The sequence below is a fragment of the Colossoma macropomum genome, unplaced genomic scaffold (assembly GCF_904425465.1).
Source record: "Colossoma macropomum unplaced genomic scaffold, Colossoma_macropomum, whole genome shotgun sequence".
In the NCBI taxonomy this organism is placed as follows: Eukaryota; Metazoa; Chordata; class Actinopteri; order Characiformes; family Serrasalmidae; genus Colossoma; species Colossoma macropomum.
In genome coordinates, this window is record NW_023494805.1 from 37,376,768 (window position 1) to 37,520,946 (window position 144,179).

At 40.1% G+C, this 144,179-nt stretch overlaps 4 protein-coding genes across 4 annotated transcripts; 3 read left to right on the plus strand and 1 right to left on the minus strand.

Annotated features, from left to right (window-relative positions):
- The first annotated feature begins 4,633 nt into the window (after window positions 1-4,633).
- ddr2b (discoidin domain receptor tyrosine kinase 2b) lies at window positions 4,634-35,846 on the plus strand. The gene is given in 17 exon segments (XM_036596682.1): window positions 4,634-4,749; window positions 8,952-9,041; window positions 15,776-15,878; window positions 17,702-17,933; window positions 19,001-19,148; window positions 20,471-20,573; window positions 21,264-21,447; window positions 22,255-22,495; window positions 23,876-23,941; window positions 24,153-24,289; window positions 25,611-25,844; window positions 27,363-27,560; window positions 29,132-29,253; window positions 30,036-30,233; window positions 32,061-32,295; window positions 33,733-33,882; window positions 35,547-35,846. Coding segments are annotated over 16 exon segments (2,568 nt in total). The 5' UTR covers window positions 4,634-4,749; window positions 8,952-8,971; the 3' UTR covers window positions 35,694-35,846.
- A 2,792-nt stretch (window positions 35,847-38,638) lies between these two features.
- xpr1b (xenotropic and polytropic retrovirus receptor 1b) lies at window positions 38,639-86,983 on the plus strand. Its single transcript, XM_036596556.1, has 15 exons — window positions 38,639-39,067; window positions 47,045-47,096; window positions 68,341-68,442; window positions 69,610-69,830; window positions 72,677-72,826; window positions 72,972-73,055; window positions 76,722-76,803; window positions 76,902-77,110; window positions 79,705-79,884; window positions 80,084-80,249; window positions 80,878-81,066; window positions 81,265-81,431; window positions 81,624-81,763; window positions 82,878-83,099; window positions 85,143-86,983. Exons 1-15 carry the CDS (start codon window positions 38,999-39,001, stop codon window positions 85,195-85,197), a joined length of 2,088 nt encoding a protein of 695 aa, XP_036452449.1. The 5' UTR covers window positions 38,639-38,998; the 3' UTR covers window positions 85,198-86,983.
- Window positions 86,984-89,901: 2,918 nt separating this feature from the next.
- On the minus strand, window positions 89,902-106,749 carry LOC118825917 (lipoamide acyltransferase component of branched-chain alpha-keto acid dehydrogenase complex, mitochondrial-like). The gene is made up of 11 exons (XM_036596782.1): window positions 106,659-106,749; window positions 105,433-105,550; window positions 104,112-104,187; window positions 103,632-103,813; window positions 103,423-103,547; window positions 101,413-101,638; window positions 101,076-101,242; window positions 99,003-99,080; window positions 98,669-98,860; window positions 95,484-95,555; window positions 89,902-93,404 (listed from the first exon to the last, which is right to left on the minus strand). The coding sequence occupies exons 1-11, from the start codon at window positions 106,704-106,706 to the stop codon at window positions 93,237-93,239; spliced, it is 1,452 nt and encodes a 483-aa protein (XP_036452675.1). The 5' UTR covers window positions 106,707-106,749; the 3' UTR covers window positions 89,902-93,236.
- An 8,827-nt stretch (window positions 106,750-115,576) lies between these two features.
- On the plus strand, window positions 115,577-138,025 carry cdc14aa (cell division cycle 14Aa). Its single transcript, XM_036596620.1, has 15 exons — window positions 115,577-116,036; window positions 118,143-118,233; window positions 118,430-118,505; window positions 121,344-121,436; window positions 123,183-123,262; window positions 124,614-124,680; window positions 126,614-126,676; window positions 127,883-127,970; window positions 128,150-128,380; window positions 129,056-129,194; window positions 131,730-131,901; window positions 132,293-132,390; window positions 133,449-133,577; window positions 135,039-135,390; window positions 137,476-138,025. Exons 1-15 carry the CDS (start codon window positions 115,979-115,981, stop codon window positions 137,503-137,505), a joined length of 1,767 nt encoding a protein of 588 aa, XP_036452513.1. The 5' UTR covers window positions 115,577-115,978; the 3' UTR covers window positions 137,506-138,025.
- The last annotated feature ends 6,154 nt before the right edge of the window (window positions 138,026-144,179 follow it).

A 144,179-nucleotide genomic window follows, 5' to 3' on the forward strand; every position in this document is an offset into this window, starting at 1 on the left:
GTAGCTGAGTAAAAAGACTTTTTGCCTAGTTGAGTACAGGTATTAGAATTTGACAATTCTAGAGACGACAGATCTGTCAAAGATTTACTTGGGTACACGTACATGAGTTAATGCAGCTAGTTCCTACCCACCTCTGGCAATAACTCATCCTGTAACATAATTTTCCAGCATGTTTGTGTTATTTCGGAGGCGTTTTGTCTGCCTGGTCTTGAAGGGCAGAATACGTGACCATTTTTCCAAGTTCTTTTTCTCTGTTGTGCAGTGTAAGATGGTGCTACGACATTTTGTGGATTCTTTTCTATATATTCAGGTTGCTTAAAGATGCCAAGGTGATGAAATGATCTGTTAAAAGAGCAAGCTAATTAAACCAGCTGTGTCATTTTGCCATTATTTGTAAAGTCAAAAGCTAAAGTGTGAAGTGTTTGGACATCAACACTGTCTCTAATAATGTGATTAGATGTATCATTTGCACGACTTTGACTCTGTGAACTCTGTCAGGGTTGTTCTGTAGCAGAGTGTGTTATAGCACGTGTGCAGAGGTGGGTAGAGGAGCTTAAGGGGGCTACCAAAATCAGCTTGAGTAAGAAATTATCAAGTCCTAAAACTCCAGCAGTACTTCTCAGTAAATCCATCATCTATCAGCATACACTCTTAAAAAGATGGTCCTTCAAGGGTTCTGTGAGTTCTATATTGAACCATTTCACACTTATATGTGTTTGCATGGTGAAATGGTTCTTCAGATTGATGGGGAATGTGTTGTGTATCGCTGTTGTCGGAACAAAACCTCGTATGTCCAAAATGGGAACTTTACAGGAGAAGGAAAAAAACGACTCCACTTTTAATGTAAGTCAATGGAACCAGACGTCTTTCCAAGTCATTTTGGGGTGTTTCTTTTGGTCCATTCATCATGAAATTTACTCACAATGTAAAAGACAACAGGCACTTTCAAATTATGCAAAGAAATGAAAAACAACAAAAATGGAGATGCAAGGTTTTGTTCCGACAGCAGCGATATTTTTGAAAATGGTTCTATGTAGCACCAAAAAGGGTTCTGCTATTTCTACAATGTCAAGCTTGTAACAGTAGAAGAACCCTTTCTGGTGCTTTATAGAACCATATTCAACACATTCTCCATCAGTTCACTATGCAAAGAACCATTTATGCATGAGTGTTCATGGTTCTATATAGAACCATTATCTTTACTAAAGAACCTTTGAAGAATCATCTTTTCAAATGTGGGACTAAGGTTAGTTAGATCTCTTTTTGGGATCCTTTTGGTCTAAAATTAAATGCTGAAACTCCAAAATAAGAGTCCAGGAGCTCAACTGTCCAGCAGTCCAAGAGCTCAAAATCCACCAATTTTTTAAAAATTCTTCTGCTCCATTCTAGAGAAATGTGTCAGAATTGGCCTGCTTTTTAATCTGTATTTGTTGGAGATGTACATGTAGGATGTGAGGCAAAATAGTCCCCAAAGAAATATTATTTTTTCAGATTTTTGACTATTTTAGCATCTTCAGCATTACATATAAAAACTCAGACACGTAGGTTCACTGGTGGTTCTGGATACCAAATTAAATGGCTATATTTCTGTTATAGATATTGCAACCTCTGGTTTCTATCACCACCACTGTGAAGACATCTGAATGGCTTGTTTACATCTCAATTATTGACTTGTGCAGAAATTTTGTGAAATCTGTGGAAACCTGAAAAAAGAAATAATGAACTATGCAAATGAAATTGAGGACAAAATAATTGCTTTCCTCACAAATGCTATTTAGAAGTAAAGTAATATGAAAATATTCACTGAAGTATGAATCTGAAATTGCACTGAAGTACATGAGAGTAAGTCATTGTAAGCAGTTACTACCCACCTCGGCCTGTTGGAATCTGGGTCAGCTTCACTGTGCTGTTCTCTACATCTGATAGTGCTGTCTGTCGCTCTGCTCAGTCTCAGATGCTCTGCTTCTCAGCTGTCGTGACTTATTATAGAGTCGTTATATCTGTACGCTTCTGAATAAACTGGTCATTTTCATCGAAGTGGGCGTCGGATGACTTCTGTTAACCCATTGGGTTTTCCCATTTTGTTTCTTCCTCTTTTTTCATTCGATGACGAGCCTTGAAGAATCATCTTTTCAAGTATGGAACTAAGGTTAGTTCTTTTCTTGGGATCTTTTTGGTCTAAATGAAACACTAAAGCTCCAAAATAAGAATTGTCCAGCAGTCCAGGAGCTCAAATAACAGAGCAGAATAAAATTAAAATATGAGGAAAAGAATTTTTCCAAAATTCTTCATAATTAAATCATTCTGATGCTCCATTCTAGAGAAATGTGTCAGAACTGGCCTGCTTTTTAATGTGTATGTGTTGGAGCTGAACATGTATGACATAAAGCAAAATAATGAAAAAAATGTGTGACAGCATCAGTCTATAAGGTAAGACACTGCAGGTAAGCAGTTGGCTTGAAAAAGACAAGGGATAGCATAGTAACACTTTAGCAACCACCTGGGACAGCACAGCAAAGGCCTAGCAGCACCTTAGTAAACACCTGAGATACCGTAACAACGGCCTAGCAGCACCTTAGCAAACACCTGTGATACCATAACAACGGCCTAGCAGCACCTTAGCAAACACCTGTGATACCATAACAACGGCCTGGCAACACCTTAGCAAACACCTGAGATACCATAACAACGGCCTAGCAGCACCTTAGCAAACACCTGAGATACCATAACAACGGCCTAGCAACACCTTAGCAAACACCTGAGATACCATAACAATGGCCTAGCAACACCTTAGCAAACACCTAAGATACCGTAACAACGGCCTAGCAACACCTTAGTAAACAACTGAGATACCATAACAACAGCCTAGCAACACCTTAGTAAACAACTGAGATACCGTAACAACGGCCTAGAAGCACCTTAGTAAACAACTGAGATACCATAACAACGGCCTGGCAACACCTTGGCAACTATCTGGGATAACACAGCAACAGCCTGGCAACACCTTAGCAAACACCTGAGATACCATAACAACGGCCTAGCAATACCTTAGCTAACACCTCAGATACCATAACAACGGCCTAGCAGCACCTTAGAAAACTCCTGGGATACCATAAAAATGGCCTAGCAACACCTTAGCAAACACCTGAGACACCATAACAACGGCCTAGCAACACCTTAGTAAACAACTGAGATACCATAACAACAGCCTAGCAACACCTTAGTAAACAACTGAGATACCGTAACAACGGCCTAGAAGCACCTTAGTAAACAACTGAGATACCATAACAACGGCCTGGCAACACCTTGGCAACTATCTGGGATAACACAGCAACAGCCTGGCAACACCTTAGCAAACACCTGAGATACCATAACAACGGCCTAGCAACACCTTAGCTAACACCTCAGATACCATAACAACGGCCTAGCAGCACCTTAGCAAACTCCTGGGATACCATAACAATGGCCTAGCAACACCTTAGCAAACACCTGAGACACCATAACAATGGCCTAGCAACACCTTAGCAAACACCTGGGATACCATAACAACGGCCTAGCAACACCTTAGCAAACACCTGGGATACCATAACAACAGCCTAGCAACACCTTAGCAAACACGTGAGTTACCATAGCAACATCCTAACAACACCTTAACAGCCACCTGGGATACCATAACAGCCTAGCAACACCTTAGCAAACACCTGGATTACCATGGCAACATGCTAACAACAACTTAACAGCCACCTGGGATACCATACAATAGCAACCACCTAATAACCACCAAGCAGTGCTCTAACAACAAGCTGGAACACCTTGTAGTAACACCATAGCAACTACCTGGAATTACTGTACAGATCCGATTAAGTCTGTAACGGCTTTAACTTTTAAAACGTTGTTAACTGTCTTTGTCAAGACAACTTAAAAGTTTGTTCACAAACTGTCTGTTTAGTTGCTTTTACTTTTTTTTCTAGTGTAGGAAACCCAGTCAATGTGGGGTTGTACATTTATTACACTAAAGGGGAATTCCACCAATTTTTTTAAAATTCTTCAAGAATGCATAAAAAAGTCTTTAGGCCAAAGCTTACCTCAAAACTATCACAAAAGTGTCTTAGTCATCAGGCAGCGTATTCATAATCATTTCATGAAATGGCTTTCTTTTAAGTCTGTTTAAGAGGCACTGGACGACTTTGGACGTCTGGTTCCTATCACCACCACTGTGAACAATTCTGACTCTGTAAGTTTCTCAAGACTGGAGCATTTCACACCAAACCACACTGAATGAGTTTGTTTACGTCTCAACAACTGAATTATACAGAATTCTTTGAGAAATCGGTGGAATTCGCCTTTAAAAACAAAGCACACATTGTTGGCCCCTTAAAGAGGGGCAGGCTGCAAAATAACTGGCTTTATAAAAGTGTTAATCTTATAGGTGCAAGATTTGAAAGGAAGCAAGAAGGAAAGAGAAACACCAGTAAATGGCTGCTGTGCCTCCTAATTGGATCCTTGTGTGTCCCAGGTTGAATTTCGGGCAGGTTGGCATTTCCCCGTAGTGGCGCTGGCTATAAATGTTCTTTTTTTCCCCTCCTGTGTTTATTTCTGCTGTGGTAAAGGGCTACTGGCCTCCCTTCTCTCTCTCTCTCTCTGCTCTCAGTGCCGGCTTGGGCAGGGGAGGACTGCGCTCGTCCACTCATGGGCAGTTTTGGAGTTCCGCTGAGGAGCCGCGTTCGTGGACTTTATTGCTTAAGAGTGGTGAGTTTATCACTGAGCATAAGTTGGAAATATGTGGGTGTTATTAATTCTCACCACATTGCTGAAAGGTTTATACCTGTGTTGGGTTGATATAGAACATCATGGTAATTATGAATTATAAGCAATACTGGTTTTCATAAATGATCCAACAGGGCGGAATATGGAATTAAATGTATGTAAATGGTGTGGATGTTTATGTGGGTTTGTCCACTGCACAGTTTAGGACTCTGGACTGTACACTTTAATATAGGGGGACTTTATAAAGCCCTTGTAAAGCTCTTTTTAGTAGCTGCAAATGCTCATTACTACTCTATTAAGGGGAACACCACCAGTTTTTCAAAATTTTCTGCAATATTCACTCATTTAGATGTGTTCTGATGGTTTGATGTGGAGTGCTCCATTCTAGAGAAACATACCTGATCAGATTGTTTACAGTGGTGGTGATGGGAACCAGACATTTAAAAGAGTCAATAAAATGGCTATATTTACATTTAGACATTGCAACCCCTGGTTCCCATCACCACCACTGTAAAGAAATCATGGCTTCTGTACAATGCACCATCTCACATCAAACTACTCTCAATGGCTTTGTGTGCGTTCTGATGAATGAATTATGCTGAGATTTTGAAAAATGGGTGGAATTCCCCTTTAAGCAGTTTCTAGTGCACTTTAACTAGTGTATTATATGTCATAATCATGCCCACTATTATGCTCTTATTAAAACAGCTGGCAACTACCTTATGAAGCCTGTAGCTGCTGATTGGCTGATCATTACTACTTTATTAAGCAGTAACTACAGTTAACACTTATTTGTATGTGTTATACATCATCATCTTGCAACAACTGAGCTTATTAACTGAGCTTCTCGTCATTTTTTCTCATCAGATTGTATTAGTAAAGCACCAACTGCATGTCATCATGTCAAATAACGACGTGCTAAAGATTATGATGTATAATAGACAAATAAAAGTGTTGTGGAAAATTCTTTATTCAGCCTAAATACTGCTTAATAAAGTAGTAATAAGCAGTCAGTTATCCCACTAAGGTTTCCCAGGCAGTTGCTAAAGTGTTAGAATGTTACTATGTCATCCTAAGCGGTTCCTAAGGTGTTGCTAGGCCATTGCTATGGTACCCCTGGCGGTTGCTAAGGTGTTGCTGCTCCATTGCTATGTTATCCAAGGTGGTAGCTACGGTGTAGCTAGGCCATTGCTATCGTATTCCAGGTAGTTGCTGAAGTGTTGCAAGGTGCTTACTACGGTATTCCAGGTGGTTGCTAAGGCCGTTGCTATGGTATTCCAGATGGTTGCTAAAGTGTTGCAAGGCGCTTACGATGGTGTCCCAGGTGGTTGCTAAGGTGTTGCTAGGCCATTGCTATGGTTTTCCAGGTGGTTGCTAAGGTATTGGTAGGCCATTGCCATATGGTGTCCCATGCAGTTGCTAAGGTGTTTCTAAGGCCATTGCCATGATTTCCCAGTCATGGTATCCCAGGTTGCTAAGGTGTTGCTAGGCCATTGCTGGGGTATCCATGGGGTTGCTACGTTATCCCACATGGTTGCTACAGTGTTGCAAGGCTGTTGCTATGATATTCCAGGTGGTTGCTAAGGTGTTGCAAGACAGTTGTTGTGGTATTCTAGGTGGTTGCTTGGGTGTTCCTAAGGCTGTTGGCATGGTATCCTCAACAGTTACTATTGTGTTGCTAGGCCATTGCTGTGGTATCCATGTTGTCAGACCATTGCTATAGTATCAGGTGGTTGCTGAGGTTTTGCAAGGCTATTCCTATGTTATCCTAGGTGATTGCTAAGATGTTGCTTGGCCATTGCTATGGTTTCCCAGGTGTTGCTGAGGTGTTGCTGCTCCACTGCTATCTTATCCTAGATGGTTGCTAAGACCGTTGCACTGGTATTCCAAGTGGTTGCTAAGGTGTTCCTAAGGCAGATGCCATGGTATCCTAGGCAGTTGCTATTGTGTTGCTAGGCCATTGCTGTGTGGTATCTTATGCAGTTGCTAAGGTGTTTCTAAGGCTTTTGCCATGGCACCCTATGCACTTGCTAAGGTGTAGCTAGGCTATTGTTATGGTATCCCAAGTGGTTGATAAGGTGTTGCTGGACCATTGCTACGTTATCCTAGATGGTTGCTAAGACCATTGCTATGGTATTACAGGTGGTTGTTAAGGTGTTACAAGGCGCTTACTATAGTATCCCAGGTGGTTGCTAAGGTGTTGCTAGATTGTTGCTACATTATCCCATATGGTTGCTAAGGTGTTGCCAGACTGTTGCCATGCTATTCCAGGTGGTTACTAAGGTGTTGCAAGGCTGTTGCTATGGTATTCCAGGTGGTTGCTAAGGTGTTGTTAGGCCATTGCTACAGTATCCCAGGTGGTTGTTAGGTGTTGCTAAGATTGCTTCATGGCTCTAGCCCAAAGCCTACCTCTGTAAACAATGCAAAAGAGTGAAGAAGATAACAAAAAGCCAACTTAGCCAACTTAGTAACATTTACTTCCAGCTACAAACGCAGTAAAATGCAGATATTGTGGCATAGCAGCCCAACATCTACCAAACATTCTTCTTTTGCTTTCAAATATCTGTCAAATCTAAACATCAGTCCGATGCCGATAACTCTTTTATTATCAAATATCGTGCTGAAACCGATATGATCCCAATATCAGCATGCAACCTTAATGCAGTCATTAACAGCATGTCCCAGCATTACTAACAGAGCGTCATATCCCGTAGTTTGTCTCCTCCGTCTTCCTGAATGCATGGCACACAGTGGACGCTTTCGCACTAACACACTGGGTGGCATGAAGACAGAAACATGCTGCAGTGTTCCTGAAGTAGGATTTGCTGTCCCAGCACGTAGCTTGTGCCCGTCATCAACTGTGGCAGCTTTTCTGCAGAGTAATGGCCCAGCGCTTGCCTCAGGAATGACTTTACCGTAGTTTTCTCCCACATCCAGCTGACTGGAGACATACCGTAGAGCCCCATTTACAAGATAAATAAACATCAACTGCATAGTGGGCTGTATGTTCAGGAAGAGTGGTCTTACCTGAGAGCTTATGGACCTACAAGAAGGCCTTTGTGTCTTTACGGTCAGTAACAGTAGATTAGGTACTGTTAGTGTTAATAGGAGAAACTGCACATCGAGTAACAAGACCTGCTTTTTTATGTCCACTCATTCTCCATTTTATTAGAAACACCTCGTACTTCCGTTCGCTGGACACTTTCGGAGCTCCTACATTATAAGTCTATTTACAGTACTATGCAAAAGTGTACAAACGTGAAAGACCAGCATTCATGTATTCGATTTCTCATCAAAACAGACATCAAGTACAAGTTAGTTAAAAAAATAATTAAACGATACAGAGAAAATGGGCCTCCTAACAACCACCTGGAAGACCTGGTAGACACCAAGACTGCCTCCATCAGATAAGCAGCACTTAAAGCTTTCATCTTTGAGAGAGAGGAGAAAATCAAGCTGCTTCAGATCTGAAAACATCCACAGGTGTTTCTGTCCATCCTTCCACTGTGAGGAGACGACTCAGCGCTGTGGGTCTGAAAGGATGTGTAGCTGTCAAGAAGAACCTCACTTAGAAAAGGAGACGGACACATCAAACAAAGAAGATGAACGATGGACTGACCACCCCAGAGTCCAGACCTCAACATCACTGAATGTGTTTGATTACTTGGGCTGTGAGAAGCAAGAAATGTAACCAACTTCTAAGACTGAATTTTGGAAGTGTGGAAAAATATCCCGGCAGATTTCTTTGAAAAACTGAAAGCGAGTCTCCCGAAAAAGAATATACATATTTTCAGCGGCCCTCTACCCTTGGTCAGTTTCTGACCACAGGACCACCGTTGTCCAAATACTATCTGGGCAGTGGGTCATTCTCACCACAGCAGTGGCACTAACCTGGTAGTGTGTGTGGTGTTGCTGGAGTTCTACACACATCAGTGTCACTGATAGATGACCACCCAAAAATATCCATCCCAAGAGCAGCTCTGTGGTCAAAAATGATGAAGGACTAGAGGATTTCTTATGTGAATTATGCATCAACAGGTGAGCTACAGTCTCAACTGTACACCAGCAAGGTGGAGCTACACGGCCAGGGTTTCAAATACAGTGGCCAGGGTGTTCGATGTTAGATGATTGACATGCCTTAAACTCTTAGTGATCTTGTTTTTTGTTGGATTGTGTTTTTACAGGCATAAAAAACGGAGGTAACATGTTCCTGACACGGCGGCATATCCTCTTGCTCTTCCTCACTGGAGCAGTGAGGTCACAGGTGAATCCAGGTGAGAACTAAACACATGGCCACACATGATGAGTCTTCACGTGGCCAAAAGGTTAAGAACCTCCATTTTTGCATAGGTCAGTGGAAATTCAAAGTGATTTGATGTGAAATGGTTCACCGACTCAGATCTCTTTACAGTGGCGGTGATAGAAACCAGGGGTCACAATGTTTACAACACAAATACAGCCATTTCATTTACTATCCAAAACCACCAGTGAACCTACAGGAGTCTTCTGAGCTTTTATATTTAATTTTAATGATGGTAAAGGTGCTAAAGCTGAAAATAATAGTTTTCTTTGGGGACTATTTTGCCCTAGAACTCCCTGCATGCACCCCTCCACCATAAATGTAGTTTTAAAAATATGTTTTAGGCCAAAAAAATGTTTTAGGCCAAAAAATGAATGACTTTATTTACATCTTAGAAATTGAATTATGCTGCAATTTTGAAAATTTCAGTTTCTTTTCATTGGATGTTAGTTGCTGTATAAGGTTATGGGTCAGGACATGTTCTCCGTAATCCTGCCTGGAGGAAGAAACTTTTAAATATTTGGTCTTTGAACACCACATTTCCGCTTCAGGTGTCTGGAATAGTGATGAACTGTGACTATTAGTGACTATTAGAGCCTTTAATTTGGGCCATAAATGTAAAAACTCTGTCAAAATGATGAAAAAACACCTTTACGATTATGCTAATTGCTACTAGCACTACTATAGTACTATATATAGTAGTATGCTAGTGCTAAGCTAACAGGGAAACACATGAACATTTTTGGCTGTTTAAGATTAAACATGACATTTGAAGCATGTAACAGACATTAACTTGTAGCAGTTTTACAGTGACTCTTTCAGTAAAGAGTCCTGACCTAGAGCTGCCGCTGTTTTCCAGTTCTAACAACTGACTGGTTTGACTACAGCTCGTATTCACAGTCACTGATATATCTAGAACTTCCAGAAGGCCTAAAGTGACTTTTTTCCTCACGAAATTGGCCCCACCCACTGTAAATCAAAATGGATTGTTTAATTCCACTCTTAGTTCCCGATTTTAATGATACATAATCAACTGTGTTAGGCCTTTAGTTCAGCTCCTGAAGTCCTGACCAATGAGAGAGCTCACTTTTTGGTATCAACCTAGATAACAGTGAGAAAAAATTCTGATTGGATCATTTTCCATTCGGCATTTTAAGAGTTTTATCCTTTTGGTTCAAACTGATACTTAACAATGAAATCAGAGTATTACTACAATACCTGCAGAGTTTAAATACAAACCTGATTCCATTCAATAAAAAATAACTAAAAATGACAGACATGCATTTTTAGCTTCAAGGAATCATTACGCTTTCTATAAAGGCCTAGACAGCTCTGAAGATTCCCCTCTGGTCTACACGATACGTTTATGCTGGGAAGATTGCATTACAGGGCCCACATCCTACAACTGTTGTGCGACAGTAGCATTAAAGGGGAAATGACCATAATTAAATGGTCAAGATGTAAACAAAGTCATTCAGAGTGGTTTGGTGTGAAATGTTCCATTCTAGAGAAACTTACTGAGTCGGAATTGTTCACAGTATTGGTGAATGGAACCAGATGTCTAAAGAGTTAATGCCTTTAAAAGCTCCCTCACAGAATGTTATTACATGAAATGGTTAGATATAGCTGCCTGATTTCTGACACACTGTATTATTATAGTTTTGTTATAAAGTTTTAGCTTAAAATGTAAATTTAACAGGCATGATAGATTCACTGGTGGTTCTAGATAGTAAATAAAATAGCTATATATTGTGTTGTAGACATGATGACCCCTGGTTCCCATCACCACCACTGTAAAGACATCTGAGTTGGCAAGTTTCTGTACAATGAAGCATTTCACACCAAACCACTCTGAATGACTTTGTTTACTTCTCAAGGGCGGAATTATTCAAAAATGTAGAAAAATTGGTGGAATTCCACTTTAAGCCTCATATATGTAAATGACCTTTCCTCTGATTGGCTGCTCTATATTGCGCCGCAGTCCAGGCTGAAACATTGCTCATACCTAGTCGGCAGAGCTAAACAGCTGTAAGGTAAATAAGAGGATATATGTAAACAGGTGTTGTTTTTTTTTGACATCACAACATTTTTGTGACTGGGGGTGGTACGTTTCAAAACCTTAACAATGGTTACATATTATACCATTTCAAAAAAGGGAGAAAAAAGACTCTCTTCCATGATTTGGGCCCTTAAAGTTCATACGAAAACCAGCTGCCAATGCGGTTCACACGTCTCACATTCATTAGTGATACCAAAAATGTACACAGTGCTTTGCTAGCGTGAAAGACGATTTATGGTGACCCTGGAAAACGGCCCATTTTCAAGAGTGTACAGACTAGATAAGAAGATTATGAGTCGTATGATGAGATTAGGAAGCGTTTTGAAGGAGAAAAAAGCTGAAAACATTAAATCTAATTAGTAAATCTACCACTGTAAAGGCACTTAAGTTCAAATTGACTGAACTTAAGAGGGGCTGCTTAAGGATAATGTCATATTAGACTATGTGTCCAAAAGTTTGTAGACAGCAGCTCATCCAGCGTTTCTTCTGAAATCAAGGGTGTTAACAGGGAGTTTGCAGCAACAGCAGCCTCAACTCTTCAGGGAAGGCTTAACACAAGATGTTGGAACATTGCTGTGAAGATTTGGTTGCATTCATACACAAGAGCATTAGTGAGGTCAGGTACTGATGTTCTGGACCACTCCAACTCATCGCAAATGTATTGGACGGATACTCCATCACCACAATATGGGCCTATGTTGGGGGGCTTTATACCCTTCTGGTGACCTGAGGCTCTCATGTCTTGGAGGGAACGTGATCTAGTTCCCCAAACATATGCTCCTGTGCTTACATTTGCATGGAAAAGTCCTTAAACTTCGAAGAATTTTGACTAGAAGGGGCCATTTGTCTATGCAGCTTTTTCAGTGGGATGATGCTTTAGTGGTTTTCAGGGCCAGAGACTAGAACAGGGAGGTCATTCACTCTGAGTTGGTGTGTAGAGGCTGCGTTGGGGGAGTCTAGTGTCTGTTTAACCTGCCAAGGCTAACAGGACCGGTGGGGTGACAGAGTTCTTCATTCATTCACTGCTCTCGGACTTTTCCAGCTACTGCTCTTAGGACAGTCTGACTTGATAGACTCTGAGTCATCACCCAAATATAAGTAGATCCTTCAACCATCAGCAGAGAATTACACTACCATTCAATCACAGTCAGCATGAGACTCCTAACAACCACCTGGAAGACCTGGTAGACCACCAAATCTGTCCTCATCAGATAAAAAGCACTTAAAGGTTGCGTCTTTGAGAGAGGGGAGAAAATCAAGCTGTTTCAGATCTGAAAACATCCATGTCATTCTTTCACTCTGTTAGACACTCCTACCTTGTCAGTCCACCTTGTAGATGTAAAGTCAGAGACGGTAGCACATCTGCTGCTGCACCGTTTGTGTTGGTCATCCTCTAGTCCTTCAGTGGTCACAGGACGCTGCCCACAGGACGCTGTTGGCTGAATATGTTTGGTTCTCAGTCCAGCAGCGACACTGAGGTGTTTAAAAACTCCAGCAGCACTGCTGTATCTGATCCACTCGTACCAGCGCAACACACACTAACACACCACCACCACATCAGTGTCACTGCAGTGCTGAGAATGACCCACCACCCAAATAGTACCTGCTCTGTGGTGGTCCTGTGGGGGTCCTGACCATTGAATAACAAGGTAACAAAGTATGCAGAGAAACAGATGGACTACAGTCTTTAACTGTAGAACTACGAAGTGCACCTATATGGTCAGTGGAGCTGATAAAATGGACAATGAGTGTAGAAACCAGGAGCTGGTTTTAATGCTATAGCCAATTGGTATAAATATTCAGTACAAAAATACTTCATTATCAATGCTGTAAAACGTTCTCAGCGATTTTAGAGTCATTTATAGGTCAGTTTATCTTTATACACTAATGAAATAATTGTTAATCAGCTTCTTACTAATAATATAAACTTGGTTTCATCGCTGTCAGGACTAAACTTCATATCTTCGAAATAGTAGCTTTACAGGAGAAGGAAAACATGTTAACTTTGAATAGAAGTTTATTGAAGAAAATATCCAGGTCATTTTGGAGCATTTCTATTGGTCCATTCATCATGAAATGTTAATATAATGTGAAGGGCAAACTGTATTATTCAAATTATGTAAAAGAAAAAGACCAAAATTGACATACAAAGTTTTGTCCAAATTGGTTTCATAGTATTGAAAATACTGTCTGCTTAAGGATAATGTCATATTCGACTATGTGTCCAAAATATTGAAAATACTGTCTTCAAACTTCTGAACTGTTGTGTACATTGCATCATGTATTGATATTCAGACCCACATGGCTATAAACACGCTGTGAAAACATCTTTTCAGAGCTGAAATATTGATTTCACCTACAGAAGTCCACCTCCCAAAGCTCACCTCTCTTGGCCTCCCCTGCCTGGTGTATAAAGGCCCTCTGTCTCCATATAGAGGCCTCCTGGAAGGGGCTGGGTGGTATTTGGGTGTTTACTTTTGGGGTGTGGATCCAAGCAGCAGAGCCTGCCTATTCACCTTCATCCTGAAAGCTCCTAGAGAGCAGCTACAGCTTATTTCACAGCTAAAACAAACCAACCCATTTTACTTCACCTCTCGTATTAAAGAAGTAGCAAATAATCAGATTTACACAGTTTGCCCCCCAAGCCCAAATATAGCCCATCAGCCAAGACATGTTTAGCATCTGAAGTCAGATTCTGGACAAAGTTCATGCTTTAAGCTGGCTACTAAGTCTGTTTTTAAATGTATGATATCATGTTGTCTATTATGATTGGTAACAGTACGTCAGACAGCCTCATAAGCCACATAAGCAAGTCTACTTAAGATTACTTTACAATGTAGTGCAACTTAAGGCAAGTTTGCATGATGCTAATTGGTGGGGTATAAGCTTCCATTACTTGTTAGCTACATTAGCTTCATAGCTCCAGTGCAAAACTAAAGACTAGCTGTCTAGACTAACTATATTCAGAGACCACCCTTCATTATTTTGACCCCTTAATGTCCCAGGGTTATTACATACTAAGGCTTATTATTCAGTTATTACAAGGACTTCAATGCAAACTAATGGAGCTTTTCTTTGGTTGTAGAAGTGTCTAATAACACTTTGGGCCTGCTGGCAGGACTGTGCCTTGGTAAGGGGTTCATTTCCAGTCAAAACGGCCATTAAAGTACAACGTCTTCATTTTTCAGCATCTGGAGAAAAGCAGAAAACATACATTTATCATTACACAGAAGCCTCAACAACTAATTATAGTATCAGTCCTCACTTTAACTTTATTACAGCTTCCATTCTTTTAAGAAGACTCGCTTTCAGTTTCTCAAAGAAATCTGCAGCCACACCTCCAAAGTTCAGTCTTGGAAGTTGGTTGCACTTCCTGCTTCTCACAATTGAAGCAATCTCAAACCCATTCAGTGATGTTGAGGTCTGAGCAGGGATGGATTACTGACTGGGCCGGTTGAGGCCAGTGCCCAGGGCCAAAAGGCCTAAGGGGGGCTCAAATAGAAGCATTAGATGAACAAATAGCAATGTAGTGTGTACAAATGACTAAATACATGAAATAAAATAAGAAACGTTATCTGTTGTCATGTTTCCCTCAATTCTTCTATTGTCACTGCCAGTTTTGTTGCTTCGAATTAAATGTTCTGCCCTGCGATGTGTGAAGGAATGCGTCTAGTCCTGCAGGATGACTCAGTTTGGCCTAAACAGAGAAGAAACGTTGATTGGACTTTATCTGTAGGTACAAAAATCTTTCCCAAAAAGCAGAAACTGTTACAGTATAGACGCAATGGAATATTGCACACTGGTCACTAATAAGGCTAATTTTTTTTGTCCTCAAAGCAAAAAAGATAAAAACTTGCCTTAGCTGATAGTGCACATAAATGAAAGCGTGAACTATTGTTTAATCCCACTTTCTGGACATTTATTTATTTATTTAATGTTATTGTTAGAGCTTTGTGGGGCTCCAGCATCTTAAGAGCAGGCCTCCTTTTTGGGGCTTCTGACCTCCAGCATCTTTGGAGCAGGCCTCCTTTTTGGGGCTCCTGACCTCCAGCATCTTTGGAGCAGGCCTCAACATAGGAAGTGCTGGAGCCCAGGAGCCCCACAAAACCTTGATCCTTCCCTGCTCTGAGGTGGTCAGTCCATTGTTCTGAGAACACCTGCAGCTTTTTGGTGGTCTGCCAGGTCTTGCAGGTGGTTGTTAGGAGTTCCATTTTCTCTGTAGCCAACTGTAAGTCCAGTTCTGGAAACTTCTGTTTTTTATTTGACTTTCCCCTTCATAATACAACTAAATTATCTTGTATCTAATATATTAAAATATATCTTAATAATGCCTGTTTTGGCTGGAAGTTAAATAAATGAAGGGTCTCTGGCTTTTGTGCAGTCCCTTTAAGTAGTGTTTGTGAATGGAATCCTAATGCAGCCCACATGAGGAGTCATTTTGGCTCATCCAGGAAAAACAAGAATCACCTGCAGCAAATTCTCCAGCGCTGTGTTGAGTCAGAGTGCTAAACACTGTCAGAACTACTTTAAGGCTGGTGATGTTACTGTGAATCATCCGTCACTGACAGTGTTGTATCTGCTGCTGCTAGTATGTCATTAGAGGGTGTTTTATGCTGTTTTCCCTGTTTGAATGTCTCTGTGTGTGGTAGGCGTGTGCAGGTATCCTCTGGGCATGACTGGCGGCAAGATCCAAGATGAGGACATTTCTGCCTCCAGTCAGTGGTCAGAGTCAACCGCAGCGAGATATGGCAGGTGAGTACACATACAAATGCACACCGATGTATTATCAGTCTTACACTGTCTCTGTATACAATACTGCAATGAAATAGCACACTATTTCTTTAATATACAGCACTGCAAAGTAATTCGGGAACCTAAACACATTATCTAAAACCATTTATCTTGGCAATAAGTGGTGGTGTGTTTGTAAAAACAGATGCTACAGCCACTCCCATTGCTAACAGGTATATAAAATCAAACATATAGCCATAAACATGGCACACTGAGTTTAACATTCAATGCCAAGCAAAGAGAAAACTGAAACAAAGGGTATATTTACAAACACTCAGAATGAGAGACAGCTGAGAACAATGATGGGGCGGAGCTAAGGACAAGAAACTGGTGTGGGCTGAACATGTGACAAAACAGGGGAGGAGATAAATACAACAACAAAAGCACATGGACTGAAAAACAAAGGCATGTCAGATGTAAACAAAAGCACATGACAGAGGAAAACAAGAAAACCAAGGCTAAAACAGAGAAAGACGAGGACAAAGAACAAAAGGACGTTACATACACCGATCAGGAATAACATTCTGACCACCTCTTGTTTCTACGCTCATTGTCCATTTTATCAGCTTCACTTACCATATAGGAGCACTTTGTAGTTCTACAGTTACAGACTGTAGTCCATCTGTTTCTCTGCATACTTTGTTAGCCCCCTTTTACCCTGTTCTTCAGTGGTCAGGACCCCCATGGACCCTCACATTCTCAGCACTGCAGTAACACTGACGTGATGTTGGTGTGTTAGTGTGTGTTGTGCTGGTACGAGTGGATCAGACACAGCAGTGCTGCTGGAGTTTTTAAACACTGTGTCCACTCACTGTCCACTCTATTAGACACTCCTACCTTGTCAGTCCACTTTGTAGATGTAAAGTCAGAGACGATAGCTCATCTGCTGCTGCACAGTTTGTGTTGGTCATCCTCTAGTCCTTCATCAGTGGTCACAGGACACTGCCCAGAGGACGCTGCTGGCTGGATGTTTTTGGTTGGTGGACTATTCTCAGTCCAGCAGAGACACTGAGGTGTTTAAAAACTCCAGCAGCACTGCTGTGTCTGATCCACTCAGAGCAGCACAACACACACTAACACACCACCACCACGTCAGTGTTACTGCAGTGCTGAGAATGATCCACCACCCAAATAGTACCTGCTCTGTGGGGGTCCTGTGGGGGTCCTGACCACTGAAGAACAGGGTAAAAGGGGGCTAACAAAGTATGCAGAGAAACAGATGGACTACAGTCTGTAACTGTAGAACTACAAAGTGCTCCTATATGGTAAGTGGAGCTGATAAAATGGACAGTGAGCATAGAAACAAGGAGGTGGTCAGAATGTTATGCCTGATCGGTGTATATGAAACATTGGATAAAAATTGTGTTCATAGTTTTTGGTAACATTTAATAAATGTGCCACTACCTGTGCATTTTAAGTTGAAATCAAAAGAAAAAACAACATATTGTGATATTAATCGTGTATCATGAAAATGTCTAAGTATCGTGATATTATATTTTTTCCATATCACCCACCTCTAACCCCAGTTCCAACCTTCACCACAGCAACCAAGTGATCAGCTTTGGTCTCTTTTAGTTTTTCTAATAAAATTTACTTTTATTTTATAAAAGGATCATTTTTCCTCATGGAGAGCAGCCAAATGAGCCCACAACATGAAAAATGTCATGTTATTCATTCACCTGGGAACATTTGGCGCCCATCATTAGTTAAATGCAGAGCCACACATACGTTGATAAATGGACAGTACCAGACAGAACACTCCTCTGGTCCATCTCTAATTGAAGGCTGGACTTCGACGACGGTGATGGAGCTTGGTGCCCAGACGTTGTAGCGGAGCCAAACAGTCTGAAGGAGTTCCTGCAGATTGACCTTCGCACACTGCACTTCGTCACACTGGTGGGCACCCAGGGGCGCCACGCTGATGGCATGGGCAATGAGTTCGCCCAGCGCTACAGGATAAAGTACAGCCGGGACGGCGGCCGCTGGGTCTCCTGGCGCGACCGCAAAGGTGGTCAGGTGAGGTCACTGTTACTTTTGAAGGTACTTACTTCATGACTAGCTTTTACAAAGGACTGCTTGTTTAGATGTTTGTTAGTTGCTGGAACCTACACAGTTTACACAATCTTACCTCAAAGGTGGTTGATTTGCTGAGACATGAAGTTTGTTTCTTTAGTTTTGCACTGGAGCTTTGAGGCTAATTTAGCTAAGAACAAGGTACAAAATATTGGGGAGTCCAGGACCCGCTAATAAACCTCTTGGACCCCCTGAATGTCTCAAAATCAAAATTCTGGGGGGTCCCTGAAAATGAACTGATTATGATATTATGCTGTCCGTTAAGGAAAAACAGACGGTCGAATGCAAATTCAGGGAAATTGTTTGGCTGCTTCACCCACAATTGAGCTATTCTTAACTAACTAGAGATGCAGCACTGGTCAACCTCAGGATGGCGCTGTAGCAAATTGGTACACGCAATTTATTCTTCATAGTCTAGCAATGTAACTTTGACCAGGTCACCTGAAAAACATCCGAAGCACAACCCACATTAGAAAATGTTCTTCCACATGCAATTACACTTTTCCACCAGAGAGGTCTCCAGATCCCCAAAACCTACATAGTGCAGCTTTAGGTAATCTAAAATAGACTTGATTATGTGGTTCCTGGCACTGTATAACATCCGGATATCTGTGAAATTGGACGAAAGTGCTGACAAGATTTAGGCCTCAAGATGGTCTACCATTGTTTTTTAGCCAAGCAATGTCCTTCTATCCATTTTTATCATCTGGAAATTGGTGGAGTATAAGCTGACATTATTTGTTAGCTGCATTAGCCTCATAGATCCAGTGCAAAACTTAAGTAACAAACTTAAGACGTGAAACACGTCTTGTTGACTTGATGTAAATTATTTTTTTCACCCAGCTATTCCATTACAAGCCAGTTTGTTGTGGTTGGCCTATTACTTGGTGTGACCTAAGTGTATTTTGGCTTTGATACATGTTTGTGACCCATTTTCATTTTGATGTTTTTGTTGTTGTTGTTACAGCTGCAACTGTTACTATTCTCTGTGACCACTTGTTTATTCTTAGATCATTGAGGGGAACAAGAACCCCTATGACGTGGTGCTGAAGGACCTGGAGCCGCCCATCATCGCTCGCTTCGTCCGGTTCATGCCTGTGACTGACCACTCCATGATTGTGTGTATGAGGGTGGAACTTTATGGATGTGAATGGCTAGGTCAGTTCAATTAATAAATTAGTCAGTCAGTCAGTCAGTGAATCTTTCAGTCAGTCAGTGAATCTTTCAGTCAATTAGTGAATGATTCATTCAGTCTGTCAGTAAATCAGTCAGTCAGTCATTGAATCATTCAGTTAGTCAGTCATTCAGTGATTCCTTCAGGCAGTCAGTCAGTGAATCATTCAGTCAGTCAGTCAGTCAATGAATCATTCAGTCAGTCAGTCAATCAATTAGTGAGTCATTTAGTCTGTCAGTGAATTATTAATTTAGTCAGTCAGTAAATCAGTCATTCAGTGAATCATTCATTCAGTCAGTTAATCAAAGAATCATCAATCACTCAGTGATTCATTTAGTCAGCCAGTCAATTATTCAGTGAGTGAGTCAGTCAGTGAATCATTCAGTCAGTCAGTCAATTTTTTAGTGAGTCAGTCAGTCAGTGAATCATTCAGTCAGTCAGTCAATCATTTGGTGAGTCAGTCAGTCAGTCAGTCAATCATTCGATCAGTCAGTGAATAATTCAGTTAGTCAGTGAATCATTCAGTGAGTCAGTCAATCATTTGGTGAGTCAGTCAGTCAGTCAGTCAATCATTCGATCAGTCAGTGAATAATTCAGTTAGTCAGTGAATCATTCAGTGAGTCAGTCAGTCAGTGAATCAATCAGTCAGTGAATAATTCAGTCAGTCATTAAGTGAAACATTCAGTCAATTAGTCAGTCAAGAAGTCAGTCAGTAAATCAGTAAGTCAAAGAGTCAGCTAGTCAGTCATTCAGTCAGCCAGATAACCAGTCAGTCACTCCTGAGAGTCCATCAGTCTATCTCAGATGAGCATTAACCCAGAGAAGTTGGCGGCGTTTCTGGATGTTTTTTCATATATGGCTTCCAGGATGTGTTTACTTACAAGGATTTCTCTGAAGTATTCCTGAGCTCATGTAGTTATATTTGTTACAGAAGAATGTTTGTTTTTAATGCAATGCCATCTGAGGGTTCAAAGGTCAGGGCCATTTAACATTGGTTTTCAGCCCTACCCTTTACACACACACACAGATTTCTCTGGATTCCCTGAATCTTTAAATGTTAAGGGCTGTAAATGGTGAAATCTCTAAATTCCTTGCAATCGTGTGTTGAAACCTTGTTCTTAAACTGTTGGATTTGCTTATACATTTTTTTTGCAAAGTGGTGAACTATGACCCCTTTGATCATAAACAACTGAGCCTTTTGTGTATGCTCTTTATACACCCAAGTATGACAGCATAACTTTCCTTTCTTAAGAAATTTAAGAATTCTTAAATTCTTACATCAGATCATATTTGTCCTCTGCTGCAGATGGTCTCGTGTCCTACAGTGCCCCTGCTGGCCAGGAGATGACCTTTCATGACCAGCATATTTATCTTAATGACACCGTGTACGATGGAGCTGTGAGCCAAAGGTGAATTATTTCTGCAAACTTACAGGCTGAAAGTATAGCAAGCAGTGATGTGTGAATAATTTGTTTAAAAAATTGTAAAAAAAATATTTTATAGTTCAGTAAATTTTCTAAAAAAAGCAGAACATTTTTAAAAGTATCCAGATTAACTGAGAAGTTTGCTTCAGAATATTTTATAGGTTTGCAGTTCTGTATTCTTACTCTAGCTCTCACAGTCCTTATAAGGAAACTCAGCCTGTTTCAAATGCATTGTTTCTGTGATGTCACAATAACCAAGTCATTTGCATATATCCACCTATTCAGCCTATAGCAGTCTAGCTCCACCCATTCACACTGAAGATATAAGGAGTGAATAAGCGCCTCTGAATGCTTTGTAAATGAAGCAAAAGGCAGCCAGTCAGAACCGAGCTCATTTACATATAATCAATCTTACAGGGCTAGTATTTAAACGAACAGCCTGTTTAATTCTAAAAATAAAGAGAGGCCTGAAAATGGTCATGTAAAAAATATTAAATTGACTGTTTTTGCTATACAAACCAACACAAATGTTATAAGTGGACCTCAAGTGATAAAATTAAATACAAGAATGTAGGATTTGGGCCTTTTAACAGACACTTTACTGTCTGTTATCTGTTCATAAACTGAAAACTGTAGCAAACGTAGTGTTGTGTCTATACCTTTCGTGTCTCTCAGCATGACGGAAGGCCTCGGTCAGCTGACCGACGGAAGTTGGGGTTTGGATAACTTCACTCAAAGCCAGATCTACGGTGTGTGGCCTGGCTATGACTATGTCGGCTGGACCAACGCCAGTTTTCCCAGTGGCTCTGTGGAGATGACGTTTGAGTTTGACCGTGTCAGGAACTTCACGTCAATGAAGGTCAGTCTGGGCTTTTCCCTCAGCTGCAATATATTTTATTGCTTTGACACATAGACTCATCAGCCACTGTGTTAGAAACATTTATCCTGCAGTTTGTGTTAGCCATACTCTGGCTTTTCATCAGTGGTCAGTTTCTGACCACAGACCTGCTTTTGTCTGGATATTTTTGGGTGACGCTCCACTCTCAACCTAGTAGTGATAATGACATATGTAAAAACCCCAGGAAGACCACTGTGTCTGATACACTCTTACCAGCACCACACACACTACCATGTCAGGGTCACTGCTATGCTGGGGTCAGAATCTGACCAGTGATAAAAGGGATGGAGGAGCATACAACAGATGGGGAACAGTGTGCAACTGTACAACTATATAGTGGACATATAAGTTATGTGCTTCTAATAAAGTGGCCAGTAAGTATATAATGTAGGTGTTTCTAATAAAGTGGCCAGTACACATATAATGTAGGTGTTTCTAATAAAATGGCCAGTGAGCGAGTAATGTAGGTGTTTCTAATAAAGTGGCCAGTAAGTGTATGATGTAGGTGTTTCTAATAAAGTGGCCAGTGACCGTGTACTATGATGGTTTCTAATGAAGTGGCCAGTAAGTGTAAAATTTAAATGTCATAAAGTTGCCGGTGAGTGGAAGTACAGTATGTTTCTACCAAAGTGACCAATCAGTGCAATTTAGGCGTTTCTAATAAAATATCCAGTCAGTAGAAGCACAGTTTAGGTGTTTCTAATAAAGTGGCCACTGAGTGTAAATCCTTTTCATTAGTGTAACAGTAATCACTCTTTGTTCTTCTAGGTCCACTGCAACAACATGTACACATTAGGGGTGAGAGTATTCCGGCAAGCCGTTTGCTACTTCCGTTCGGAGTCGGATTGGGAAGCCAAGCCTGTTTCTTTCAAACCCATAGAGGATGATACCAATACAAGTGCACATTTTGTCACAGTGGCTCTTGGGAATCGCATGGCCAGCGCCATTAAGTGCCACTTTGCATTCAGTGATGCCTGGATGATGTTCAGCGAGGTCGCTTTCCAGTCAGGTAATGGATAGCTCCTGTGCTACACATGGTCATTAGCTTCATTTCTCACCTTTTCCTTAATTGTGTTAATTGGTTGATTGCTTTTTCAATCAATAGCTTTTTTTTGGTCAAGTACTTTTTCAAACACTGTCTTTGAATTACATTATTATAATGAAGCAGACTTCAAACACCTACCATGTCTTTTCTAACCAACTACATTTTGCCAAGCTATCATTTAATCTACTGACCATCTACCGGATAAATTCAAACTGTATTCCCACAAATAAATATACATATCGCTGTTGTCGGAAGAAAAGCTCTTATCTCCATTTTTGACGTTTTTCAGTTTTTGGCATAATTTGAAAATGCCTGTCGCCCTTTACATTTTGTGTAAATTTAATGATGAATGGACTTAAAGAAACGGCCCAAAATGACTTGGAAAAAAGTCTGGTTCCATTGACTTACATTAAAAGTAAAGTAGACTTTTTCCTTCTCCTGTAAAGTTACCATTTTGGAGATATGAGGTTTTGATATTTGGATTATGTTATGATGTATTTAAAACCAAAACATTAACTGAGATAGTAATAAGCTAAATCAGTACAATATCATCATTTATAGGGTACTTTATATTGGGAGGGGTCTTTTCCAAACCCTAACCGCTAAATTGGCAATTGTTCAAATAATACATACAGTTTTTTGTATTTTTCTGTGTTGTCGATCTTTTTGATTTGAATTTATGTTCAAAGATTTAGGATCAGGAGTTTAATTTTGAAATAAAACCAAATTCAAAAAATGTCACCTACCGAAACACAGTTTTAGTCCATAGGCGGAGCTTGTTTAAACCACACCCCTGCATTTTAGAGCAGGAAGTGAGACTGCATCCCTGTCTCTCATGGCCACATGGTAAACAGTTAGACCCCACTGTTTTGAAGTAAATGTATCCCTGAAAAGTCTGAAAATCAGTGTGGAACATTGAGTTCCACAAGAATTGTCACTACCGAAACACGTTTTCTTTTTATTATGATTTTATGTGTGCACGACTGTCCAAAGTTGTGTTTGCTAGTCATGTAATTGCTAATGTTAGCTGAAATTGTCATTACCGAAACACTCGAAATTGCCACTACCTAAACAGTCACTGCTTAAACATTTGGTACAGTTTCGGTAGTGTTATGATTGTTTTGGTAGTGACAAAATGGAATGTTCAATCATATTTTTTTCATAAAATAAACAGAATTAAGGTACAGGGCTGTTAAAGCAAAAGGATTTTAGCCTAAACTCCAGGTTTTCAGCTCTGATTTTGAGAATGTCCATATATGTGTGAATTTATGAGCAGAGCAAATGGTGACTAGATAAGATCCAGATCTGTGAGAGATTAACGCCCTTCACCTTTCCAAACCTCAGACACGGCAGCATACAACACCTCTCTAGGTCCTCGGAAGCGTGGCCACCCAACTAGGGTCCATCCGGGTGAGTAACAAAGGATCGCTGACATTAAACAGATTTATTCAGCCTTCTTCAAGATTTTTCTCCACTCAAGGTTGTAAATATGGTGTAAAGCATGCAGTCAGCAGCGCCCCCTGCTGTTTACATAGTGCCACAACCAGTTTGAACAGTTTCACATTCACATCATTTGGTGTAATTGATCCTTGACTCTGAAATAATCCACGCTTCTGTTTAGGAGGTGACCCCACACACAAGATCGACGACAGCAACACACGCATCCTCATAGGCTGTTTGGTGGCCATCATCGTCATCCTGCTGGCCATCATCATCATCATCCTCTGGCGACAGGTCTGGCAGAAGATGCTGGAGAAAGTGAGTGATTAGCTCCGTTCATAATGTCGACACTTCTTTTTTCATTAGTACTGTTGGCAATGAAGGACTAGTTATTGGAAAACAGTAAGACACAAATAAGGCCCCAGTTATGTTTTCTGTACTGTTTAATGCATATTATTAATCAAACAGTCCACGATTTTACCTTCTATTAGCCTTAACACCTGTGGTTTTTTATTTTTCAGTTGGAGAAAAATTACATTCAAACTATTTTTCCTTTGGCCCAAATTTCAGCCAAGTTTAGCTTCTTTAATTTTGCTTTGCAGCTACGACGCAATTGTGGCTAACAAGTAGTAGATCTATGGCTTTAATACATTTACCAGTACAGTACTGTGTAATGAGCAATGAATCAGAGACCCTTCATTCATTACATTTCCAGTCAAAATGGCCATTAAGCACACGTAATTTGTTTTTCAGCATCAAGTAAAAAGCAGAAATCATATTGTCGCTGACCAAAGAAAACATGTATCGCCAAAACTTTGTTTTTTTTAGTGTAAATGAATGTGAAGAGGTTTTTATTCCAAGTATTTTGAAGCATTTCAATCATTTATAAGCATTTTTGTTGGAGTATTTCAATTGAAGCCACAATTTACTATATTGAGGCCACAAGTTACTATATTGAGGCCAATGAAATACTATTTTGAGGCCACAAATTACTATACTGAGGCCACAAGTTAATATGTTAAGGCCACAAATTTATATTTTGAGGCCACAATTTACTATACTGAGGCCACAGTTTACTATATTGAGGCCATAAATTACCATACTGAGGCCATGAGTTGCTATATTGAGGCCAGTAATTACTATATTGAGGCTATGAGTTACTATATTGAGCCCACAATTTACTATATTAAGGCCACAAGTTAGTATATTGCTATATTGAGGCCACAAATGAATATATTGAGGCCACAAGTTACTATATTAATGTCACAAATTTAAATTTTGAGGCCACAAATTACCATATTGAAGGCAAAAATTAATATATTAAGGCTACAAGTTTTCTCCTTCCTTATTCTTGGATTATCTTATATCTCTATCTCCTCAAAATATCTAAAGGCTCGAATGTGGGTCCAGACTTGAATTCTTCACTTTCATAACTACACAACTTACATATTAGCTTTATTGTAGTTACTAAATAAATTAGTGTAGCTACTTAGTAAAAAATCTTCAAATTAATAACTGAATAACTAATGGATTTAAAGTGTTCATGTAATGAGTGTACAGCTTTATGGATATGTTAAACGCTAAAAATTACATAATAATTGTTAATAAATAAGTTAAATGAATTAAAAAATTGTTACAGGCCTCGAGACGCATGCTGGACGATGAACTGACGGCACGTCTTTCGGCCCATAGGGAAGCCTTCGCCCGTCGCCTCTCCTCCGTCTCCAGTGAAGCCGACTCCACCTCCACGTATGAGAGGGTCTTCCCCCTAGGTTCTGACTATCAGGAGCCATCCCACCCCTTACGCAAATCACCAGAATTTCAAGCCACGGAGAACCTTGGTGAGGAACAGCAGTTCTAATCTGGTTCACTTGTGAAGTTTATACATCTTACTCAAGAAACAGACCAAAAATACCAACGCGGATCAGTATATGATACGTAATGGAGATTGCTCTATAGCGAATTGTCACAAAGCAAATTGTGTGAAAGGTTGGCCTTTAAGCTAAAGGCACGCTCTTTCATTAGTAACCAATGAACAAAACTGCATCTTAGTTTGTTAGAATTCCTACAAATATCTGTATTGGCCCCAATTAGCTTTATAGCTACTACTGAGGTTAGCAGCTAAAGGAATAGTTTAGCAAAAAAGTCTAATTTGCTCAGCTATACACTCACCCAAAATCAGTGGTGAGACATGGCCATTAGAGCTAGGTGTTCAATTCAGACCATAAATGTCAAAAACAAGACAAAACACCTCTAATGTAATGCTAATATCTACTAGCGCCCCATGGGGTTTCTAGTAGTATGTGAGCGCTAAGCTAACACTGGTGTACAAGAACATTTTTAGGTAGTTATAGATCAAACACAGTCAGCTTTTAACAGTTCAGAGCAGGCATGTCAAACTGGGGACCTTCCAGGCCAGAGTGCTGCAGAGATTAGCATTTACCCTCATCTACAGCTCTGAATTTAGTTCATGAAGGCCTTGCTAATTAGCTGATGAGCTGAATCAGGTGTGTTTAATGAGGTAGTGTGCTGAAGTTTACAGTGTTTTGGTCCACCAGGACTGGAGCCTGACACATGTGATTTAGAGTGATTTTCTCACAAAATTGGTTCCCCACCATTGCAAATCAAATCATGATTGGTCTGCTTCCTAATTATGTTGGCAGTCTAACATGTAAGGCCTTCTGTCCAGCTCCTGAAGTCCTAACCAATGGCATTGCGAGAGGGAGAAGAGTCCTAAATGAATCATTTTCTTGGCCATTTCAAGGATTTAAGCATTTTGTTTCCAAATACAACTTAAGATTATTACTACTACTTGCAGAGTACAAATACAAGGGTGATAAATTTATTAAATAAAAATGATTTTTTTTTCATTTTGGAATAAAAGAGGTGGTAAACTCTGTTGAAGTTCCCTAACATACCATTAACACTATACTATACAGTACATATATGGAAACTTAGCTTCAACAACATTGATGTCATGGAAAGCAGCACATTTACACACAGTATATTTACCTATTCAGCATACAGCAATTTAGCCCTTCCCATTGATACTGAAGTTATAAGTAGTGTTTCACCCTGGACTTTTGACGAGCCAGCCAATTAAAACAGAGCTCATTTACATATACCAGCCTTGAAGACATATTAATAAAAACAATGTGTTCAGTTCTAAGAGATTTTGGAGAACAGTCATGCTTAGAATGAATTCTGACTTAAATTAGTACATAAAAGTTCACAAAAGTCATAAAAATGAAAAAATAAAATTCCAGAAAAATGTAGGATATGGGCCCTTTAAGGAAAGCAGGCTCTTAAATATGGGCTGTTTCAGATGTGCATATTTACTCCATGTTGTAATGACTGTGTTACAGCAGTGATAGCTGCGTCCTCTGATGAGCCTCCCGCAGTCCATGCAGACGATGCCCCCCACTACGCAGAGGCAGATATAGTGAGCCAGCAGCCCGTGAGCAGCCGAGGCTACTCCGTCGCTGCGGTCACCGTGCCACTGCCGCCGGGGCGGGACGGAGCTCTGGAGGAGTTCCCCAGAGAGAAGCTGACATTTAAAGAGAAGCTTGGAGAAGGGCAGTTTGGAGAGGTCAGTGAAGAGGCCTCGCATTTGATGAAGCAAAGCAAAACAGCATGCTCTTTAGATGTAATCTGATTTTGATGCTTCACTGGTTTGTATGCAGCTAAAGGAACAATGTGATGAAAATCAAATTTACACAGATGTTCCCCTTCATTTAAATGGAGTCGGTCAGCAATGAGGTTTAGTTTTTAGTAAAGAGTAGTTAGTATTGTGCAAACTGAATGGCTAATTCAACACCCTGCTAAAAAACAGCTTAGACCAGTATGAACTCTCTAAAATGGTTTATGCTGGCCCAGTGCTGGTCTTGTGCACCCAGTAGGGTCTTGCTGGTTGACCAGCATACCAGCATCCAAAACACAACACATAATGGTATTGCTGGTGACCAGTCATTTTGTTTTTTCTGTTTTGAAAAGCTACTACAAGTCATTAAGTAATCTCAAACACATTGCTAATGTGGTTTTTAACACTCTGGGCAAGGATAGGCCAAGGTTTTGTGGACAAAGGATAAAGCTTAGTCTTGGACTAAACAGCAGTGTCAGTGTTTAAAAATCTCATTTAATCTAGGCTTAAACTTAAACTGGGGCTGGAAAACCATTGAGTGGTGAACTGTGATTGTTAGATCCTCCAGTTCAGTTCATAAATGTCAAAATTTCGAAAAACGAGAAACAAAAGCCCACCTCTACAATAAATACTGCTAGTGCTAACCAGTATGTAGGTGCTAAGCTAACACTGGTGCACATTAATGTTTTTTGCCTGCTCTAGACTTAAGACAGACTTGTAAAAGACATTTCATGGTATATTTCAAGCTTAACAGACATTAAACATATATTTTATTTCTGGCAGTTTTACAGTGACTCTTTCAGTAAAAAGCCCCGACTCAGTGCTAGAGTAGTACTACAAGTTTAAATACAGCAAGGATGATGATTCTATTGAATAAAAATGAACTAAAAATTACAGATATTTATGTTTTAGTCCCCAGAAGGCCCATGAGGTAACCCCTCTGTGGCTATCGATAAGATGGTATGTCGCAGAGCTAAAAGCTAGCTTCATAGCATACAGTGTTAAAACCACATAAGTAAGTCTTCAGATTACTAACCAACTCAAAATGGTTTGAGGCGAGTGGGTGGTGATTTAGGGTGTCCCTACTACAAAAACCAGCATAGTCCAGCCATGGCTGGTCACCAGCAAAAGCAACATATGTTATGTTTTGGATGCTAGTATGCTAATCCTGACCTTAACCAGCTTAGCCATGCTGGGTGACCAGCTAAACCAACACCAGACCTGCATAAACCAGCTTAGACCTACATGGAATCCATGCTGGTTTGTGCTGTTTCTTTTTTCAGGGGTAGTTTAGCACAATGCTAAACGGTGTGGTTTAAACTTCCATTACTTGTTAGCTACATCAGCGCAAAACATAAAAAAGCAAACTCCAGCACCAAAGATGTCTTACATCCTGGGGTAAAATGGAACATTTTGGGCAAAAATATTCCTTTACAGATGGACAGTTAGAGGGTTAAGTGTCTGGGTGTGGTTTAAGTCTTGAACCTTTACCTTCCATTTAGTAAAGCTTTCTGCTTCAGGTCCATCTGTGTGAGGCCAGAGGAATGCAGGACTTTATGAAGGAGGATGGCGATGGCATTGGGGATGAGCCCATTCTGGTAGCTGTAAAGACTCTTAGAGAAGATGCAACTAAAAATGCAAGGTAGGTGCTGGATGGAATATGAAGTTCCACTGCGGTTCTCTAAGTACTTAAGTAGCTTTTTTAAGCCACTCCTTGGGTACTTTAGCTGTTTTTGAAAAGCACTTTTTGGATTTAGTCTTCTATACCCACCTCTGCCTTAATGCACCGACCGGCCACTTTGTTAAGTACACCTCCTTGTTTCTACACTCATTGTCCATTTTATCAGCTCCACTGACCATATAGGAGCACTTTGTAGTTCTACAGTTACAGACTGTAGTCCATCTGTTTCTCTGCTTACTTTATTGCCCTGTTCTTCAATGGTCAGGACCCCCACAGGACCACCATAGAGCAGGTATTATTTGGGTGGTGGATCATTCTCAGCATTGCAGTAACTCTGATGTGCTGGTGGTGTGTTAGTGTGTGATGTGCTGGTACGAGTGGATCAGACACGGCAGTGCTGCTGGAGTTTTAGGATAACCAACAAAAAATGTGCAGCAGCAGATGAGCTACTGTCTCTGACTTTACATCTACAAGGTGGACCAACAAGGTAGGAGTGTCTAATAGTGGACAGTAAGTGGACCCAGTATTTAAAACTACAAAGTGCACCTATATGGTAAATGAAGCTAATAAAATGGATAGAGAGTGTAGAAACAAGGTGTACTTATTGAAGTGGATGGTCGGTGTACATGTGACAAGTTCCTTAGTACCCCAACATCAATAATGTTTTATAATAAGGGCATAAACGAGTCTAAGCCACACAAACATAGAGAACGCATTAAGAGTGATCCAATTTTTTTGGTCAGAAATGACTTTCTGAAGGAGATCAGGATCATGTCGAGGTTGAGGGACCCGAACATCATCCGCCTGCTGGCTGTTTGTGTGGAGAGCGACCCACTTTGCATGATCACAGAGTACATGGAGAACGGAGACCTCAACCAGTTCCTCTCCCGCCATGAGCTTCAGGAATCTGGAGAAGACCAGAAGAACATCGCCACCATCAGGTCTGTCTGCTGGGTTAGTGCTTGTGGTATTTCTGATAAACAATCTAAGAGGTCTTGCAGAATTCTCAGCCAATTCGTGGTTGTTCAGCCGATCTTTGCATTCTGATCTTATCTGATGGTGCTACAATAAAACTGACTCTTAGACTTCACAGAAGACCTATAATGAATCGTGTGTTGTTAAAATGACAGTTGGGAAATGTTGTTAACAGAATGGAATTGGCACAGAATCGAATTTACACAATTGTCCATTAATCCAGATGTGGTTGAACAGGCAAGACATGTTTGGTGTTTTGCTTCTTTAGTTTAGTGATAATATAACTAGCAAGCACTGGAAGGCAATAGACACACAAATCTTTCCTTTAAATGCATTCCCAAAACTTTCCCAAGCTATGAAAACGAAGAAAACATCCCTGTATAGCTGAACACTAGTGGCTAGCCAAATTCCCATTTCCAATGCTACATATTTCTGTTGTTTCATTTTATAAATAACTTTGCTTTCTATAAAAATCTTAATATTTTTCTGAATGTGTATACTTACTTAATAGAAACAACAGAAATCACAACCGAAAGCGTCCATATGCCTGCCTGTCGTGCTTGAACATGATTCTGTGAGGGATTCGGAATGTAGCATAACACCTTTTCTCTAAAATGGCTGCCGTTTGTGTTTAGCTACACCATTACGTTTTGTTCATTTTTATAGCTTGCAGTAGTCATACTGTTCTTTAAACAACATCAACCAGTCTACATGACCTCAATGGAGGCCTGGGTGCAGTTTGAGCTGGTTGAGGGACGTTTTGTTGACGTATTTACAGAAATGATTTGGCCGACTGTTGATTTATACTGTCTGTTAGCAATGTTAGCCTCATGGCTACAGCGCTAAACTCAAGAAGCTAAATTTGGATACTAGTCAAGACCAAATGTCTTGGTTGATGTGACAAACCGTTCATTTAATCAGGCAAGACATGTTTGGTATCCAAAGTTGAGATAAATGAGCAAAATGTGGAGGAAAACTGTACAATGTACTTTTGTCTATTTTTATAGCTAACAGCTAACAGTGTCCATAATCAAGATTACTTGACAGCATGACTTGCACAATGCTAATTGAGGCACATAAGCTTCCTTTACTTGTTAGCTACAATAGCCTCATAGCTCTACTGAAAACCTTTCTTTGATTGTGTTCCCAATTTCTCTAAATTGCGGCATGATTAAAATATGAGTGGTTTGGTGTGAAATGCTCCATTCTAAGAAAACTTACCAAGTCAAAACTGAAAAGTGGTGGTGATAGGAACCAGACGTCTGAAGAGTTTAATGCCTCCAAAACTCCCTCACAGAAAGTACATGAAGCAGTAATGAATACACTGAAGCCTGAGACACTGTTTTATGACACTTTTGCAATAAGATTTTGGCCTAAAACATAATTTCAAAACCCATTTGGCGTGGAGGGATACATGCAGGGTGTTGTGAGGCAAACTAGTTCACAGATAAAACTTCTTTTTTCAGATTTACCACTATTTTACCATCATCAATGTTACATATAAAACTCAGAAGACACGTATAGGTTCACTAGTGGTTTTACATAGTAAATAAAATGGCACTATTTGTGTTGTAGACATTGCGACCCCTGGTTCCTATCACCACCACTGTAAAGTTTTGCTACAGTGAACCATTTCACATCAAACCACTCTGAATGACACTGTTTACATCTCAACCACTGAATTTATGTAGAATTTGTAAAAAATCAGTAGAATTCCTCTTTAGTTAGATTTTTCACTGATAGCTATGTCGAGCATATTAAAGCTATGGACCATAATCTTGTTCTCTTTGCAGTTACAGCACACTGATCAATATGGCTACCCAGATCGCTTCTGGTATGAAGTATCTGTCGTCCCTCAACTTTGTGCACCGTGATCTGGCCACTCGCAACTGTTTGGTAGGGACAAACAACACCATCAAAATCGCTGACTTCGGCATGAGCAGGAACCTGTATCGCGGAGATTATTTCCGCATCCAGGGCCGAGCTGTGCTGCCCATCCGCTGGATGTCCTGGGAGAGCATTCTGCTGGTAGGAACTGTGGGAAACCTGTGGGAAAAGGATGCCTCTCATCTATAATACCAGTCAAAAGTTTTAATATACACCGACTGGCCACTTTATTAAGTGCACTTCCTTGTTTCTACGCTCATTGTCCATTTTATCAGCTCCACTGACCATAGAGGAGCACTTTGTAGTTCTACAGTTTACAGACTGTAGTCCATCTGTTTCTTTGTTACCTTGTTCCTTAATGGTCAGGACCCCCACAGGACCACCACAAAGCAGGTATTTTTGGGTGGTGGATCATTCTCAGCAGTGAAACTAACATGGTGCTGGTGTGTTAGTATGTGTTGCGCTGGTGCGAGTGGATCAGACACAGCAGTGCTGCTGGAGTTTTTAAACACCTCAGTGTCGCTGCTGGACGGAGAACCAAAAATATCCAGCCAACAGCGTCCTGTGACCACTGATGAAGGACTAGAGGATGACCAACACAAACTGCAGCCAAAGATGAGCTACTGTCTCTGACTTTACATCTACAAGGTGGACCGACAAGGTAGGAGTGTCTAATAGAGTGGACAGTGAGTGGACACGGTGTTTAAAAACTTCAGCAGCACTGTTGTGTCTGATCTACTTGTACCAGCACAACACACACTAACACACCACCACCACGTCAGTGTCACTGCAGTGCTGTGAATGACCCACCACCCAAATAGTACCTGGTCTGTGGTGGTCCTGTGGGGGTCCTCACCATCCTGAAGAACAAGGTGAAAGGGACTACAGTCTGTACTTGTAGAACTACAAAGTGCTCCTATATTAATTATGATGTATGTATTGAATGGTCAGTTTAGTTTTCCATAATTTTAAAGGGGCAACATCATGGAAAACTGAATTTTCCACACTTTTGTAAATTAATTTTTTAAAAAGTAGTATGCAAATATTGTTATAGTTTCAGTTTTCCTTATAGTCCACATATGGAAACTCATTGTTTTTGTGATGTCACAGATTTATGTATATCTGCCTAAGTAGTCTACAGCAGTTATAGCAGTGAATGAGGCACAATACAGGGTGTCCAATCAGAACAGAGGTTATTTGCATGTACCAGTCTGGGTCAAAAACACTCTGTTTTATTCTAAGGGATGAAGAGAAGTTTGGAAGAAGGTAATGTAAAAATAAATCACTATTGTTTACTGTAAACAGTAAACTATTAAATTACTATTGTTTATTGTAAACAATAAAAAAAACAAGGAAGATGTATGAATCAAGCCCTTTAAAGCCTTTATAGTTATTTATGTAGGTTAAATTCAGTAGTCATGATAAGTGTATGTAGGTGTGATGTAGTCTATGAACACCACCCTACAGTAAAGTGTTACCAAACTTGGCCTTAGTTTTGATGTAATATGGAAAATAGTAAATACAGTAAAAATATACTGTATGTGCTGAGCACACAGTGTTTCTTTGTGGTTTCTCCAGGGTAAGTTCACCATGGCGAGTGACGTGTGGGCCTTTGGGGTGACTCTTTGGGAGACGCTCACTCTGTGTAAAGAGCAGCCCTACTCAGATCTCTCAGACGACCAGGTGATCGAGAACACGGGCGAGTTCTTTCGAGACCAGAACAAGCAGGTCAGCCTCACGCCCATCTTTAAAATGTCTTATTTTTATACACATTAAAGGAACCTTATCATGGAAAACTGGACTGTCCTTTCCTTGCTCTTTTTCATGAAGATGTGGATGGTGTACTTTATGTTTAAGATTCAAAATGTACCGTTCACCCCAGTCCATACAGTCTATATAAGGAAACTAAGCTGCACAAACCTGTTGTGATGTCACAACCATGAATGCATTTACATATGACCACCCATTCAGACTGCAGATGTTTCGCCCCACCCATTCTAATGTGAAGTGCTGTTCCTGCAGATAATCTGTAGCAGAGTTATTGGAGTTTAAGATTTGGAAAAACGATTAAACGTTGTGCTGTTCATGGCTTTCAGGAAGCAAATTGATCACTGAAGCCTTTCAATGTATCAAACTCAAAAGCAGCAGATGAAGTTTATTTTTCCTGACGTTCTGGATTTCAGTGCTTAACAGCTTGCTCTACACATTTCAGCCCAGACTGCAGGCATAAAGGGCAACCAATCATAACAGAGGCCATTTGTATATATGAGTCCTAAAAGCACAGTAACAAAAACAGTCTGTTTATTCTACAGTGTAAAAGAGGCTACAATATTGTCATGTAAAAATGACAAATTATGGCCATACATAAGACCACACAAACTTTATAAGTGGACAAAATAAAATATAAGAAATTAAATCCTTTATTCATATTACATAGACCTGATTCCAAAATCAACAACATTGCAATGTTAAAGAGCCCATATCATGGAAAACCATTTAAAATTATTTTCAAAGTGTACTCTTCACTCCCTGGGACATAAAGTCTACAGTTATGCTGCAAAAGCAGCCCATTTTGAATTCACTGTTGTTGTGATGTCACAAAAAACAGTGTATTAACATATATCTGCCTATTCAGCCTACAGCAATTTAGCCCACCCATTCACACGGAAGTTATAAGGAGTATTTCAGCCTGAAATACTTTTTGAATGATAAACAATATAGTTCATCCAATCAGGTCAGATGTCATTTACATACTGTCATATGTTAAAGTTTAGGCACCACTGGTCAAATTACATGTTAATTTTCTAAGTGAAAATAAGGGAACACGTCCTTTACGGAGAACACACATCTGCACATTTTAATGCACAATTACTGTTTATTTGCTGAATTTAAAATATTGAGAAACAAAATAAATCAAAATGTGGCCTGTGCAAAAGTTATAGCACGTTTTCTATTCTTCCTTTTTATTTCTTCCAATTTGTTAAACTGAGCAAATAAATAGGAATTATGCATTAAACTGTGTGCTTTCTTTAGAGGACATGTTACCTTATCAACGAGACATGTCAAATGACAAATTGTTCAAATGTTTGATCCATTGACCTCACAGGAAAAAACCTTGTAGGCCCTTAATGGGGCCTTTAAACATTTTTTGTTCTACAGCTCCACTTCTGGTGAGCTGTTTTGTTCCCTTGGCATCACTGAGGTTAGTGTTCCTATAAAGCTGACCAAGCCTTTCAGTTGTCTGTATTAAAGCAGGGAAACCGCTATGACCCCTTCAGGACAGAAACCAAAAAACCCCAGGCCAGAAGCAGTTCTGAGAAAGCCTCCAAGGCCTTGCTATACCTCATTCCTCCTGAAGATGGCAGTGCTGAGCTGTGTTTTTCTTCTGACAGGTCTACCTCCCGCGGCCTGCCTGCTGTCCTGATGCAGTTCACAGCCTCATGCACAGCTGCTGGAGGAGGAACGCCAAGGAGAGGCCCAGCTTCCAGCACATCCACAGCACTCTACTGGAACACCAGGCTGCACTGCACACAGACTGACAGAGAGCTGACAGAAAAATGGCTCCCACACACACACGCCTCCTTCAGTGGCTCAGTCGTCCTGAAGCTTTTCAGCCCAGCTGCGTGCTGGTGACCATGTACAGTGCTGTGCAAACGACAGAGACCACCCTTCAGTTATTTACTGCTAGCCAAAACAGCCATTAAGTACAAGTTCAGTTCAGTCTTAGAGGTTGGTTGCACTTTCTGCTTCTCACAGTCCATATAATCCCAAACACATTCATTGACATTGAGGTCTGGACTCTGGGGTGGTCAGTCCATTGTTGAGCTTCTTTGTTTGATGTGTCGGTCTCCTTTTCTCAGTGAGGCTTCTTGACAGCTACACATCCTTTCAGACCCAAAGCACTGAGTCGTCTTCTCACAGTGGAAGGATGGACAGAAACACCTGTGGATGTTTTCAGATCTGAAGCAGCTTGATTTTCTCCTCTCTCTCAAAGATGAGAGCTGTTTATCTGATGGGGGCAGTTTTGGTGTCTACCAGGTCCTCCGGGTGGTTGTTAGGAGAGTCTCATTTTCTCTGTAGCTTTTAATACTTCTTAACTCCAGATTTGGAAATTTTGACTGGAAATTACATAAAGAAAAGGTGGTCTCTGACTTTTGCACAGTACAGTGTGTACAGTAATTACGAATACTCCTTTACACTGAATGCTAGCAACTAGCCAGGAATCTGACATAGTGTTCAGCTGTAAAAATGCCTGTTTTGTTTTTGTGTCATTTCACATGAGTATATATCATATTATGTTATATATTTTATTTTCTTATTGCTTCTAATAGCATTTATGTAAGCTAATTGCTTACACATTTTCCAAATATGATTCTATATTTGCTTTTTTTTTTTACAATAAACTATTTTATTCTGCTTGAACACCTCCGTATTGTCCAGCCAATGTGGTTTGCTATGCTTAAAGCTGACATCAGCTGATAACTGAGCTTTAAAGTGCAGAATGTCGAGTACTGAAAGTTCACCAGTCAAGCTCTGACGTAGGTGTCATACTTCACACTGTGTCAGCATTTAGTCAACACTTGGGAAAATAACTTCTAACAACAAATGTATTCCTTACAGCATGAGGTAACGTGGACAACAGTCAGCTTCTGCATGAGACATGACACTGTCTAGACCTCTTTAAAGGGGAATTCCACCAAATTAAACTTTCTGTATAATGTAATGGTTAAGATGTACAAAATGTCATTCAGAGTGGTTTGATGTGAAACTGATAGAGAAATGTACATAGACAGAATCGTTCACAGTGGTGGTGATAGGAACCAGGCGTCTGAAGAGCTTAATGCATCTAGAAGCTCCCTCACAGAAAGCTATCTAAATAGTTAAGCGGCCTGATGCCTGAGACATTGTTTTGAGGTAGTTTGCTAGTTTTGAGATCAGATTTTGGCCTACAACTAAATCCATTAATGGCAGAGGGCCTTTTTTTCCACGATTTACCACAATTTTACATTATTGACATGACCTTACATATAAAAACTCAGAAGATGTGTCAGTTAAATGGCTATATTATATGATTCTTGCCACCATGACCTTTGGTTCCTATCATCACCACTGCAAAGAGCTTTGAGTCTACAATGCACAATTTCACATCAGACAACTCTGAATTACTTTATTTACATCTCAACGTCTGATATATGCATACATTAAAAAAAAGATATAGCATGATTATTTCTATAAATGAGGCATAAACAGAAGAGCTTAGCCCTTCTTGAATATGTTCAGACATCCCATTTCCAGTCTTAAAGGGGAATCCCACCAATTTTTCAAACTTTCTGCACAGTTTAGATGCAAGCAAAATCATTCAGAGTAGTTTGGTGTGAAATGGTCCGTTCTAAAGAAAGAGAATTGTTCACAGTGACCAGTGGTGGTGATAGGAACCCAACATCTGAGGAGTTCAGTGTCTCTAAAAGACACAGAAAGGTTTGCTGCCTGATGTCTGAAACATTGTTTTATGATAGTTTTGAAAGAAGAATTTGGCCTAAAATGTACTGAAGATTAATTTATGGCGACGGGATACCTGCAATGTGTTGTGAGGCAAAATAGTTCCCAAAGAAAACTTATTTTTCAGGATGTACCACCATTTTACCATCATCAGCATAACAAATAAAAACTAGACACTGGTCATTTTGGCTAGTAAATAAAATGGCTATATTTACGGTTGACATCATGACCCCTATCGCCACCACTTCAAAAAAATCAGTGTGTTTATCTACAATGACCCATTTGACATCAAACCACTCTGAAAGACTGTTTACGTCTCAACGACTGAATTATACACAAATATTGAAATTGGTGGAATTCCCCTTTCACCATATTAGTCTCACCAGCCACAATTATTGCGCAATGAAGGATGCTGTGTCAAAAATAATCGGCCTTGTGGTCAGAAACTGGCCAATGATATGATGAATGGGATACAGCATGGCTGACAAATGCATGACAACAAATGGCCTAATAGTACACTTATAGCTAAAGTGGACCTTAGACAGAGGTGGACCTTATATAAAGTGGTCCGTGAGAGGGAGTACGAGCTAGATGTAGTGAATGGACAGCACCAACAGCTGCAAAAGAAATCAAATTCCCCATAATCCCCTTTTTTGGTTGCTTTGGGGGAAAACAGGCCCCTTATAGCTAACAGACGTAGCTAGCATGCTGCTGAGAAACGTTAAGCCCCTAATAAGAGACACCGGCGCTGATGTAAACAAGTTAAGCGCAAAAACAACGGCTTCGCGCTAATCCGTTGGCTCGTACGTGTCGCCGGGTCCTCTGCGTGTAAGACTTTAGTCTTGTTTTTAGAAAACGAGAACATAAAGCGTAGAAATGAAGACATTTCTGTATGAAAAACACCCCCCTACACCCCCCCACCTCCTCTTCAGCGATGTATATGACGAGCGCGGTGACGTCACCACCTGACAACACTATGGCGGCTGCCAGACCGTTGGGCTTCAGAAAACACGGCGGAATGAGCGATGTGTGAAGCTTCGTGTGCGTTTTCCGTGCTCGCCGACGGGTAGCTGGTCACGAGAAGACTCCCGTAAAGCGAAGGGAAGGCGAGAGAAGTCGTTTCAGGAACATGCCGGAGGGCGGTTCGTGTCTCCTCGGCGGCTGTTGTTGTCACGGCGGGCAGCGGAGAGCGACCGTAACAGTAACGTCCGTTCTTGAGGGAGGAGAAGCGGTTTCCAGCCGCCCGTCATTTCGCTAAAGTCGCGTTTATCCCTGTCAGCCGGCGTTAAGGTACATTTTCCCTCCTCGAAAGGAGCCTCTGACAGGCAAACGGGAACCCCACAGGATGAAATTTACCGAGCATCTGTCGGCGCACATCACTCCGGAGTGGAGGAAACAGTACATTCAGTATGAGGTGAGGACGCTAGCGCTAACTTAGCGTTAACACCGAGCGTTCATGCTACACGGCTCGGTACAGGGCTAACCTAGGTTAGCTAGCGCTTTAGCTACACAAGACCCAGACCCCCCCCAGCCGGTCTAAGCTCAAGCTTTGAATAAAAAGGTCTTTTTTTGAACGGTCAGTGGGCATTAAATAAAGCTAGGCTCTATCCACGTCCTGGAAAGCGGCTGTAGTCTATGTCAGTGCTTGTCTAGGGCTGAATCTCAAATGGCTCCCTGCTCCCTATGTAGTGCACTTTGTAGGTCATGAAATAACGGCTTCTGCATCCGAGCAGTGCAGTCTAATGTCTAATAGAAGGCCATTTATATTAACGCTCCCTCTAACTAACATTTAGTGGGTGTGGAAGGCATAGTTTCATGACCAAAGCAGTGCACTATGTAGGAAGTGGGGAGACGTTTGAGATTCAGCCAATATGTGAGTCTACAAAGATGGGCTTTTTAGTAAAGGGGGTCTATCTAGAACCGTTTCATGCTTAAAGGGTGAAATGGTTCTTCAGATTGTTCTAGAATGTGCTGTATATGGCACTATATATCACTAAAAAGGCTTCTGCTGCTGTTATGATGTCAAGCCTGTGACGATAGAGCAACCCTTGTTAGTGCTATATAGAACAATATCGTTATAAAACATAATCCATCAATCTGAAGAGCTGTTTCACCATGCAGAGAACCATTGAGGCATGAAATGGCTCTGTATAGAACTCATTGCCTTACTAAAGAACCCTTGAAGAGCCATTTTTTTGAGTGTATGTATGATGGTGTGTGTATACATATTTATTATTGCAGCCCTGAATGGCACAAGAATACCCAGCTGTGTTATCATTTCCATGTCGACAGCAGGTCAAGGGTCCTCTTTCACAACTGAAGCGTGACAGCATGCTTACTGATAAGAATGATCAGATCTTAATTGGCTAATCTGATACAGCATTTGCAGGTGGCTGGGTGAAACTTGACTTAATGGCTAATAAGGCATTAGATACTCCACTTTCAGTCACACAAAGAAGGATGAATTTGTCATGAATTTCCTAATTTAATCCATTTCTGGGGATGCTGACCTAATAGTATTGCCTAAATGTTGATGTCACGTGACATGAGTGGACCAGTCAGGCTTGTGCATGTGCATCACTAATGATTAATATCCTGTCCATTTACTGGGACAGACCAGTCTTCTTTTTTTTTTGTTTTGGCTAACCTTTTGAGAGATGCCTCAGCTTAAGCTTAATAAGCACACACACCTTAAAGCTGAAGTTCTGTTGATGTTGGCCTGTTGTCATTTGGTTTTGCGCTCCAGCTAAAACAGAAAGTAACCCCAGCGTTCAAGTTCATGCATGCAAGCAGCGAAGGCTGTCATTTCTGCTGACGTCCAGATTTGCTGTTCCTCCCTAACAGGTTTGATTAGATTTTGCTGCTCGTTTGGGAAGACCTGCTTATCTTCTCTGTTGTTTCAGGTTGTCTTTTTTTTTTTACTTCTGACCACGTTGGGCTAATCTCCATGTCCAGTGCCATGTTGACTCAGGCCTTCAAAGAACGGTGCGGGGTCGGCGACATAATTGAATTATTTCGCATGGCTGCGTATGAGGCAGTTCCACCGTAATTGACAGTGGGCACTGGCTCGGTCACAGGGCTTTAGTGCACTCCAGCTCCTTCAGGTTTAATGGCCTACACATAATGAGATTATTGCTGTCCTGACGCTTGGTAACCGATTAGTCATCACCCTCATTGAGTAAAGTGGATAGGTTACTGTCTATGTGTTCGTGACCCACTCAGCTAATGAGAATAACAGCTTGGTCATTACTTTCTGTTGCAGAATTTATTGTAAACATCATGTATTCTATGTGCAACATGGTTCCCTCGTTTACCTGACGTCCTACAGCCCCGCTGTTTTGAGCTTCAACCAATGGGGGCTGAAGCGTTTGGTTCGAAATTGTCAGAACCTGTAGATTTGTTATGAACTTAGAGCTTAGAAGGGTGGGGGGTGCTTAGCAGCCACAGCCTCTGCTTAGTGATTTCGTGGGTTTGACAAAGCTGATGTAAGCTCTTTTCAGGGGAAATGAAAATTCTCCTGAAGTCCGCTGGCGGTTGCCATGTTTGAGATATTGTACGTTTCAGATTTATGCCGTGTGTGCTTAGAGGAGTGGAAAAAGAAGCTCTGACGGTCACCTGTGCAAGTTCGTCCACTAGTCCGCCCTTCTGTAGCTTCTATATGTATGAGGTAGCATGTCTACAAGTATGTCAAGGGCAAGATTGAAGCCCTTCTTTCTTTCTTTTTGTTGAAACTTTCACAAATAAGCCAGGCAAAAAGTGGGCACCCTGGCACAAGGGCAAAGTCCATAGCAGTAAATGCTGACCTGTGTTAAGCATGGGCCTGCTGGCATCTAATCACCTCGTGTTAACCCAGTGCATTTTACGCCTCCCCCCCTTGAAGGCAGCCATACACGTTTCCATTGGAATTTAAAGGGAGATTCCATTGATTTGTCAAAGCGTTTGCATAATTCAATCATTAAGATGTAAACAAAGACATTCAGAATGATTTATGCTGACTCAGGAACTAGGGCTTTTGAAGACTACATCACAAATTTAGCCATTTTTTTCTTAATATCCAAAATGACCAGTGGGACTTCTTGAATCATTTGAGTTTTAATATGATATAAGGTAGTAAATCTGGTTAATCTACCATTAGTTTTGTATGATAGTGGTAAAATAGTGATACATCTGGGAAAGCAAGTAAAGTAATCGATACTATTTTGCCATACAGTGCCCTGCATGTACCTCTCGGCCATGAATGTATTCAAAAAGACAGCAGGAAGGATATTAGTTACCATGTCATGTAACTTTCTGTGAGGGAGCTTTTAGATGCTTTAAATGCTTCAGACGTCTGGTTGCTATTAACACCACTGTGAACAATTCAGACCAGTAAGTTTCTCTAGAACTATGGCTGGTTCCCTAGAACCTAACTTCACTTCCTAGGGATGGACATGGTAATTAGAATATACAGATATCCAAACAGGGTTCACTGCCCCAAACCAAATTTCTACTGTCCCAAGCAAGTCTTTATATTTTAAAATGTTATTTAAATATAAATAAGCACTGTGTAATATGCTGTTGTGACTAACATGGTCAACTTGGAATCTGCTTCACTGTTTATCTGTCGTATGCACACGTCCAGTGGTCCAGATGTCGTAGTGGGTTTTTTTGCTACTTTACACGCAATGTGAGAGACTTGTCGTGACACTTGAGCGACTGTTTTCTAAAAGTTGTAGTTACAACCCATTTTATCTGCCTTCTTAGGACATTCCCTACAAATTTTGCAGACAATCTCAAATACAGAGGGGTCAGAATCGACCCATGAGGGAATGAAGCTGTGGACTCACCTTGCTTCGTATTTGTGCTTTACCAAGATTTTCCTGTATGTCTCGCTCTGATGTCATTTGTCAACAATACCATTGTTTTGTTTCATGCAAATGAATAAGGGGAGGGTTTAAATATTCAAGTGAATTGAGTTTGGCCTCAGTTACATGGCAGCCCCCTCCACCAACATGAACTTGCCCAACTGGGCAAGTGGTTTTTCGTGCTGTCCTGATGTCACATTTTACCTGCCCCAGGCATTTGGGCAGTCGTTATTGTTGAACCCTGCCAAACTCCTTGCAGCATTAGGGGTGGCTGATAAGATACTGTGGAATTATTATCATGATTAAATATATCATGATAAGCTTTTTCAGGCATATCATGGGTATCGTCAGTACTTAAACACTGACCATTTACATTTATGCATTTGCTAGACATTCCTATTCAGAGCGACTTAGTTTTAATCGTGTTACAGGGGTAGATACATATAGTGTTAGGAGTCTTGCCCAAGGACTCTCATTGATGTAGTGTGGTGTGCTTGACCCTGCAGGGCATTGAATTCCAGTTTGCTGCATGGAGGGCAGCGGTATTATCCACTACGCTACACCAACCCCTGCATGTTTCATTAAGAAGAGGTTTGGCACAATGACTTTGAGCTGTATATGGTAACATTTCAAACAGTGTACAGTACTGTACAGTCAGAGTTGAAAGGAGGTGTAGCTGTCAAGAAGCCCTCACTTGCTGTGTTTACATGCGGAGATTTTTTCCAAGCCGATTGAATACATTCCAATGATAGATTAAGACTGAGGTGTTTATATCTCACTCTACTCAACAATCTGATGGAAAAAGTTCATTTCCATGCACACTACAAGTATTCTAAATCAAAATCACGCACGTGCGTAGAGAACAACTTAGTGTAGACGTTACCATGACAACAAGCATCACGTGAGTCCAGTCAGAGTGAGATGAGTAGCAGTGAGCAGCGCTTGTGTTTTTAATTACTTTAAAATGATGTCAGACTCAGGAAAACTTGCTTAACATGTCCTTATTAAAGAAGGCCGAGAGGAAGACGTCGTGTTCTGAGGCACATAAGCTGGACGTCCGTCCCACCGCCGTCTTTTAAAGATCAGAGCATAAACTTCGTCTCGGTATAAACTTTCACTATGATGCGACGAACATGCAGAACGTCCTTAAACTTTCTGACTGGGAATGTAATCAGATACAGGCATTTGCATGGCTATTATTCTTCTATTTAACGGATTATTTACAGGATTACCCACCTCGTTCAATCGGATAAAAATTGTATTCCGAATGGCCTCAATTTGACTAGTCTATTCAGATTGAGGTGTTTACGTCAATGTATTCTATTCCGAGTGAGTTATTAGTCGGATTATTAACGGATTATCGGGCTGCATGTAAACGTGGCTACTTAGAAAAGGAAATAGACAAAAATGGTCAAAGAAAGAAGCTGTTGGTGTTCCCAAAACAATGGGCTGACCACCCCAGAGTCCAGACCTCAACATCACTAAATGTATTTGGGGTTACTTGGATCATGAGAAGCTGAAAGTGCAACTTTAAAGGTGCAAATTTCTTGGAAAAACTGAGAGCAAGTCTCCCAGTTTATTTGTCGAGAGCTCTGTTAAATACAATATCTGTTTTCTTGATACAGAAAAATGAATAACTTCAATGAAGGGTGGTCTCTGACTTTTGCACAGTACTGTAACTCTTGTTGACATTGTGTATGAATCAAATACACCCAAAACAAAAAGATAAATGACTAATTAAGCGTTCATTATGAATGTTGTATGTGTGATATAAACAAAGGCTTATTGGGATACAGTTGAATACTGTTTGTTTACAAATGCAGATCTTTTAGTAGCAGAAAATGACCATACCTGCTACCTCATATATGAGACTTGCTTGCAGTTGGCCTTAAAGGTCTATACTGTGGTCTTCAGAGACTTGGTTTATGCTGACGCCAGGCTTTTGGTGAGAACACTGTCAGACTTTGTTTTTTCCTCTCGTTCTCCTGGGTGGTTTTGGAACAACGTAAAGTGACACCTCAGTTATGAGTGCAGTGAAGGTCAACAAAATACGGGAATGGAGGTTTTTCTTGTTGTTGTTTGTGGCTTTTGCCCTCATGTTTCTCATTTTTTCAGCCCGGTCTCACATTCAGGAGTTGTTTAGAGCGTTCTTGGTCCTTGTGAAGGCGATGGTGATGGTGTTTTCACTGGCCTTTCAGCTGACCATGTTTTTCTCTTTGTCTCTGTCTCTCTCCCTCTGTCCCTCCCTCATCACGTCAATATTTGTTAGCGCAAGAGCTAATGAGGATTGTGACCGATTGAGGGCCGGCAGGGTATTGATGCGGTCATTGATTTCGGATAACCAGGCTAAGATGTTACCGTTCTTCCACCTCTCAGTTCCTCCCTACAGCGCAGTGTGACCTTTGACCTAGTATCCTGCAAGGAGCCCGGCTCTACTGCAGAAGACACAGTGAGGAAAAACAAGAAGTGCAGGCACGAGTTGATAGAGTCGAATCAGCACGTTGTCTCTGAGCGAGGTTTAGTTAGATAAGTAGATACATATAACTGAAAACTCGCAGCCATTCAGGAGATTCATTTCCGGTTTTCTACCTGATAACAGTGGTGAAAAAAGACACGTGAATCCTGAAAGACCAGCATTGCATATTATTCAGTATTTGCGGTGTTACTGCCGTGACAGTAGTCCACAATTGCAGGGCTGGGCATTGAAATTCAGTACGTTTATGGTACCAGTTGAATTACTACAATACTACCAAGTATTAAAACATTCGTTCATTAAGTCATTCAGCTCCAAGTTTCAATACCTTAGTGACCATGAGCAGAAAGACATGCTTGTTCTAAAGTCTAGACTGTTTAAATTACCTTCCCTATGCATGTCATAAATGTCAGCACTTCTTGATTAGTTACTGTAAGTAAACATACCCGCTGTGGTTTAGGTCATGCCCACTGTCTGTTTATAATTCATGCACAGGGGCCTTTTGGTACAACATATTGTTACTGTCCAAAAAAACCCCAGTTTTTTTTTTTTTTTTTTAACATCATTTGACCAGCTGCCCTTTTACATTGTATGGTTATTGTGTGATGAATGGATCAAGAAAAATTTTCAAAAATTGCTTGGAATGCATCGTTTTAAGTTGACTTACAGAAAAAGTAAATGTTTTTTTTCTTCCTTTACTTTTACACATATATATATATATATATATATATATATATATATATATATATATATATTGGTATAGTAACAATATGCTGGTCACATCTGTGGAATCTGGTGAATAATGAATGTATGCATTTTCAATACATTACATTTTTAATAAAAATGAACAAATGTTCAGTTAATATTTAAAAAAAAAGCAAAAATTTTATTTATCTTGACAAGACAACATACCCCTTTACGTACGGTGTCGTTGAGAGCCTCAAACCTAAGGCAGCATTAGCAGGAGACCAGGAGCGCATAATTGTCCCCCTCGATTGATGGGTAGGATGGCCCGACCTCCCCCCCCATGTGTTATGTTAACATTTGCGTTTTCACTTTATTAGAGCATTCAGCGTTACCAAACAGCAATATTTTAAACAAAAGCTGTGCTTTATAGTGCTCCAGTCTAACACTCTGGCCGCAAGCTAACATGCTAGTCGTGATATAACAATATGTTACGCTGCCATACAATATTGTATTGTTGTATTTATTATTATTAATATTGCGCTGCCATACAATACAAAGTTGTATTGCCATACAATACAATATATGTTGTATTGTTAAATCCCTACAATGTGCACATAAGAACATTAGCACTGTGGCTAAAATGCTGTGTTCAACAGTTATCTTTGAAAACGCCTGGAATAGGCGTTGGTCATGGCAGACCAGCAGTAATATAAAAATATGTTAGGATAGAAGGATAAAGGATGAAAAGCCACCAGATGAGGACGAGGTTGATTAGTGTGCACATTGTAGTTACCATAGCTGGTGTGCACTGCATGCTTGTCCCTCTTTCCAATTAACTGCACATTCACCTGGTGTGAATTAATAAAGCCGGTGCAGCTCTGTAAACAGAGATAGCAGATTTCCCTTTCACAGTTATTGCAGAGTTGATCATAAATGTTTTTAACAAGTGTGAGGAGTTTCTGCGGTGAACTGACTCATCTCAGATGTTCACACTGAGTATAACGAAGCACAGTAAGTAAACTGTGGCCTTTTTTTCTGCAGAGTGCCGTGAAATGAGTAGTGTGCAAAATGTGTCACTCCGGCTCTTCTGTTTGCCTGGTTTAATGGTGTTATTTTGGTGGGGATTGGGGGGAAGAACACAGCCGTTGTGTCCCAGGATGCAAAAATAGATGCTGTCAAATGGAAGCGTGAAGCACCATTATTATCTGCCATTTCCTCTCTGCTTTTGGACAGTTCCTCCTCTCCTCTCCTCTCCACAAATTATTTCCATCCTAGTTCCTGTGTCGGTCAGAAATGGCAGCAGGCCAGCCACATGCTGCTGTGTAATGTGAACGCTGATTGTCGGACCACTGGAAAGCATGTCTCATGTCTCTTTTCTCTCCTGCAGGCTTTCAAAGAGATGCTGTACTCCGCCCAGGACCAGGCTCCATCAGTTGAAGGTAAATATTTGTTGGGTGTGCATGTGCATCTCCTCGTGAATGTGGTTCTCCTATGCGTAGAGTTTAAAGTGCATCCCCTGCACAAACTATAAATAGTATATATAGCAATAGACATTATACGTTTAGAATTCAAATGCTTCAACTTGCCGTAATATACAGTAAAGTATGCCTCATTTTTGGCCAAGATGAAATGCTAGGTTTGTCTATGTTCCAATACTGTGCAAAGTAGCATTGCACAATGTTGCCTCAGGGCAACAAACTCATTTTCCTCACTTTACAATAACATTATGCATATTTTAAGGCAACGACAGGGTTAACAATAAAGGGAAGAGTTTGAGTAAGTCAATAAAAGGCGTGTACTTGGTAATACTATCTTATAGTGGGCACATTTAAACCCCTTTTTTCAACATTCAGTATCAATTTTTTTGTTATGCGAATTTGCAGAAATACGTCTGTTGCCTAGAAGCAACATTGTGCGACAGTGGAATGGATTTAGCCAGTCATAAGCCAGGTATCCCCACTTCAGGGAATGTGGCTCTGTTATTTCTTACCACTGTTGCACAATGTTGCTTCAAGGCAACAAAATCTAAAAGGATCCCTGCACACGTTATTTCTTTCAAATGTTTTTGAATTTAATAATCGGGTCTGAAAAAATAAATCAAGGACCATTTTATGCAAGAAAAGTGAATTTAATTTTTTAATTGCTCTCATAATGTGTGCAAGAGGGTTAAAAGGACAACCAAAAATGTATCCCTTTTTTTCTAAAATTAGTTTGATGTGGTATGTAAACAGTATGAAAAATTCCCAATAATTTCTACAGTTCAAATAATTCTGAGTCATACCAAAATCAGATATGCCTGTGAGGAAAATTGTGATTGCGCTATACACTTAGCAAGGTTCTGTATAGTACCAGAAAAGTTTTTTTGTCTTGTGGATCCCTCTTTGGTGCTACAGTGAGGAAAAACAATTATTCAAACACTTTTTTTTTGTTATTTAATACACGTCCAGTGCATATATCCACTTCAAACTTACAACGAAATAGATATAGAGGGGAAAAAGTGTTCAGACACCATAAATCAGTCAGTTTTGGTATGTTACTACTTTGTTGCAAAGCCGCTGTTGGCAATTACAGCTTCAAGACATTTGCTGTCAGAAGTAAATTAACTTTTTACGGCATTGTGGTTCAGTTTTAGCCCATTCCTCTTGGCTGTGAGGTTACGAGGGCGCCTCTGATGGACTTGGAATTTCAAAATCCTCCATAAATCTTCAAAGGATTGAGGAGATTAGCTAGGCCATGCAAACACCTTCACGGTCTTATTTAAAATCCGGTCTTGAGTTATTTTGGCCGTATGTTTGAGGTCGTTGTCTTATTGAAACGACAGTCTTCTCCCCAGATTCAGTTTCTTGGCTGATGAGATTGTTTTCCTCTATTATCTCCCAGTTCATCGCTCCATTCATGTTTCCTTCAGTGACGTGTAATGCTCCAGTAGTGTTTGCAGAGATGCAGCTCCACATCACGGTCACTGTGGGTTTGGTGCTCTTGGGATCAGGTTCTTCTTTCTCCAGACCTGACGGGCTGCATCTGAGTACTGGCAGCCCTGGAGGTATATTAAAAAACCATTGGAAGGTCCATTTTGATTTCAGGTTAACTTTGAATGGTTCTTTGCAAAGAAAAGTGGTTCTTTTCTTGTAATAATTGGTTCTTAAAGGGCCTAATAAAATGGTTCTACATACAGTGAAAGGGAAACAAGTATTCAGACACTGTTTTTGTTGTTTAATATACTTCCAGTGCAGCCGACACTGCTGGCCTTGTTAATATTAAGCACAGTTCACTGTGTCATGTTTTCTTCTTGGTTCCCTGTCATCTTCTATCAAAATGTAATGACTCTAAGACTTCAGATTTTAGATTATGTCACTGCGTACCAGCAGGCAGAAAAAAATATTAACCAAGAATAATGTTTTACGCAGGTATGAGTCACAACACAGAAGGATTATACATTATGATTTCCTGCTCACTTTGACTTCCACACCTTTTCAAAAGGTGTATTGTAAAGGATGTGTTGTAGAAGGTCTGGTTTCGCTTGAATTTCATAATTGAACTTGTTAAAGGCAAATAAGCAGAGATGAGTAATGACTGCTCTGGACGCTGCAGTGTGAGGAACAATAGGCTGAATGGAAATCTATGGAGCTTTGTCACGGTTGCTAAGCAGCGTGGAGCAGATGTGCTAGCAGAAGAACATCTCACGTCTTCTCCCAGCTCATGCTACCTAGACCAGTGGCTTATCAGCCATCATTATAGAAAATATCTTGACAGTAATTAGGCTAAACCACAATGTTTATAATCTTAAAAGCAAAAAAAAAACATGCATGGTTTTTTTAGATAATATTTTACATAGTTTGCCACTGAATTCTAATTCAGTGATAAGTTATAGATACCTGATAGAGCTTAAGCCATTCAATATGACAGTAACTGAGAAATGGAAATGAAATATACTCATTTGCGTTTCCACATGACCAGGAAACATAACTTTATACTTAAGCTTTCTACATGTTGCTACTAGGGTTATACACTGACTGTATTAATGACTGACACAACTGTCCTAATGACTACAGTGTGATTTGGTCAATCTGTTGTACATACTATGATCTATATAGTGAAACGGGTCTGTTATATTACAAAGAAATTGTAATTTGTGGTCAAAGTTGAAAGGTGATAGTTATCATGGTAATACATTCCAGCATAGTATACATAGATGTGCAAAATAAATGGCCAAGCCCAAAATAAAATGGTTTTAATGATGGATTTGGACTGGTCAGAGTCCAGAGTCCACACTTGGCTGTGTTTTTCAACTGTTTGAAGCCATCAATGCTGCGTGGAAAAATATTGAAAATTTTATGTAAAAGCTTGTCTGCAAGTTTATCCACAAGACTTTAACATTTTAAGAAATCAAAGGGAAAAATAGGGAAAATGCTGTTACTTTATCTAGCCTGTTTATTTAATGATTTGTTGTTAAGACCATTAAAATTTTAATGCTTTGCCGATTTGGGCTTGGCCCATTTTTTGACAAGTGTATATTTATTTTCACCTTATACACCTTTCAATTTTCAGTTGAAAAAGAAATAGAAAGGAAGATATGCTTACTGGATGCACCTTACTGTAAAACTTTTAAATGTTGGGTGGTGTGATATCCTTTCAAATTTATTGTACAAAACATAGATGAGATTGTTCTACAGAATCACTGCACTGGTAAACCACACTCTGTGCTGCAAGCAGATGTCATGCTTGTTTTTAGGCTGAAAAATGACTTCGGTCATGGGGAAAAACGCGTCTCAGCTCTCGTTCATCAGGCGAGACCAGTCGTTTCAAACCGCCTCAGGCAAAATGGCTTCAGAGAAGAAGGCAAAGGGCTAAGCTAAGTGACCACAAGCTCTCAGACAGAGTCGGTACGTGTGACATTCACAGTTCGGTTCTTTTGAACTAAATTAATTACAGTTTCATAGCCAAAGTGAATGTGACAATATACAAGTGCGTCTTCAACTGAGCTGCGCTTCATTTTCTTTTATTTGCTGTTTAGCCACTGCAATGTTGAGACCAAGACAAAGACACCAGGCTATCTGAATGGATTAGCTGACTCCTAAAATATATGATCTCCTGTAAATCTATAAGAATTTAGTATAAAACACTGAAGTAACTCACCTAGTCAACAATCCTGAGCAAGATATATGTTTGACTACTGAAGTTATTTCACTTACGAGGGAATTGAACTAATATACCGGCCTCTTTGCGATGTCCATCGTAAAAAGGATGTAGAAATGTATAAAACTGTTTGTTATAAATCAAAAACTAATGAACAGACTTAACATTGTGGTTAATTATGAAATGTATATATCATTAGGTTTTTAATGATAGTATTGAGAACAAATATATATAAAAACAACTGCTCGTTCTTAAATGCAAGTGTTTAATGCCTGTGAAATGCTTTTTTGGGCCAGCCCTGCTAAGTTATATAAATCTTGAATTCTCATTTATTTAAATACGTAGTATTCGCACGTACACTTATGTACGTTAAGTTGATGAGTCTTTATATTGACCTGACCTACACTGGAATGGGAGATGGGATCTTTTCTAGGCAGTTTACATAAAAAATCATACATTAATGATTTCCATGATTATAGCAGAGGCACATTTGACAACTGGTTCATTTATGTATCTATTTATGGGTAAGAATACAGTCTTTGGTTCTTGATGAAAATGGAAGATGGAAAAATAAAGCCTAAGTAATTAAAATGGGCATTCCAAATATTCATAATGGCAGTACTTACTAAATCCAGTCTGATTCAAATTAGTCTCTCTCACAAATGACTGCTTACAACATGATAAGATGGTATTTTTGAAAATACCCTCATGCATGAAATTGCACTAGTGTTATCGTGGGCAGTTATATCATTCCTGCCTGCAGCTGTGCACTCTCAGGTGTGCGCTCACACATCCCTAGATTAATTACATAACCCTGTCTGCTCTCTGCTCCTCATGTTCAGATAGATTTTTTTTTATTAATTAAAAGCAGAAGGAAATGAAGCACTCGAGTTAGAGTACCTGCTTTCTCATTTAATTGTTTCAGGTGAAGGTTAGAAAGTGCCGTCTCAGTCCTCTGTGTCTCTCTCTCCATCTGAAGAAAGCTTTCAAAGTCAACAAGACTCCAGAACTTGACAGATATTTATCTTAATTTATATTTAACATTAAATGTAGATAAAAACATCAGAGATATAGGAATTGTGAGCTAATGCCGACTTTTCCTGTACATTGTCAATTGGGACTACATTTACCATTACCATTAACTTTACAGGTAAACATGTATATCTGTAGGGTTACAAATGCATGAATGAAAATGAATAAAATGCAGAATTTAGGTAAACAGGCTGGGGTTGATGTTGAAATTGTGAATTGAGTTAACTTGACACAGACCTGCCAACCTTGGGGAAATATTTAACGTTAATAACGTTAGCCTAACGTTTCGTAACTTGCACTTAGCGTTGCCAGACATTTAAGGTGGCAAAGTAACGTTAGGTTAAATGGTCTGTTTGTTGCGGATTGTTGAATGTGACTTTTCATAGTACTGCATTCCTAATTATTATTGCAGCCAAACCCATACTGATTATGAGCTGATCATACATGTACATATAACGATCAGGCATAACATTATGACCACCTCCTTGTTTCTAAGCTCATTGTCCATTTTATCAGCTCCACTTACTATAGGTGCACTTTGTAGTTCTACAATTACAGACTGTAGTCCATCTGTTTCTCTGCATACTTTGTTAGCCCCCTTTTACCCTGTTCTTCAGTGGTCAGGACCCCCATGGACCCTCACAGAGCAGGTACTATTTGGGTGGTGGATCATGCTCAGTGCTGCAGTAACACTGACGTGGAGGTGTGTTAGTGTGTGCTGCGCTGGTTTGAGTGGATCAGACACAGCAGTGCTGCTGGAGTTTTTAAACACTGTCCACTCACTGTCCACTCTATTAGACACTCCTGCCTTGTCAGTCCCCCTTGTAGATGTAAAGTCAGAGACGATAGCTCATCTGCTGCTGCACAGTTTGTGCTGGTCATCCTCTAGTCCTTCATCAGTGGTCACAGGACGCTGCCCACAGGACGCTGTTGGCTGGATATTTTTGGTTGGGGACTTTTCTCAGTGCAGCAGTGACACTGAGGTGTTTAAAACTCCAGCAGCACTGCTGTGTCTGATCCAATCACACACTAACACACCACCACCACGTCAGTGCTACTGCAGTGCAGAATGATCCACCACCCAAACAGTACCTGCTCTGTGAGGGTCCATGGGGGTCCTGACCACTGAAGAACAGGGTAAAAGGGGGCTAACAAAGTATGCAGAGAAACAGATGGACTACAGTCTGTAACTGTAGAACTACAAAGTGCACCTATATAGTAAGTGGAGCTGATAAAATGGACAATGAGCGTAGAAACAAGGAGGTGAGACACCTGAGGCTGTTTAAAGGATTTTAACCTGCTTTGCCTTGTGCAAAGCCACGTTAACACAGAGAGTCTAGTGGCTTGTTGCTCTAATATCACAAGACAGATTAAACAAGACATAAATCAAACCAACAAGCCCAGATAGAACAGAGAACAGTATAATTCAGAAGGTTCGGTGGACATCATCACAGTTACTGTCATAAAAATCTGCCCAGTCAGTTGTGACCTTCTGCAAATATGACTTTGTTTACATCTTTTGGTTCAATGTTAAATATGTCAGTGTGAACACTAAACAAACCAGAACCAAAATGCAGCAGTGTATCAATTTCAACTGTGTTCTGGACCAAGAGAACCAAACTATAAGCAAACAAGCAGCCTTACTAACATTCATATAAGCCACTCTTTGCCTTTACCTGATTGAGAACTCAGGGTTTCTGGTCTCCTTTTCCATAGCCTTCCTAAAGATTCTGTGGATGAACTTTCTGCTCTGTTTTCTCTGGTGTTTCTTTTTTGTTTATGGTAAAAACACAGATGTTGTTGATGAGCCATGAGAGTGTGCCATTATGGTGACGTCACAGTATTTTTCACTAAAGATCATGGTGTTGTGTGGACATGACTAAGTGCATGTTTTGCTGTCGGGCACAAAAACAGTGTTGCATGTCACTGCACTGCTTTGTGTGAATACAGTGTTACACTTGCGGAGTTTATGATGTCATTATCGACAACTGTGGACTAATTTCTCAGCAGGGAAGTCTTTACGTCTGTGCGTCTGTGTAAATGTGCAGGGATTAGTCATTTTGGCAGTTTTGAGAGGTTTATCATTGTCACTGTTGCGTTCATTGTTCTTTTAATGGCTTGCAAACTGATTAACCACTTTATTAGAAACCCCTTGCTTGTTGCTCCACCTTGCTGGTGTGCAGTGAGAGACTGGAGCCCATCTGTTTATGCACAATTTGTGTTAGCGTCCTGTAGCCCTTCATCAGTGGTCAGTTTCTAACCGCAGAGCCTCTCTTGGCTGGATATTTTTGGGTCTAAACCAAGCAGCGACGAGCAAGACACTGCTGTGCCTTGTTGTAATTTTTTTTCTGTGCATAGCAGAGAATTCTGGACTTACTCGATTACATTTGATTCCTCAATTACAAAAATTATTTGTGTAAAATGTGTTCTTACATTCTTAATAAATCTGTTTTTAATTAGTTAATATTTTGGATGCTAAACGGAGTATCCACAGGTCATTATAAAGTGTGGTTTGGAAGACTGAAGATTTTCCACAAAGAGGAGTTGTTATCGCTCACATTACTTTTGTAACCATCACTGAAAGAGAGGAAACCCACAGCAGCAGGATCTCACCAATGCATGTATGTTTGTCATTGCAAATTGCATGTATAGATTATTCTGCCAAATTGATTCGTCAGAATTCAAAACACGTTCACAGCTTTTTAATTGACTTGGACTTTAGACTAAATTGGTTTTGCTTTAATGACCCCATACCTAAAAATAGATGATAATGTTCCATTTTGTCACTAACACAAATCATAGCGCTACTGTAACTTCAACAGATTTTTCGGTAGTGATTATTTTAGCTAATTTTGAGCAAACCTCAAAAATGCTAGCCAGTGCATGACTAGCAAACACAGCTTTGAATAGTTGTCCACATATGAATAATGATATTTTTCATTAAAACACAAAGAATTTACTTCATTGCTGAAAACATGTTTCATTAGTGTTCAACACTGATTTTCAGACTTTGGGACACATCTAATTCAAAAACTGCCTATCATGTGGCCTTGAGGGACAGTCCCCCTTCTTGCTCTAAAATAAGCTTTGTATATAGTATGTTTTTTTATTTTAAAAGGTAAACTCATGGTAAATATAAATCTTTCAGCTTCACTTTAAAATAAATCTTAAAGTCTTAAAAAAGAAAGAAAAGAAAAACAAAAAAATGTAAGTATTATTTTTATGATAAGTTTCGTAATTAGGGTTTGGGACGGACACCTCCCAATAAATATGAAATAAAAAAAATGAAGTAGTTAATAGTTAAATCCTTGTAAATATTTAAGTTCGGAAATTTTTTTTTTTTCGTGTTTTAATTTTTTATAGGGTTTTTTTCCGCAGTTTGAACTAATCCGGTATAGTGGTCCGCGTCTGAAGTAAAATGTCATGTTTACTGTTACCAATTGCAATAAAGTAAATGGCTGAACAGTTCAGCAGGCGGCTAACAGGCTACTCCAATAATATTCAGTTGGGCTTTCCATGTAAAACTGCATCATACAGAGTATGATTGTTTGTTATACACTTCTAATATGTCTAACGTCTGTGTTTAAGCAGTATTATATCCCTGTGTGGGAACTGAACACCACTGCTAGTTATTGCTCAGTTACAGTCAAGCAAAAGTTTTGGTGCCCATGGTCAAATTGCATGTTTTTTTGATTTCCTAAATGAAAGTAAGTATTACATTCGCTACACGGAGCACACCTCTGCACATTTAAAGACATAATTTCTGCTTATTTGTTGAATTTAACATAAACATAAAACGTGGCTTGTGCAAAGTTACGGCACAGTTTGTATTTTATATTTTTTTCAGTATGTTAAACTCAGCAAACAGATAGAAACGGTGCACAAAAATCAGGATAATGCCATATTTAAGTTTGCTCTCTCTACAGGATGTATTAACTTGTTTTCACCTAGAAAGTCAACAAAAAGTGCAGTTTGACCAGGTGTGTTCAAACTTTTACATACAATCATTACGAAGTACAGAGTCCATTTTTCATAGTTTGGCCGCTAAAATGACAAATTTTCCTATTAATCATCAGAATAATCACTAGATTACTTAATATAATTGGATAGTAATCATGTAGACACTGACAGACCTGTTTAGAATAATGATAATGATTAAATGCACATAAGCATGTAATAAATAGGCCTAAGTAATGGAGAAAGTAACTGAGGGCCACCTGCTATTGCAGCAATAGAATGTCTGCTTGTTTTGGTGTGACACAGAGTAGTGGTTGTACAAGGGATGAACCTGTGTTTATGTTAAGTCTAAGTCTTCCATATTTGGGGTGAATAGGGTACCATTGCCTTCCCTGTGGCCGTCAAGCTGTGGCTGAATCACCCTCCCAGCCACAGCAGACCAGTAGCAGTAAATTTGACCCATTTATTGCCTGTGATTTCCCTTCAGATTGATGTGCAGTGGAAAGCTAGTGGAGGACAGCCCCAACAAATACGCTTTCATTAAAGGTCAAAGCTGTCAGATAAACAACGATTCTCGTGTTCAGACACACTCAGAACTGCTCACGCACACACAGGCTCAAATATCACACCCACATGCTCGTCCAGATGCTGCCGCTACTTTGTTTTGTTTTCCTTTTCTCTGTTTGAGATGGCGCGAGGCCACAACGCGTTCAGGCTTCTTCAAAGACGTGGGATCAGGTCGGCTGTAATTATCTGTAAATAACAGTAATCTGCTTTCCCTGACTGTTTATGCTTTTTTTAGGGGTGCTGGTTAAGCATAGTTAACGGTGATCATTTCAGATTTAGAACGCGCGAGCACCTGGAAGGCTGGAGCTGCAGCAACGCTTTCGGTCGACCGAGCGGCGCTTGTGGCGGTGACGTGAGCTGCCAAAGGACTGATTGCGGAGGCGGCTGCGAGCCTCAACCCCTCATTTCAGGACATTTGGGCGCAAAGTTACGCACGTTATTATGACAGTCCTGCTCTGGCTAACAGTGAGATCATACGCTCAAAATTTCGCCGCGAAGATGAGTGGTTTCTCACTCTGTCGACCAAAGTCTGCTGGAGCGCCCGTTACCTCAAGAGACTCTGACGATGAAGCCTGGGGTGGTTGCAGTAAACAATAGGGATGTCCCGGGCTGAACAGAGCCGATCCATACATACGGTACTGTACAAAAGTCAGAGGCCACCCTTCGTTTAATTAAGTTCCAGTCAAAACGGCCATTCAAGTTATTCATTTTTCAGCATCAAGAAAAAAACAATATGATTAACAGAAATATATTTAACAGAAAATTAGAAAGTCCTCAACAACTACATATAATTTCAACATTTTTGGTATTAGTGTGAGTGCTCCTAAACACATTCAGTTGATCTTTAGGTCTGGACTCTGGGGTGGACACTCCATTTAGAACACCAGCAGCTCCATTTCATTTCTTTTTTATTTTCTCATTGAGGCTTCTTGACAGCTACACATCCTTTCAGACCCAAAGCACTGAGTCGTCTTCTCACAGTGGAAGGATGGACAGAAACATTTGTGGATGTTTTCACATCTGAAGCAGTTTGATTTTCTCCTCTCTCTCAAAGATGAAAGCTTTAAGTGCTGTTTATCTGATGGGGGCAGTTTTGGTGTCTACCAGGTCTTCCAGGTGGTTGTTAGGAATCCCATTTTCTCTGTCTCTTTTAATCATTTTTGAACTCTAGTTTTAGAAACAATATCCTCAGAAAAATCTCCAGAAAATGAATAACAGGTGAAGAATGGTCTCATACTGCCTGTTAATGAACAGGTATTGACTGTCGGATAGATGCGGGTGGTCTCAGAACAATGCACTGGCCATTGGATTGTGAGAGGCAGAAAATGCAACCAATTTTTAAGAAAAATTAAAGAATGAAAGCTGTAATAAAGGTGGAGTGTGAACAAATGAATATATAGTGGTGTAATTTTCTGTTGATTGTTTTCTGACTCAGAAAAATGAATAACTTGTACTTAATAGCCATGTTGACTTGTTGTTATGTAAATAAAGGGTGTTCTCTGACTTTTGCACAGTGCTGAATATCCAAATATAACTCTTTCAGATACTTGAATATCAAAATTAGTCAGAACACACATCCCTAGTCTCCAGTACAGAGTATCAGAGAGTCCTAAAATCCCACACCAGCGCTTGTTTATAAGGTCTTGAGTTCACAGAAGCAGACAACTGTGAATGTTTCTCAGAGTAATTTGCAACCCTAACTCTTGCCCCGAAGCTCCAGCTGTGTGAGAAAGCAGTCAAGCCCCATCCCTCCAGCCCCACAGCGCTCGTATGTAATCGAGCTCTGTGTGTTTCCGCTGGGGGCCTCGTCTACACTCTAGGCCGGGCACACTGACCCATTTGCGGGCCTCACTCGGAGGGTTACCTAAACCAGTCCAGTTCTGAACTCACGGCATAAGGACTCCCGCCGGGATGCTCTAACCTACAGCGCAGGCGTTTACAAAACTAAGGCTCTCTTCCCATGGAGGACCATTTCTCAGAGCTGGGTTAGAGAAACATCTCAAACCACATGTTCAGCTGGAGTAGCACACGGTTTTCTCTCTTTTCGAGGAAAACAGCAATGAATCATCAGATAGCGAAGGAACCTGAAATCCGTTTAGTATAATATGCCAAAATATTCTTGGATAGCCATTTTAGAACAACATTAGGGGCCGTATTTGACATTTCTCTTGTTAAAAAAAATGCACTCGTAAAATTTGTATAGTTCTGTTTATGAAAAATGGTTGTAATTCATTTTTATATGACCATTTTATAAGCTCTCTTTATCCTTTCGTACTAAACAGGCTGTGAATGCGCCTTTAAGACTGATGCATGTAAAGGATGTCTGTTCTGATTGGCTGCTCTGTATTGTGCTTCATTCCATAAAAAAGTATGGACTCAGGGATGTCAGAGTGCCTGTATTTGCTTCCTGACATCCAGAAACAGCACAACATTTAATCCAGTAACTGTACTGCAGACTGTCTTCAGAACCCATTATCACTTTAATGTGAATGGGTGGTGCTAAACTGCTGGGTTGAATGGAGGTGAATCATAAGTGCACTTCCACAGCTATCAGCACACATGTAATTGGGTTGATAGTTGTGACATGACAATCATGATGAATTCAAAACAGTGCTTTTCACCTTGGTTTCCACATGTTGGCTGCGTGGACCAGGGAATTTACAATATGTAACAGTATTTACATACAGTTTTGTGCAAAAGTGTTTATATGTCCTCTCTTTGTCTTTATTACAGCTTCCATTCTTTTCAGGAGACTCACTGCCAGTTTTTTAAGGAAATCTGCAGGGATATTTTTCCACACTTCTAAAGTTCAGTTTTAGAAGTTGGTTGCATTTGATGCCTCTCATGATCCAAATTCCGAACACATTCATTGAGTGCGTTTACATGCACTCAATAAACCGATCATAATCTGATTTCTGCAGTTATCCGATTATTCAAATGGTCATGTAAACACCATACTCCGACCTAGAAATCCGATAAAGAGAGTCAAGTCAAGTCAAGTCAAATTTATTTATATAGCGCCTTTTACAACAGATGTTGTCACAAAGCAGCTTAACAGTGAATCCGGGTCCACGCCCCCAGTGAGCAAGCCTTGGCGACAGTGGCAAGGAAAAACTCCCTCAAAAGGAGGAAGAAACCTTGAGAGGAACCAGACTCAAAAGGGGAACCCATCCTCCTCTGGTCGACACCGGATAACAGCACAGACACAAAACAGTATAAGTGGATACAGTTTTACACCACTGTGCAGCGCGCCGGCCGCATCAGTCACGTCAGACCCTCTTGAGACAGGCAGCCGCTCAGCTCAGGGAAAAAGAGGGGGAGAGGGAAAGAGGGGGGGATGGGGGGATAAGAGGGACATAGTTAGGAGAGCTGGATTTTAGCTCAGTAATCAGATTTCTCAGTGCATGTAAACTCTTACTCTGATTACTTTCACCTTTCTTAGTGCGCATGTGCAAAAAAGACAGCGGTACCAGAAATAAGCGAGTAGCATCACTGCGAGACGCAGCAAAACACGTTTGGAGTGATGCTGAATCTGATTACATGCTTAATGGAATTCAGGGTTTAAATATTCTTCATCTTCTAGATGATGTATGTTCATATTTTCAGATAAAGTGACATGATATTTAAAAAAAGCCACAGCATGAAGTTTGAGTTTTACATTATGTTTACGTCCGTAAAGAAAATCCAATTACTGCCTGACTTATGTAGGCCTGGAGTTTCCCAATTATCTGATTACTCAAGTGCATGTAAATGCATTGATCAGATTACTGACAAAATCTGATTTTCTGCAGTTATCGGATTATTAAGTGCTGGTAAACACACTCAGTGATATATACTTTCTTTTTTGTTACAGTTGAAAGAAGCAGCATTACTGAGTCAGGAAGTAAAACCAGGCTAAAATGTCCACTGCTGTGAGTCGCATGGTAAAGCCTGAAACAATAATTTAAAAGTCAGAGGCGTCAGATTTGATTTTTTCGCACCCGGTCAAACGTGTTTGTGGTAATGTCACACACACAGACTCAAAAAGAAGGTCCAGTTTTGATGTTTAGGTCTCAAATGCAAAATTAACATTATACTGATGGCAATACTAGATCATTCACTCACATCCTTGGAAGACACTGAGTTCTCCTTGAATTCTCTTTTAACACAATCTTCAGACCATCCACTCGGGGAAGGGGTCCAAAGAACAACTCACATTATGAAAGGTTCTTTTCATGCAATTACACTTTTACACCAGAGAGGTCGCCAAATCCACAAATCTTACATAGGACTTTAAGTATTTTTTATCTGATGCTGACAATTTTGGTGGTCTACCAGGTCTTGCATGGTTGTTTGTCTTATTTTGTATCTCCTCAGAAATATCTCCTGAAAAATGAATAACTTGCACTTAATGGCTGTTAACTGGAGATTAAATAAATGAAAGGTTCTTTCTGATTTTTACACAGTACTGTACATTAAACCTTTGTTTTACAGAAGCACACTGCAAAAAATATCTTAACAAGAAAAATCATCTTAAATCAAATCTAAATAACTAATATTTCTAATTTTGAGATGACTGCACAAATATTATAAGATTCTATAACTTATTTCTATATGTTTTTTCCTTTTTTAAACTTTATTAAGTAAAATTATCTCACTAAATTGGCAGGTAATTTTGCTTGTTTCAAGCACATTTCTCAAAATAAGCAAAATTATCTGACAATATAGTAAGATAATTTTATTTAATGAAATTGCTCAATACAAATAAAAACATCTAGAAATAAATGAAACAATCATATGAGCTGTTAGTAATATCAACATGAGGAATATTAGATATATCAACTAGATTTAAGACAGTTTAACTTGCCAAGATACATCATATGGGTTCTTTTAAAGCCTTTCTGCTTTTCACTTACACTTTTTCCATGATTGTGTTGTCATTTTGACAGTAACATCAAGTATTATGCATCTGTAGGTGTCCCTCAATAAGCGCTCCTATTGATAAGCAGCAGCGCATCTTGCCAGCAGGACAGCCGAGTAAATTTGAACGAGGTCAGTGAAGAAGACAAGGCTGTGCAAATCAGTTAAATACTCCACTGACCTGCATTGATTCTCTGCTCCCTTCTTTCCTCATGACCCCTCCAGTCACATGATGATGTCTCATGTCTCATAGGTTTAGAAATGCACTGTCAAGAAAAAGCACATGCTACCCGAGTGAACTCTTGGCCACTCTGGACACTGTCACTTTAATCAGCCTCACCAGGCACTGTTCAGTTTTTCCTCCTGCGTTTGTTTATTTAAGCTGTTTCTGTACATTTCTTATCACCGATAACTAACATAACTGATAAGCCTGCTTTGATAAGTGGATATCTTGCTTCTGGTGATTGTACACTCAGCTCTTTAATGCTATGCTAAGCTTTCTAAAGTAATTCTGGGCTCTTCAGTCTTATCTAGAAATGGAGAAATGATTTGCCAACCAAACATGTTGATGAGCAGCATGAAATAATGTTCAAACAATGTGAGAATTTTTTAAGGAAGCTGGTGCTACGATTGTCATGCATTGGAAAACATTGTTCTTGCAGCGTGAGCCTTGCAGTCATGGCTGATAGTGACGTATTCGGAAATAACTTGTGCAGGTTTCCTCTTTTATATATCAAAAATATGGAGAATGCAGTTGGAACAAATCATTTTTTTCTCCTTTATCAGATTCAGAGTCACTTCACTGGTCAAGCACACTTGTGTACGAGACATTTGTCACGGAGGACAATACCGGATGGACAATACCAGATACGAATAGTAAACAATTCCATACAATTGCAGCCACAAAGGGGGTCACAAAACATATTAGGGGTTTAACAGTACAACATATCGGATTGTATCACAGCCTATCATACTGGATTGTTGTCTTCTGACTAGCATGTTAGTCTGTTAGCTGGTAGTTAAAGTGTTTGATCTTTCTAATAAACTTAGATCTGGTTTAAGGCCTGCTTTCACCCTCTTCTTATTTTTACTGTTTCAAAAAAATTGTACTGAATAGAGACTCCGCTTCATTGTATCACATTGAGTTTTGGAGTTTGTGAAATGGTTACACCTCTAATACATGTCTTTAGTATGAAAACCAATGTACAGAGTATTTACAGCAATATAGATCGTGTGGTCTATGACTGTTACAGGTGTAAATGTGCAGAGATTCTTTCGGAATAGGTTAATGGTTGGTGCTTATACTGTACTTGGGCCCGGCCAGTAGTATCGGCTAATATTGGTGACCTGATAATGTGCCGATAGTTGCCAGCTTTATGGTCCCAGCTGGGATTTAAACTCACTGTGTCCCGACAACAGAGCAAAATCTTAGATCAGCAGTCACCAACCCTCTTTGGGAGATCTACCTTCCTGTAGGTTTCACCTCCATCCCACTTTCAGCTAATCAAGGACTTCTGAAGGCACTAATTAAATGGAGCGTGTGGGGTCGATTCGGCTTGGAGCCTGCCGGAAGGTACAGTGCCCAAAATTAGCCTTGGGACACACTCTGAATACAATTTATATATTTTCTATTTATTACTTTCCAAGCCAAAATTATCATTTATTCTTTTGTATCCATGAGAAAAGTTAGAACTGCCAGCAAGAATGACCAGGTTTGCTAACTGAAACTCAAAAAGATCCCAGTAATGAACTGAAAACTGGTGGAAAAGTACTCAAACAATAATGGAACAATCATTAATGTCTCTTTCCTTCACGTATGTTAGTATTTAGTATGTTGTTCCTTCTTTTGAATGACAGCTTGAAGTCTTCTAGGCATAGAGTGCATGAGTTTGCACAGCTTATGCTCAGCCAGGCCTGTTGGATTGTCTTGTTTGAGTGGCAGGTTTTGAACACATTCTTTCTCTTTCCAAGAATTTATGCAGTATCTGTGTTTTTCTCAGAGGCACTTTGTCAAGTAGCGCTGGAGATCTCTGGTTTGAACATGTGCATTTGGATTAGTGGGCCAATATTTGTTTAGAGCAAAATGGAAGGTTGGGTGAAGGTTATCTAGTTACTGTTATCTCCTACTGTGCGGTTGGACTCAAAGTATTGATTTAGTAATAATATAGCTGAAATGATGTGCTGAATACAGCAAAGCACAAATTCCATGATGCATTAACAAAGTAAATAATTCTGAAAACAAATGATGATAGAGGTGTCCCAAGACTGCTTTTGAGCACTGTAGATATGCAGGAGAAAGGGATTGGTGACCACTGCCTTATATTGTTCAATATGACTATGTTCCTAATATGTTAACTCAGCAGGGGCAGAGCTACTAGGGATGCTCGATTACTCGGTTAATCGTTCGAGCTGCTTATCTGACATAAAAACCTGTCGATGTCCCCAAGTTTTAGCGCAATACCAGTGCTGTCACCTAAAACAGCACCTTCATTTCAGTCAATCTTTTGTCACAGTTAACCAGATATGAACTCTTACTTTCATGAATTCTCAAATATCTCAGTTAGTTGAAATGCACACCCCTAATAGTTAAAGTTGGGCCTAGAAAGAGCAGACACAGACCCAGACAAACAAACAGCCCAAAAAGGAGCACTGTGTAACACCCTCACTTGGAAGCCAGCAACCCCTTCAGATTTCTGACCTGCTGGAAAGGGAAAAGTCCTCCAAAGCCAAAGAAAATCTTACAAAGTGTGATTCATCTTGTGCTCTTACAATACAGGATGAACCCAAAGGCATTCCTTGCTTTTTTCTTCTTAAACAAATAACAACGTTGCCGCCAAAGATCTTCTTGGATCATCACCAAATTTCAGCAGCCAATTTACACAGCTGCGTACCATCATTGGTCTGGTAATGTCATTGAGTGTGTTTACATGCACTCAATAATCCGATCATAATCGGATTTCTGCAGTTATCTGATTATTCAAATGGTCATGTAAACAGCACACTCTGATTTCTTAGATAGAAATCTGATTAAGAAATCCGATAAAGAGAGCTGGATTTTAGCTCAGTAATCAGATATCTCGGTGCATGTGAGCTCTTACTCTGATTTCTTTCGGATTTCTCAGTCTGCACATGTGCGGAAACAGCAGTAAAACACTTTTGGAGCAGCACTGAAACAAAAAGCTGCAGCATGAAGTTTGAGATTTACATTCCGTTTACGTCACGTCTTCTTCTGTGAGTTTATTGACTGGTTGTAAAGCAGAAATCTTTGATTACTGTCTGACTCATGTAGACCTGGAGTTTCACATTTTCTGATTACGCAAGTGCATGTAAACACGTTGATCAGATTACTGACAAAATCTGATTTTCTGCAGTTATCCGATTATTAAGTGCATGTAAACGCTCTCACTTTTAAACCAGTCAAGTCATGAAATAATGCAGAAAAACCCCCCTTTTCTCATCCCACCAGCTGAAAATAAGTATGTTTCAAAAAATGTACTGATTTTCTCCAATTTCTGGCATATTATGTTTAAATAATGTCTTATTTTATGTGTCCTATAATAGTTGCTTATGTTAAAATAATTCTTTATTATGTATTATTATTTACATTAAATTATTATTCACCTTCTTGATTATTGATTAATACCTTTTTCCTGAAGACTGTCATTATTTTGACCTAGTAAGTGAAAATCTGAAGGAAATAAATGACCTATTGAGTCGGCTTAAACTGTAAACAGAAGAATGAAAAACCTATTTATTGCCCTACCTGGCTTTATGGGGCTTATATGTAAAAGGCGTGTGAGCCAAACAGTTGTTTTTATAGGCATAGTAGATAAATGGCTAAATTGGCTGCCTCACCAGCACAAAGTGTCAGCAAATTGTTTGTAATTTAGCTTCTCTCTTCGTAAATCTACCCCTTTATCTTTAGTAAGAGACACGTCACAAGGCACCTACCTTTGTTATAAAAAAAACTAACGGAAAAGAAGAACAAGAAGAGATAATTAACGGAAACAAGGCTGCAGAGAGTTTTGGGTAGCTCTACCACAGCGTTACAGTATTTGTTATTTAAAACTGAGTTCCTGCTGTTTATTCGTGTTTAAGAGGTGTGAGAATTGAGAACTGACAGTAATCTGACACTGATCAGACAGTAAAAAAGCACTGTTTAATTAAATCTATTGTAAAATAGAATTAAATAAATATTATTGTAGAATAAAATAGAATAAAAATGGTATCATTATCTGTATTTTCCACAAAATCTTCATATCACTTGGGCTCTGTATATTACCAATGTGTGCAAAGTGAGAGTGTACAGTACAAGGTGTGGTGTATACAAGCAAGTCTATTTATGGTAATAATACTAATCTCCTAAATGTCTATGATGGACTGTACTGTTGTAAACGATAGGGTTTGGTCTGTTGTTGATGTAAGACACTGATATAGACAGACAAGTCATAAACTGGAGACAGCATTAGTTACAGTAGATGCTCGAGACGAAATGATTGACGTGTTCCAGGTCGTTTTTTTCCAAACCCGAAGCTTCAGACTGGTGTGTGTTTTTGTCTCTGACTCTTACTCACTCCTGAAGACAGTGATTCAGCGTCTGGCAGTCTGGACGCTGTCCAGCCGCGAGCTCGGAGTCATTGCCCTCTGCGTTCCAGTCCCCTCGGGGAAATATCACTCACCTACATCTCTCTGGCAACATACTGTTTACAGTCAACACAGCCCGGCTCACACCAGCCAGCACCAGCCAGGCATCAGGGCTTTATGTTCTTCTCTCTTGATTTTTAAGCTAAACAGTTTAGGCTGCAAGCACCTCCTCAAGTGGCTTCGTGACACATTCCTGCCCTTTGTTCTTTCCTCATCCTTCATCATTCCTGCCTGAAAGTTGGAAGTGTTTTGTTAAAGGAGTAGCAGTGGTGGGTTTGTTGTACACAGTTTACCATTTACCTCAAGTGTAGTTGAAAAGCTCTCTTTCGCTTCTCAAATTTTCTGTGTTTGGCTGAAGATCATAACTTGGAATTTCCGACTAGCAGTAGCCAAAGAAAATGCCGCTCTCCAGCTGAGCATTCCTACTCAGGAAGTCTGGAAGGTGTCCTCTAGGAGGTCTGCACCGCATCTCTTGCATATCTTGGGGTGTGGGACAAATTGTCAGTAGCCATGTTTACATGCAGTTTGGTAATCCGTTAATAATCCGACGAATAGCTCAATCGGAATAGAATACGTCCATGTAAACACCTCAGTCGGAATAGACTGAGGCCATTCGGACTACAATTTCTGTCCGATTGAACGAGGTGGGTAATCCTGTAAATAATCTGTTAAATAAAAGAATAATAACGATGTAAACGCCTGTATCTGATTACATTCCCAGTCGGAAAGTTAAAGTACGTTCTGCGCATGTGCGCGCGTCTTTAATAAGGACATGTGAAGGACGTTTTCCTGAGTCTGACACCAATTTAAAGCAATGAAAAACACAAGCACTGCTCACTGCTGCTCGTCTCACTCTGACTGGACTCACGTGACGCTTGTTGTCATGGTAACGTCTGCACTAAGTGGTACTTGTAGTGTGCATGTAAATGGATATTTTCCATCAGATTGGTGAGTACAGTGAGCACAAACACCTCAGTCTTAATCCATAATCGGAATGTATTCAGTTGGATTGGCAAAAATCTTTGCATGTAAACATAACCGGTGTTGTGCGCGGGAGCGGGCAAAAACCAGCCCACTGCGGGAGCGGACCGAAGTATGCATGAAGAAAAATCATCATATATAAATAGAAACATATATAAATCATATACATAAACAGTATATAATGATGACAGTAAAACAGTTCAAATGAATGAAGTCATTCTAAAGATTTGCGAAGTAACCGATCAGGTACACGCAAACTCTCGTAGCTTACAGAGATGAAGCCTTCAGTCTGACGGCCGCAGCTGCCCAGCAAAACACAAAAATAACGGCTCTGTTGTTTAATTCCTGCTTTGTGTTTACTGGGAGTAAATGGCATTTGGTGAAGTTATTTCACAGTGAGACTGATGAACTGTGTCAAAAATCAGATGTCAGTTTGGCTTGTCAGAACTGCAGGCGGGAGCGGGACGGAATGTTTCAGCTGCGGGCGGGAGCAGGACAAATGGTTCCTCTTTTGTGCAGGGGCGGTACTGAAAAACAGTCCCGCGCAGAACTCTGGTGTCCTCAACTGCGAATTTAACATATGATGTCATGTCAACATGGCTGCTCACTGATAACTGTAAACCCTTCTGTGCAAAACTTTCCAAAGAAACTGTATGCTTTCCTGTTATTTTTCCCTTTTTAAAAAAGTGGTGAATGGTCATTGTCTACATTCCACGTTTACAAGAAAATGACAAAACCAAACAACTATAAAAAAAAAACTTTTACGAACTTTTTTATAAGAGCACAGCAGCCGAACTAGTACAAGCAGCTGATGTTGCATGAGGTAGCAAGTGGGAGATTTTAGAGTGGCTCCCAATTGTCATGAGCACAGAATGAATTGCACTTAGATCAAAAATGACCATTCAGAGTTCCAGCTTCCATCTCAGTCTCACATGCTCGACCCTCACTCCGTACTGGACAAACGTAGCAGCAGCTATTTTGAAGCCTGGATTTAGTCCGTCCTTTTGTCCAAAACTAAAGAGGCAAAGATGCCAAACATGTCTTGGCTGATAGACTGCATTCGAGATTAGGGGAACAGTTTGGTTTTCCTGTCCAAACGTGGTCATAAATAACATCCGACTGATATTTTATGATAGGGAGATGCCCGGGACAGTTCGAGAATTCTCTCTCTGATAGCGTTCCCACAGCGCCTTGTTTGGCGCTGTAACTGTGGAATCAGTGCAGGATTCCACACTGACTCCCGGCCATCCACTTTCAGCAATCCGTCTCTTTGGAAAAGACACGCTGCTTACTGTCCAGTTCCAACTTGGCAGGCCTGCAAATATGTGCACAAACTCAGTCAGTTGGAGAAAAGATTTAATCCTGTATTATCCCTGTCCATTCCCCCCTCTCTCTCTCTCTCTCTCTTTCTCTTTCTCTCTTTCTCTCTTTCTCTCTCTCTCTCTCTCTCTCTCTCTCTCTCTGCAGTGACGGATGAAGACACTGTTAAGAGATACTATGCCAAGTTTGAGGAGAAGTTCTTCCAAACATGCGAGAAGGAGCTGGCCAAAATCAACACTTTTTATTCAGGTAAGCGAATGTAAACACTGAGCCATCTTTCCTTCACTTTCACTCCGCCCCTTGTTTTTTTTTCCCCTACTCCTCACCCGTTTCACAACGACAAAATGTCCCCAAGCCTTACTAAGAAAAGACATTAAATCACTCAGACACTCTGCCAAAACCAGAACAGGCTATAAGCCAAGACCACTCTTATGTAGCCCATCAAATTATCTTGCTCTTTCGCTCTGCTTTCTCTGAGTAGAGCGGCTGTTCGCCCATCTGTCCATCCTCCTATCCATTCTTGCTTTTAAAGCTATAGTTTGGCAGTAAATGGAATGTATTACCCCAAAGGTCAGTCAGCAGAGACTCTGTAGCTATGTTGCCATGACTTTCTGTGCAAATTGCAAGCCATAAAATGAAAGTGTGTAAAAAAAAATCACCATTTTACCGTTAACTGCCTTTTCGATAAAAAGTTTTTTTGGTTCGCCAATTTAAAAAGAATATTTGACATCTTTAATTTCCTGTGCATAAAATGGCCAAAAATATGCAGACACCTTGCCTTCACACCTGTATGAGCTTGTTGGGAATCCCATTCCAAATAGGTGTTAATATGAAGTTTATGCCAAAGGTGTTCAGCGGGGTTGAGGTCAGTGCTCTGTGCAGGCCACTGGAGTTCTTCCACACCAAAATAGTCACCTAAAATGATGGTTACTTCTCACAACATTGATTCTACCCATGATGGTTGGTTCCACTGTGAGTGTAAGGCCTTCAGTTCAGCTCCTGAAGTCCTAACCAATGGGAGAGCTCGCTTGGCTGTATCTATCTAGATAGCACAGAGAAAAGGTCCTGATTGAAAATTTTTCAGTTCTGTGTTTTAAGAATTTAACCAGAACTTAACAATGAAATAAGTTGTACTACAATACTTCAATACAGATAGATGGTTACACGTTTGCACACTGCTAATCGGCGACATATAAGCTCTCACTTCTTAGCTATATTGCGAAAATAGCTTCAGAGCAAAAATAAGAAGCTAACTTCAGACACCACATGCTTTGGCTGATCAACTACATTTAGGATTAGGGGAAAATTAGTATTCGGTCCATTATATTCTGCTTCATGGCCTTTTATAGTTATGCATCCATCTGTCTATCCTTATCAGTTCCTCTGATGGCTGCTGTTGTTGTAATTCTCTTACAGAGAAGCTGGCTGAGGCGCAGAGACGCTTCGCCACGCTGCAGAATGAGCTGCAGTCGTCACTGGACGCTCAGCGGGAGAGCAGCCGAGCACCTGGTCTCCGCCGCCGCCGCGCCGTCTTCCACCTGTCACAGCAGGAGCGCTGCAAACACCGCAACATCAAAGACCTGAAGCTGGCCTTCAGCGAGTTCTACCTCAGCCTCATCCTGCTGCAGAACTACCAGGTCAGACACTTTTAGGGGCTGCAAGGTTTAGTCGTGTGCGTAAAACATCTTAAAGGGGAATTTCACAGATTTTTCTAAATTTTTGTAGCGTTCAGTGATTGAGATGTAAACATAGTCGTTCAAAGTGGTTTGATGAGAAACGGTGCATTATAGAGAAACGTACAGACTCAGATTTCTTTACAGTGGTGGTGATAGAAACCAGGGGTCGCCATGTCTACAACACAGATATAAGCATGTTATTTACTACCCCAATCCACCAGGGAACCTACATGTGTCCTGAGTTTGTATATGTAATGTTAATAATAATGATAAAGTAGTGATAAAGCTAAGGGGATGGGGTGGAGTTTTCTTTGGTTACTGTTTTGCCTTGTAACTGCATGTATCTCTGTGCCATGAATGGATTGACAAAATATATTTTAGGCCAAAAGCTTATCTCAAAACTATCATAAAACAATGCAAGCATCAGACAGTGCATTCATAACCGTTTACATGTAGTAATTTTATATGACGTAGCTTTTAGAGACATTAAACTCTTTAGACATCTGGTTCCTATCACCAGCACTGTGAACAGTTGTGGCTCAGTGAGTTTTTCTAGAACGGAGCATTTCACAGCAAACACTCTGAATGGCTTTGTTCACATTTTAGCAATTTATTTAAGCAGAAATTTGGAAAATTCTCCGTTAACCGCAAAAGCCCCATGAGCTTGGTGCTGGGCCTGCTTCTATAAATCTGCAAACGGGCCTTGTTCCAAACAATAAAATCATTTTATCAATTTCAGCATGTAGAAATTAAGGTTTCTGTGAGCTATCATGTTTTCTATCACCATATTAAATATACACAAGTTTTCCTTCATTGATAAATGCATTAGGTTTCTTCTGAGTGTGTGCAGGCTTATTCAGAACACAGTTCAGACCAGTAAGTGCTTATTATTAATCTGTTTAATCAGAGTAACAATAAAACATTATTGACGTGTGATTTACATTAATGTTAATCTGTTTCCTTTTTCAAAAAGGTAGTTTGTGACACAAACTGAATAAAAATCAATATATTTAAAAAGCAGTCCGGGCTGAAACACTTCTCATAACTTTTTATTATATGTCTTGCTACTGTAACACTGCAATTTCCCTTCAGGATCAATTAAGGTCTGTCTGTCTGTCTATCTGTCTGTCTATCTATCTTATGGTGGGCGGGTGTTGCAACTGCTGTTGAAATGCGTGAATGTGTTGGTTTCCATTTTGCAGCTTAGTTTCCATATATAGACTGTATGAACCGAGGAGTGAAATTGCAACAGTCTTTATTTACTACCTCAAACTCCTTTATTTAAAATATATATATACATATATATATATATATAAATAGGAAAATTCAGGTTTCCATGGTATTTAGAATATATCTTAAGTGTGTAAGGGATGCTTTAAAGATGTTGTGTGCAAGTGGCCACAAGGCTGTTTTTAAATATTTAAGGGCCTTAAGCTGCATCCTAGTTAAGAGCCCGCATCCACCCCAGTGACATTTTGTATGTAAGGATGAATGAATACTTTATTCTTTTTGATCAGGGAAAAAAGTTCATTGAATGCTGTGGCAAATATGATATAGCAGTAATTAACTAAGGAGAAATAAACTGTAACCCGTATGATGGAAAATTCTTTTAAAGAGTTTGATGTTGGGCCTGATCAGTGATAAAGTTTTAAAACATACCATTCGGGGGGCTCCCGAGTGGCGCAACCGTTTAAGCGTTGGCCCTATCATCAGGAGATCGCGAGTTCGATCCCTGGTGATGCTACAGCCATCCGTAGCCGGGAGTCCAAGAGAGCACAATTGGCCTCGCTCTCTCTGGGTGGGTAGGATGGCCCCTCCTTCTTCCCCCATGACTAGCGATGCTAGTCAGCGCAGGCGTCTGTTAGCTGACGTAACAGATCTGGCGGTTGGCGCTTTCCTCCGAGCGCGTTCGGCTGTCCAATGACGTTGCGTGAGCGGCAGTTCGAAAAGAAGCGGTGGTTGGCTTCACAGGTCTCGGAGGAAGCCTGTGTTAGCCTTCGCCCTCCTAGCGTTGATAGCATCGTGTGACTGGGGGAGTCCTAACTAGCGGGTGGAATTGGAGACGACTAAATTGGGGAGAAAAATCGGGTAAAAAAAAACAACAAAAAAAAACATACCATTCACTCTCCTGTCTATATAGTCTGTAAATAGAAACCAAACTGCAAAAACAGACTGTTTTGAATTAGTTGTTTTTGTGTTGTCATGACAACAAATTCGTTCACTTGTCTATCCTACAGCAGGTTAGCCCCATCCTTTCACACTGAAGTTATAAGGAGTGTTTCAGCTCAGACTTCTTTTTGAATGAGACACTATTTAAGGCAGCCAATGAGACAGAGCTCATTTACATCTATCATTCTTAAAGGCACAATAACAAAAACAGCCTGTTTAATTCTAAGGGTTAAAGAGAGGTTGGAAAATGGATGTGTAGAAATGAATTATGACTGTTTTTAGTTCACAAAAACAAAAAATGTCATCATTTGGACCTTTTGAGGCAAAGTTATCGCTGATGTCTTCAGAAGATATTGTTCAGGAAAAAAAGGCATAGTCGTTGGATCTCTCATAGTTCAGGGGGTCCTAAGTGAGCCCCTCAAACAAAAAACTATATATTAACAATTCCAGTCTTTTTTGGATTATCCGTTATTTTGTTTTCTATTGTATTTTGTTCAACCTTTTACATTAAAGATCCTTACTGATCTCTTTTTACTCACCAGCATCTACCATGAGCTGGTCTTTAGGCACTGTTGCTCATGCATGTAGTTAACTGCAGTGGTGCTGTCTGTAAAGTGTGGCTGCCTTGTTTCCTACAGAATCTGAACTTCACCGGGTTCCGCAAGATTCTGAAGAAGCATGATAAGATCTTTGAGACGGCGCGGGGGGCGGACTGGCGTGTGGCCCACGTAGAGGTTGCACCATTCTACACCTGCAAAAAGATCACCCAGCTCATCTCTGAGACTGAGGTACTGATATATGTAGATAGAAGAAAAGGTCATTCATGCTGTTTCCTTTGGACTGAGGAAATAATGTGTTTTCACTATATATTTTACTTTGCGTTGCCCTCTTTTAACAATTAAATGAAGGAAATACTCATTATCGTTATTCTAGGCCCTGGTTACCACAGAATTGGAAGGGGGTGACAGACAGAGAGCCATGAAGAGGCTTCGAGTGCCTCCTTTGGGTGCAGCACAGGTGAGACATCCGCATAAATAACCCTGTGGGGGCGTCAGTAAAAAAGCAACAGCGACCACTCATAGTTGTATTGTAAACTGGGTCTGTTTTAGTTATTCAGCAGCCACATATGAGCACTGCAGGCTAATATCATCCATACACAAAACACAAATATAAACACTGCTTATGTGAGGTTTCTAACTTGATCTCATAAGCATGCCCTTCTTTTTGTTGCAGCAACACAGAACTAACATACTCTCTTAAGCTGGGTGTACACTGCATGATTTTTTGTCTGATTTTTAAGCCTGATTTGCCCCTTGCGACAAATTTTCACTATCTGATGCGATTTTCCAGGTCGTGAGCTCGATCATGAACGACTGACGGTTCAAATGAGAGGAGAAATGAGTGAAAATAGGTCCTGTAAATTTAGCTTTGTTTGTGTCATGATTTCTGAGGAGATCTGGGAGTTTGAGTTCTTATTCGTAGCCCAAACTCGTTATGTGTGTTATACTCTCTCTCTGTCCTGTTGTCTAGTGTGAGCGTCCTAACGACAAAAAGTCTGTGACAAACTGATGTTAAGTTTTAGAAATCTGGTAAGATTTTAAAAGTGGTGTAGTGTAAGCCCAGCCAAAACGACAGAAAAACCTAAGTAAACAAACAGCAGTATTCCCAGCAGATCCATCTTCTTTCCCACCAAAACTACAAATCATGTCATTGTTACGATGTCTAGAACTGTGTTATGTGGTGAGCAGAGCTGTTATCATGTTAGCTAAGCGTATGTTAACCAGCTCCTCTCTCCCAGTTAGCAGCACTGTTTAACATTTAGCAGTTGTTAGCTGACTTGAACAGCGTGCACTGTTTTCACTTAGTAGGTGACCATAAGCAACATTGTTTTGACATGTTTTAAGTGAGGAAATGTAACCTAATAATATGTAGCTTGTGAAAAATGGATATGCTGGTGGTCTTGGACAAAAAAACATGCTTGGACTTTATCACAGTTTATGTAATTTATACACAACTTTTGTCAGAAAATTGCCATTTGAATTTTTTTCCCCAAATCATTCTGCCCTAGGTACCTTAATACCACCTACCCCAGTAATATTTGGAGTTTTTGTGGTTTAACCCCTTAAATGGCCAGGGCTCACCAGCAGGCCCAGAGTTTTATTACATACTTCATAACCTAAGAATAACTCAGCCAGTTTGCATTGAAGTTTATGTAGTTACTGAATAATAAGCCTTAGTATGTAATAAGCCTGGTATTTTAAAGGGTTAACGGTGTGAAGTGAATACCGCCCAACCCTAGTAACCAGCTGATATGAAGAAAAGTGAATGCAGGAGCGTTCTTTGGGATTGGCATGTGGCGCTTGCCACTGGCGCAGAAGAAGATGGCACTTAACATACCATCTCCACATGCCAGCTCGAGTGGCATATGCCAGTAAAAGTGCAACCTGTCAGTGATTTCTGCAACCTACTGGCAAGTCGCTGCCACTGGCATGAGATTCTGTAGAAAATGACGATTATACGAATGTAAATGATGGATTCGTTTTAGGTGGTTTAAAGACATAGAGGGTTGGTAAGGTTTGATCACAGCAAAAGAGAATGAAGAATTCTGCATAGACTTTGCAGCATGAGAGCAACAGAGTTTATGAAAAAAATATTATTAGTTATTGTAATCAACAGCTCAGCAAATAGAAAAGGCTAAAGATATTAGCTTATCGTAGACTGTTGGTCTCCTATTGTCTTCAAAACAAGTGAATATACGTTATGACATCATGTGAAACTCAAAGATACATAAGTGAGGTATTCCTTTCCGAAGTGCTGGACTGCAGCCCTAAAGGAAGTGACTCCAGCACAGTGTGGTGGTTTCCCTTCTGGAAACCCCTGATTCATCTCATCAGTGAATTACCGGGTTTAGTAGGTGTGTTAGAGCAAGGAAATCACCAAACTCCAGCCTGCCGGGACCAGAGTTTGACACCCCCGTTTTAGAATGTGACGCCAAGATTACAGGGTTATGTCTAATTTAGTGAATTGAGGATGACAGGATGTGGTTGTATATGAGAAGTGGTGGGTAGAGTAGCCTAAACCCATACTCAGATGGAAGTTTTGTTACTCCAATGAGATAATGACTCTAAGTGGAAGTAAATGTAGTCTAGCAAAGAACAGCTTGAGGAGGAGAAAAAAAGCAGCAAGTCAGAAAACTGATGGTTTCCTTTTGAACTGCGGAGGAACTTCTGGGTACGTTCATCGCCTATCAGCATAAGAACTGAAATTTGTTAGGCTCTGTTCTTCTCTTTTTGGGTCCTTCTGGTCTAAAATAAAGTGCTAAAGCTCCAAAGTGGGACGTGTGACTGCAAAGCAAGTCAGGAACTGAACCAAAAGAACAAAAGGAAAAAAAACAAAGTTGAACTTAAACAGAGAATCAGAAACTCTGTGAATGGCTAAAATGGATATAAGCAAGAAGTAGGTTAATTTACTCATAAATATGCTTGAGCTTTGGTAAAAGTGTTATCATACAATACAGTCAGGAACAACCCCTTCAATGGATTAATTTCCAGTTAAAAGGCCATTAAGTACAGGTTGTTTAGTTTTCAACATCAGGAAAGAAAGCATAGATTTTACAGGACATTAAATAGAAGACTTTAATTTCCAATATGGCAAAAATATATCACTATACTTTGACATTTTCACAATATGCATTGAGATTGAATAAGTTGGAATAGACAAAATGAGCCGGTAGTGCCTCATATAAAAAATACTATAATAATAAACCTACAACTACAATGATTTTTATTGCATTAAATCCAATTAAACAGACGATATTAACAGCTGTTTTCCAAAGCCTAAGCTGCATTTCTCGGCCGCTACGTCATAGCAGGCCGTTCCAAAGTGAAGCACCCTTCGTATACAGCCTAGAAATGCAGGCTACGTTCGGAGTGATTTCAAGGACACATCAAATGTATCCTTCCACGCCTCTGGTTATCCGTAGTTCTTTGCGCACAAACGACGTAAAGGAAAGAAAAACAGCACCACAAAAATGGCAGAAAACAAAGCGGTTGGAGCAGAAATTGTTTTAAAATGTAAGTTGTTCACGTATTTGAATTTGTCTTCGTTACCTTATAAAGTGTAAAATGACTGATTAATTGAAGGATTCGTCCTTATATCGTCCATATATCGTATTTTATTTAGAAGTATTTGTATATATGTAGTTCATCGTACTACATAAGAACATCTCCGTTTCTGTGAAGAAATGAAAGAGCGACAAACTCAATGCAACGGGCTCCATTTTCTCTCACCAGTTCCCTCACGGGTTTCGTGCCGCTCTGGTGACGTCACCACGCAGCCTTGTTAGGACTGTTCCATTTGTGTGACCAGTAGGCTAATAAGGAGGAGTCTTCACAGGACAGTCCTACCGAGGACCCGCCCTACCTCGGCTGCAGCCTAGGCTTTGGAACGCAGCTTACGATATGCTCAGAAAAGTGTGGTGTGACATAATTTATCACAATAACATAATATCCCCACCTCTACTCACACATACAGATCCATCAACATTATACTTAAGTACATGTAACTGGGTGGACAGGTATGATCTACATCTGTATGAGCTGAAAGCTTATTTGTTTTCTGCCTTCGGTCTTAAGTTTATGACGGCACATTTTTGACAGTTCTCTGCTTCCTCTTCCCTTCCAGCCTGCACCATCATGGACCACTTTTAGAGTCGGGCTGTACTGCGGAGTCTTCATAGTTTTATTAGTCACCATCAGCATCACAGGTACAGTTTCCTCACCTGCCAGGCATTTCACACCCTGGTTGAATGAGTTAAATGATATGCAGGTCAGTTCTGCTGAAATTAAGAGTGTTTCTTCGTAGGTGTGGCAAGCTTGCTGACATCTCATAAAAAGGAAACCCCGTCGACCGTGTGGCCGCTGGTGCGGATCTATCGCGGCGGCTTCCTGCTCATCGAGTTCCTCTTCTTGTTGGGCATCAACACGTACGGCTGGAGACAGGCAGGCGTCAACCACGTGCTGATCTTTGAGCTCAACCCCCGCAACAACCTTTCCCACCAGCATCTCTTTGAGGTGAGCCAGGAGAGAACGGAGAAATCTCTCGACACTTTCAGCTGTTTCGGTGCTCTTCTTAACACACCATCGTCAAAGTTCCCCTCGGAGTTGCTTGTTTGCAAGCTAAAAGCTACACAGCTTTTGACAGCTATTGAGTCAGCTGCTCTTAGGGACCAGCATAGGAACTGTGGGTCGGTGCCAATATCTGCATATATTTTTTGTGTATGTATCTGCCAATGGCAATACAATGCCTATACATAAATCCATCTGGCTTAGCACTGATTTCTATAGGGTTACATAGGGGTGGCACAAATATCATATGATACTCAAACACATTTTCATGATACATGATACGTATCACAGTATTGCGCAGTGCACTAGTAGTGCCACATCTAATCTATCTAATTAAATAGGACTAACGATGCTCCCTTTGCAATGAAACATGGAGTTGGTCAGTGTTCAATTGTGGGCAGTAGCCACGATATGCTCAGATATACACATTGTTTATGACAATAATGCTAAAATATTGTCATATTGCCCAGCTGGGCAATGGGGTTATAAATGCAGTAAAAAGAGTAAAATGCAGACCTTTTTAAGCAAAGTAACCCAACGTCGCCTGAACATTCTGCCTCTCTGGAGCATAAATACATAATTAAATATCAGTATGTCAGTACTGTAAGTATCAGTCAAAGATAAACATCTGTCTGTTGCAGATAAATCTGTTTAAGCAAATATCTGCCAACACCGATATGATTCCAATATCATCGTGCGTCCCTAACTTCTGCCGGGCATAAAGTTTCTGACATATAATGTGTTGGTAGATCCAGTTTTCGTGACACAGTTTGTTAGACAGAGACTTTCCTCTGGTTCATGTAACGTTAATGCCATCACAGAAACTTTGTTTCTACAACATGTAGTAAATATGTTTTACCCTGTCAGCTTCATTGTTTTTTTTTGTACATATATGCTCATTCTAAAATTGATATACCACATTCCACAAAAGTTGTCTATACTTTGCCAAAATTTCTAAGCAAAAACATCCAACAGTTTAAGAACAGTGGATCTCAACGAGTGATTACAGGGATTATAGGTGTTTCACCCCTTTCAGTTTATAACAACATCAAAAAATTCAGAGAATCCAGAGAAATCTCTGTGCGCAAGAGAGAAGGAAAACCGCAAATGGATGTCCATGACCTTCAACCTTTCAGACAGCACTGGATTATAAATTTGCATTATCAATAAACGCCGTTCGTCGCTGAATCGACAAATGCAAGTGGAAATGTGTCCAGTGGTCTGATGAAGAAAATGATCATCCAGATTGTTACCGGTGTAAAGTTTCAAAGCCAAGGGCCATTGGGGGGGTGGTATTAGTGGGTAATTTGCGCCATTATCACCGAACACATTTTGGAGCAACGTATGCTGCCTTCTAGATGACGTCATTTTCAGAGGTGTCTATGCTTATTTCACAATTACATCTCCAAGCCACATTCTTCATGTGTTACAACAGCATGGCTGTGTAGCCTTATTAGAATGTTTGGTGCATTATTAAGTTTAAAATGCAACAACAAAGGCCCAGCTGAAGACTTGTATAGCAGAAGAATGGCAAAAATCCCGCTTACAAAATTCATATTATTTTAATCAAACTTGAATTTAATTCAGTTGGCATTATACATATATGGGGTAGTACAGTATAACAAAAATTATTTAGGCTGCTTCGTTGGTGCATAAACATCAAGACAAGGACATGAATGTCTAGTAGGATAACAGACAATATATCGCTGTTGTCAGAAGACGTATCTCTGCCGTCTCTCATTTTTCAGTTTTTGACGTAATTTGAAAATACTTGACACTTTTTACATAGGACGTCAGTTTCATGATGAATGGACTAAAATAAATGACCCAAAACCACTTGGAAAGAAGTCTGGTTCCATTGACTTGCATTAAAAGAAAAGTATGTTTTTTTCCTTCTCCTGTAAAGTTATCATTTTGGAGATACAAGGTTTTCTTCCGACAGCAGCGATATATACACTGAAAATACCAAAACAATAAATTGACAAGTAAATAAATACTTGTTCCTCTGGGTCCACAGCAAATACTGTAAACTGGATCAGTTGCTGTCTTGAGTCCACAAGCATTTATTAAGTGCTGTTAAAAGGAAATGTGATGCAACACAGTGGTAAACAGGCTCCCTGTCCCTACTTTTTTGGGATGTGTTGCAGGCATCAAATTTGGAATGAGCATATATTTACCTAAAACAATGACATTCATAAGGTCGAACATAAAATATTGTTCACACACTGTCCCAGCTTTTTTGGAATTGGCTGTTGTAGGTAAAGCTGTGCATCTAACTGACTGTGATGCATGCATGATTGTTATGTTTTGCTCAGGATGAACTAATGGAGGACAGATATCCTTTACTTTTAATCAGGAAAAGTATCGGTTCATACTGGGAGACATTATCATATCACACAGAATGAGCACCAAATCTTATTCCTAGTGCAGTATTTCCACTTGTGTTACTTTACAGTGCCTTTTTACAACACAGTGTGGAACCCAAATCTAATTTTAACTTATGCATTGCTTTATCTGTTTTCTTCCCCATGCATTTGCAGATTGCTGGTTTTCTTGGAGTGCTGTGGTGTGTCAGCATCCTGTCCTGTCTTTTCTCTGAGTCCCTAATGATCCCCATTCAGGCCAGCCCTCTAGCGCTCTATGGCTTCTTCTTGCTTTTCCTCATCAATCCCTTCAAGACATGCTACTACAAATCCCGCTTCTGGCTGCTCAAGCTACTGGTAAGACCCTGCAGAGTGTGCCGCATGGTTGTGAGTCATCATATACCTGACTTATGCAAGAAAAAAAAAATGTTCCTTGCACTCATATCAGCTATTGGGCTTATAATTGTAGCTTAAAATGAAAAGTCAAACACCGATTTGGTGAGCTGACTCTTGTCTGCTTCTCTCCCTCGCCTCGCAACCTCCTCCTCCTACGTAGTTCCGAGTGGTCACGGCTCCATTTCACAGAGTGGAGTTTGCAGATTTCTGGCTGGCTGATCAGCTCAACTCCCTGGCCGTGCTCCTGATGGACCTGGAGTACCTCGTCTGCTTCTACAGTGTAGAGCTGGACTGGACATCATACAAAGAGCTTAAAGCTGGTAGTGGTAAGACGCTTCATTCTTTAGAAAACGTTTTGGCACATTTTCAAAGGAAATATTAACTCAGCGTGAGATTATTCAGCCATTGAGTATGAGTATTCCTTGAGTTGTAGGTCCCGATTCCCACATTATCCACATATTGAAAGTGTTCAGGCCAGCTGCAGGCAAAAGATCTTGACCCAATTTGCTTCTAATATGAGACAGAAATGTATGTAGAATGTATAGACTCAAATAACACATAAGGACAACACATTTTGTTTTACGTGGGCAGATATTTAACCCAGTTTTGTTACAGTATCGTAATCTCAGACAGAGAGAAGCTGTTTTTGTGGCCTGACATAAAATGTGTCAAAGTATTAGTAACAAAAAGTGTGTTTTTAACTAAAACATGTTTGAGTGTGTAGAAACACTGATATCCTGTACTTCTAATCAGGAAAATTATTAATCAATACTGGGAGACATTATCATTTCACTTACAGCTAATACAGTTGCAATGCAACATAAAATGAATATCAAATCAGGCAGTGTACTTTTGACCTTCCTGACCATTAGTCATTTACTGTTGTGCTTTTTGCTTTTTCTCTCTTTTTTTTTATTTATTTATTTATTTATTTATTTATTTTTTTTTGCTTAGGTATGTGTAACACATACTCATATGGAGTGCGAGCTGTGATCCAGTGTCTGCCGGCCTGGTTCCGGTTTGTGCAGTGCCTGAGGCGTTACAGAGACACAAAGCGTGCCTTTCCTCATTTAGTCAACGCTGGCAAATATTCCACAACCTTCTTTGTGGTGACCTTTGCAGCCCTCTACAAAACCCACAAAGGTAAGAGTTTCATGTTTTGCGCATAATCCAAATCCAACTTCGAACAGATTTGATGATGAAAAATAGTTATTTATCCAGTGTTAGCATGTTAAGGTCCAAGTATTGAGCCCTGAGGAACACCAAAAAGATTACGAAGTTTCAGCTGTCACCCTTCACTTTTTGATGAGTAATTATTTTAAATGATTCTCTGTCTTTTAGCTAATAACCACGATGACAAGGATATTTTCTTCTACCTGCTGATTGCCTTCTCGGTGATCAACTCCTGTTACACACTTGTGTGGGACCTCAAGATGGACTGGGGTCTGTTTGACCGCAACGCAGGGGAGAATACTCTTCTCAGAGAGGAGATAGTCTACCCACAGAAAGTAAGACAAAGCTTAGATGGGATTGTGTTCATTTTTGCAGTGTATCAGTGATGTTATAAATATTCAGTCCCCACTATGAATGAAGTTTTAGTCATAGTACAGTTTGAAAGAAGATTTTGAATGACATTGATTTTTATATGCATCATCGTGTGCCATTTTCCATCTAAATGCTTTTTACCTCCTTCTATACAGGCTTACTATTATTGTGCCATATTAGAAGATGTGATCTTGCGTTTTGCCTGGACGATTCCCCTCTCTGTTGGGGCTGTGACTTCATGCTGCAATATCGCTGACATTTTGGCCACTGTTCTTGCACCACTGGAGGTGTTTAGGTAAAACTTGCTATACGTAAACACACTGACACATAGACAAGAGCCAAATGTTAAAGAAACAGTCACAGTTTTGGTAAAGCTGGGGTTACATTGCATGAGTTCTACTCATAATAGCAGGGCTGCCCAAGCTTAGCCCGTGAGGACATTTAATTTGGTCTGCCAGAAAGTTACCCTAACCACACCCCCTCATTCAATAAGAGAAGAAACATTTTTGGTACCACTTTAAAATAAGACTACCCTTATAAAGCGTTCATGAATTGTTTAAAATGAGTTAATTAATGGTTATTAATTAGGTTATAAAGACCTTAAGATCATTAATAAGCAGTTACAACTCATAAATAAAAAGAGCAACAGTGAGCTGTTGATTGCCTAATAGTGAACCTTGCCATTTATATGTTTAAACCTCAGATTTTCATGTTTACTGATCTTACTTTGTCTTATCCATCAGATATTACAGCTCACTTTTGCCCTTTTTATTAATGTGTTATAACTGCTTATCAATGATTTTTTTTAAAAATGTTTATGACCTAACAAATAACCATTAACCAACTCATTTTAAATCGTTCATAAACACTTTATAAGGCTAGGCTATTTTAAAGTGGTACCACATGTTACATGTTATTTTTTTTTAATAAGTGTATTTTTATAGTATATTAGTGACAAAACATACTAAAATATATATATATATATATATATATATATATATATATATATATATATATAAAAAATGTGCATATTGTTTTGTCTTTTTGGCAGTTGGCCCACCTCAAACATTGCAAAAATGTGTGTGAGGTGCACAGAATGTCATTTCTTGCCTCCCAGTATAGTTTTCAGATGGAGTATATCAATTATCCTGTGATCTTCAACTGCAGTCTGTATATGATCTAGTAGAAAATGAATTAAACTAGATTAACACATTTGCCAGCAAAAATTGAGAGTTACAAAAAAGGAAGTACAGAAAGTAAATCAGCGAAAATGACAGTTAACTAAATTCACTTTTAAATAAGTTGATCATTTTAAGATATGTTTGCACAGATGGTGGTGACAACATGCTGTTGTGCCTCCGTTATCCAAAGCTCAAGAATAAGCTTTGCTGTTCTTGCTTCTGTGGCAGACGCTTCGTGTGGAACTTCTTCCGCCTGGAGAACGAGCACCTGAATAACTGTGGTGAGTTCAGAGCGGTGCGGGACATTTCAGTGGCTCCACTGAACGCAGACGACCAGACGCTGCTGGAGCAGATGATGGACCAGGAGGACGGGGTCAGGAACCGGCAGGGCAAGAAGAGCTGGAAGAGAAGCTACAGTATGTCCCTCAGACGACCACGCCTTGCATCCCAGTAAGTCCACCACAGCGATACCACTCCACACTCAGTCATCCACTGTATGCATTTGTTGGGAAGTCAATCTGAATGTTGATCTGCATGAATTTTTGGAATGGTTTAATTATATATAATAATTCTCTGGCCATTTTCAAACATAAAAATAAAAAGCTTGATGGATTGTTTTTTATTTCACAACAGAAATAGTTCCTCCTGTTCTCAGTGTATGAAATGAATTTTCATAATACACTGAATAGTTTCCTGTTGAATTGTAAATGAATCTACTTTTAAGTTCTGCATCGTAGTGTAAAAATCAAATAATATAATAGAAATATAATTTTTGATAAGTGATTTTAGCTTCTCTTTAAGGTTAGATGTTCTCATATTTAAGAACCAAGAACTTATCTACCATCAGCTACAGCAGTTAGACTACTTAGTACTAAAGCCGCATCTCTGCCTTTTCAGCCACATTCTTAACAACACATCCTTGGCAGCGCACTCAGATTCAGGCACTCGTGTTTCAGAGTAGCAAAGTGAAATAAAAACAGAAAGCAGTGATTTATAAATCTACTTTAATCTGTATTTGAACAAAAACAGTAGAAAGATAAGATATGTTATGTTTTATCAATTAACATAAACTGCCTCTGTCCCAACTTTTTTGGAAGCTGTTGCAGGCATTACTTTCAGAAAAAATGTATATTAAAAAAAAAATGTTAAAGATGTTCAAGATAACATTTAATAAGGTGATGCAGCCATGCTTGGGTATAAAAAGAGTATCCAGGAAATGCCAAGACCTTTATCAGCAGGGATGGGTTGAGGCTCGCCACTTTGCCAAAATGCATCAGCAAAAAATCCAGCAGTTTAAGAATAATAATGCTCAGTCAGGGACGGCAAGGATTGGAATCCAGAGAAATATCTGTGCAGAAAGGGCACAACTGAATGCCTGAACTGTGCCGAAACCACAACTGAATGCCCGTGATCTTCAACCCATCACACGGCACTGCATTCAAATCCAGAAATGCTGCCGACTTCTCTGGGTTCAGGCTCATCTGAAATGGACTGATGCACAATGGAAACGTGTTGTAGTCTGATGAGTCAACCTTTCAAATTGTTGATGGAAATAATGGACGGTGTATTGCCTGGGCCAAAGAAGAAAAGAGCCATCCAGATTGTTACCAGCATTTATGGGCTGGAGGTTAGGAAGGTCGCCAGTTCGATCCCCTGAGCCGACAGTACGTCACTGAAGTGCCCTTGAGCAAGGCACCTAACCCCCAACTGCTCCCTGGGCGCTGCGGATAGGGCTGCCCACCGCTCCGGGCAAGTGTGCTCACTGCCCCCTAGTGAGTATGTGGTGTTTCACTGCATGGATGGGTTAAATGTAGAGGTGAAATTTCCCCGTTGTGGGACTAATAAGGGTCACTTAATCTTAATTCAAAAGTTTAAAAGGCAGGGTCTGTCATGGTATCAGGGGGTATTAGTGGGTAATTTGCTCATTGTGAAAGCACCATTGGCACTAGACACATTTTGGAGAAACTTATAAACTGACTTCTAAACGTCCTTTTCAGGGACATCCATGCCTTTTTCAGTGTGACAACACCAAGAAACATTCTGAACATGTTGCACCTGTTACAAAAGCATGACTGCGTAATCAGAGAGTGCAGGTGTTAGACTGGCCACCCTGCAGTCCAGACCTGTCTCCTATTAAAAATGTGTTCAGAATACAACAAAGGCCCAGTACAGTTGCACAGCTGAAAAAAATTGTGCTAAAAATTGTGGTAAAACAAACTTTTGTGTTTTTTTTTGTACTGTTTTCAATTTAATACAGCTTCAGTCACTGCTTTCTGTTTTTATTAGCATTTCACATACTGTCCCAACTTTTTTGGAATACAAGCAAAATTGTTAATCTGTATATAATCTAGTAATTTCAGTATTTGAATGCTAGCAACTCGAACACTTAGCCGAGTACTCAGGTTCCAGTGCACAACCTTAGTATGTTCTGTGTTCTTGTATATTAAATGACATGTCCCTTCTTAAACCTGTTCTTCTTTCTTTCTCACTTAGATCTAAAATGCGAGACACCAAGGTTCTGATAGAGGACACGGACGATGACACCTGACCTCTGGCCGCCCTTTTCAGGGCTCACTCGAATGGACCACGGTCCCTTCAGGGGCCTTAAGCCTTCAACGGCTATACAATCAGTCCATCACAAAGCTGCCTGTCTACGCCACACACGCACACAAGTCTCGGAGACGTTCCAACTCTGACTCACACACACACACACATACACATACATACATACACTCAGTCTAGCACAGGCTTCTAACAGGAACAGTCATTTGTTAGTTACTGTATTATTTTATTCATTGTTACTGCCTTGATTATTTTCGAAGCTCTATTACATGGAAGAAAATCAAAAGACTTTATATACATGTATGTCCGTTCACATACGACAGGGATCTGAGTGCGATAATCAAAACTAAGACTGACTCTGGAGTCGAGCCTCCAGAAACGGACAATATTAAGACTCTGACCAACAATCTGAACACCATGTCTCTGTGTAACTTTTTATGAAGACTGTAGTGTTGGTTCATGTAGCAGTCAGGTAGATGCCATCATCCATGGATACATTTCTTTTTTTTTTTTCTTTTTTTACTTATTAAGAATGTACATTTCATTGTTATTTATGTGAAGGAAAGTTGCCTTGATCATTTAAGAAGAATTAGTCTGTTTAATGTTTAAAAAGGCAAAGATGTATTACATCTGCCCCAGAATTTTTTTTTTTTGTTTCTTGCAAATATGGACCTCTGTTCGTTTGTACATGTAGTTCAAAACCCTCAGGTGGCTTGGATAGGATTCATTCAATGACTCTGGTCATGTTCAAGCACTCAGCACACCACTTATGCAGGTCTGGCTCAAAAACCACTGAACTATCGAGCTTGTGAAAGTGATTCACGACAAATAATGTTTGCCTACTTCTTTTTTTGTTGTTGTTGTTGTGTTTGTGTTGTTTTTGAAAGCATAAAGCCAATGCAATCCGAATGAGTGCTGCTTCATAGAACCTGTTGGGGAACCGTTCAACAGATTTTAGGTGTCCAGCTCATTTAAGAGCAAAGCCAAATGTCTGAAACATTCCACGAGAGCTTTGTAGTGATTTGTGTGCGTGAGGCAGGGTTGGGAGGCCTGTACTTAAATTAGTAGGTCTGTATGAGCTCATGATCTACAATGAGTAGTTCTCAACCCTCCAGTGTCTTTTTCTCTTTTTCCATTATTCTATCTAGAACTTTTTATATCTTAAACTACAATGTACACTGAACATTGGCATGTATTTATTTATGCGATTATCCTTCACATTCCATAGTAGTAGCATTCCAAGTTGAGCTTTGTCCATTCTACTCTTTCCTTTTGAATGTCTTCCAGAGACAGACCTAGTCCTCAAAGGCCACCTAAGGGTTTTAAAAGACCAAGAAAGACTGCTTTTTATCCAGTGGTGGTTTCTTGTTTCCGAAATTGCGAGCAAGCAGAGATTATACTGACATAATGGCTTTATCCCACTTCGATCTGCAGCCCAAACACGGACCACTGCAAGCCTCCGGCACCAACGGAACTGAGGATTCAGGCGTGGTGTGCCTCAGGGGTGTACTCTGGGTCCTGTTGAGTTTCAGTTTCAGCATTTCAAATGGACTGTTACATTCTGGGACGGGCACAGCCGACAAGGCTCGGACAGGAAAGGACTAAGTTCCCACAAGTTATAGTTGTTCTTACCATTGTGGTGCATAGGAGCTGGGCTGCTTTCGCCCTTTGGGAACATAGATTCACTTCAGTGCATCTGCAATAATCAGAAGGCTCCTCTTCAGATATCATGTCATGTACTACTGTCCCAAGTAAACGCTTGGACCAAAAAAGCTTTCTGTGGATGTATTTTTCTTTCTTTTTCCTCGCATCTCGTATACTTGACTCAAAATGAAGGCGACACTCTGAACTTTGCTGTGGTTGTGCATTCCACGGACCATCAGTTCTGGTCAGTCTCAAGTGTGCACTGTGCTGTTGTGTTATGTAGCCCAAAGTTCTTTTATATATATATATAAAATATAAGCCCAGCTTGCCTCAGTCTCCTTGTAAACACTGTGTTCGAGTTAAACAGAAAGAGCGAAGTTTCCATGGAGTCTGCATGGTGTATTATTACCATCGCATCTACCAGTTGCGCCAGCTAACTTAAAATAACAAAATTAACACTGTAGATGCTGCTTATGCTTTTTATGACAGTATCCCTTGCAAGTCTACAAATATTATAGGTAAAGTGGACACTATAACTTCCAATCTGCGGTGTTGGGAACAAAAAATAAGGGAGCAGTTTGAGTAACATTACGTATTCCACGTAACTGTCACTATTTTTGGTGTTGGCTTTTTGAAGTACCATTCAGTTAAAACGACTATGCCCGGTGTTACCCATGTTTGTAATTTGTGAAATTATAGCTTTGTTGGTTTAATGTTGCAGTGTTAGGGAGTGGATGCTTAACTATTCAAGAACAAAAAGACAGTGGCTTGTTTGGTCATCCTTTAAAGGCAGTTTAAGTTTCCCTAAAGCCATACTTTAAGCTATTAAAAAAAGGTTGAATAATAAATTAAATACATCTTTGTATTCTATTCAACCTTGTCATTATAAATATACAGTAATACAGTATAACGAAACACTTCCGGTGCATAAATATCCCAGATAGCAAAGTAACGCTGAATCAACGTTAGAATCAACGTAGAACTGTTGAATCAACGTTGATTTGTAGTTGATTTTTGGTCATCAACCAAAAAAGACGAAAATGACGCAATATCAACGTTGATTCATGGTTACTTTGCTATCTGGGATTACATGGTCTATCTAATAAAACAATCCTCCTTTACAGTAAAATAAAGCTCTACTGATCGTTCACAGTTTAACAATAAATGGTCTTAAACGCTGGAGTTAATGTAGAACTGCTAATTCACCGACCTTTAACCCTGAAGGTTGGCGCGCAGACTGCTGGTCACCATAGCAACCACAACAGTCTCGCTTAGCTAGTAGCTAACGAAAAGTCCAAGAGAAAAATTTAAGACGAATGTCAATAATTTGGAGACGAATGGACTTACATTTATAAGCGCTCAACTGGTTTCCTGATACGTTTAATCTGCAACGAGAAACTCAAACATTAAAACGTCGAGAGGATGAATTCAGCTTCTCTTTCGAATTCTCCCGTTCCACCTTAAATGGTGCAGCAGTTACATTCTGGCGTCTCCGGCACTATTTAAGATGGAACGGGCAAGTTCGAACAAGAAGCTGGCGAATGAGAAGCGACTTCAGCCTCCTAAGAAGTCGAACGTTCAGAGACATTTTACAAGAAAATATCTACATTTGGAGAAAAGTTTCCTGTTGGAGATGCGAGAAAAGTGGCTATAGCTGAGCTAAAGCTTAAAGCAGAGAAAAGTAAGTGTGTTTTCGTTTATATTATACTTTTAGCCTGTACTAGTATATCAGCACATACTGAGACATATATACAGTCAATATGGTAAAATGGACATACAATGTTGGGGCTCCTAAGGTAGTTGGGAGACAAAATGGCTTTTCTTAACGTTTGGGTTGCCGACCCCTGGGCTAGTGGGGTAACTGACCACATATATACACAATAAGTGCAATAATTATCGTTATGCCCAGAAATGTATTTTAAATTAACATAGGAGCATCGCAAAATTTTAACGTTCATTAAGAATGTGAAGATTTATGAATATGCATAATTATGCAAATTGTAAACACCCGCTTATTTCCCTGTTTCCAAGCCCCGCCCCTTCTCCCACTACGGTTACCTTTGGTGAATGGGAAATACAGACAGAGCTGATGAGATGGAGCAAAGCAGAAACAAAAACAAGCTCCTGCTGTTTAATCACATTAATAAGACCACCAGAGGTGAGCCCAAAGCAAGACTGAGTCTGAGTCAAGACCAAGACTTTGTAGTTAAGTCTAGACTGGATTAATTATAAAAATAAAAAGAAAGAAAAAAAAAACATGAAATTGGTTTGTAGGTCACTGTACATTCATTATCACTCATAATAGAAGAAACTGTATTGATACATATATTTTGTAATGTATAATATTAAATAATACACAGTCTAAAAACATTATTATCATTCTTAGTCCAACTTTCCATTCCTATTTTTGGAATCAAGTGATGGTTAAGGTTCTCAGAATCAGACACAACAGTGCTGGTGTTTAAACACTGTGTCCACTTGCTGTCCACTCTATTAGACACTCCTACCTTGTTGGCCCACCTTGAAGAGGTAAAGTCAGAGACAGTAGCTCATCTGTTGTTGGTCATCCTCTAGTGGTCACAGGACGCTGTTGGCTGGATATTTTTGGTTCTCAGTCCAGCAGTGACACTGAGGTGTTTAAAAACTCCAGCAGTACTGCTATGTCTGATCCACTCAGACCAGCACAACACACACTAACACACCACCACCATATCAGTGTTACTGCAGTGCTGAGAATGATCCACCACCCAAATAGTACCTGCTCTGTGGGGGTCCTGACCATTGAAGAACGGGGTAACAAAGTATGCAGAGAAACAGATGAACTACAGTCTGTAGTCGTAGAACTACAAAGTGCTCCTATGTGGTCAGTGGAGCATAGAGTGTATGGACAATGGACAATGAGTGTAGACACAAGGTTATGGCTGATCAGGCACAAAAGCAGCTAGTTCTAAAAAAAATAAATAAAAGTATAATATAAGACAAATTTACACAACTGATACTTCTAGTTTTGACCTGAAGCTAAGAAGCCAACATAGAGACCGAGACCTTTTTCTTAAATTACTTTTAATTTTCATACAATCTGTCATTATTCATTCCCACCATAGAAATCACAGTCTTCCCACATTGCCTCCCTCAGCAGCATTGTCAAGTGACGCCGCTTCCCACGTAACAATGTCCATTCACAGTTCGGCAGTGTCCACTCTGCCTTGCCAAGTGGTTTCAAATGAAGTAGCTGACTGTCAGTTGTACAGTGACTCGTTGTGAGGATGAAGTGTCAGAGAGAGTCAGCAGGCAATGAGGCAGCATAGTGTTGGACTGTTCTCTTCACATCCAAGTACCTTCCCGTGCCAGCCTCTACTACGTCCACTTCAGGCTCCCCCTCCTACAGACAACTGCAGCCTTATAGTTTACGGTAACAATACAGACTGTAGGTCATTCAAGGTCTCGTAAAAAGAAGGAAAAGGCAAAGCAATGGAGTCAAAGGGGAAAGAAATCAAAACCTCTTACAAAAAGGTCTGGAAATTTAATACACTAGCTGCACGTTGAGGATGCACAATCCTAACAAAAGCATTTTCTGATATTATTAGTGTAACAAATTTTACAGGAATAACTGGACTTGCACCACATCTAACCGATCAGCCTATACATGTCTGAAGTGTGTTCCCTTAGTTCTGCACTGGAGCTACGAGGCTACTGTACGCTCTTAAAGATGGTTCTTCCAAGGGTTCTTTGGTAAAAGGCAATGATTCCATTTAGAACCATGAGATCTTTGCAAACCATTTCATGCTTAAATGGTTCTTTGCATGGTGAAATGGCGAAATGGGTCTTCAGATTGATGGAGAATGTGTTCTAACCCTTTTTGTTGCTACATAGAACACATTCTCCATCAATCTGAGGAACCACTTCACCATGCAAAGAAGCATTTCAGCATGCAAAACGTTCTATATTGAACCCATGGTTCTAAATACACCATTGCCTTTACTAAAGAACCCTCAAAGAACCATCTTTTTTAAGTGTGTGGCTAACAAGTAACGGAAGCGTATACACTACTAATCAGCAGTGTGTCATTATATGCTAGTCTCAGAGAGGAATTCCACCAATTTTACAAAACGTCTGCATAATTAAACCGTTAAGATGTGACCATTCAATGTGTCATAATAGAGAAACTTGATGGGTCAGAAGTGTTTACTAGTGGCTCAGTGGTGCTGATAGGAACCGGACGTCTGAAGAGTTTCCTTCACAGGAAGTTACTACATGAAATGGTTATAAAAACACTGCATGATCAATCAATAAGTGCGTTTATATGCGCATAATAATCTGACAACGGCAGAAAATCAGATTTTGTCAGTAATCCGATCAACGTGTTAATATGCACTTGAGTAATTAGATAATGGGAAACTCCAGGTCTACATGAGTCAGACAGTAATCAGATTTCTGCTTTGCAACCAGGCAATAAACTCACAGAAGAAGACACGACGTAAGCGTAATGCAAAACTCAGACTTCCTGCCCGCAGCTATTTTTAAAACATCAACGCCACTTTACCTGAAAGTATGAACATACATCATCTGGAAGATGAAGAATATTTAAATCATTTCGTCAAGTAGTCGGTTTTAGTGTCGCTCCAAAAGTGCTTTGCTGCGTCTCGCGGCGACGCTGCTCGCTTATTTCCGGTACCGCTGTCTGTTTTCACACATATGCAGACTGAGAAATCCGGAAAGAAATCAGAGTAAGAGTTCACATGCACTGAGAAATCTGATTACTGAGCTAAAATCCAGCCTCTTTATCAGATTTCTTAATAGGATTTCTAGACCTTATTCTGATCTAAGCAATCAGAGTGTGCTGTTTACGTGACCATTTGAATAATCAGGTAACTACAGGAATCCGATTATGATCAGATTATTGAGTGCATGTAAACGCACTCATTGTTTTACGATTGTTCTGAGAAGACGTTTTGATCTAAAACACGTCATCTTATCACCACCGTCGGAAACAAAACCTCGTATCCCGAAAAACGGTAACTTTACAGGAGAAGCAAAAACTCAGCTTTGAATTGAAGTTAATGGAACTAGATTTTTTTCAGTACCTGTAAGTCCAATCATAATGAGATTTTAACAGAATGAAAAGGTTAACTGGCATTTTCAAATTATGGAAAAAGAGGAAAAATAACAAAAAAAACATAAGTTGTGACAACAATACAATTTCAAATCTACACTTTAAAAAACATGGTTCTTCAAGGGTTCTTCAGCAAAGAAAATGGTTGTATATAGTACCATGAACACTCAAAGAACCCTTTGCAGGATTAAATGTTTCTTTGCATTGTAAAATGGTTCTTCAGATTGGTGGAGAATACGTTGTAGATGCTTCTTTATAGAATCGTTTTGAAAATGGTTCTATACAGCACCAAAAAGGGTTCTTCTATTGTAACAAGCTTAATATCGTAACAATAGAAGAACCCTTTTCAAAAAGGTTCTTTATAGAACCATCTATGGCACATTCTCCACCAATCTGAAGAATCAATCCCTTTCATGATGCGAAGAACTCTATAATCATGCAAAAGGTTCTTTGAGTGTTCATGGTTCTTTATTAAAGAAAATGGTTCTATAAAGAGCCACTGAAGAACCATCTTTTTTTACAAGTGTACTCATGGCGTAAAGATACACGCAGAGCATTTTAAGGCAAAATAGTTCCCAGTTAAAACATATTTTTTCATATTTACTGCTACTTAGCCGTTATCAACATTACATATACAAACTCAGAAGTAGTGTAGGTTCTCTGGTTGTTATGGATAGGAAATAAAGCTGTAGGCATCAGCTGGTTCCTATCAGCACCACTGTGAAGAATCAAAGTCTAAGCTGCTCTACTATGAAACCATTTTACGTTAAACCACTCTGAATGACTGTTTACATCTCAAAGACTAAAGTAAGTCTTGAAGAAAATCATTTCAGTAATCATAAACAGACCTATGTAGCTTCTGACAATGTATGACACTGTTATCTATCATGGACACAAATAGAGAAAATTCAGGCGTCCAGGTAGCAGCTGTTTTTAGCTATGCGATGTGATTGTGTCTCATCATAGATAACAGTATGTATGTCACACATACACAGTGTCAGAACTTGATTGGATGTTCAAGGTAAAGTAAAACACTGTGAATATGGTTTTTCCGTTAATGCAAAAGAAGGCGACTAAAGAAAAGGCTTCTCTGTTTTTTTCTTCTAGGTGAAAATTTCACACGATACAGGTATTACGACAAAGGCACGGAGTCCCTTCTAGCAGCGAGAGAGACAAAACAACACAAATGTAGTGACCCTACTGAGTGAAGAAGCGCCTAAGCACTGAGTGAAGAGGGCGCTTCCGGCCAGCGTCCTCGGAAGCGGCTCTCATTTGAGGTCCAGGACCATGGAGGACGGGTGCTCCAGGTAAGAGCGCCACAGGTTCGAGAAGCGGCACATTGTGGCCCCGTCGATGACCCGGTGGTCAGCTGACCAGCTGATGTTCATGATATGAGCCTTGACCACCTCGCCACGGGAGTTAAACCTGGGCAGCACCTTCAGGAGAGGAGAGTGACAGCGTTACAAGTCCAAATAAACAGTTCCATGAGGCTCTTTTTTAAAATATACTACTGCCAGGCAGAATTTACAGTCCTACACATGCAGACTGAGCCACTTTGTCTTAAATTAAATACATATCTGATATCAAGTGTAGCCCATGTTTACCAGGTCACAACTGTAATACTGTCTTATGCAAACATTTGGGTGCCCTGGTCAAATTTTATTTTTTGTTTGGTTTTTTTGGTCTTCTAATCGCAAATAAGTAAACACATCCTCTACAGGTAAACAAACTGAAATATGGTATTTTTCTGCACGGTTTCATGTACAGTTTCTGTTTATCTGCTGAATTTTACATATTAGGGGGGAAAAAGAGGCATTTAACCAACTTTTGCACGCCTCATTTTATGCCAACACAGCCCCGCTGGTGACATCCTGTATAAACAGAAATAAAGCGTGGCCACGACTTAGTAAGTCATGCGACTTAGTAAGGTGTGGGAATGAGATCCTAATGCGTGGCCACGACTTAGTAAGGCATGGGAACGAGATCCTAATGTGTGGCCACGACTTAGTAAGGACTGTGGGAACGAGATCCTAATGCGTGGCCATGACTTAGTAAGGCGTGGGAATGAGATCCTAATGCATGGCCACGGCTTAGTAAGGAATGGGAACGAGATCCTAATGCGTGGCCACGACTTAATGAGGCATGATCTCATTCCCACACCTTACTAAGTCGTGGCCATGCATATGGATCTCGTTCCCATGTGTTACTAAGGCGTGGCCACACATTATTTTTATTGATATGGGATGTCACCAGCAGGGGATCTGTATATGCCTTTAATTTTTTTCAATTGGTTAAATTAAACAAATAAACAATAACTGTGCATGAAAATATACAGGAGGGTGTTCCCTGTAGAGCACGTGTCAGTCTCCAGTCCTCGCAGGCCACAGGTCACTGAATTCATAAGATAAGGGTAAACGCTAATCTCCATAGCACTTCAGCCCGGAAGGTCCCTCAGTTTGACATGCCTGCTGTAGAGGATGTGTTGACTTATTTCACTTCAATAAAACAGGTAATTTGCCCCGGGGTGCTGAAACTTTTGATTAACACTGTAATACCACTGTGCCTTGGGAAAGACTACATTCAGATTTCAGATATTTATAGATACAGTACATGACAGACAACATTTTATCATTCAATTTAGGACAAAGTGGCTTGAAAACTGTTTTAGATCAGTCTAGATTTGAAAAAAATAAAAGGATTTGTTTCTTTTCAACCCTGAAATGTCAATGTAAGTGTCTTCCCTGCTTTAATGCTGCTTTAGGGTGCTACTTGGAAGGCTGTGTATATCAGATTGGAGATTTTTCAAAATTTCTGCCTAATTCAGAGTGGTCTGATGTGAAATGCTCTATTTTGGAGAAACTTATTGTCAGAATTGTTCACAGTGGTGGTGATGGGAACCAGACGTCTGAGGAGTTTAATGCCTCTGAAAGCTCCCTCACAGACAGTTATATTACATTGCTGTAATATAGTTCTGAGATGATTTTATCCTGAAACATTTTTACAAAAATAAATAAATGAAAAAATTATGGCGGAGGGATACATGCAGGGTATTGTAAGGCAAAACAGTTGCCAATAAAAAAATATTTTTTCACATTTTCTACTATTTTACCATCATCATCACATATAAAACTCAAAAGACTCATGCAGGTTCACAGGATGCTTTGAATAGTAAATAAAATGGCTATATTTGTGTTGTAGACATGGTGACCTCTGGTTCCTATCACCACCACTGTAAAGAAATCTGAGTCTGTACGTTTCTCTACAATGAACCATTTCACACCAAACCACTCTGAATGACACTGTTTACATCTCCATTGAATTATGCAGAAATGAGCTGGATCAGTTGTGCTAAATCTAACACTGAGATGAGCAGGATACTCCAGGGTCACAGCTGGGAACCAGTGAACTGAATCTAGAGCCCGTTTGAAGTAAGGATGGACGTAAAAGTCTGGCTATAATCCCTTCAGGTATGTGGATGCTCTTTATTAAATGGTGATGAAAGTCCGCTGGCTCACCTGGATCTTTCCCAAAGCGCCGATGGCCACCTCCGGGGGCAGAATCACCGGCTTGGTGTAGGTGCCTCCGATCTAAGCCAGAAAACATTAGAAACGAATGAAGCCACAGGAAGCAGGTCGTTCTGTCCCGAGTCTCTTATCAGCACCCGTCACTCTTCTGTTCCAGCATCGGCTCGTGCACAGGACACGAGGTTCTACTGGAGCCAGCAGAAATGACTTTTCATGCTGAAAGCCCACAGTGACGCAGGAGCTTGTGATGCAAGCCAAATCTACCACAGCTGACTCAACTCTCCACCAGCCTCTGCTCAAGGTCAGCCGAAAACGCTGCTTTAACAAAACGCTCTGTGACCAGTTCAGGGCTAAGAGGGCTTAACACTTTTGAGGGCCTTTTTTCAGAACTTTCGGAAGAATAAGAATAATCCGGATTTGTTAATGCACCGCTGTTATCCAAATCTGCAAGATCTTATGCATGATTTCCAAAACAGTGGCAGGATCGCTCTGAGGTGGGACCCAACTGCTCATGTCTGGTTAAGATGTCATTTCTCAAATATGTGTCGGACTCGGGTTGGGTTCAAATTCCACATTTGGGTTCTCACAGTCCATCTCCCACTTTTAAGAGATTTTAACCAGCGAGTTACAACGTATTACGTTACTACGTTTGGTGGTAATGTGTCTAATTACCTTTTCAATGTAAATAACAATTATATTTGTGATTTAATACTACAAAATTTGGGACTCTCGAGTGGCGCAACCATCTAGGTGTTGTCGAGTTCGATCTCTGGTGTTGCTACAGCCATCCGTGGCTGGGACACCAAGAGAGCATAACTGACCTCGCTCTCTCTGGGTGGGTAGGATGGTCCCCCTTCTTTCCGATCACTCAGCACGATGCTAGTCAGCGCAGATGTCTGTTAGCTGACGTAACAACTGGCGGTTGGTGCTTTCCTCCGAGCTGTCCAGTGACGATGATTTCAAAAAGATGAGAGCCGCTTCACAGGTCTCGGAGGAAGCATGTGCTGGCCTTCACCCTCCTAGTGCTGGGTGGTATAGTGTGATTGGGGGAGTCCTAACTAGTGGGTGAAATTGGAGACGACTAAATTGGGAGAAATCTAGGAAAAAATAAATAAATTAAAAATTACTGAAATGTAAATGGGCTCGTTACTCATTACTTTTGTCTTGCGTGAAAATATTAATGGACAACTGTAAACTACAGCAGACAAATGCAGCTGGTTCCTCCAGTTTCCGTTTATGATCTGACATCACCCGACATCACAGTGGCACAATAAATGAGCAAATCAATCTGCATTAGCCCACAATGGCCAACAGTTTGGGCAACATGAGCAGTCTTAGAAATATGGGCATTGTTTTTCTCTCCTTCAAGGACAAAAATATACCGGTGAGCTGGAGTCTCTATGCAGATCTGAGAACTGTATGTTGCACTCGGGTCAGTTTCGGACAGAACTTTGTCTGAAAAGTAACCGCAATCTTCTGAAGCACCTGGTAAAACACACTTCTACAAAGCTAATCAAAAAAGACCCCAGTGCTAGCGCTGCTGACCAAACAGTCCCTCCACCCAAACAGCCAAGGCTTGATTTAAATCCAAGAACTGGTCTGGACAGTCTGGTAGCCAGACAGAACTAAACAGACTGACTGCCAGGTATGTAGTGGAAGACATGCAACCTACGTCATCTGTCAGAATATCAACATTTAGAAGTAACGCAAAACTTACTTTCCCTTGTAACTAATTACTTTTCTATGCAGTAATTGGTAAAGCAGTTCAGTTACTTCTGAAAGACCTGTGACCTGTAACTAATCACTCATTTGCAGTAACACTGCTCCTCACTGCAGTGGTCACCAACCGTCCGCCTGGAGATCTACTTCTGCAGAGTTTAGTTCCAACCTCAATCGAGGACTCCTGAAGATGTTAATTAGCTGGAGGAGGTGTGGCAGATTATGGTTGGGACTGCACTCTGCAGGAAGGTAGATCTCCAGGACCAGAGTTGGTGACCACTGCCATATTGCCCACTTACCAGTGAGGACCATGAGTTTAGTTTTAGACACAATTTTGTACTCGGGTCAGTTTGGGACAGAATTTTGTATTTGGGTCAGTTTCAGACAGAATTTTGTACTTGGGTCAGTTTTGGACAGAATTTTGTATTCAGGTCAGTTTCAGACAGAACTGTGTTATACTCGAGTCAGTTTCAGACAATGTTGTTGAAGTCGGGTCAGTTTCAAACAGAATGTTGTACTCGGGTCAGTTTTGGACACAATTTTGTCGGGCTAAGTTTGGACTCAAACACTGCCTGTTTTTCGGTTCATTTTGGGCTCGGACAGAAAAATTCTTGGGCTGTATTTGAGTTTGAACCTGATTATATTATATGATTATAAAGCCTTATTTGGTGCGTTAAGACCTGACGCCATCTTTTGGTCAAGAGCTGAACTACATGCTTAGAGAAGCATTATGTGCCACATTTAAAGTCCATTTGTTCAAAAATTAAGTATATGAATATGAATGCTTTACTACACAGTTACACAATGTCTAACAACCAGCACTGTTCAGAATTCACCTTTAATTCACTGTTTCACTCGGTTCAAATTATCCTCCCTTTTCAAAGAATCACTCTATCTTTGTTGCTGCGTTGAGTTTTTATACCTTTTTAATCCGTAGACAAGCCACAGATGACCTACTTCATCCTAAATTCACAATCTTTATCTAATTGATTCCATTATCTTCTAAGCCTTTATCTTATTTATTCCTTAAATTCAAATTTAAAGTGATCAATTTGTGAAATTTGATTAAAAAAATTTAAAAATTAGTTTTCTGGCTAATGAAGCTAAGAAATAGTAAGTCTAACAGACTTGCATATGTAGTTTCTGACACCGTATGACGTACTGTTACTAATAAAGTGGACAAAAGTACAGACAAAGGCTTCAAGATGATGCTTATAGATAACAGTATGTCATACATTGTGAGAAACCACACAAGTAAGTCTATTTGAGATTACTTAACAACTCTGCATGGTTTGCAGTAATTAAGTTATGGTTTAGGCACAAAAATGACTTGGTAGCCACGTTAGCCGTGTAGCTTTAGTGTAACAACATTTTTTTTTACTCACTCAGAGTAAATCTATCCTAATAGCTGACCTTATTTTTGTACAAAAAAGCCCAGATCACCCATTAAAGCTCACCGAGCCGATGTTGGAGAGCGTGAAGGTTCCCCCGGTCAGGTCAGCCGTGCCCAGCTCTCCTGCTGAGCCCAGAGCCTGAAGGCGGTTCAGCTCCACTGCGATATCAAACACACTCAGAGCCTGCACGCCCTTCACATTAGGCACCAAGAGGCCCTGAGGGGTGTCCATGGCCAGGCCGATGTTATGAGACCCCTGAGAGGAACACAAAGTTCAAAGTGATCAGGTGGTCAAACTTTGCGTTTGGCCTCAAAATCTCTCTTTCTTCCTTTTCATCTTCTTTACAGCAGCTTGTGGTCAGATATTACGGACATACATGAGACAGACTGGGACTTGCCTTGTAGATGATGTTCTGGCAGCCTTCATCGACTGAAGCATTGAGAATGGGGAACTGCAGAAGGCCAAGTGAAGCCGCCTAAAAAAAACACAGCATCGCATCACGACCACAGCTTCACCACAAACAAATGCAGTCAACTCTTAAAAACAGACCAGCGTGAAGAGGAGAACGTGTAACCCAACAACTATGAAGTGTACTCAAAACCAAAAAGACCTAATAAATAAGATCTGATCTGACGTAAGGGAGAACAGGGCGTGGCCTAATGCATTTAGATTTTCATTAATTACATCAAAAGTATTTGAACATGATGTTCTTAATATAAGAAATCTATACATCTCTACTGCTAATAAAACCTTTAACTTCGTTTCCAGCACCTTCCGTCTCTGAGCAATTCAGCTGAAAGTTGCAGTAACAGACTAAGGGGCTGTTTGTAACAGTGACTGAAAAGTCTGGTAAGGCTACGTTCACACAGCAGGTAAAAGTGGCCCAAATCTGATTTTCTCACCAAATCCGACGCTAGTCTGAACAGATCAGCTCCTAAACTGACCCGCATGCGCAAAAGAACAGAGCTTCACGCGGCTCATCCAGAGGTAAACAATCACGACCGCCAACGAACCACAGTCGCTCCGGAGGATCAGCTTCATCTTCACCAGCATCACAGGAGCCATCATGAAGCTTCACTGACTGACAGCTGGGCTCATCACCCAGAATGTGTTCGAGCTCACTGTAAAAAGGGCGCGGTCACTTCTTTGGCTCGCGTCCTCGGATTCTTTAAACTTTGCTTTCAGACTTTTAACTGTTCTTTGACGCTGCAGCCTCGTTCTCCTGCGGTGCGTTCGGACATTTCTTTCTAAATCTCTTCGAATATGGAGGGGTTTGATGAGTCTCTTCTAATTTTTGTACAGAAACATCAGCCTAAATGTTTATGAGTCTCAGCAGAGCGAAATGATGACGAATGTGGCGCTGGACTGACGTAAAAGTCGCATGAATTCCGATCTGGCTGTTCAGACTGAGTCACATTGCTGCAGATCGGATACGTATCGGATTTTAGTACCACATATGAAAGCGTCTCAAATCGGAATTGAAAATGTCAGATTCAGTGTGTTTTGCTGTTCACACTGCCACACAGACACACATCTGTGTCACATTAAGAAAAAGATTATATGGATTAGAAAATAATACTGCATAATAATATACACATAATTCAGCAACTCATCGAAAATGGAAATCACTTATGAAAATTTGTTTGGCCAAAATACGGCAACATATCTGTCCAACTGCTTTGAAAGTTTGTAGATGAAGTTGCTACAGGAAATATGTAAAAACATCTAAAAATATGTTCTACTTCAACCTTCTTAACTACATTAAACTCAGAAATAAAGGTACTAAACTGTCACTGGGTCAGTTCCCCTCTTGTCACTGGGGTGGTTCACTCAAGGGTACATCTCAGTACCTTTAGTCAGGGAACATAACTGAACCATAATCCACTGAATGATATTTTCTAAGCTGTACTGACTCCACACACCCCGTCTCGTCTCCAGGCTTTTATTTTACTGTTCTGTTTTAAAACATTAGATTATGAAAAGGTACAAATACGAACTTTTCACCTGGAAAAACCTATTTAAGGTACAAAATTGGACCCTAAAACCACTGTTGCACCTTTGAGGGAACATTACACTGTTTGTACCTTGATGAACGAAAAATTTACCTGCACAGAACCTTTATTTCTAACAGTGTATATATGAATACTATGCAAATTATATGTGGACATTAGCCTGCATTAAAGGGAGAGCCTGCACAGAAATGCTACTCTAAGTCACACGGACATTAAGTCAAATTACTCTTAATACTAATTTACATATAGAAAGACTCATACATAAACAATGTAAATTAGCGCTAAGAGGACAATTTGGCTGAAATTCATGTTGCGTGTAGTTACCAATAATCAGGTTCAAGTAGAACATACTTTTGGTCACTTTCCTGTTTTCCCAGAGCAACGTCACCTCTGAATTTTGACAGATGTTTCTCAGATTCACCTTGTAAGCAAAGGAGAAACATCTGTGCGAATCGTACCTTGATAAAGAAGGGCATGTAGCTGAGTTTGACTCCCCGAGATTCAGTCAGTCCTTTCAGTTCTGAGCGCAAGCGCACCAACTCGGTCAGGTCCACTTCATCGCAGTAACCTAAGTGTGGGATCTTCAGAGCAGCAGTCATGGTCTTCACCATGACCTTCTGGAAGCCTGTGAAGTATAAATAAATCTCTGTTGCAGCGATGCTAAGTTGCTCTAGCTATCAATCAGTCACTGAACAGAAGTCTAAACAAAACCATAGCCTTTACGAAAGAACCATTAAAGACCATCTTTTTAAGTGTGGACATGAGCAATGACAGACAAAAGCAGTTGAAAGTCACCGTTGAGGGGCTCTGTCCTGTCTTTCCCCGTGAAGACAGGCCTCTGAACAGCAGGCGGGGGGCTCGGGGCTGGTTTCTTCTCTATGGCCGGAGCCACTGGAGGCGCCGGCTGCTTCACGTCATCGTAGGGGAGAATGGCTCCTGTCTGCTTGGCCAAAAAGTTCAGGATGTCCTCCTTCAGGATGCGTCCATCCTTTCCCGTCCCCACCACCTCGCTCAGCTTAATCTGACAGAAAGAGAAATGGACGCGACTTAAAATGCACTAGCTGTGTAGCAGAGGTCAGTTTGATTCCAGGCTGTGCCATGTGGTGTGTGTGGGGTGAAGTGGCTAAAAAGTCTAAATAGAAGCTTCCAGCATTCAGAGCAGCAGCATCATTGGTGACCGTCATATCGCTGTTGTCGGAAGAAAACCTCATAATCCAAAATGGTAACTTCACAGAAAAAAAAGGAAAAACATACTTTACTTTTAATGTAAGTCAATGGAACCAGACGTCTTTCTGAGTCATTTTGGGCCATTTCTTTTAGTCCGTTCATTATGAAATTTACACACAATGTAAAAGACCAACAGGTATTTTCAAATTACGTCAAAAACTGAAAAACAACAAAAATGGAGATACAAGGTTTTTGTCCGGCAGCGATATTTCTAAGCATTTTGGGCCACTGAGCATTAAAGTAGTTTAAAAATGTATCATAACGAACTTCATATACAGTTATTTTGTTGATTTTATAAATAAAAATAATTTAACACAATCTCTACAGAGAACTGAACTTTTTAGTACACATTATGGCTTATTTGCTAATTTTAACATGTTGGGGAACAAATTTAAAACATACAATGTGGCAGAAAATGATGGCACATTTTACATCTCATGTTTTATTATCTTCCAATATGTCTACATTTCACAGATAAATGCCATGTGTTCTCTATAGAGGCTGTTTTCACTTATTTCCCCTAAGAATCACTACATGTTTCAAATGTAGTTTAGAACATGTTGGTCAAATGTAGTTTAGAACTGTTTTTAAGTGCTGATGATATCCACAGTGTGCTCAGAAAAGCATATTTAGACAAAATGTGACCTAATTTATCCCGATAACAATAAATATTGTCTTTCTGCTCAGCTCTGGTGTGAAGCCTTAGATTTCTCTGATATCTCTGTAAAGTGAGAGGCAGAAATTGTTGAGAACGTATTTACAACGAAACTATGTACGTTTTGGGGATTTGGAGCCCTCTCTGGTGGAAATATGGAATTGCAAACAATGTTGAGAGAACATTTTCAGAATCCAAAATTCAGAACAACTGACCAATTGTGCTCACACACAGACAAAACTGACCTCCTCATTTAACCCATCTGTGCAGTGAAACACCCACATACACTCTAGTGAACACACACACTAGGGGGCAGTGAGCACACTTGCCCAGAGTGGTGGGCAGCCCTTCCCACGGGACCTGGGGAGCAGCTGGGGGTTAGGAGCTTTGCTCAAAAGGCATTTTAGTCATGTCTGGTCAACTCAGGGGATCAAGCTAGTGACCTTCTGGTCACAAGGCTGGTACCCTAACCTCCAGCCCATGACTGCCCCCTTAAATTATGCATCATCGGTTGTGTTCCAGACCCCCATAATGATGAATTGTGAAAAGTAGACGAGTATGAATCTGACTTTTGTGAGTGCGCTGAAAGAGTATTAGAAGAGACTCTACTAACGTCATCATATCTTTATCAGTATAATGTTGATTTTGCATTTGAGAGCTAAACATGAGCCGGACCCTCTTTCGACCCAGTGTGTGTGACGTTAATATGTAAAGATGTATAACGTGGTCTCAGAACCTCCCGCAAAATCCGTCCCGGTACCTCTGACTATTTCAGGCTTTACAGGGAGACTCACAGCGCTGCACGCTCACCATATTATAGTGTGTTCTTTTTGTATCTGAGCCTACGAGTGTTTGGAAAATTCTTTTCAGCATCACAAACATATTATAAACATTCAGATGAACCCCTTTGTTGGAGAACCTACATTGTTCTCCATGGCTAGGCGCCGTACGGCAGGTGTAGCCTGGGTCTTGTGGCCTTTAATCTGTTGGTGCGTGTGCTCGTGTGACACCGCTGGCGTCTTCACCACGTCCTCCTCAGGAGCGCCCTCTGCAGGACACAGAGACAAATGTCACCTATCAGTAAAAAACAAACATTTAGTAATTCGTCTAAAGGGGTGCAGACGCAGCTTGCCTTGCTCCCTGTCTGTCTCGATGTCCACCAGTGGAGATCCAACCAGGGCAACAGCGTCCACATCGTAGTACAGCTTGCGTATGATTCCGTCGTAACGGCTTGTAATCGTGACCGATGCTTTGTCACTTTGGACCTCACAGATGCTGTCGAACTGCGACACCTTGTCCCCCTCCTTCACATACCTTCGCAGAGAGAGAGGGACGGATTCAGCCACAGCAGGAGGGGTCATTTGAGAATATTAAGACTACTGAAAGGAAGATGTTACAGCGTACAGCACAGAGCAAAACTATCTAATGTACTTTAATTATTAGGAAATATATTCATATAATGCATTGGTTCCTGCTGCAAACTTGAAAAGACTTAAAACAGTAGTCTATCCTTAACATACTGGGGCAAAACTTCCATATATGGTGCATTAATTCAATGTACAAAAGAGTTACTCTAGTAAGGCTGATGGCTGAGCCACCACTGTGGACGTACCACTCTTTTACGGTCACCTCCATGATGCCCTCTCCTATGTCTGACAGTTTGAACTGAAGAACTTGTCCAGATGCCACTGCAGAGAGAAGTAACATTCTAAATTAACTGAACTACTGCATGATATATGTAACTATATGAAAAGTAAAGCAGCAAAGCAGTTATTATACATATAATAGCGTCCATTTTTTTCCTATAGGGGAGACAATACGTGCTATAAGTCATACAGTCAAATGAAAAGTGTGGACACCCCTGATCAAATTATGATTTGGTGATTTTCTACAGAGAACACACTTAAATATGGCATTTTTCTGCAAATGTTAGAGCGCAATTTCTATTTTATATCGGTGGATGGATTGTATACTTACTTTATTACTAATTTGTATTTATTTTTATTACCAATCAGCTTAATAGTTTATAATAGTTTCCTTATTTTTATAATTGTATTTTCTCTCTCTCTCTCTCTCTCTCTCTCTATATATATATATATATATATATATATATATATACAGATAGATATATGTATATATAAATTTTATTACATATTATTATTTTAGTAATGTTTTTTTATTAAATTGAACTAATCAATCATTTAAACTAATCAAATTAATCAATCACCCATTACAAAACTGACTGTGTGTTTTTCCTTTCTTTCTTTCCTTTTTCTTTCCTTTTATACTGACGCTGTTTGCTATCCGGTGTTGACCAGAGGAGGATGGGTTCCCCTTCTGAGTCTTGGTTCCTCTCAAGGTTTCTTCCTGTTTCTCTTAGGGAGTTTTTCCTTGCCACTGTCGCCACTGGCGACGCTCATGGGGGCTCGGACCCGGATTTCTTTCTGTAATGCTGATTTCCTTGTAAAGCTGCTTTGTGACAACACCTGTTGTAAAAAGCGCTATATAAATAAACTTTACTTACTACTTACTTTTCTACTTTATCTTTTTTTACTCTTACCCTAGTGAGTTTATTTGTTTACTTTTATTACTAATTTGTATTTATATTTTATTACTAATCTGCTTAATAGTTTTAATTGGTCATCCTGATTTGCCTTATTTTTATTTCCTAATTGTTATTTTATGTACTTTTTATAATAATTTCTTGGTCATATTTTATTTTCTTTACTCCACTTTCACATCACAAACATTTACTCTTTTCAACCCCTTCTTTTTTGTATAGTGCTCAGCCACACTGTGTACTCGACTTCAAATAAAGCCTGACTGACTGATTGCTGTCCACTGAGCTGTGTTCCAGTACAGTGCAGGTTCAGTAAGACTGAGAACACATTTGTAGAGAATTAACTGACGCACTATGAGATTAAGGCACGTACCACAGCTCGTTCTGAAGGCTCTCCACTGCTGAGAGATGCAGAGTGAGGGGTGATGGTGGACAGCCTGGTCCAGCTGGAGTCGCGGACATGGCTTAAAGCAGCGGGACGCAATCTGAGGCTGTGAATGAAAAGATGAGCATAATCAGCACTGAACTGTCCAGCTGCCTTCTGCCGAAATAAAACTGTTGTCCTCAGCTACGGTTTGTTGCAAATAGCAACAAATAGTGGAACAGGACAAAGGGGTGACCTCAGTGTCCACTGCAAAATGCTGCTAGAGACTCACACAGCACATGTACTCATACCTCCACAGGACCCCCACAGAGCAGGTATTATTTAGGTGGTGGGTCATTCTCAGCACTGCAGTAACACTGACATGGTGTTGGGGTGTTAGTGTGTGTTGTGCTGGTCTGAGTGGATCAGACACAGCAGTGCTGCTGGAGTTTTTAAACTCTGTGTCCACTCACTGTCCACTCTATTAGACACTCCTACCTTGTCAGTCCACCTTGTAGATGTAAAGTCAGAGACGACAGCTCATCTGCTGCTGCACAGTTTGTGTCGGTCATCCTCTAGTCCTTCATCAGTGGTCACAGGACGCTGCCCACAGGACGCTGGGATATGTTTGGTTCTCAGTCCTGCAGTGACACTGAGGTGTTTAAAAACTCCAGCAGCACTGCTGTGGCTGATCCACTCGTACCAGCACAACACACACTAACACAAAACCTTCACGTCAGTGTTACTGCAGTGCTGAGAATGACCCACCACCCAAATAGTACCTGCTCTGTGGGGGTCCTGACCACTGAAGAACAGGGTAGCAAAGTATGCAGAGAAACAGATGGACTACAGTCTGAAACTGTAGAACCACAAAGTGCTCCTATACGGTCAGTGGAGCTGATAAAATGGACAATGAGTGTAAAAAAACAAGGAGCTGGTTTTAATTTTAATGTTATGACTGGTGTATTCACTGCCTTCTCATTCGAATTTCCCGGTCCACCTTAAATAACGCTGAAGCGGCGCTCTCTCCTGTACAGCGTTCAATGGAACTGCTGCACCGTTTAAGGTGGACCGGAATGAGAGAGGAGAGGAAAGTAAGACTCGTCTACTTTTCGCAAGCAGAACTCAGTGCCGCGCTGCAGTTATGTTTACAGTTATGCACGAAATAACTTAGTTTACTGCAAATATCATCCACAAAACTGTTACATCTGCACAGCTTGTGTGTGTAAGTTTACCAAAAGTCTCAGGACCCTCAGAGACCGCACTGTTCCCACCGCCGCCATCTTCACCCTCCACTCACACCAAGATGCTTGCTGGAGCAAGAAGCGCTACTCGGGGCGAAAAAAGTCAGAACAGTGTCGATCTGTAATTATTTAATTTCATGCACCGAACCTCATTTTGTTATAAAAATTATATTGTCAGTTTAACTTGTTTTGCAGCCAAAGCGATAATTTAGTGGTCTTACAGCCCAGACACAATCTTTTATCTCGCGATAAGTAGCCATACGCGTGAACGGAAACTTTCCGGAGTGAACCCTCTTGTAAAACGACTCTTTGTGGCTCGGTTTTGGTCTGATGACGACACGCTCACGCCCCCGGTGATCAACCAATCATTTCGCTTTATTTGTCTCGAAAGTTAAATAAATAATAAAAGTATCATTTATGAATGGCTCCCAGCGAAAGTAATAAATATAATAATGAAATAATTATATGAGAGTATTACATTACATTATAACTATGTAATTAACAGCTCGTAGGAAATTAACAATATGGCGTAAATAACAGATCATTGAGAGTTTTTTTATATTAAGACGTGAAAACATAAAAATAAAATATAAAATAAGTACTTACATGATATGATTTTCAGAGAAATATATATCATCATGAAAAAAAGTTTAAATTAAAAAAAAGTTGAAATTATAAATTAGATTACATCCTGTCTTTTTCAGCCCATAAGGGTAATAATGCAGACTGAAAATGGGAATATTCAATCAACACTAATATAATAAAAATAATAATAATAATAATAATAATGATAATAATAATAATATGTCTAATGAGAAGAAGAAAAAGAACAACAAAGAAAACAATAATAACTACAATACAACAGTGACAAAAACAACAACAATACAACAATAATAACACAAAAAGAATAACAAGATCAGCAACAACAATAATAAGTACAAACACAACAATATGAATGACAATAACGACAACAATCAAATATAATATACACAATAAATACACAATAAACAGCCACAATAGCAATGACAATGGCTATGCAACAATAAGAATAACAATAATACAACAATAGTAACAACAACAATATAAATAACTACAAAAATAGCAGCAATAACAACAATGAAAACAATAATAGTACAAAAATAACAACAGGATAAACAACACCATCAAAACAACACGATAACAACAACAAAAATAATAATATATATTTTATTAAATCAAATCCTGTTGAAAAGTCTCATTACAGATGAATCTTTTCAGTGAAATCTTACATTATTAGACAATACACAACCACATACACAAATATTGGGTAATTGTAAATAAGAAATATAAACAAAAACGCTATGCAGTCTGCAGCGTCGCATGGATCCCCTCTTTTCAGAGTGAATGAAAGACTACAGTGATTACTGACCACAGCTACCTCAGACATGATTCGCCTTATCATGTTTGACTTTAATATGAGCCCCACATGTCCTTATCTTAACAGTCCAGTCATGTAAGTATCCATTACCCTACACACATACTGGACTCTCCTCTCTGTCCACTCAGGCTTCGGCCTGTGCCGTAGGCTGGAATGGGTCCACTGGTCAGGTGACCCCAGAGCTTAGGAAGTCAGTCCGTCTACTTCCTGTCTTGCTGAGATTAGCGTGGACGGCCGGGCCGTGTTTTTCCGCTGCCCCATTAAGCTCCTGTTTAATTGGCTGATTGAAGCTGATGGGCCAGGACAGGAATAGATGACGAGGTTTATCTGTTACTCAGCGAGAGCCATGCAGACTCAGGGAATCTGCTCTATTAGCACAGTCAGCTACAGTAGGAGTGACGGAGGGCCAGAGTTTAAAGGGGAATTCCACCAATTTTTCAAAATTTCTGTATAATTCAGTGGTTGAGATGTAGACAAAGTCATTCAGCATGGTTTGATGTGAAAGGAAGTCTGGAGAGGCCATGAGCTGTTGCTATCATTTACTGGATTGTTATCTTGAGATAACAAGTTAATTATTTAATAATTATGTTAATTATTAAAATAACAACTTTGCTATCCTGAGATCACAAGATACTTAACTTGTTATCTCAGGATAACAACTTTTATGTTATATTGAGATCACAAGATAATTAAATCCCTGCTGGTGACATCCTGTATAAATAAAATAATGTGTGGCCACAACTTAGTAAGGCGTGGAAATAAGACCCTGACGCGTGGCGATGACTTATTAAGGCATGATCTCTTTCCCACACCTTACTAAGTCGTTGCCACACATTAGGATCTTGTTTCCATGCGTTAATAAGGCGTGGCCACACATTATTTTTATTTATATGGGATGTCATCTGCAGGGCTCCACACAAGATATTATGTTATATTGAGATCACATGGTCAGTAACTTGTTATCTCAAAATAATTGTTTTGTTATCTTGAGATCACGAGATAGTTAACTCAAGATAATATTTCAGATAATTATAACTATGATTCCTTCACAGTGGTGGTGATAGGAACCAGGGGTCACAATGTCTACACTCTTTAAAAAGAGGGTTCTACAAGGGTTCTTTAGTAAAGAAAATGTTCTATATTTGAACCTAAACACTTAAAGAACCATTTGCATGATTCAAGGGTTCTTTATGTTGTGTTGTATATGGTATTCCATATAGAAACTTTTTGAAAAGGGTTCTGTGTAGCACCAAAAGGGTTCTTCTATTGTTGAACCCTTTCAAACAGGTTCTATATAGAGCCATCTAAAGCACATTCTCCATCAGTCTAACGAAACCTGTAAAACTACTGTAAAACACTGTCTCAGGCAGTGAATTCATAACCATTTCGTATAATAACATTCTATGATGTAGCTTTTAATGCAGACGTCTGGTTCCCATCGTCACTGTGAACAATTCTGACTGTAAGTTTCTCCAGAACAGAGCATTTCACACCAAACCACTCTGAATGACTTTGTTTACATCAGTTTATTGACTCAGAAACACAGAAGAATCTGTGGAATTCCCTTTTAAGATCACCACCTGAATAGTAAGCCTACAGTGGAGGAGTTCCTTTACCACTCACCATAACTAAACCCTTCCACCGAGCTTTCTCAGATGTCTCAGAGAAGCTCTCTTGTAACACTGTAGGTGACCTTGCGTGCTATTAGAAACCTGGCTCCAGTCGTACTCTGCCCTCCACACCGTGTCATCATCTCAAGTGTTACCTCAGTACTGTCCCTCAGCAACTGACCCCTGACGAAAAAGGATGTTTTCTGATCTCACAAACTGCAGGTTCTTCTGTACCGTTCCTAAGGAGGAACCGAAGAAGAGCCACACCCTCCATGTGAGACCACAATTTATTTCTTTAATATCCAGTCAAAATGACCATTTTGTTTATTTTTCAGCTGATACACTATATGGGACAAAAGTAATGAGACTCCTACACATCACACCTACAGGAGCTTCTGTGACACCCATTCTAAATCCATAGGCATTAATATGGAGTTTGTCCCCCCTTTGCAGCTGTAACAGCTTCCACTCTTCTGGGAAGCTGGGAAGATTTTGGAGAGTGTCTGTGGGAATTCTTGCCCATTCAGTCAGAAGAGCATTAGTGAGGTCAGACACTGATGTTGGACGAGAGGGCCTGGCTCACAATCTCCGTTGTAGTTCATCCCAAAGGTGTTTGATGGGGTTGAGGTCAGGGCTCTGTGAGGGCCAGTCAAGGTCTTCCACACCAAAACTCACCCAGCCATGACCTTATGGACCTTGCTTTGTGCACTGGGGCTCAGTCATGCTGGAACAGAAAAGGTTCTTCCCCAAACTGTTCACACAAAGTTAGAAGCAAAGAATTGTCCAGAATGTCTTGGTCTGTTGAAGCATTAAGATTTCCCTTCACTGGAACTAAGGGTTCTAGGGCAACCCCTAAAAACAACCCCATATCATCATCCCTCCTCCACCAAACTTTACAGCTGACACAATGCAGTCAGGCAGGTGACGTTCTCCTGGCATCTGCCAAACCCAGACTCGTCCATCAGACTGACAGATAGACAAGCCTGATTGGTCACTCCACAGAATACGTTTCCAGTGCTGGTGTTTCTGTCCATCCGTCTGCTGTGAGAAGACAACTACTGAGAAAAGAATATAGAAAAAAGAAGATTTGCAAATCGAACAAAGATGCTGCTGGTGTTCTTAGAACAATGGACTGACTTCAACATCACTGAATGTGTGATTACTTGGATCGTGTGGAGCAAAAAAACAACTTCTAAGACTGAACTTTGGAGTTGTGGAAAAATATTCCTGCAGATGTCCTTGAAAAGCTGAAAGCAAGTCTTATCCCTGAAAAATAAATTACTTAATGGCTGTTTTGACTGGAAATTCAATAAATGAAGGGTGACCTCTGTGACTTTAGATCAGTACTGTATGTCGTCTTACAAACTACCATATTTTATGATGTTTTCACAATGTATCAGTGACAAAGCAGAGGTTATGGGTTCAAGACTGCTTGAGGATGCTTGACCAGTTATGGGAACAACATGTAACAGTGTAAGATGTAACAGAGCACTCGCGTCATGGCAGGAGCTGGGTTTTTTTAGAAGGCCGAGTGGTAACCCGAGTCCGTCACCTGAGCCGCTCTTCACCTTGTTCCGCGGCGCTCTGTCAGGTGAGGCAGCGAGTGCCTGTTCTTCTGTTCTTCATGCTGAGAAATGTCGTTCTCCGCTTCCCTTGGACAGTTTCTGGAGTCTTCCCTTCTGCCAAGGCTTTCTCTGGAGAGCAGATGTTGGTGAGGAACTCCTGAAGGTCATTGTATTACGACTTTGGTCTTTGTTCGGCCTCCTTATCCTCTCTTTACCGACATCAATGAAGGCATGTCCCGTTTGCCCGTCTGGGGGGGACACTGGCGGGTCAAACACAGGCCTCCAGCCATGGTGCCCCCAACAGCCTGGATCTCACACATTGCAGGTGGGTCAAGCTGCCAGGTCTTCATCTTCTTTGTGCTTCCTATGTTTTGTTGTTTTTCCATAAGCTACCCCATGTTCTTCAACTGGACACAGTCTACAGTTGGGGTGTCAAAATGCACTGTGATACAAGAGACTGAAGGTGGAATCAATTTGAAATTGCTTCCATCTTCAGATCCACCTTAAATCAATTTTAGTACTGATTGTCGATAACATTGTCCAGTAATGGTTAATAAAGTGCACTCTCATAGTGGCTCTGATTTTTTCTACAGTAGTGGAGAAACCAGGGGTCATACTATCTTTAATGCAAATATAGCCATTTTATTTAGTATCCAAAACCACCAGTGAATCTACACATCTTTGGAGTTTTATATGTAATGTTGATGATGGTAAAATAGTGGTAAATCAAAAGCAAATAAGTTTTCTTTGGGAACTATTTTGCCTTACAATGCTTACATGTACCTCTCCACCACAAATAGGCCAAAAGCCTATCTCAAAACTCAAGCATCAGTGAATGTATTCATAACCATTTCGTGTAATACCTTTCTGTGTACTTTCTATAAAAGCTTTGATTTATTGGTGCTGTATTGGCTAATAATGCTTAGCAGTGTACTTCAAATACATAGCAGAGTCCTGTATTGTTCTGTTTCTGTGAGGACACTGTGCACAGTGAAGCTCATTAGATTTATATTCACTGCTGTGAGGCTGCAGCAAAGGCAAAAGATGCAAGTCCTGCCGTAAAACAGCAATCCTCAACCTTCTGGGGTCTGAGGGCATTTCTCCACTTGTGCGTATCTTCTTAATTTCTCCTCTAAAGGCACTTGCATGTAACATGATACTCATACTTTGCATATCAAAGTACTCAGTCATCTTCGTTGCTACTTTCCAGCAGCAATTTCAGGGGCTGTAAACTCTCTGCGCACCATTTCCTAGGTATCTATAATGTCGAATGAATGAAGAATGAAGGGTTTATGCGTGATGGGTCAGTCCTTAGTGATTTCCTGAGTGTCCATTGGTCAGTTTCACACAAAATGTAGATGGACACACAAATCCACCAATTATACACAGTGAGAGGCAGCTGACGTGTATCTCAGTGTCTCTTCACAGTCTCATAAGTCCAGATGTGAGTCACATACAATCTTGTGATAAGATTTAATGGTTAGAGCGACTCTACAGGAAATGTTTGAACTGCATTTCTGTGCTGTATTATCATAAAGATAGAGAAAAATATATAGAAACATTGAATTTGATGTGCGGGTGAGTTTATGGACCCCAGAGAGTTAACTAAACTGTGAGACTTGACAGCTACTTGGTTATATTTAGCACGTTATGTGGTTTTCGTGTGAACCATCAGGCTAATTTTCTCATCATGTCCTCTAAATATAGTAGCTTTCGAGGCCAGTTGCAGGCACTGTTGAAAAAAATTCAATTCGCATTTGTATGTTTTTAAAAATAATCGTAAATTGTGCCAAATTGAAACGTAAGATTACATGACACATTGAACCTTTGAGAGGTTAGAGCAGGCCTGGTGTCCAGCTGGGACAGGGACGGGAACTGAGAAGACATGAAGCCTTTGCAGTTGGTCTGATGGAGCTGTAACACGACGTACAGTGAAGTCCTCGTGTCAGAGCTCTGCTGTATGTTTGTTTGGGGATCATGGCTGAACGTGAGCTGGCAGGGGAGCAGGAGAGGAGGCTGATCACATTAGTCAGCGTTAGTGCTAAAGCACGTCAGCGGCACGTGCCACGGCTGCTGACGCGATTCCAGACAGATGGCAGGCCCCTTCACACACACCTCTATCAGGTCACACACACACCTGCTCTCGGTGGCATCCGCAGGATCGGAGGAGTATCAGTGTCATTCAGTTAAACATGGCCTGACTGAGGCTGCAGTCAGTTGTGATGGGTCTAATGGCCTTTCGTCATTGAGTATATAGTCGTACGTGAAAGTTTGAATGGCATGTTTTGTTCGTGTTCAAAGTATAAGAACAACTTAAATGTGGCTAATTTTACTGCACAACTTCCATTTATTTTCTGAGTAATCTTGTCTAGAAAAGCTAGCATAGACCATGGCTGGTCCCCATCAAAATCAGCATACTTTGTATTTTGGATACTGATATGCTGATCACCAGCAAAACCAGTGTATGTTGTGTTTTGGATGCTGGTATAATGTTCAACTAGTATGACCATGCTAAGGTGACCAGCCAAACCAGAAGCAGACCAGCTGAGACTAGCATGGAATGCTGTGCTGTTTTTTTTCAACATGGAAATGTGCCATAACTTTTTTTACAGGCCACAATTTATGACCCCCCCCCCCGGTATATTAAATTTAACACATAAACACTAACTGTGCATTTAAATATATGCAATTATGTTCCCTGTAGAACATGGGGAACTTATTTTCACTCAGAAAATCACCAAAACATGTAATTTGACCATGGGCGCCCAAACTTTTGCGTATGACTGTATGAATGAGCATCATCAGAGGCAAACTGTGACTAGGCCTTCAGTGTCAACATTCAGTCAAAAATGAGAATAAAAAAGACCCCTACGATCATGCTAGCACTAGCATTTCTGCTAGACGTATGCTATCGCTAAGCTAACAGCAATTCGCATTAACATTTTTGGGCATTCTGAATTAAATGCAGATATTCAAAGCTTTTAAAAGACATTTCATGCCTTATTTGAAGCTTTTAACAGGCATTAACAGGATGTAGTGCCTTCAAGAAATGTTTACGATCATGGTAGCACTAGCACTTCTGCTATCAGTATGCTAGCACTAAGCTAATGGCAATTCACATGAACATTTTTTGGCTATTCTGGATTAAATGCAGACATTTGCAGCTTTTAAAATACATTTCACATTTTATTCAAAGCTTTTAACAGGCATAAACATAATTTAGTTGTGCAAGAAATGTTTACATGTTAGTTTTAGGTTGTGCGTTCTTCAGTATGTATTTACTGGGTTCATTTTGCTAAGGACTCTTGTTGTAGAGGGTGGTGCTAGGAGTCACCTCTGTGTGTGCATCATCTGAGAGAGTGGGGGACAAGGGGATGCGAGCTGAGTAGCTATCAGGCTTTTAGAGAAAAGAAAGCTGCATATGTACGGTGTAGCTGTGGCCAGCAACAGTGGGTTAATAAAGCACCACGACTTGTGCAAAACCTGTTTATCTGTTAACAGCGGAGAACACTACAATATACTCTGCCTTGTAGCAGTTTTACAGTGATTCTTTCAGTAAGTAGTCCTGGCGCAGGACTGTCACTGTTTTCCATTGCTAACAAATGACTGAAACCTAGTTAGACTAAGGCTTATATTCAGTTAGTGAGGTATCTAGAACCATCAGAAGGCCTTGAATGACGTATTTGGTTGAACGTTGGTGGTTAATCTCATCTTTAAGGCTCATGTTTAATTCTAAGGGCTAATTGTCATTAAAAAACAAATTTTGACTGTTCTGGTACACAAACCCACACAAATGTCATACGTGGACCACATCAGAAAAAAAAATAAATAAACCACAGGAAAAATGAAAATATGGGGCCTTTCTTTTGTATTTTTTAGAAGAAGAAGAAAACTGCTGTTATTCAGTGTTTACTTTCAACAGCCATAGACTCATCAGAATAAAATGCATTATCTAATACAAAAGAAAAACTATAAAAACTAATATAACTTATTTCTACCGAATCAACAAACTTTTAGTCTTTAGCCATACTGTTGATAGGCAGCCCAACCCAGCAGTAACACTAGTGTTTTTCCCACCTGTATTCTGACAAAGTCCCGCCCCTCCTGCGCTAGGATTGGCTAGTGCCCTTGCTCCCCTTACGCTACGATTGGCTAACAGTTCCTGCTCATACGCAGTCCGCCAACGGACCAATGGTAGCGCAGGATAGGCGGGGTCTGTCGAAATATGGGTGGATTAAAAAATAACGCCCACGTTTGTATCGTCTCGAATGCCCGATTGGTCAGCGTAAACCCGTCTCTTAGCAACGCACCTTTGTGTGGCGGCAGGGCACGTGGTTACTAAGCGACGTCTCTTTAAGAAGTGTCGCGTGAAGTTTGTTGCGTTCTGCGCTCTGTTGTTCGCGAGCGCGCGGCAAGGAGAAGAGCAGAAACGCTCAGAGCGAAGATTCAGTTTATCGCGATTTAAAGTGTTTTAAGGCATTTCTTATCGTTTTTGACGGACTTTTATCGTCGGCGCTCGACATGGAACTACTTTTGCGGGACGGGACAGCGACCAAAACTCTTTTTTTGACGAACACTTTCAGTGTTTTTGTGTTTTGGACCTGCTGCAGTGTTTTCAGCCCGCTGTAGCTTTTAGATTGGCCTGCATATCTCAAGCCTTCAGAGATTAGGCACAGATAAAGATTAGTGGGTGCCAAACAAGCCCCAAGTGTTGGAGGAATGCTGAATGAAATGGCCCATGACAATGAGCTGCTCGGAGCTGCTGAGATTATCAGAGGTATTTGAGCCCAGTTAAAGGAGAACTCCACCAATATTTAAAAAATTCTCTATAATTCAGTCGTTGAGTAGAGTCATTCAGAGTGGTTCGATCTGTAATGTTTCATAGAAGAGTAACTCACAGACTCAGATTTCTTTACAGTGGTGATGATAGGAACCAGGGGTCACCATGTCTACAACACAAATATAGTCATTTAATCACTATTTAAATGGGAAATCCATTGATTTTTCAAAATGTCTGTATAATTCAGTGGTTGGTGTGTGAACAAAGTCATTCAGAGTGGTTTGATGTGAAATGATTCACTTACAGACTCAGATTTCTTTACAGTGGTGGTGAAAGGAACCAGGGGTCTCGATGTCTACAGCACGAATATAGCCATTTTATTTACTTTCCAGAACCACCAGTGAACCTACACGAGTCTTCTGAGTTTATATATGTAATGTTTGTTGATCATGGTAAAATAATGGTAAATCTGAAAAGAAGAGTTTTTTTTGGGGACTATTTTGTCTCACAGCGGTCTCCATGTACCCCTCTACAATGAATGGATTCAAATAAATGGATCAACACGACATTTTAGGCCAAAACTTTATCCCAAAACTACTGTAAAACATTGTCTCAGGCATCAGGCTGCAGTCATGTAATAAGTTTCTGTGAGGGAGCTTTTAGAGGTGGACGTCTGGTTCCTATCACCACCACTGTAAACAATTCTGACTCTTAAGTTTCTCTATTACAGAGCATTTTACACCAAACCGCTCTGAACGACTCTGTTTATATCTTAAACATTTAATTCTGTAGTGATTTTGAATTAGTGGTGGAGTTCCCCTTTAATACCTTGAAATAAATCCGTTGACTAGTCAGTCAGGCCTGACGTGCTTGTGGCCGTGTGCAGCTTGAGGGTTACACATGGCCGCAGCGCTCAAAGTCTTAAAGGCTTTTATGGTCATGTGTACATTAGTGTTGGGAAATTCTTACTTGCTTATAGCTGCAGCTTAAATAAAATAATAATAATGTCAACAATATCTATAGCAGGTAGATACAGTAGTCTTTTACCTTTTTCTTGAGAAACAAAATGTTTATATGAATCTCTTTGATTACACAGCTTTTCATAGTGTTACAACATCTGTAACTTGTATAGATATACATTTACATACATTTACAGACATTAGTAAGTTATAAATTTGCATAACCTATCCCTACATATGCAGTTCCTCATCAATAGCACTGACCCATTTTTCTGAATTTCCGCATAATTCAGTGGCTAAGATGTAAACAAAGTCAGTCATGGTGGTTTAATGTGAAATAGATAACCGGCTCAGATTTCTTTACATTGGTGGTGATAGGAACCAGGGGTCATGATGTCTACTACACATGTATTAGCCATTTAATTACTATTTATAGGGGAATTCCATTGATTTCTCAAAATATCTGTATAGTTCAGTGCTTGAGGTGTAAACAAAGTCATTCAGAGTGGTTTGATGTGAAGTGGTTCATTGTAGAGACTCATTTCTTTACAGTGGTGGTGATAGGAACCAGGGGTCATGATGTCTACTACACATGTATAGCCGTTTTATTTACTGTCCAAAAAACCACCAGCGGACCTACACGTCCTCTGAGTTTTTATACGTAATGTTTATAAAGGTATAATAAAAAATATGTTTTCTTCAGGGACTATTTTGCCCTACAACGCCCTGGATGTACCGCCATAGTAAAAAAAAAAGGCTAAAATCATACTACAAGTCTATCATTAAACAAAGTCTCAGACATAAGGCAGTGTATTCATAACTATTTCATGTAAAATCTTCCTGTGTGGGAGCTTTTAGAGGTGGACGTCTGGTTCCTATCACCAGCACTGTGAACAATTCTCACTCTAAGTTTCTCTGGAATGGAGCAATTCACACCAAACCACTCTAAAGGACTCTGTTTACATCTTAATGGCTCAATTATGCAGCAATTTGGATTCTCATTCAAGAAAGGACAAAGTTATTGAACTATAACTATATTTAATGTGTTCTTAAGAGAAATCTACAGTGTCAAAAAGCAATTGTCAGTATTAATTTGAATAGCAACCTTGCATTCATGACTCATTTTTGTCTCACTTTCTTGCAGATCGGTTATATTTTGCGACTCTTCGAGGCAAGCCGAAAAGCACAGCAAACACGCATTACTTCTGCACCGATGATGAGTTTATCTATGAAAAGTGAGTCAGCCTCGGATGTCTGTTAAGGCGTCTGATATGCACCCTTGGAGTATAAAGTGTCTGGCTTTTCAGATTTGCATATGTTCTGCCACATGAATTATGTTTCCTGGAACTTGATTTTTGGTTAGCAGTCCATGAAATCATGTTGTAATCTTAAGGCATGGGTGATGAAATTAATGGGGCATTTGTGTTTCAGCTTCTATGCAGATTTCGGGCCTCTCAATTTGGCCATGCTGTACCGGTACTGCTGTAAACTGAACAAAAAGTTGAAGGTAAGACGATAAGCTGTGACATTCTACATGCAGAGGCCTGTCAAGTGTATCTGGCATGTTTTTCCGTTGAACCAGTAGTGATGCTTCCAATGAAAATCTCCATTGTATTCAATCTAATTTAAGGTTGTATTAGAATGAACTCAGAGTTGGACCTGATCTGTCTCTCTCAAACTAGTAAAGACATGAGCAGGACTGAAAAAAACACGGTGTCTTTAACCAGACACATCTATGTGCTTACTTAAGTGTTTCTTCTAATACAAATTGTGTTAAAGGGGAATTCCACCAATCTTTCAAAATTTCTGCATAATTCAGTTGTTGATTTGTAAAGTTATTCTGAATGGTTTGATGTGAAGTGGTTAATTTTAGAGAAACTTATCAGTTCAGATTCCGTTACAGTGGTGGTGATAGGAACCAGATGTCACCATGTCTACATTGCAAGTTCATTTTTATTTACTATCCAAAACCACCGGTGAACCTATACATTTTCTGAGTTTTTATATTAAATAGTGCTGCTGCTGATGATGATGATAAAATAGTGGTAAATCTGAAAAAGTACATTTTCTTTGGGGACTATTTTGCTGTTCAACATCCAACACGTACAGTTGTTTGTAAATGTTTGGGCGCCCCTGTCAAATGACATGTTTTGTTGTTTTTCTAAGCCAAAATAAGTGAAAACATCCTCTGCAGAGAACATACGTCTGCGCATTTTAGTGCACAATTACTGTATATTTGCTGAATGTAAAATATTGGGGAAAAAATAAAACTTAAAATGTGGCCTGTGCAAAAGTTAAGTCACTTTTTGTGTTTATTTGTTTTCCAGAATGTTCAACTCAGCACATAAATAGAAATTGTGCACTAGAATTTGCCAAAATATAACATATTTAACTTTGTTCTGTTCTGTTCTCTTAAAATCTCAGGCTTATTACATACTAAGACTTGTTATTCAGTAACTACAGGGACTTTAATGTAGGCTGGTGGAGCTATTCTTAGGTTAGAATTGTGTAATAACACTTGGCCTTTTAAGGGGTTTACTTATTTTTCACTTAAAAATCAACAAAACATGTCCTTTGACCAGAGGTATTCAAATGTATGCCTACAGCTGTACTTCTCTGCCATGAACAAATCAAAATTTTATTTCAAAGCTGTCGTAAAAAGATTAGGCATTCAACCATTTCATGCTATAATTTATGTCCTGTAGCTTTTGGAGGCAGTATACTTCTCAGACGTCTGGTTCCTATCACCACCACTGTAATTCTGACTTGATAAGTTTCTCTAGAACGGAGCATTTTCACATCAAACCACCCTGAATGACTTTGTTGACATCTTAAAAATCAATAGAATTTCCCTTTAAATGCATAATGCATGTCCTGTTTGGCTCACAGGGCTTTTTAAACTAACACCACTGAAGCAACAAACTCTTAATCATACTGTCACTCAGTAATGGACTTTGTTGATGGGAAGAATGATACGCCTGCCAAAGCCAGTGGATTTGGGCCAGTACTGTCCCTGAAAACGTCACTTGTCTGAATCTAGCTGGCAGCGTCTGCATGCTTCCAGAAATTACCTTCACTTTGTTACATGCCCACTTGGCTCAGGAGGGAGCGCTCGCACTGTCCACTTGGGGGTGCTCTTTCTCTCTGCACAGACGAAACTCCTCAAAGCCTCATTAGCGTCCGGCTGGTCAGGAACAGAAGGTTCCGGCATTGATGAAAGAGATGTCCTGAGCTTGAGTGCACTTTTCTACAATTGACCTCCTGTTGCATCTGGAAATGACAGACAGATGAGAGTGCGGTCACGTCAGTGTGTGAGGGTTACAGAGGTTGTGTCAAAAAGCCTGTGTCCTCACGTGTTCTCTATACATCAAACTGTCAAGCCTCCCTTTATGTCAAATCTTTTGACCCACCCGTGAAGTTTTCCACTGGTTTATGGATCATTTATTTGTAGGGTGATATGTCGCCCTCCCTTATTTTCTCTCCTGGTGAAGTGAGGCCACAGCTAATCTCAGCACGTTTACTGAATGCCTGTGGTCTAATTTAACCTGGAATTGTCCCTGGATTACTGCATTTTAGGGATTTATTCCTGCAGAAAATGTTTTTTGTTAGTGAATAATAGTGATCTATTATTCAATTTTCTCATATAACCTAATATAAATGCTTTATTTAGTGTATTCTATACATTGTAGACTGAAATATGTCCAGATTAACATGAGAATGTTTTATTCAATTTGTCAGATTTTTTGGAAATGACAAGCAGTTATTAAATGGTAATTGCATGCTGTAATAGTTTATTAACAGTAATGACTTACTAAGTTATCAGCCTCGAAATCTAATCACCTCTTTTTGAATACGAGGCATTGTGGGTGTTGATTTTATCATAACTTCATTTTCTATGTTTACAGCTTTTCAGCCATCATTCTGGGCACATCTAAATTTTCTCCATTCTTCACAGCTTCATACTGAACAATTAATCTCTAATGTTGTATCATTAGCCTTATCAAATCCTTTTACCTTCAACTATTACACAAGTTTCTGGGTCATTTTAGAATCATCTACAGCTCTGTTCATCATTCTTGAGACATTAAGCATTGAATTTTTTGTTTATTTTTATTTTTTTACAGCTTCTTTCTACTCATTATATGAAACCTTTCACACATTACAACCATGTTACACATTTATCTGCAACCAAATCTGCTTCATATTACTAAAAACATTCTGAACTTTTAAACCGTATACTAAAGTTTTAATAAGATTGTGACTTTAAACTCGAGCACAAGTTGGGGCATGAAACTGAGTGAACTGTTTCTCAGAGAGAAATTGTTGATGTTCTGTATCCCTGCAGTCCTTCACTCTGTCAAGGAAGCGGATCATCCATTACACCAGCTACGACCAGCAGAAAAGGGCCAACGCCGCCTTCCTGATCGGTGCCTACGCTGTGAGTTCACTGTTCTTTATTCACTCTAGATTTCTAGGTAAACTGCACATCAAACATTACCCACTTTGGCTAACTGTTAGACACAGTCCTGACATAAACAGTGAAAACAGGAATGATACAGTAATACAAGACAATATATAAAATTGAGAACGGTTTGAGTTGTAGAAATCATTTACAGGCTATGATCACGCACTTGATTTTTTTTTGGACCAATTGCGTGCGTTTTGCCCTGTTCTTAATCAGTTACATAATGCCTGGTTACAGTCAGAGCTAGGATGTTGATTCAGGCGTGTGCGCAGACATTTTGACGAGGATGGGGATGTAGGGAGGAAACCTGGAGGAATTTCAGCAAACCAGTCATATTCAGACACTTTTGTTTGATATACGTCCAAGGCATATATCCACTTCAGCTTTACGCACATAGTCTCTCAACTTTGTACTTATAAATATAGAGAAAAAGTTAAATTCTTAAGTATAAACGAGCCTAAATGTTCATAAGCATGAACAAAGATGTGTTTACAAAACAAAATTGATACGGAAAAACTTATTTAGGCACTTCATTAATATATGCAAGTATGTATATTTTACATATATATATATATATATATATATATATATATATATATATAAAGGAAAAGCCAGCATTCACTCAAAAAGAGTTTCAGGGCAAAGCAGCAGGAAGAGAATAATAAGCAAAGAACTGCATCACAGTCGTCTTCATTCCTCCCCACACAAAACCCCTCTGCTAAAGACAAAGTAGATGCATGTCTAAATTTTGCATACAAATATTTACACAAATCAGAACAATGTTCTCTGGTCAGATGAAAGTGGGAATGATGCATGTATGACCACCGTACCTACAGTGAAGGCCGAAGATGGGAGTTCTGCAAACAGAGGCATTACACGTCAGTGAAGAATACAGGAATGGAACAATGTACCAGGAGATATTAGAGGAGAATTTAATCTCATCAGCCAAGAAAGGGGCAGAAAAGGGACAGCCAAAATAACTCAAGACTGGTTTCTAAAGAAGATGAAGGTGCTTGCATAGCCTAGCCCAGTGGTTGGCAACATGCAGCTCTTTGACTGCCCTGTTGTGGCTCCACAGCAGAATTAGATTTGTAGGTAAAAATAAAATAATCCTCCTTTACAGTAAAATAAAGCTCTGCTGATCGTTCAACACAGTTTAACAATAAATGGTCTTAAACACTGGAGTTAGTGTACAACTGCAAATTCACCCTTTAACCCTAAAGTTGACGGAATCCCTTTGAAATTACATGAAGGATTTTGAAGTTTTGAGTCCACCAGAGGGACCCCTGTAACCTTGAAGAGGGTTTACATTTGTTTATGCTTATGAATACATATTCCATATTTAGGTAACCAGTCAAAAGATATTATGTGTGTGAATCTGAAGTGGATATATGCACTGCAATTTGTTATTAGTGCCCCTTACTGCGTCCTTTCTTATCCTTATGTTATGTTTGGTTGCTGTTCAAAATAGCCACATTATGAAAAGTGTTTCTTTTAGTGCTTTATCAGCAGACGGTTATCAAAATGTATTGATTCATGAATTTGAAGGATTGATTTGGGGGTTTTGGAGTCCCATCTGTGTAAAAATATTTCTGAATTATTTCAAAAATGGTGCAATTTCATATTTCATGTTGAATTGTCGTCTAACAGAACTGCAAGTGAATCAAATCTTAGTGAGGTCAGAGGTTTACACCTGTAATTCTTTGTATTGGACTGTAGGTAATCTACTTAAAGAGGACTCCAGAGGAGGTGTACCGTGCCCTGATATCTGGAACTAATGTGTCATACCTGCCCTTCAGGTAAGACTCCTGCATCACGCCTGGCAGGAGGAATGTTGCTAAGTAGTCTAAGCCGACTGTGATTACGTCTAATGGTTCAGAATGGTCTTAGTGTGTTGGAGGAGAGGCAGAAGTGTATTTTAAACACATCACTATATAACTGTATCTGACTGAAGGTGATGTAGAGTTAAGCATAAGTGTCTTTTTCAGGTTCATCTCTATTATAATCTCATATAGCTAAGAAGGCCAGTTCTTAATATTTTTCATTTTAATGGTCCACCAATTATCATTACACAAACAACCTCATAATAAAAATACTATCTTTCGTTCGATGTTGGCATATTTGTTCGATCTGTTCCTTTTACACTAACGACTCTGTTTCACCAGATATTTTGCTGAAGGGACATTCCAGCTTAAAACTAGCATTAAATATGTTGTTTGTCATGTTATGTAATATTCTGTAGTGCAGCATTGGACCCCTCAGCCTCACAGGTCTGATAGATTGGTAACACTTTACTGTAGGGTACAGTTCCTAAGGCTATCTGACACCCACATAAGCTTGTCATGACAACTGACATAACCCTACATAAATGTTTATAAATGCTTATTCCAATAGGTGTCATCTGTCATAAAGGCTACTTTAGCTAACTTTAATCAAAACTGGCAAATATAAACTTAATAGCGAAAGACTCCTATTGGAATAAGCATTTATAAACATTTATGTAGGGTAATGTCAGTTGTCATGACGAGCTTATGTAGATGTCATGTAGCCGTTTGAACAGTACCCTACAGTAAAGTGTTACCGATAGATTTCACGAGTGTTTTCATCCGTCACTGTTTTCTCACTACAATACCCAGTATGCATTACACAACTATTGGCAATCCACCTGGGGGGATAAAGACTGACTGCTTGCACAGCTGCTGATGTAGCAGCTAATAAGTACAGCTGTGATATTCGGCTTCCTAGCAGTGACGTTAGCTTCTGCATTCGCCAGCTAGTGGTAATTCAAACGGCCCACCCTCAATTATCCACCCTAAAGTGGTTGTAGTTTTTCAAAACCTTCTCCTACCTTGAAGACTCATCAATCAGAAGGAGTTTTAAACGAGAACATCTCACTGCGACACCACTACAGTAGGCGAGTAGGCATGTTTACAACACACGTAGAGATGGTTACATGTTTATTTTGGTCGGACTGTCCTTTTAACAGTTTGAAGTGACCATCGAAATAAAGTGTGACCATTATAACTTTGAGTTTGGACAGAATCAAAGCTTAACTGAAGAGTGCCAAACACAGACATACATGCACGTTTTGGTTACTGCACTTCTAACCATAAATGTCACTAATACATGAATGTTATCATGTCTCTGTAGAGATGCTGCCTTTGGGAACTGCACATACAACCTGACCATCCTTGACTGTTTACAAGGCATCCGCAAAGTGAGTGTGAAACAACAGATGCTTTCATGTGCCTAATGGTTAATTTAAATAAGACTCTCGCTGTGCTATGCGGCCCTTGGGCTCTTCTAGTCATTCAGAGATTCAGAGAGACAAAGATTTCTGTGAAATAAACACACACACAGATCTTCTAAGCCACTTCGCTGGGTCGCCGGGGGTGCTGGTGCCTATCCCAGCTTTAAGGAAGGCAGGATACACCCTGGACAGGTCGCCAGTCCATCACAGGGCAGACAGACAGACATACACATTCACATTCACTCGGGGCAATTCAGCATGTCCAATTGGCCTGACTGCTTGTCTTCGGACTGTGGGAAGAAACTGGAGTACCCGGAGGAAACCCACGCAGACACGGGGAGAATAGGCAAACTCCACACAAAAAGAACCCTGGTCGCCCGGCCAGGGAATCGGACCCAGGCCCTTCTTGCTGTGAGGCGACAGCGCTACCCACCGCACCACCGTGCCACCTGTGAAATAAACAATATATGTCTAATTTTTAGTTCATTGTGATCTAATATAATCATCATGCTTATGGTTTAAACCCTGAAGTATTGTAGTAAAACTGTTGTTTAATTGTTAAGTTGTTGGTGGGAAAACAAGATGGTTAAAAGAGGTAGCTAAATCAAGCATGTCTTCATACAGTAGGCCGGTATTGTTTAAATGGATTTTTACACATTGTGATAGCCAGCTTGTATAATTAAAGGGGAACTCCACCAATTTTTCCAAAATTGGGCATAATTCTGCTGTGGCGATGTAAACAGAAAGAGTTATTCAAAGTAATTTGGTCTGAAATGGTTCATTGTAGAGAAGCCTACAGACTCATTTCTTTACAGTTGTGGTGATCGTTATCCTAAACGACCAGTGAACCTACACATGCCTTCTGAGTTTTATATGTAATATTGATGATGGTAAAATGGAGGAAATACACTTTCTTTAGGGACTATCTTGCCTTACAACACCCTGCATGAATGGATTAAAATAAATGGATTAACAAGATGTTTTAGGACCCTATCACAAAACTAACTTTCTGTGAGGGAGCTTTTAGAGACGTCTGGTTCCTATCAACTCCACTGTGAACAATTCTGACTGTAAATTTCTCTAGAACAGAGCATTTCACACCAAACCACTTTGAATGACTTTGTTTACATCTCAACCATTTAATTATGTGAACTTCGGTGGAGTTTCCCTTAACGACTGTGCAGCTTTTAACATTTTACTATATTCGTTCAAAGGACATGCTTGCACCTAGCTATCCAAATATAACCAAGATAGCTAGAAATATTGAAAATTAGTTCACATCAATGCTGGGAACCATATAATAACTTGAATGACAATTGAACGATAATTTTACACATAAATGCCACCTAACAGAGAAATATGGCTCCCCACCTCCAACGTCCCAATGTAACCCCTAATAAAGCTCCATTTGTTAATATCATGCTTATGTATTCAATGGCAGGTCAGTTTCTGGAGCCTCCACAGCCTCAGCTCTAGCCTCTAATCTTTTAGTCTAATTATCTGCATGTTCAGCACTGACACAGGATGCAGTGTTGGCACGATTCAGGGTGGAGGAATTATATAACTGTACTCTGCAAGGCGGAATAAAATTGATCATCAGAAACAGCCACCTGGTGAAGAAAAATAAGTTCCAGGGTTGTTTTCGTGAAACTGGCTGAACGGCGAACATCCAGTCTGTTGTGCTAAGTTAGAAAAGGAATGAGGTCAGAATTCTGCGAATCTGTGATTCTGTGCTCTTACAGACACATTTGTGGATTACATCGAATACTCATACAAATAATACACCATAAAGTTTATGGACCCTAAAAGTAGTTGTGAAAACCTGGTCACACAGAGTTGCTTGAGAAATATGAAGTGCTTTTAAATGAGGTCATGAATGTTTTCTGCTGTCCCTGTGTAGGCCCTGCAGCATGGATTCTTCGACTTCGAGACGTTTGATGTTGAAGAGTATGAGTATTATGAGGTAGGACTTGCCATATGTTCTTGCCGGTTTCAGGTTCAGGTTGCTCTTTTAGACTGCAACCTTCCTCTTTAAAGGTTAAGATGAAGTGACCCTTATTAGTCCCACAATGGGGAAATTTCATCTCTGCATGTAACCCATTCGTGCAGTGAAACACCACATACACACTAGTGAACGCACACACACTAGGGAGCAGTGAGCAAACTTGCCCGGGGCGGTGGGCAGCCCTATCCGCAGCCCGCGGGAAGCAGATGGGGGTTAGGTGACTAGTTTAAGGGCACTTCAGTCACGTACTGGTCGAAGGTCGAACTGGCGACCTTCCGGTCACAGGGCTGGTTCCCTAACCTCCAGCCCATAACTGCCCCAAAGGGCCCGTATCTTACATTTTGTAGGTCTGCTTATGTTGTTTGTGTGGGTTCTTGTACGAAAAAACAGTTAGATTTATTTTTACTTTACCTTTTTTCCAAACTTTAGAATGAAACAGGCTGTTTCTGTGCCTTTGAAACTGATATTTGTGATATCTGATTATGTGATTTGTGAAACCGATAAATGTTCTCTGTTCTGATTGGACGTCTTGTATTGTGCCTCATTCAAAAAGCTGTCTGGGCTACAACAGAACTTGAGTGTACTGTGTGAATGGCTAGAGCTAAAGTGCTGTTGGCTGAATGGGCATATATGTGTTAAAACGTTTGTTCTTGTGAGATCACAAAACCAGTGAATTCAAAACAGGCTGTTTTTACAGCTTATCTTCTGTATATGGACTGTGGAGTGAACAGCACATTCACCTATTGATATTACATTTATTTTGAAAACGTGATGGAAATGTGACATGGGCCATTTAATAAAGTACTCAAAATATTGAATAAAACATCTAGACATACTTCTGGGCAAGTAGTTTTTAATATTTAAATCCCTTTATTGTAGATAAATAAATTGTTGTGAATTATTATAAATTATTTTGGATATAATAACAACAATGGCAATCAATTCCAAAGTTTTAAATGGTACCGTAGCTTCTTCAAACAGCAACACAATTACAAATATATTGTAAAGTAAGAGTCTTTTCTATTCCTGTGAAGTTTCTGTACAACCGTCCAGTGCTTCAGAACAGAAAACAATACACTATAATTTTTTAAGTTTATTTATGTCTATACAATAAATTGCATATGACAAGTTTGTTACTTAAGTTTACTCAAGCCTTTTTTTTAGCGTGTAGAAAATGGTGACTTTAACTGGATCGTGCCTGGAAAGCTGCTGGCCTTCAGTGGGCCTCATCCCAAGAGTAAAATCGAGAATGGTGAGTACTAGAGGCTTTACAGCATATCAGGATGTGTTATTAATTTAAGGAAGTAAAAAACAAAACAGCTTATCTTGAATCACAAAATCACGCACTTGGTTGGGTTTTGCCAAAAAGCATTCTCTTTGAATAGAGTCTTTTTCCCCTAAGCATTAATTAGCCTTGTGTAACTTTCACAGGTTACCCTCTCCATGCCCCGGAAGCCTACTTCCCCTACTTCCGCCAGCACAATGTCACCGATGTGGTGCGGCTCAACAGGAAGATCTACGAGGGCCGCCGCTTCACAGACGCCGGCTTCGAGCATCATGACCTGTTCTTTGTGGACGGCAGCACTCCCAGTGACCTCATCACCCGCCGCTACCTGCACATCTGCGAAAGTGCGGAGGGAGCCATCGCCGTCCACTGCAAAGGTGAGAGGAACATTGGGAGTTTGGCTTTGGGTGGTCTTGGCCACACCTTTTTGTATGGGTCAAGTCCATTTTAACTGGTTAGACTTTATTCCCTCATGGAAAACACAGTTCTCGTGGGTGGATTTTGAGCCCTCTGTACCTGAGATGTTCTGTAAAGTTTGTAGGGAATATCCTAGCAAGGCTGTTTTTTTTTCTAGCCCGGTGGGGTATAAACTTGCAATATTTTTGTGAGTAGGGCTGAACGATTTGTGGAAATATCTAGTTGTGATTTTTCTAACCAATACAGCAATTGTTATTATTTCGTTTAAATTAAGCTGCAGGCTTTTTTTAGGTCAAGATGTCCAGCACAACCTTTTTTTCTCAGGCTTGAATGCAGAACATAGTGTGCCAAATTGCTAGACCACAAACTCTATGTTATTAGGTAAACTTTACCCACTTGAAACCTGTTAAGACTGTGAGTAAATGTAGGATATATTAAAAATTGTAGCTCTTGTGATTTTGAAAATTTTTCTCTTTCAAATTGCAAATTTGATTAAAAAAAAAAAAATTATTCAGCCCCATTTGTTAGCTACATTAGCCTTGTGGCTCCAGGGCTGACTGACTACATTTGCGGTAAAGGGCAAATTGTCAATTTGATTCTGAACTCACAGTATATCCTTTTACTTACATGTGCAGCGGGCCTCGGCAGAACGGGCACTCTGATTGGCTGCTACCTCATGAAGCACTACCGATTCACAGCTGCGGAGGCCATCGCCTGGATACGCATCTGCAGGCCCGGCTCAGTCATCGGACCCCAGCAGAACTTTCTGGAAGAGTGAGTGGACAAAAAGAGACCATGTGTGGTGAAGGTTAAGTGGAATGGTAGCACGGATTTTTCTGTAAAGCTGCTTCGTGACAACACCTGTTGTGAAAAGCGCTATTTAAATAAACTTTGACTTGACTTGAAACCATAAACCCATAGTCAAGTAAAAGTATTGTACCTTTAATGAAATAATGGCTCAAGTACACTTAGTCACAGCCTAGTAAAACTGTTGACAAGAAAAAAATTAGGTCAAAGTAGCTCCTCAGGTACTGAGTAACCTGTTAACCTGCTGTGGAAATTCTTGGTACATTCACTGTCTTTCAGCATAGGAACTAAAGTTTGCTATGAGTATGAGCTGTTCTTCTTTTTTTGGGATTATTTTGGTCTAAAATCCAATACTGATGCTCCAGCTGTGGGCAATAGTAAAGCTGCCCAGGAGCTGAACCAACAGAGCAGAATGAAATTAAACCCAAAACAAGGAAAAGGAATTTCAGTATAGACAAATGTGAAAGTATTAGCATACGAACATAAAGTTAATCAAAAATGTGAAGTAAATGTAACTAGTTAATACAAACCTCTGCTGAAAGCCTCTGTGCAAAAAAAAGTTTAAATCATTAATTCATTTTAATGAATTTTATAGAAACTTGGAACTTTTGTGATACTGATCAATTGACTTCAGATAATCGACAAGTATCATTTAGTACCAGTAGTCAAGGCATGAGCCGATAAGCTGTCAGTAGCCGCGTTTACATGCAACCTGGTAATCCATTAATAATCCGACTACATCCATGTAAACACCTCAATCTGAATAGACTTGTCCGATTGAGGCCATTCGGAATACAGTTTCTATCTGATTAAACGAGGTGGGTAATCCTGTAAATAATCAGTTAAATAGAAGAATGATAACCATGTAAACTCCTGTATCTGATTACATTCCCAGTACGTTCTGCTTGTGCGTTGCATCATAGTGAAAGTTCAACATGGCGGAGCAGAAACTGGTCTGCAGAGGAGACGAAGTTTATGCTCTGATCTTTAAAAGATGGCGGTTAGACGGATGTCCAGCTTATGTGTCTCAGAACACGACGTCTTCCTCTCGGCATTCTTTAATAAGTCTTACTCTGACTGGACTCACATGATGCTCGTTGTCATGGTAACATCTACACTAAGTGGTTCTCTTTTGGATCTGATTACTTGTAGTGAGCATGTAAACGGAGATTTTCCATCAGACTGTTGAGTAGAGTGCGTATAAACACCTCAGTCTTCATCTATAATCGGAATGTATTCAATCAGATTGACAAAATTGTTTGCGTGTAAACACAGCCAGTGAGCCAATAAATGTGCTTGTTCCGATTACAGTCTGGACGAGTGATCGGTTGTCTAAATGATATCCATTAAAATTAACAATCTGTTAGCAGTATCTATGAACACCCCCGCTACAAAATCCTCCATTGCAACAGAAACTTTTGGAAAGGCTGTTGTAGTATTCTAAAATAAATTGATTAAAATTAGGAACACAATACCTTCACCCCTTGCAGCCATATCAGTCTTTCCTCTTTTGGGCAGGGTTTCCACAAGATATTGCGTGTGTGTGTGTGTGTGTGTGTGTGAATTCGTGCCCATTCGGTCAAGTCATGCACTGATGTTGGACGAGAAGGCCTGGCTCACAAGCAGCTTTCCAGTTCATACCAAAGTGGTTCAGTGGGGTTGAGGTCAGGGCTCTGTACAGGCCACTAGAATTCCTCCACATTAAACTATGTCTTTATGGAGCTCGCTTTGTGCACAGGAGCTCAGTCATGCTGAAACAGGAAAGGGCCTTCCCCAAACTGTGAACTATGCATTCCAGTAGGTGGCGTTCTCCTGGCATCTCCCCAACCTAAATTCATATTTAGACCACAAGATAATGAAGCATGATTCATCTCTCCAGAGAACCCATTTCCACTGCTCTAGAGTCCAGTGGCTGCATGCTTTACACCAGTCCAGCCAAGACTTGTCATTGCACATGATGATCTTAGGCTTGTGTGCAGACATGGAAACCCATTTCATGAAGCTCCTGACGCACAGTTGATGTTGCTTCTAGAAGCAGTTTGGAACTCTGTAGTGAGTGATGAGACATATAGGTCCTTTTTACACTCTCGGCACTCGACGGCTTCATGACCGAGCTGTTGTTGCTCCTATATGTTTCGATTTCATAGTAACAGCAATTACAGTTAAGAGGGGCAGATCTAGCAGGGCAGGAATTTCGAAAACTGACTTGTGGCACGTTATAGTGCCATATTTAATGTCACTGAGCTTTTCAGTACGTCTCATTCTACTGCCACCACTTTGCGACTATGTGCTTGATTTTATGGACCTAAACTCAATAATGAGGATATACTTTTGGCCATATAGTGTATGTTGTGTGTGTAAATCTTTTTTTGGAAAACTGGACCTTTTACTAAGGAGATTTAATGGTTGTACATATTGCTTTGTGTTTAAAATTATAGAAACATTTTGAGTGAAGCCCTATTGTACCACCTTTTTGTCTACAACCACTTTTTCTCTTTTTAGAAAGCAGCACAGCATGTGGGTGGAGGGGGATCTGTACCGTTCAAAGCAGAAGTTGCAACAGCAGAGACAGCGGCGGCAGCAGGAAAGGGACATGGCGCATCTCATCTCCAGCATGGATGACATTTCCATCACCAGCACCAGCACCAGCATAAACTCTAGCAGCATCAATGAGGTAAACAGCTTTATCAGGCAGCTCAGCCAAACAGTGTTGATGTGGTTAATGTGACTGATAGTTGTATTGGTAACTAATGCTTCAGTTCTAAAAGGGACAGTTTAGTATCTAGGAGTAACAGTTCTAAAGCAATGTTTTTGTCTATTGATCAAACTAATCTTACCTTAAATCAACACTTCTGTAGTCTAGTCTAGGGGACATGAGAACAGGCTGAGTTACGTTAGCATTTTCACGCCACATGTTCTATATCTTGGCATTAAATGTTGTGTAAGATTGGTACAGGTTTCATAACATGCGCCAGTGGTCAGGGCAGCTTATTTGCTTTTTTCTTAGTCATTAATTGATTTGGTTTTAATTTTACTCCTAATCTAAATATGTCTGCCCACTACAGAATGACTACAGGGAAGATAATATAGGTCTGACTCAGGGAGACAAACTACGAGCGTTAAAGGGCCGACGTCCACCAAGGTCCACCTCCATTGCTCTCGGGTAAGAGATTTGGATGCAAATCGTCACATAAACCAACTCAGGGCTCCTCACTAAGTTTAAGCTTCACAAAACCTAACAAATGCAACAGAGAATTAAATTGTTGACTAACAACCCACCCAAAAAGAGCAAGGATGACTATGCTTTCTTGGGCTCCTGGTGCTAAAGCACCTATAGCAGCAAAACTCACTGCCACTGTGTTGTCATTGGCAGATATAATTGAAATACATTTTTATTTATGTGATATGGTTTCTGTTTTTTCTGATGAAAGCAATATTTTGAACTGCAGACAGGGTTTATAATTGTTGCTGTGCCACTTTATTATTAGTCTTGATTTTATGTGTATTGTAAAGCAGATGAATAGCTGATGGACAGAAAATGTAACCGAAGGGCGACCAGCTCCACCTTAAGCTCGGCCCTGACTGGTCTATAGTGTTTACTGTCTATAGTCCTGACCTAAGCCCCTTTAAGAGCTTCCTCAGTTCAGCCTTGAATTTTAATATTTTGAATTAAATCAGATAATATAAAATATAATTCTATTTTAGTATAATTGTGAATGAAACTATTTTATTTTAATATATTATTTAGAATATCTAGCAAGTCGATTTCCATTCTGCTGGTGGCCACTAGGAGTCTTGCAAAAAGGGGTTAACCTGCCCTGAAGCAGTTTAGATGTGTAGCATAAGTTGCCATGGCGACGTGGCCAGGTAAAAAGGGATCCACCATTGTGAGACATAAAATCCAGGTATAGACAGAGCTAAGTATTAACAAAGGGCTGTGCTGTGTCTAAATAATGCTCACATTGTGTTTAGCTCTGCTCCAGAGCACTTATTTGGTTGTTTGTTTCCAGTTTAGTGGCGCCAGATTTCAGCCCATTTATCAACAGCATCACTCAGTGTGCATTATAAAGCTATTTCCTTTACAAACTTCTGAAACAGCACAAATGCCTAATGTAAACACTGATTAGGAGGAGTTCACAGATACTGATGCACATCAGACGGCTGGAGTGATGCCAGGTCTTGAATTAGTCTCAGTGTCTGTTTGTTGTTTCTGTGTTCCAGTGGGATTTGCCCTGTTCCTGGTTCCATTTCTCCTCCAAGTCCTTCCAAAGTTCCTCTGCCCTTCTCTGCCGCCCCATCGCCACGGAGACTTGTACGAAGCCCCTCCTCCTCTGCCGGTAACCTGAAGAGGTGAGCTATTAACTGAGTGAATGTAAGTTAATGTGTTTATGGTCATTCTTAAGGGTGTAGTTGTGCATCTCTAGCAGGGGATGGGGATTCAACTACATCGTTTTTGGAATGCTGTGATCGATTATTACCGATTGCGCTAATTGTTCTTGCCAAAAATACAACATTCAGTTTCCTTTAAACGAAATCAAAAAATGTATTATTTTGTAATTTGTGTGTTCTGGTACTTTGTAAATAGTTCCTCCAGTCACATTTAGATGTGTTTTTCTTGATAGCATCAAAACGATCAAACTGAATCTTTTTCCTAAAAAAATTTAATCAAATCCTTGTGAGGTCAGAGATTTACAGTCTCAGTAATACCCTATCTGACTGCTTATCATGCTGTGTTTGCGTTTTTCGTTGTGCTCATGTCGATATGAGACAGATGGCAGCACGTAGCCATGAAAACATTGCCATGGTGACAGCAGTACCTGTGTAAAATGATTAGTGTTACAGGAGAGCTTTAGCCACATCGATTGGTTGTTGAAGTTGGAAAAAGGTAGCAGTCAGGTCTCATTTAATTTTGTGTTATATATTACTGGGTGTGCCTGGACTTCAACAATGAAACGTTTGGCATTCATGGCTCCCAAAAAAATAAGCATTCCGTGATTTTCACAGTGGTGGCTGAGAGCAAAATTTAGAAAAATTGAACTCTTGACAGAATGTTCTGCTGACCTTGATGGCAGAATTGTCTGTTACTGCTCCAATGAAAACAATATGCGGTTTGCCATCTACCACCGAAATGCAAACATAGCATTAGACCTTACCCTGTGTTCACACCGGCAGCGACTTCTCGCCTGTTGTCACCCAAATCACTGATCACTCATTGTCTGTGGGCGCTTCTGAACTCGAACTGACCGTTGCTTGCCATGGTTTCATTGACGCCAAACACAAATCAGATGCATTCCCGCTAGAAATAAAAATCCTGGTGAGAAATCGCTTGTGTCCTTATCTTTGTTTAATCCCCGTGTCTGTGCAGTCAGTATGTGAGGAAAACGCTATTCGGTCTTTGTGATTACTGTCTGTTTGCGATGCATCTCTAGTAGGAACAATTATCTAGAAACCAAAAAAGGAGCGTACCGCTTCACAGTGGCGGAGATAAAGCGCGTACTACGCTGCTCAATCACTATTGGTAATCGCCACATCGCTTCGCTCTTCATTTGCATAAAGTTAAACTCTGCCCACTTTACAACGCCAACGTTCATGCCACCTCCTGTCTCCAGAAATTGCCAGCTCTCATTGAAAACGAATGACCTCTGGCCATTTGTTGCATCACTGCCGGTGTGAACGCAGGGTTACACCCAGGCCTTGTGCTTGGTCAAAAGCACATTCAATGTAAAAAAAGTAGTTCTGACTGAATTTCAGTGTAACACTAGGTCAAATTAAGACACTTGACCCACTTCCCTTTAATTATCCCCTATGCAGCTTCAAACCCCGCTTAGCCCGTTCCCTTGGCAACCTCTATGGCCCGGACGACTTCCAGGAGGAGGACGACGAGAGCGAGTCGTCTTCCACCTTCCCACCTTCACCCCCTGCCCCACTGCCTCTCTCCTCCGCTCCTCCTCCACCCCGCTTCGGCTTCGGGTACCCCCTTGCTGACCCCCGCCTGCCTCCCCCTGGCCCAAACTTCCACCCAGAGGTCAACAACAACCTCAACAACTCTCCTGGACCTGGGACAGTCCGGCTAATGAAGAGAGCGGCTTTCAGCCCCAACAGAGGCCCGGTTAGGTCCGGCCTCAGAGGGCTAACAGGCCGCCCCCTCAGCCGCTCGATCCCAGTGAGTGAATCTGGCTCATCTACTGGCGGACTGCAGCTTCTTCGCTGCTCCTTCAAATTCATCCTCTTCTCCTTCACTGCCATTACTTTTTTGTCTCCCTCCCGATTTTCCCTGTTGAAGACTTTTCGTCCTTGTCAACAGTTTTCTTCACCCTTATCGTTTTTCCCTGACCTAAAACCTTCTTTTCTTTTCTTTCTCTTTAAACTTTAAACTTTTTTTCACCCCTTATTTCCTGCCTTAACTTATCTGGTTTGCGCCATAAATTATTCTTCTTTTCAAAGCATTTTGTGAACATGTAAACATCTGAGTTATATATTTATACATACTCACTATCCACCAATAACTACCTTGTATTTTTACACACTGGCCACTTTATGAGGTCCACCTATCTTATAGGTACAATTACAGACTATTGATGCACAGTTTATTACTTCCTAGGCCTGGTGCCTAGTGACCAGCAAGTTACCATGGTAAAAGCCCCCAGTGATGGTAAAAACTCATTTGCCACCAGCAGGGTTCAGCATTAAGTAAACATAAAGTAAAATGCTAAGTCGGGACAACAGCCTTAAGAATCACTTGTCAGGTCGGGGAAGGTGACATTTTGACGTTTCCAGGGACAATAAACTCTGTAAACAATGTACTTGATATCACCTTCATTTGCTTTTGTACTGTAAAACCACACCACAGGAAAATATTGACTGATCCAGATGTGCATCGAATTGAATGTAGCCAGTCGTATTATTGTTGGTAATTGTCTATAGAGTCATCATTCAATACGCTGACGAAGTGGGAATTTAAGAATCCTCCCTCCTGTGAACAAAACACCTTTCATTATGTAGATTTTGACCCATCTATACTGGAGATTTTGCGTAGTTTGTAGGTCGTACTTTAAGAAGGCAGACAAAACCAGAGCGCTGCCGTTTATAAAAAAACAGTCACTACGTTGTTACGAAAAATCCCTTTGTCTGAGGGGAAAAGTAGATGTTGAACCCTGCCGCAGTTTTAAAAGACGTGGATCATTAATTGAATTATATTATTCAAAGGATAGCAAAACACACTCTTAAAAAAGATGCTTCTATATAGAACCTTTTTAAAAATGGTTTTATATAGCACCAAAAAGGCTTTTGCTATAAAATGTCAATCATGTCACAATAGAACAATGCTTTTTGGTGCTATACGAAACCATTGTTCTATATAAAAAAATGTTCTATATAGCACATTCTCCATCAATCTGAAGAACCATTTCACCATGTAACGGTTCTGTAAAGAACTCATGGTTCTAAACAAAACCATTCCCTTTACCGAAGAACACTTGAAGAACCGTCTTTTTAGGAGTGTACATTAATACAATAAATTAATAATTTACTGTACCTAACATACATAAGGTTGTTGTAGAAACACGGCTGTTGAGCTGCACTGGTTGAACGAACTTGGTGCAGCAGGCAGATATCATGCCCGTACAAAGAAGCCTGTGCATGTTACAATGTACGTTTTAGGATCTTCAGACCACCACATCAGATTTCAGACATCAGACATCAGGCAAAACAGCTTCAGGTCTGAGGAAAACACTGTCATGTACAGTCAAACATCAGCCTCAGACAAAAGAAAGCATGCTAAGCAGCTACAGACATGAGCGTTGGCTAGTGAAGTCCATGGGACGTTTGCAGTTCCATTCTTTCTTGTTAGATTTATTACAGATATGTAGCTTAAATAAATATGACAATGTACAACCATAACTTTTATTGAACTGCATGGTTATGTTCTTTTATTTGTTCAAGATTAGGCTTCAACTCCCACACTGACACCATGTTTGCTTCCATGTCTGCTTCAGTGTTAGGAACAGTCACAAAATAAGTGAAGAGAGCGTGTGTAAACGCTTTGTAGAAATAAAAAAAGACAAAAGATTGGAAAGAAAACCTGCAGACACTGGTGGTTTGTGGATAACATTGGCGACTGTGCTGCAGTCTGACACCCCAGAGGTAGGGGTTTCCAATAAAGTGACCAGTGAGTATAAATTTGTCTGGATAAGGAGGACAAGGATCGATCCTTCTGTATGTTAATGGTCGTCTCTGTGTCTTTTCACAGTCCCTTCAGTCTGAATATGTTAAGTACTAAAGCTGCAGTGATGCGTTGACATCTGGACTGTTGACATCTGGACTCTTGACATCGACTGAAGGAATTTTCTTCTGTAAGCTGCTACCTGTTACGGCACTCACATGGACTGCTGGCTCAGCATGTGTGGCAATGATCTTCAACAGCAAACCCAAAAAGGAATGAATCCAGTGCCTGGTTTCAGTGTCACTCTTTTTGGTCATTATGACTTTATTTCTGTCTTTGTTTCTCCTGTTTAGTCTGTTTTCCATAAAACTCTTACCACACGTACACATATCGTCATGTTCTTCATGTTTTCTCACAATCAAGTTAGAAACCTGTATTTCCATAAAGTACTGAAATACGTGGTTGGATTGTTTTGCCACAGGACGGTATAGAAACTTCAATTGTTCCAAGCATGTTTTGCCACAAGACTGTATAGAAACCATGATTTGTAAAACATGTTTTGTACAGATAGTTTCTCTTGTATTTGATTTTAAAGTCATATTTGAATACTCATATTTGAAAGACAACGGAATTAAATGAGGTAAAAAAGAATTAAACCTGTCATCACATGGACATTTTTTTGTAATGTTAAAGGGACACTTTGGCCAAAATTAAATGTTTAACCATCACTACATCTGTTGTACACATGCTTACTCACATCCTGCAGCAATGACACTAACCTCCAGAATGAGATTTTCTCATGCAAAGACTAGGAAATCCCCCTTCTGATGATGTATCTCGAAGGTGGGAGGAGCTTCTGAAGAACTACAGTCTGCTTTGGGATGGACTGAAGTTTCGACTGCGAGGAAGCTGAATGTCTTATTGCAGTGAAGTAATTGTCTTCAAATCATCATTACGATGGAGAGAATAAATGACAGGACTTGTCAGATAAACAGAACAAGCTAAAAGCTAAGGTTAGCTGGGTAGCTGGCTATGTAGATACCTCAGTTTGGCTTCTTTTCTCTGGCTGAAAGTGTACAAAACCCTTTTTGTACTGAACAAAGATAAAATCACTCTTTCCAGTTTTATTCGATGATCAAGATTAGAGTTATGCAAATGTTAGCTTGGTTGTATTTCATAGACTGTAGCTCAGTGTATAGGTGAGCAGGCAGGATTGGGTGCCACCAATGGCTATATGATATACTTTGTGAAATGCATGCTGGGTAAAAAACACGAAAACAATATAAAAATTGTGAATTCTGTTGAACTGATGAGGCTGAGGGATACAGTGATGCACAATAGAATATTATATAACATATTAAACGCTAGTTTTTAGGCCAGAATGTCCCATTAGTTGGTAGTGATGACTGTATTAGTAATGTGTGCCATATTTCAAAGTGCTGTGAAGGAAAAATATTTCTTCTGCAAAAATCGATCTGGGAAAAATCTAATTTACCCCGGATGTTAGTCAATCAACCAAGACATGTTTGGTGTCCAAATTTTGCTTCTTTAGTTTAGTACTGGAGCTACAAGGTTAACGTTGCTGATGTACAATAAAAGTCACCAGAATCTTTTCGGTTGTTGTGCCAAATTATGACTCCCCCACAGAATCTGTATGTATGTGTGCTGGCATATTGATGCTAGATTATGTCCTGTTTTTTCTATTTTGAACATATATCTTCTGTTAGAAAATGTTTTTTTTTAAATGAAAAATAGACATCAGAAATTGTGAACGTACTTTGTAGGCTGGCAGTCAAATTTTGGTACAACTCTATTGTCCAAAGTGGCTGACCACAGCGTCCAGTTACGCATGGTGAAGTTTTGTTCTTTTTTATAGTTTGCAATAATGGAAAACATTTGGGTGACTATTGACTTGTTTGTAAGCAACATTAGCCTCAAAACTCCAGCATCAACTTAGAAGCAAAAATTGGTTAATTTTAAAGGAATTTGAAGCTTGGAAACCCACGAGTTCGATAGTGTAAAATATTAAGCTTGTGAAAGAACACAGAGCAGTGGTGTCTGCAAAGAGACTGTTTATGATCTTAAAAGATGAAAAATTGTCTTTTGTGCGTTCACTAGTGTGCACGTATGTGGGTGTTTCACTGCACAGATAGGTAAAATGCAAAATGTGTGCAAACATAGTTGGCCAGTGTTTCTGAATTCATTCAACACCTTTTGACACACCCAGCGAGCTTTCGATATGGCCATCAAGCTTTCAAAACGTCCACCACTCTGTCCTTTAGAGACCTCATGTTCATGTCTTTCCTGTTTCTGAAACGCTAGATGGCGCTCCAGAGCAAATCCAAAATAGATGGGTTAAGATGCAGCATTTGCGCAAAATCACACTTTATAAATGCCTAAACGCTTTAAATATAAAAGAATACATTCATGTTTTGTACAAAGAACAGCATAAACCATTTTAACACCACTGTCATTTTTGAAGACCCGTTTGAACTCGAGTTATAGGAGTTTAAAATGACACCTCATGTACGTTTATGATGTCAGTGAGCGCGAACAGCCAATGAGCTGCTTCTCTCGCCAACCAATCAGCACTCAGGAGCAGTAATTTTAGCGTCCTGCTGCCCAAAACCTGTTTGCTGTAGAAAAAAGGAAACATATAGGTGGGTTTTCTTTGCTTTTTTAGTGAAATACATCCTTCTGCTTTCTGAAAGGAAAGTTCTGGGCAAGCGATTAGAAACTATTTTAACTTTTTGTTTTTAGCCGTTTAACCCCATTCATTGAGAACTCGCTCACGGGCGCCCTCTGGCGTTCAGCAGTCATGTATTTGATATAACGGGGGAAATAAGAAGAGGCCAGACTCCTCATAAACTGACTCTGGATGTTCTTCCTGTGATCTTCCAATGAATATATATTTACAATAAAGTCTGAGTTTTGTTTCTAAACAGCTAAACAGTCATTTTAAATGATCATTTGCTATTTTCTGACTACAACTTGTAGAGAGTGTGCTGGTTACTGGTGTACGGATATCTGTGGGCGAAAAATTTAACCAAAACATTCGTAGGTTTTTGCACAGGGCACATTTTATTTTTTCCCAATATGTTACATTTTCCAAATAAACAGTATTTGTGCATTAAACTGTGCAGAAGTGTGTTCTCTCTACACAACGTGTTATTTATGTGTTACTTATTTTCACCTAGAAAATTAACAAAACGCGTTAGTTGACCTGGGTATTTGGTTGGTTATATACATTGGCCCTAATATTGTTGCTATGGTGACCTATACTTTCGAACGTTGCTGTGACGTCATCCACACTGCCGGCGGGCTACAAAAGCGAAGACTGGCTGGAATTTCTTCATTTCTCGTTTGACTGGTCTGCGCGGAAGACGCGAAAATGGACTCGGAACACAAACCCAAAAAGGTGAGTCAGAACCTCTAACAGGACCCGAATCTTACAGGGTGTGATGGTGGAATCGACTCGTTCGAATTAGCGATGATCGAAACGATCAAGAAACATTTCTTACGAATCGACTCGTTTGAATCCTTGAACTCGAGCGCTCGAACGAGTTGTAAACGGACGTTATTGTGTCGTCACGTGTTGGGTTCTGTCCTAAACTTATAGATTTGACCATTTGTACGTTTATCCTGTATTGCACGGGGTCACGTGCGAAGGCGGAGATTCGAGACCGAAGCAATTGATTCATTTTGTTTGAATGATTCGAACGGGTCGGTATGACCGTGACCAGTTCGAGCCACGAATGAAACCGATGAAAGCTTGAACGATTGCTTCGACAAGATTATAAGTCGGAAAACTTTGTTTTCGCACGTGACCTGTGTCGTATACCATTGCATAGTCTTCCCTTTAGACCTCCACTTGAGTAAAAGTACAAAAAGTATTTGCCTTCAAATGTACTTAAGTATCGAAAGTAAAAGTACTAAAAGATTAATTATGGCTCTGATGTCCTGTTATCATTTTTGTAATAAGACTCACTTCATTAACTCATTTTAGGTAAAAATACTCCAGTGTCACTCTTGGTAAACCAGTCTTTTAGTAGAATGTCATTAATTATTGACGCTGAGGTCTATTAAAATTATCATGAGCACAAAACACTGAAGGCAAATAGTTTCCATCTGGTAGAACTGACTGGCTCTGAAATCACTTATTACAAAAAGTTTCAGTTTAAGATTTATTTGCAACTTAGTTACAAGTTTAAATTTAATAAAACCTTGTTTTAACCTCAGATTCACAAATGAGTTTTCCTTTACTAAACTGCATCTGTAGGTCTCTGTTCATAAACATAAACTAGCCAAAACAAATTTACTATAAAATGAAATAATGTTTGTATAAATTCAGAAAAAAGACACGTCAGTCACAACTGCATATATGTACATATTTCTATATTGTGGTCTGTTTACACAAAGTTAGGTTAGTTCATCATTTATGTTGAAAAGACACTCCCAAAAATTTACTGCTGCACTGACGTTGAACCGTGTGCTGCACTGGGTCGGTATGACCAACAGGTCAAAACAAGCTCAAAACTAAGTGTGCTGTGTCCTGATTGGTGTTCTTGCTTTGCGCTTCTTTCGTTTTGACATGTTACGGTTTTATACACACATAAACCAAAAGGAACGACAGATTTATCATAAAGTAGTGGAGTAAAAAGTGAGATATTTAACTTTGAAATGTAGTGGAGTGAAAGTAAAAAGTCGCCCAAATGGAAAACTTCAGTACAGATACACGAAAAAACTACTTAAGCACAGAAACGAATTACATTTACTTTACTGTCCACCACTGCTACTTATGCATGAGAAAATTTCATTTGTTGACAGTTTACAGTCAGATGAAAGTGCATAAAGTGCTTTTGGTAACACTTTCTATGAATGTCACCTTTGTAAGCATCTATCAACACATTCATAACATGTTATAATGCATTCATAAGGCATTATAAACATGGCTATAAATATTTATAAAAATGCATTATACGTTATACCCATGCTTATTATGCATTATGAATTGTTAACATAATACATTATAAGTACTGTTCATAACAAATTATAAGAGCTCAGGAGTCGTATTTGTCCGCTCTAAGTAAAGTGAAGCGTACTGTACTAAAGCCTCCTCCAGTGTTCAGAGTGAGGCTTCAAGCTGAAGTATTTACTGAAGGATTTACTGAAACACTAAAACATACACAGTAAAGCTCATTACAGGCTTCAAATGTCAGAGTTTAAACTAGAGCTGCCATCAGTGCTTTACCCAGTGTGGGAAAGGTAATGTTCACCACCGTTAGCTTGGTATTTGTCTTTACTTTGCAGTCTCCAAGCTGGGACTGACTTCTTTGGCACTGACAGTATAACATGTTATCAACACTACTTATAATGCATTATATTAACAATTCATAATGTATAATAAACATGGCTATAAAGTGTAATCCAGTGTAATTAATTTTTATAAATGTTTATAATCATGTTTATAATGCCGTATGAAGGCATTATAACGTTATAAATGTGTTTATAGATGCTTACAAACGTGACATTCATAGAAAGTGTTACTGTACTTTTTAGTATGAAGACACTGAGTATATGAGCCACACTGATGATTAAGCCCCAGTATTTAGTGGATTTACTGTTACCAAAATGATGATGACAGATATTTCAGTGTCTAATGTGTGACCACCAATAATTAGACTGATTTCCTTGTTGTGTAAAATATCCATATCTCATCATTTAAATCTGTCCTTAGAGTGGAAAGCGAAAAGATACAGGCGCATGCGCCCATGACTTCACCACGAGGAGAGAGCTCAAAGCTTTGGATGAAAGTAGCCTCCCCAAGCTACCACCCATCAGTGTGAAACCCAAGGAAAGAAAGGTGTGTTCACAGACCTCATCTGAGCGCTAAAGTTCGGGAATTTGATTAATTGCTACTACCGATGGAAATGAATACACTTGTGGTGAATGCATGTGTTAACAGTTTTGTCATTGGCTGTTTTCTGTCTAGGCTCTGGATTTGGCTCTACATGCTCAGGCCTCCAGCGTTCTACCACCCATCAAGGGATGCTGTCCACCACCAGCTCAGGCTATGAAAGGTGACCTTTACATGGAGCACCTGGAAAAGTGAGTGATGTTCAGGTTCTTGGTGTATGTTTTAATAAATTAATAGATTATTCAAGTTATTAGTTTACACTCAAGACTAAAGCCAGACTCTAATTTTTCCCAGAACCCCAGAACTGGAGATCGACCTTCCCAGCAAATCAATTTTTGTTCGCCATTTTGATGAACGTTTCAACGCTCGACTTTCTGGAAATGAAACTCCAGAACTGAAAGGAAGCAAGGAGTTTCTGGTGACTCCTGTGCACCAGCACAAGGACGGTCAGTCCCAAGTGGAGAAGCTGTCTTCTGCTTCTGTCTCCAAGGCAGGTAGCAGCCCTATTCTGGATGACTCACTGGACAACACCTTTCCAGTTAGTCAGTCTAAGCTGTCAGTGGAGGTCGAGGAAGGAAACACATGTGAGGATTCCAGTGACTCTCAGCTTCTTACTGTGCCTCCCATTGTCATCAAGGAGGCAGCTGAGGTGGTGGTCAAAGAGCTGGAGTCTTCTTTTAACGTTGGATTCCCTGTATATTTCCTCTATAACCGTCTGATGGATAATTTGATCGAGGAGCTGGAGCTCTTGGTTGGAATCAAAGTTACCTGCCAGGTACTTGGTGGGCGGCTTTTCCCCGATGAGAACAGTGCCATTTCTCACATTGTTAAGGAAGCGTGTGAAAGCCTTTCAGATGGGCGCTGGATGAGGAGA

Excerpts from the sequence above, each read along its gene's own strand:
- xpr1b (XM_036596556.1), top strand. The coding sequence starts at position 38,999 with ATGAAATTTACCGAGCATCTGTCGGCGCACATCACTCCGGAGTGGAGG. Across the intron at positions 47,097-68,340 it reads CCAGGCTCCATCAGTTGAAG|TGACGGATGAAGACACTGTT; the intron begins GTAAATATTTGT and ends CTCTCTCTGCAG. Across the intron at positions 81,067-81,264 it reads CCTCTACAAAACCCACAAAG|CTAATAACCACGATGACAAG; the intron begins GTAAGAGTTTCA and ends TCTGTCTTTTAG.
- cdc14aa (XM_036596620.1), top strand. The coding sequence starts at position 115,979 with ATGCTGAATGAAATGGCCCATGACAATGAGCTGCTCGGAGCTGCTGAG. Across the intron at positions 131,902-132,292 it reads ACTCTAGCAGCATCAATGAG|AATGACTACAGGGAAGATAA; the intron begins GTAAACAGCTTT and ends TGCCCACTACAG. Across the intron at positions 133,578-135,038 it reads TCTGCCGGTAACCTGAAGAG|CTTCAAACCCCGCTTAGCCC; the intron begins GTGAGCTATTAA and ends TCCCCTATGCAG.
- LOC118825917 (XM_036596782.1), bottom strand. The coding sequence starts at position 106,706 with ATGGCGGCGGTGGGAACAGTGCGGTCTCTGAGGGTCCTGAGACTTTTG. Across the intron at positions 105,551-106,658 it reads TGAGGGTCCTGAGACTTTTG|CCTCAGATTGCGTCCCGCTG; the intron begins GTAAACTTACAC and ends TTTCATTCACAG. Across the intron at positions 103,548-103,631 it reads CGAGACAGACAGGGAGCAAG|AGGGCGCTCCTGAGGAGGAC; the intron begins GCAAGCTGCGTC and ends TGTGTCCTGCAG.